At 43.2% G+C, this 144,179-nt stretch overlaps 1 protein-coding gene across 3 annotated transcripts; it reads right to left on the reverse strand.

The window, feature by feature from the left end:
• Positions 1–61,719: 61,719 nt before the first annotated feature.
• HEY1 (hes related family bHLH transcription factor with YRPW motif 1) lies at positions 61,720–65,255 on the reverse strand (the record flags this gene model as incomplete). Of its 3 annotated transcripts, none has more annotated exons than XM_082858315.1 (5): positions 61,720–63,329; positions 64,220–64,301; positions 64,587–64,670; positions 64,820–64,895; positions 65,167–65,255. In XM_082858315.1, the coding sequence occupies 5 exons, from the start codon at positions 65,253–65,255 to the stop codon at positions 62,746–62,748; spliced, it is 915 nt and encodes a 304-aa protein (XP_082714441.1). In that variant the 3' UTR covers positions 61,720–62,745. The 3 variants fall into 3 exon arrangements, with proteins under 3 accessions (XP_082714441.1, XP_082714442.1, XP_082714440.1); XM_082858316.1 differs by having other exon boundaries at positions 64,575–64,670; XM_082858314.1 differs by having other exon boundaries at positions 64,805–64,895.
• Positions 65,256–144,179: the final 78,924 nt, after the last annotated feature.

Below are 144,179 nucleotides of genomic sequence, written 5' to 3' on the forward strand. Positions count from 1 at the left end.
TGTCTTCACTCTTCCAAGTACAAGAGCATTTCCTGATACACTATACCAAACACTGTTTCCAGATGGGAGGAATTACCTGCCTGTAAAACTGAGAGTATTTACTCACAAGGTGACAGGGAGGGGGCATTGGACACAGAAAGAAAAAGATTGGCCTTAACACAACTGGAATAAGTGTTTTTCTATAAGAGTTGAAGGTGGGAGTTCCCTGGTGGTAGAGTGGTTAAGAATCCATCTTGCAATGCAGGGGATGCCAGTTCCTTCACTGGTCAGAGAACTAAGATCCCACATGCCACGGGGCAGCTAAGCCCAAGCCACAGCTAGAGAGCCCATGTGCCCCAACTACAGAGCCCACGTGCTCTGGAGCCCAGGCACCACAACTAGAGAGCCCACATGACACAACTAACGAGCCCACGCGTTCTGGAGCCTGTGAGCCACAACTAGAGAGAAGCCCATGCACCGCAACGAAGAGTCCGCCACAATGAAAGATCCCATGTGCCACAACTAAGACCCAATGCAGCCAAAAAATAAATAAATATTTAATAAATAAATAAATAACAATTGATTTTAAAAAAAAAAAGAGTTGAAGGTGAACCCAAAGTTTCAAGTCCAGGTGACAGAGAACTAGTTGTATTGAGACATTCAAGGAAGTTGGTGTGAAGAACTGGTTTCTTAAAACAAAGAATTTGTTCTTACCCAAGCTGATCTTTCTGAGGGAGAAAGATCCAAGTGCAGATATCTGATGGGCAACTGAACACCTAAGGCTACAGATATAGACAAGGATGTCATCAGTATAAAGGTGAGACATAACAAAGAATTGATAGATATTCCTAAATTTGAGGGAGGAAAAAAAAAAAAGACCAAGTGGGAAGAATTCATAGCTATGGGAGAAATGAAGAAAAAGAAGAGGAAACAAGGAGATAAATGGAAAAGGAATCATTCCGGGAAAAAGGGAGAAACCAGAGATACTGCAGCACCACAGGACCACAGAAGATAAGAGAAAGGTTTCTGAAAACAGAGTGAATTACTTAAAAATTCTCATGTGGCAAGAGATGCCATAAATAAGAGCAGAAAGCAAACAATATACTACAAGAAAACATCTGAATTACATATGGCAGATGAGTTGATATTGACATGAAAAGAATCTTCCATAGAAAAAGGATGAATAGTAATTTCACAGAGATGGAACTGAAAATGGCCGGCTTATGTATGAAAAACTACTCATATTCATCAATAGCCAAGGAAATGCAAAAGAAAACCCATCAGAAATGTTGATGGCATCCGTGCTGGCCAGGAGTCCAACATGAAGAAAGGCTTTTTCATTTATTGCCGGTGGAGGTGTAATTTGGTACTAACTTTTTGATAATCATCTGACAGCATTAATAAATTTTCAAATGCACATACCTTTGACCCGATGACACCTCTTTTGAAAATCTATCTCATAGAAGTAAAAGCACCGATATATTTAAAGATCCTTGTATTAGATTGTTTTTTGCATCATTTTTCGGTAGTTGGGGGGACTTGAAAAATTGGATCCAGGTAAATCAGAAAATAATTGAATAAATTATGGCATATTCACACCATGAAATATTGTGTATCCATGAAAATAAATATATCCATTTAAATGATAGAGTTTAAAGCAAAATACAAGTTGCAAAGCCATATTTATTGTATGATTCCCTTTCTGTATTAAATGCCTGTTTATGCATATACAGTTAAATGCATTTGTATAAGTACAGATATCAGAGGGGAAGCATAAACATCAAATTGTTAATTTTGGTTACTGGAGTGGGATGAGAGCAAAGGGAGGGAATTTGATTAACTTTTTCTTTATATACTTCTGGGCATAGGTTGATCTGTTATGACATGCATATATTTTAAGGGATTTTTTTTTTGGTAAAATACAAATAAATAATTGTAACCAAGAAGACCTGCAAAGTGTCAGAAGCTACATTATTCTAGAAGACTTAACGTGGAGACACAAACCACTAGACAAGTTCTTTGGGAAAGACCTCAGGAGAGTGAGGGTCGGTGGGTGACACAGAATAAAAGAATCCTGATTTCAAGAAATGCCAAAGACAGTGAGTGGTAAATAAATAGATTCCTACAGGATGTTCATGCTCCCAAAGGGCGAATATTTAATATGTGCATATTTCTGTTGGTATAAAGTTTTCCATTTTAAAAATAAACACACACAGGGCTTCCCTGGTGGCGCAGTGGTTGAGAGTCCGCCTGCCGATGCAGGGGACACGGGTTCGTGCCCCGGTCCGGGAAGATCCCACATGCCGCGGAGCGGCTGGGCCCGTGAGCCATGGCCGCTGAGCCTGCGCGTCCGGAGCCTGTGCTCCGCAACGGGAGAGGCCACAACAGTGAAAGGCCCGCGTACCGCAAAAAAAAAAAAAAAAAAAAAAAAAAAAAATATTAAGACAGGGCTTCCCTGGTGGCGCAGTGGTTGAGAGTCTGCCTGCCGGTGCAGGGGATGCGGGTTCGTGCCCCGGTCCGGGAGGATCCCACATGCTGCGGAGCGGCTGGGCCCGTGAGCCATGGCCGCTGAGCCTGCGCTTCCTGAGCCTGTGCTCCGCAACGGGAGAGGCCACAACAGTGAGAGGCCCGCGTACCGCAAAAAAAGTAAATAAATAAAAATAAAAAAAATAAACACAAAAAGTATATTTTTTTTTAATGAAAGCACTTTCTGGTGCATTATCTCATTTGGCCCTCACAGAAATTCTGTCCTGTCATCAATATTGCATCCCCATTTGACACATAAAATGCTGAATCTCAGAGAGTAAAGTGACTTTCCCAAGACCACACAGCTATTAAGAGGTCCCACTAGCTGGGCAATCAGATCTCCTGTGTCAAACCCCTGTATTTTGATCGGCCAAAGCCCCGAAGTGCAAAAGTTCTTCCTGGACTTCAAGGGAAGTAGGCTGGCTAAGGAGAGATCACTTCCATTTTTGGTTTTGTCTTTTTTGTTTGTTTTTTTGGGTTTTTTTTTTTTTTTTTAGCCTCACTGTGTGGCATGTGGGATCTTAGTTCCCTAGCCAGGGATGGACCCACCACAACCCCTGCAGTGGACGCATGGAGTCTTAACCACTGGACCGCCAGGGAAGTCCCCTCACGCCCATTTTTGGATGGAGAATCAGTGAAGGGAACCCACTCTGAATCAAAGTCAGTCTTGCCGGACCCAATCTTACGGCAGGAGGCTGGAAACAAGAAGGGACGCTGCTGGAGGCATCTGTTCCTGTCACAAGCTCTCCACAGCCTCAAGAAAGTAACTTCATCCCTGTGTCTCAGCTTCCCTCTCTTTAAATAGGATACCCCACCTTCCTCTGAAGAAAAGGTGTGCTGAGATCAATGGGGCTTTCTCTACAATCGCTTTGAACTTGATGGTAGAAAATACTCCACCCGTTGCCCTTACCCTCTTCCTTAGAAGTGGTTCCCTGAGAACACGCTCAGGAAGGAGATTTATAGTATGGTCCTCCCACGTCGTTTGCCTCAAGGTGAGAATGATCCTGCTTAGAGTATCTAAGAGACTAAATATAAATTGAAACCACACCTGCTGAGAGCTGAGGGGCTGCCAGGAGCTGTGAGGAAAACCTGATATCTTTAGTAGTCACTGTGTGTGTGAAAGAATGTGACAAACCTCAGACAAGTCCAAAAGGGACCCACCCTAACGAAAGAAAACCACAAGTGTGTGTGCATGTGTAAAATTCCTAAAGAAAACCACAAGTGTGTGCGCATGTGTAAAATTCCTAAAGAAAACCACAAGTGTGTGTGCATCTGTAAAATTCAGCCACACAGTCAGAACCTGCAGAAACCAATTCCATCTGGAAAAATTGAGTTTGTCTCTCATTGCTTCAAGAAACCACATTCCAACAGCCTCAAAACAGCTTCTTTGTGGGGTTTTTTTTTTGCGGTACTCGGGCCTCTCACTGTTGCAGCCTTTCCCGTTACGGAGCACAGGCTCCGGACGCACAGGCTCAGTGGCCATGGCTCACGGGCCCAGCTGCTCCGCGGCATGTGGGATCTTCCCGGACCGGGACACGAACCCATGTCCCCTGCATCAGCAGGCAGACTCTCAACCACTGCGCCACCAGGGAAGCCCTTCTTTGTGGTTACTGATGAGGTTAGTCAACAGCCATATGTGCATGGGCAGGTGGTGAGCAGTGATGGGTTTTCCTGCGTTTTCTATTCACCCAGCAAGATGGTAATTTGCAGAAGCCAAAGAGCTGTCTTGTGACGGTCTATCTGGTGTCTGCTCTTCCTCCTGCCCTGCTCACCCTTCATGCACGGCATCCGTGCAGGGCTCTGCACACACAGCTCACACATTGCTGAAGCTCTCATGCTAGTTATTCACGGCTAGAGATTTCTGGGGAATTCTACAGGGAAAAGCCAATAAGCAACCGTCACTGAATTCTAAAACATGGGATTAGAACTAAAATAATACCCAAGCTGGTCGTGCACATTTAGATTGTTACAGCCCAAGCTATAACTATCTTGGTGTCCTTTTATCCCTTTTCTAAAATCATAGCAGAATAAACATTACCTAATACTGTGTGTGTGTGTGTGTGTGTGTGTGTGTGTGTGTGTGTATTCTCAAAAGCAATTTTTAGGTGTATAAGCAATCCAGGAGTTGCTTATACACCTAAAAATCAACTCTCTCATAACTTATCGGGCACAAATCATGTACTATAGTTTAATTATTGTGCTACATAATATCTAGTGGGGGGGACCTAAAGTTTTGGTTTCTTTTTCTTTTTTTCTTTGAAGGCACAGTTCCTTCCTTCCAGAAAGTCACAGTAGAGTGAGGGAGACAGCCAGTTCAGACTAATATCCTCCATTTCTACAAAGTTGAATGAATGTCACTCTGTGTAAGATGCTAGGCTGGATTTTCCAGGGCACCAGAGTGTATAAGGCAAGGCCTCTGCTGTCAGGGACAGGCTTAGAGTCCCCTTGAGTGGCTACATTGAGTTTTTAATTAATTAATTTATTTATTTTTGGCTGAGTTGGGTCTTTGTTGCTGCGTGCGGGCTTTCTCTAGTTGCGGCAAGCGGTGTGGTGTATGGGCTTCTCATTGCGGTGGCTTCTCTTGTTGCAGAGCACAGGCTCTAGGTGTGCGGACTTCAGTACTTGTGGCCCACAGGCTCAGTAGTTGTAGCTCATGGGCTCTAGAGTAGTTGTGGTGCACAGGCTTAGTTCCTCCGCGGTATGTGGGATCTTCCAGGCCCAGGGTTCGAACCTGTGTCCCCTGCATTGGCAGGCAGATTCCTAACCACTGTGCCACCAGGGAAGCCCTACATTGAGTTTTAAATGCCTGGTATGCCATATCTTTCCAGGTTCTATTTCTTGCCTATTATACGTGGAAGTCAAGGCAGTAGGTGGAGGAACTATGAAATGAATAAACGTAAAAGGCAATTTTTCCTAATGCCTGTACCCACAATCCTTGGTAGGCATCATAATATAGCAATGTGGTTTAACTAGAGCACCCAGGGCATCGTAAAATGTAATGGATAATTTGTGCAGATCCTCTACTTTTTTTTTGCGGTACACGGGCCTCTCACTGTTGTGGCCTCTCCTGTTACGGAGCACAGGCTCCGGATGCGCAGGCTCAGCGGCCATGGCTCACGGGCCCAGCCGCTCCGCGGCATGTGGGATTCTCCCGGACCGGGGCACGAACCCGTGTCCCCTGCATCGGCAGGTGGACTCCCAAACACTGCACCACCAGGGAAGCCCAGATCCTCTACTTTTCAATGAAGAAATAACTTTCTTTGGATTCTTCACATTAGGAAACATTGGCACAAGAGAAAAAAAAAAGAAAGAAGGAAGGGAGGGAAGGAGAGAGGAAGATGAAAGAAAAAAGAAAAGAAACAAACAGAAGGAAATCTTTCCATTGTTTTGAAAATTTAATAAATTATTTAAGAAAAATTCTATTGACTCCCAGCAGAAATGAAGTCACTAATCACCCCTCTGATTTGGAAGGGGAGGGAATCAATGGTTTATTTTCGAGAATCCCAAGCTCCTTCCTCACCTTAGAGGAGTCTCCAGGTGTCAAACTCATTATTATTCTTCTCAGCCTCTGAATTCTTGCCACAGAAGCTGCTTCCCACCCCTAACAATTGCCTCTTGGTTACCTGTATCATAGAATCAGTGTCAGGTTTCAACTTGGAAACCTGGTTAAATTTAGAGGCTGCAGGAGACATTAATCTAGTTTGAAACTTACCCACTTAACAACTAAAAATAGGATAAGAAACTAGATTCTTATCTGGGGGGAAATAGGGAGACATTGGTTAAAGGGCACAGATTTTCATCTCTAAGATGAATAAGGTCTGAGGATCTCATGTAAAACATGCTGGCTATAATAAAGAAAGAAAGAGAGGGAAGGAAGGAAGTAAGGAAGGAAGGAGGGAGGGAGGGGGGAGGGGGGAGGGAGGCGGGAGGGAGGGAGGGAGGGAAAGAAGGAAGGAAGGAAGGAAGAAAGGAGGGAGGGAGGAGGGAGGGGGGAGGGAGGCGGGAGGGAGGGAGGGAGGGAAAGAAGGAAGGAAGGAAGGAAGGAAGGAAGGAAGGAAGGAAGGAAGGAAGGAAGGAGGGAGGAAGGGAGGAGGGAGGGGGGAGGGAGGCGGGAGGGAGGGAAAGAAGGAAGGAAAGAAGGAAGGAAGGGGGGAAGGGGGGAAAGGGAGAAGGGAGGAAGGGTGGAAGGGAGGGGAGAAAGAAGAAAAACAAAAAATCTAGATATCTGGTTGAATGGGGGCTGTGGGGACTCTCTCGTGCCGGAGAAAAGACAGAGGCTGTCTTACCCCTAGGTTCTTCATGACATTTTTTTTTCCTTAGGGGTAAGACAGGAATAAAGACACAGACCTACTAGAGAACGGACTTGAGGATATGGGGAGGGGTAAGGGTGAGCTGTGACAAAGCGAGAGAGAGGCATGGACATATATACACTACCAAACGTAAGGTAGATAGCTAGTGGGAAGCAGCCGCATAGCACAGGGAGATCAGCTTGGTGCTTTGTGACCGCCTGGAGGGGTGGGTTAGGGAGGGTGGGAGGGAGGGAGACGCAAGAGGGAAGAGATATGGGAACATATGTATATGTATAACTGATTCACTTTGTTATAAAGCAGAAACTAGCACACCATTGTAAAGCAATTATACCCCAATAAAGATGTTAAAAACATTAAAAAAATAAAAAAAAAACAGAGGCTGGGGGAAATGCAGAACTGCCCCGGCACATTGAGTTTAGACTTTGAAGAACCATAGCTAGGCCTAAAGAACAATCTGCAAGTGAGTACAGCAAGCTCTTCAAACAGCTCTGTTAAAATGCAACTGTTGCAGGGCCAGTCCTGCAGCAGACGGGCATGCAGTGTCAGGGCCTCTGGGGGCGATCAATGAGCACTTAGCTCTGCCCCCAGAAGCCCTGACACTGTGCACACCCACCCTGCCCTGGTATAGACAGGCTCCGTTTTCCTAAAGTGAAAATGTCCAAGTCACGTTCAGCCCACAGATAAAGGAAAGAAAAAGCAGAGGGGCTCAGGCATAGGACTGAGATCACTGGGGAAAACACTGCAGACCTCAAGAAGATCTGATTTTATTCCTAATGTTTAAGTCATTAGAGTGCTCCTAAAATGTACAAGAACTCCAGAGGAAAGACTCCAAGAATGGAAGCATTTTATTTTATTACATTTTTATTTTATTGCATTTTTATTTTGTTGCCAAAACTGAGTCCCTTAACTATTCTGACTATTCATACAGAAATCTCTCCTTCAGAGCAGGAATGTTTGCAGTTGGCACCTGAGAATAGGAAGACATCAAAGCCTTGACAAATAGCCCAAGGTCACACCTTAGTCTCTCCACCAGCAGTCAGAGAGTGAGTCCTAAAAGTCAATCAACATTTTAAATAATTTCTTTGGAGGTATTGATCTCAAATGATTAGAGGTCCAAATGGCAGAAGGGAAGAGATCCCAAAATGTGCTTGGTGGCTGGTAAGTTGTTTCCAAAATAATTTCTTTGCCAGTTGTCTTCGTACTGGATTCCTTATTTCACATCACTTGGCAGGAGGCAACTCTCTGCTTCCACTTCCATCCCCTCTGTGTTACTCAGTTCCTGTTAGTGTCAAGTCTATCCCTTTAGTCATTTAGGAGTCTCATACATTTGTTCAATCACTCTCATTTTACAGCAATTTTAGTTCAAAAACCTCTGAACGTGTGGAACAGATACCACCTTATGTTCATTTCTCTTATAACTTCACGAGAGAATATCACGAGTTCTAATCATGAGAGGGAACCACAGCCCTTATTTGGTCAGTTAACTGGCAGATGCTGGGACACTGGAGAGAAACTGTCCAAGGATGACAGCAGGATTTAAATTCTTAGCCCACGTTCTACCTCCTAGGTGTTAAGTGACTTCCTCTACTCCTGACCACGTGTACCCTCTTTTCTTCCGTCACTGAAATCACTCTTCAGAGCTAATAGCTCATGGACAGCATCGAGTTAGACATTCTCTAAAGACTTTCAGACACTGGCCCAGAGTAACCCAGAGCTTCCCTGAGGAAGGGAGCTGGGCTTCAAGCGCCATCCTTGCCTTTAAACCAGATGACACAGAAGACAATGAGAGATAGAAGAAGAAATGGAAACGTTTATTTAAATAAAATAGAATTGGAGATATTCTAATGTATAACTTCTAAGGGTTAGAAAGATCATAGAATATCACCTCAAAGAAACCTCTCTGTACCTACGTCTCTTCTACCATTTTTCTGACAGAGGGCTGGGAGGAGGGGCATATCCTACGTGGGATGCTACCGAAGGGAAACTCAACACCTTCAGACGCTGCCCATTCCATCCGTGCTAATAGAGTCCAGCATCTCATCTCAGAAGGGCACGACCCTGAGGACCAATCTGGACCATCCTACTGCCGTTATAATGCCATCTACAGTATGCAGCCTGCGTTCCTTTTCTGAAGCACATCTCTTCTCCATGTTCTACGTCAAATACGTGTGACCCTCGTTTGGTCTTAAATAATTGCAGTGTATTCCTGAATCAACAACCCTGACTTCTTTCTTGATCCTTCTCAACTGAGCTATGCATGATGCTCTCCTTATATTTCTACTCATAAATCAATCCCTAGTTCCTTAAAGTATTAGTAGCCACCTCATGGGCTTTTTATAAGAACTAAATTAAACATAAATATATCACTAGAGTATGGCCCAGTACATAGAAAGACCTCGATCAATATTGGCTTTTATGAACCATTATTACTCATGTGCATTTCTCTTTTTATTCGACTCTAATGAGCCTCTTTAAAGATGGGACACATGGATGTAAAAACCGGACGTGGCATTCTAAATGCACTGGCACCTAAAAGATGCTGAGAAGGGGGACTGGCCCTTTCTCCTCCATAAGGCATTGCATCCAAAGACCCCTGCTCTCTCCCACTAGGAGATCATGTTACACACATGGATCTCACTGGCTTCCCATTGTCACCGTGACTACTTCAACAGTTGTGTCCTTGTCATTGCTCCTACAGCTTAATATAGACTTTGAATTATTTTCCTTGAAACTAAAAAAAAAAAATCTTCACATAGGCTTTTTTTAAAATTTATTCAAGTCCTTCACTGATATTTGCTACTCCTTCAATTTAGCATTACCTCCAAGTTGTGAGGTGCTGGTTATATTTTTTAGGTTCAAAAGATGATCATTTGGATAAATACACATGAAAGCATATGTAGAAATATTTAATTCAAACACATCAGTCAGTGGTGGTTGATTGATTGCACACTGAGCGCAGGTCACTGTTGTGGAAAAACATAACTGATACTTAACAAATATTGATTGATTCCTGCCACGGGCAAGTTTCTGGGGCAGGATTTCTTATGTGGAAAAAATGTCATTTTATAGGAAAAGATGGTTTTTAATTGAAAATAAGTATGCATAATATGTGTAAGATGCATAATAACAGACACTTGCTATAAAGAATCATCTGAGGTGTTTCTCCATCAATCACCAGCAACAGCAAATATCCCCATCCTAAGCTCACAGCAGATATCGGTAATATCTGCTGCTCAGCAAAGACAAAGCCCTGGAATCCTCCACACAGCTCCTTAGGCAATCTATATCAATATGTCAGAACTCAACTAGTCATTCATTTAGCAACAAGTATTTATTGAGCACCTACTATGTGCCAGGCATTGTAGCATGTGCTAGGCTATCACAGTGAACAATATAGGATATGGTCCCTGCCCTCATGCAAGGGCAGTATGATGAGGCTGGCATTTAATTCAAAAGATATTTCCATCCTTGACTTAGACTATCCACAAGCTGTTACATCTTCTCCCTTAAAAAGATGTAAGATGAATGAGGGAAACAGACACAACTACTCTTTCTCTATGTTGATTCCAGGTCCCCAGGACTTGAACTTCTGGCCAAAGAGACTGGTGAAAGAAGCGTATTCTAGATTATACACTAGAAATAGGGTGTATTGGTCAAGATTCCTCTGGCTACAAGTTAACAGAAAATCCAGTATAAACTCATTTTAAATGGTGAAGAAGTTTATTGCCTCACTGCGTCAGAGACTGAATTGTCCCGCAATATCCCATAGCCATATAACTCCCACGATTACTTGAGCATACGCCCACCCGGAATAAAACGTACTTGCTCGGCCTCCCTCACGCTAAGCTTTAGCCAGCAAGATAGAAGCCAAAGTCTACTTGGCAGCTTCTAAGAATCTTCCCCAAGAGGCAGATGGTACATACACTTCGACCTCTTCTTCCTTCTGCCTTCCTCATTCTAGCCTCCTAGAAAACGGATGCCCTTATCTGAGACCTTAAGGATAAGGTCCCTATCCTAGAGATAGTGGAGTGATGATCTGGAAGAATCCTGAGCCTCGGAGGACTTCAAAGAATGGTGGTTGCCACACCAGCCCTGATCTACTTTCCTACACTTTTCCATGAAAAAGGATTAAGCATCCATCCTGTTTAAGTCATTGTTATTTCAGGTCTGCATGATGCACAGTAAAACCTGACCCAAATGATATACTCCTATAACGGGAAGTCCTGCAGTAGGGTGAGCTTCAGGAGCGGTGTGATCTAGCGGTTCTGGCTTTATTCCTCTGTGATACCCTTGGCCTCTGCTCTCCTCCATGATGGAGACTCACCTTGAGCTGGGGATGATATAGGTATAGTGGTTCTGAAGCTCACATCTGCACATGACAAAAATCTACAGAGGGAGGGAGAAGGTAGCTTCCAGAAGTTTTCCCAAAAGAGAGAAAAAGAACATACCAAGAAGTCCCCAACAAACGTCTCCTCTTGTATTTGGGTCTGAATTGAATCCTGAAACAATCATTGGCAAGTGGACCTGCTCCTATGCTCTTGAACCAAATAGAACCATCCCCTAGAACTGAGGATGTGCCAAGCTTTCTCTAGGCTGGGTGCAAGAGCTGGTGGGAGTGAGCTGAACAAAACTGAAACTGAGAGGAAGTAAGAAAAGTAACGTCCTGGTTATGTATGAGCAGAGCAAACCACCCAAGACTTGTGACTAAAAACAATCTTACTTAGCTCACAGATCTGCAATTTGGGCAGGACTCAGTGGGGACAGCTCTTCTCTGAGCCATGTGGCAACATCTGGGGGAGGGGGCTGCTTGAAGATCACTAGGGGCCCCTCAGGATCTCTCTCTATCTCCACGTAGCCACTGCATCGTTTCCCCGGCACGGTAGTTTCCAAGTCACTGGATTTCTTCAGAGCAGCTCAGGGCTCTGAAGACACCTATCCCAAGATAAGAGAGAGCCAGGGAGATGCTGTGCAGCCTTTTCTAACTTAGCCTCACTTTCATCTCATTCTATTTGTACAAGAAGTCACAAAAGCCCACCCAGATTCAAGGGGAAGGAACATAAATTCCACATCTTGCTGATTCCACGGCAAGATTCTGGAAAAACATATGAGACCGGAATGATTGTTGCAACTTATTTTGGAAAACGCAGTCTGTCACAAAGTGAATGGGAGGTTGATAGGCCACCAATAACAACCACGACCAGGAGATCAGACATATCTTCAGACATCCACCTGCTTGCTGTGCAAAGCGATCAGTGCGTTAAGACACAGCGGGCAAGCGCTACAGCAGTTCAAAAATGCAAAAGATTACATTTCTGATGGCAGGGGTGCGCCGAGAAGGCAACATTGGTAGTGGGCCATGAAACATGCCAGTGGTATGTAAACTGGGAAATGTGGATAAGGGGGTTCCAGTGAGAGACCAGTAAGTAAGTCCCGAGTCACAAGAAAGCGCACAGGTCAACAAGGACCTGCTGTATAGCACAGGGAATTCTACTCAACGTTTTGTAATAACCTCAATATTTTGTAATATTTTGTAATTCTACTCAGTATTTTATATATATAAAAAACTGAATCACTTTGCTGTATACCCAAAACTAACACATTTTAAATCAACTATACTTCAATTTAAAAAATTAAAATTAAAAAAAGTTTTTTAAAAAGAAAGTGCACAGGTAAGGGAATTCCAGAATAAGGGATCAGGTGAGTGGATCCAGCAGACAGGACCCTAAGCAACCAACTGTTCATGTCTTCTACTTATAAAGATGTATAACCATATTTTCCTAGGGCTCCCTTTTAAAACTGTTGGAAAAATAATTTAAATAAGTAGATTGAAGGACAGGTAAGCAGGCAGACAGAGGCACAGACAGATGAGTGAAAGAGAAACGGAGCACAGACATGACAGGTGCCCTCTGTTGGGAGCTGCCAGCTTGCAGCATTGAGCCAAATGGCTGAGGACATCCACTCGTGTGGCGTGATGACATTCATGCCAACTTCCTGTAAATAAGAGGATTGATTTTAAACCACCAGGTGCTCTCAACCTGTTTCACATAAAAAAATGATCCTATTTCTCAGCAACCTAGGTGGGGAGGTTTGAGGCCAGAGGTGGCCTGTCCCTGACCAGGAGCCCTGGTACACTAAGTACTGAGAAGATCAGTATCCCATCACACCCACAACCTGGTTGAGATGTAGAAGTTGGCCTTAGCATGATGTGTCCTACAGCAGTGGGTCTCAGCCTTGACTGCCCACGTGGATCCACTAGAGAACTTTTATAAAATTACAGAGGCCAAGGTCTCCCCTGAGACTCCATTTAATGGATCTTGGGTGCCATCTGCACAAGGGGATCTTTTTTATTCTCCCCAAGTGATTCAAAATCACTGCTCGGGCTTCCCTGGTGGCGCAGTGGTTGAGAGTCCACCTGCCGATGCAGGGGACGCAGGTTCGTGCCCTGGTCCGGGAGGATCCCACGTGCCACGGAGCGGCTGGGCCCGTGAGCCATGGCTGCTGGGCCTGCGCGTCCGGAGCCTGTGCTCTGCAGTGGGAGAGGCCACAACAGTGAGAGGCCCGCGTACCGAAAAAAAAAAAAAATCATTGCTCTACCTCCCAAACTCCCCAGCATTGACTCTTAGAGAACAAAGTCTTAAAGGCTTAGGAGCTCAGAGTTCATCTTCACCAGTGGAGTCTCTACCTTGTAGTAGTGTTTAATAATTTTTCTACAGGTGAGTCAGGAAGAGCTCTGTGTCGGGAGGAAAAAACCAAGCCCTTATATCTGCATTATGCTAACCCTCCAACTATGTAGAAGTAACTGATGATTTTTTTAAAATTTCCAATCCAGATGTGTGAGATTCCCAGGGGAAAACTCTTTGTGGTCTGGCATTCCTAATGGGAAGAGACATCTTTTGTTATTAGACATTGAAGAATTTGAGCCTAAAAAAACCCAGATTGGGAATTTGTGCATCAGATTTGGTTTTCTTCAAATTGGTCTCTGCCTGTGACATATGATTTCCACTGAGTCCACAGTGTACTTTCTGATTGTTAATTGAGGAGTTGGCAGGTTAATTAAGTAATTTTAGTAGCAGAAGCACATGGGAACATTCCTACCATGGATTAGACTCTAGTTCATCAGTATAATCCACCATGAGTTGAGAAATGCTTCTTAGGGCCACGTTGGCCACCAGTCAATCATGAATTTTCCACAGTTACTTCAACGGTGTCCAAATCAGCACTGAGGGAATCAGAGACAATGTCTCAGAGCCGTGGGTCAGAGCTTCTACCTGGGTGATTCGGAGACTTATGGAAACAAGGTATGAAGAGCATGAGCTTAAATCGCAGCTGAGGAATCACAGCTGAGGGATGAAGATTGCTGCTTCCTGAATGTACCATGATCCTTGAGCCTGGCGGGACCTGGTTCCTAAGGGGATGTTGTCAGTTCTTGGCTCACCAGGGCCAGGTATCAGTCGGCACCAGATGTTTTCTACTGCAGACTGTCAGCTCTGCTGTCCCGGGGCAACAAGCGTGTGGAGAACCAGACTCAAGCATCGCCTAGTTGGTGCCCACCTCTTGCAGACTTTGATTCTGACTGTGTGACCCCACAGTTTCACCTTCCCCATCACAGGTAAGAGTTGGACTCCATGAACACTTCTACTTGGAGACCTCTTTCTCTTCCAAGCAGCCATGCAGGCTTCTCCTCCACTTCGGGGCTGCCCATGTCTAGAAGGTGCTGCTCCCCAAGGAGACTGCTACGGCTCCCCTCTGCTGCACCCATCTGTCCCGGGTCACGCCTCTGGATGTGCCCCAGAGGAGATATTCCTTCCCTCACCTGAGCTCCAGGTCTTGCCTTTTGGTTTTGCTTTTGTTTTCATTTTTGCTTATGTTTTTTTTCTTTGCTCTATTGTCATGATTACCTTCCCAGCTTTACTTTGTTTCAAATCATTTTGTGCCTGGATCACATGAGCTACAAAAACTTGGGGGATTTTCACTCTCTGAAGTGTCCATGCCCCAGGCAGGAACTGCCCCCAAGTCCACTTGTCCCAGCGAGGAGGCTGTGAACCCCACTGCAACAGCCAGACTCTCAGACTCAGTGATGCAAAGCCAGCACTCAAAGAACTGAAGGGATGTGGAGCCAGGTCACGTCAATAGATTTAACATGAAAAGCTCCCACGGTGGGGGAAATGGACTAACCACTGAATCACACCCCCTCCTGGCTGCACATCCTGCACAGAATCGCGAGACCCTCTTCATTATTCAAGCCCACCATGAACACTTGACCGCAGTCATACCTGCCGGCCTCACACCTACATCCTGGTCCCTGGCATTGCTGCAGAACATACCGTTCAAACCTCATGCAATGGCTAGATTATAGATGAGGGCTGGCACAGCGGGTGATTTTCCCACAACTAGTTCATGAGTCCCTGATTATTTGTTTTATATAAAATTAGATTAACAAACAACAAGTTCTCAACATTGTAAATCAATTATACACCAATAAAAAAATAATAATAAAAAAAAAGACCTGACAACTAAATGTATGCTGTGATTCTAAGCTGGATCCTTTTGTCATAAAGGTCATTATTAGGACAACTGGCGAAATTTAAATGGGGCCTGAGGATAAAATGTTAGTGATGCTTTGGTGGTAATTTCTTGATTTCAGTGGTTGTATTATAGTTGCGTAGGAAAATGTCCTTGTTGGTAAGGAATACGCGTCATAGTATTCTGGGGTAATGGGATATCAGGTTGGGAACTTGTCCTAAATGATCCAGGAAAATAAAAAGTTTCTTGTACTGTTACCTCAAAAAAACAAACAAAACACAAAATATTCAAAAAGCCATCAATTTTGGCTCTGATATTAAGCCAGTCTAAAGGCAACATGTCACAGGGCAAAGAGTATGGCCTTCTGAGTCCCAAGACCAGGAATCGAATTCTGGCCTTAAAGTGTGAGCTTATCACTGAACCCCTCTGAACCTCCATTCTCTACTCTGTAATGCCCAGTTAGGAAGTTAATGGTGAGATGGGTGTTGGGATATGGAGAAAACAACTGGGGCGTTATAGTCAGGTGGTCTTGCATTCAAAAGCTGGAACTCCCCTGACTCCAGACGGGCAATCTGTCTCTAACTGATACAACTCCCTTCAAAAACCAGCCTTAGCCCATCTCCAGTGTTCCAAGCAGGCATCTCTTAAAATATTCCCCAAAGCCCTGGCTTCACCTTCCCCTTGGCAAGTAAGAGGCAGATTGGTGAGCCAAGGAGCTCCCACAGGGACACAGCCTCACAGCTACACCTCTCAAAACAGCACTCACATGAGCTGAAGACAATTTCAGAGCCAGTGCAAGTGTATCAGCCTCTAACCAGAACCTACAAGCACAGAAAGCTCGTGGCTTCTCCTCCCTGGATTCCAGGCTGCTCGGTTGTGTGTGACTCAGATCTCCCTACTCCCTGGAAGGCTCCACATTTCCCCAGGGAACCTCAGCCAGCTGGGCACTGCTGGCATTCTAGTCAGAGCCAAGTATATCTCTGCTTTTATCACCAGAAGTTCAAAAGGGATCACATCATTGGGGTTGGTGATGTGGGCTGCCAGCCCTTGTCCGAGGTACCAGCTCTGGAGGGACACCCTAGGGAGGCTCAGGGGGAAACGGACCTGCTGCATTAGTAATTAACAATTATTAGTGGTACAGTCCAGAACTTGGACTTCAAGCTATTGATAATGCTTTTGAAATCAGAATCCCTGGGTTGAGGTTCCTACTTAGCCATTCACTAGTCATTGACAGTCTCAGCTCCAGTCTCCTCACCTGTACAATGTAGTTTTACCATCAATAAGTTTTGTCACAGTTGAAATGACAGCAGTTGGAGCATTCTGATTCCAATATTAAGCCAATCTAAGGGCCAATATGCTGTAGAGCAAAACATAGGAGCTTTTGAGCCACTAGATAAGAATAAGGTTCTTAGCCATTATGTTTCCTCATCTGTAAAATGGGCAATGGTAGGCCTAGGGGTTGTGAGTCGGGCAGTCCTGAGCTCAGAGCCGTCACCTGTACTTGGTGATGTGGCCTTGAGCAAATCACTCATTGTCATTGAGTCTCAGTTTTCTTCACTGTTTAGTGGAACTAATATTACCTATTTTTGCATGTAATTGCAATTTCTAAATGGAAAAATGAATGCAGGTAAAGAGTCTTCTAGAGGGATGCCTAGCATATAAGAGGCACTTAATAAAAAGAATAAAATGGAAACTATTATTATTAGATGTGAATATGCCTTGTATTTGTGTGCAAGGTTATACACATATAACTTACTATTAATTTATCTTTTTTTCCTCAGAATGTCTAAGATACACAGTGTAATGCCTAAATTATTACCTTAGAAAAGTAAATAAATTTAGCTATGGTCACAGAGGGCTAACAAACACAGGAAAAGATGCTCAACATCACTAATTATTAGAGAAATGCAAACCAGAACTACAATGAGGTATCATCTCACACCAGTCAGAATGGCCATCATCAAAAAATATATAAACTATAAATGCTGGAGAGGGTGTGGAGAAAAGGGAACCCTCTTACACTGTTGGTGAGAATGTAAATTGATGCAGCCCCTATGGAGAACAGTATGGAGATTCCTTAAAGAATTAAAAATAGAACTACCATATAACCCCACAATCCCACTCCTGGGCATATACCCAGAGAAAACCATAATTCAGAAAGATACATGCACCCCAGTGTTCATTGCAGCTCTATTTACAATAGCCAGGACATGAAAGCAACCTAAATGACATCAACAGAGAAATGGATAAAGAAGATGTAGTACATATATACAATGGAATATTACTCAGCCATAAAAAGGAATGAAATTGGGTCATTTGTAGAGACATGGATAGACCTAGAGACTGTCATACAGAGTGAAGTAAGTCAGAAAGAGAAAAATAAATATCATATATTAACACATATGTGGAATCTAGAAAAATGGTACCGTTATTGACAATATGATTCAAAAATGTAGATGGAAAAATCCTAAACCAAATATTACTAAATCAAATACAACAGTATACTAAATATAAAAAAATAAATTTCTTATACATTAGGTTAAATATACTAATAATAAAATAATAATTACTTGTATTTGCTTTTTAACATAATGTATACCATGCTAAATTTTCTTTTCTCAATTTTGTTCAATGACTCATATTCCAATAAACTTACATAACTATTAACATAAAAAAAATTTAGCTATGGTCAGAACACAATAATTCAAATAACTATATTTGGATGGTCAAGAGCTTGAGCTAGGAGTCAGGCTGCGGAGCTAAATCCCAGCTGTGTGACATCAGACAAGTTACTTCACCTCCCTGTGCTTCAGTTTTGTCGTCTCTAAAACAGGACGATAATTACAGCCGTCTCATAAGGTCATTGTGAGAATTAAATAACCTTAATAAATTGAAACATGAGAAATCTTTAGAAAGTGTGTAACTCATAGTAAATGTTCAGTAGATGTTGACAATTTTATTACTATGTGCCAATGGCTATGCTAACAGTTTGGTAAATCATAGATCACTAGGCCCTATATAATTCATCCCCTGAATGACTCATAATCTAAGGAGAAAATAGGCCTTATATAACCAGGCTTTGGGTTTCCCCAATGGTGCATTGTGCAGTTTTGAAAAAGCTGTCTTTCTTGACACTTTCTTGTCATCTGCCAGAAATTTTTCCAAATAAATATGCTATAATAATTATGCATGTAAATGATGCCCCCAGGTAAGTGCAGTATACAGCCTTGACAACCGTATATGGCGACCCTGTATAGCTGGACATAAAAAATATGTGTGGGGCTTCCCTGGTGGTGCAGTGGTTGAGAGTTCGCCTGCCGATGCAGGGGACACGGGTTCGTGCCCCGGTCCGGGAATATCCCACATGCCGTGGAGCGGCTGGGCTCGTGAGCCATGGCCACTGAGCCTGTGCGTCTGGAGCCTGTGCTCCACAACGGGAGAGGCCACAACAGTGAGAGGTCCGCGTACCACCAAAAAAAAAAAAAGTGTGTGTATGTATATGCATGTACCTGTGTGTGCATGCACAAGCACACATTTTATTAGTAACAGAATAAAGGACGAAGTGCAAGAGGATGGGCTGGAGAGAGCGAAGGAAGATTTTGTGGAGAAAGCAAAGCTTAATTTGGGCTTTGAGCGATGAGTAGAAATTTGCCAGGTGGAATCAAGGGCTAGAAGGGGACAGTGAAAAGGGAAATCTAAGCAGAGGAAACAAAGTAAGAAAAGTTCAGAAGCATAAGCACGTTTGTATACTAGAGAAAGGAGTCTGATGTGTGAACAGAAGCGGGTGAGAGGTTGAACCTGGTAAGGGAGGGTGGGAAAGTGCCAAGAAATGTGTGATTAGGTCATTGCTCAATATGTTGGTGCCTCTCCCAGTAGAATCACCTGAAGTATGTGTTGAAATGCAGGTTCCTGGGCCTCAGCCCAGAATTCCTGAAGCAGGCTCTCTGGAGGTAAATTCTGGGAATCTTCGTTTTTAATAAGCACGTCAGACAATCTTTATATTCAATAAAAGTTTGAGAACCACTGCTGCAGGTAGCGGGGAGCAATCCCAAATTCTGAAATGGAGGAGGAGCCCAGAATAAGTTAGTTTTAGCGGGTACTTTCCTCCCAGCAGATGGAAGGGAAATTTTACATGACAGGAGGTGACCCAGTAGGTTTAGGGTGTCCTTCTCTGCGTCCTGGAAACAACATGTAGACCTTGGGAGCCCAAGAATTAGAAGGAATCAGCCAACTCCAGGAGGTAGGAAAGTAAAAGGAAACTGGAAACAACATACCTGTTCATCAAAGACAAAAGGGCTGAGTCAACCCTTGTTTGTATACCACACCAAAGAATATACACAGCAGTTAACAAGAACAGTCTATATAAAAGATCTCCAGGAAACATTGTGGATTGAAAATTGCAACTGACTGAACAAAACCCGTAGTCTGATCTTCCTTTTGGTAAAGTAAACACACATACCACACATACGTCCACACAAAGCAATGTCCCATAACCTCACACGTGCATATACATGTATGCAAATACGTAACCAATGTTCTTGGATGGATCCTCAATGCACTGATCATAACAGTGATCTCTGGGAACACGGTAGGCTTGGGAAGAGTGGTTAAGGGAAACTCAGACTCATCATACCATGTTATTTTTATAAGAAGAATGTATTCATATATTACCATGTAATTCATGTTGAGAAGAGATTACAGATTGAAACAGAGCTGACTTTGAAGACAAAATTGTCCCTCTTCCCAATTTTGCTACCAAGGTAATATCAACAAAGCACCCCCATGTGTGTCTCCACCCAACCAGACCCGAGATGGAGGCCAGGCAGGACTAAGCCCAGGCTTTCTGCCTCCCAATAAATTAGGGAGGACTGGAGCTGCTAATTTGAATAACACATGACATAGAGGATTCTTAATAGTACCGTCTCATTCTACACAAGATTGTCTCTGTAACCAGCGTGAAATCGTCCTCATTTATTAAGGTTCAGCTGTTGCTGGGCAGCCTGGCAGGAAGGATTTCATTGCATCAAAAGCTTTCTGGCTTTGCAAAAAAGTGTGTGACCACTCCACCAAGGTAATAAAGAACGAAAGGCCCAAGTGTACCTTTTCTTCCCTCATATGTTCAATGTTCTCTCTCTAGTATCATGGAACTGGAAGGCTGTCCTTCAGCAGAACAATTCCTGCTAGGAATTGCTCATGATGTAGGTCTTCCATTGGGATTTGCATAGAGAGATATAGCAGCATAAACAGCAAGGTAACACTTCATTTTCCATGCACAACTGTCGTTAATTCATGTGCTACTCCTTACAAATTCCAGGAGTCAACCCAGAAAAACCTGTTGACGTCACACATGAGAAACTGCCTAGAAGCCAAACCTTATTGCTAAATTAAATTAAGTGTTTCTTGTGTCACTTTTTGAAAAATAAACGGCATGACACATTTACCAGACCAGAAACTGCAGAAATACTTAATGTTGGCTCTTCCGCCATTAAGACTAGTATACATCTTGATTCTATAGCGGTAGGTTTTCCACTGAGGGATTACAGAATGCAATATTTAAGGTAAATCTGGGTTATTATAAAATAGGTCAGCTAATGCTGTCCAGACAGCTTTTCTGTGATACCCAAGGCCCAGTGGTTATGTCCAATAAGCTCCTAGAGGTGACTCCAGTGTCACCTCTATTCTCTGGAGTGACTCAGCATGTCACTCATGGCTCTTAGAATTGCCAGCATTGCTGTGTCCCCTTGTTTCTCCTCTGCACATTACTTACAACAGAACAGGACAAAATAACCCTTTAAACAAGAAGGTATCTTGTGTTTTTCATTTTAAGTGCCCTCAGTCCATAGTTATTATGGATTTTATAAATAAATATCAAGTTGCCCAGTACTCATGAAATACAGTACAATGCATTTAAACACACAAACACATTTTGCCAGATGGTACGCTACTAATCGAAAAAGGTACAGTGGAAATTGAATTATGCAGGGTTTGTTTTTTTTTTTTTAAAGCAAGATCCACTTAGCTGAAGAGATTGTGGACTTACACTCAGTAAAAGCTTTGAATCAACAGTTAAATAATATCTGAGAAAATTCCAGGTTGATTTAGGTCACTGAGTACAAAAATGTTTGCAAATAGGGCTCTTGAGAGGTAAGGTGGGCTTCTCCATTCAAGGTCCATGGAAGTTGCAATCTTCCTTTCAAAAGGTAGTTCTTTAGTAAATTAGCCATTAAGGACAGAGAGTGTGGTTAGAGAGATGGCAGATAGAGAGATGTCCTCTACTCTTACTTTGAAGCCCTTTCCTTTAGGGAATACGTTGATTAAAAAAAAAATTATCAATTTGTATAATAACTAACATAGGGCATCCACTCTGTAAGTGCTAAGGACACTGAATATTAAATACAACTCCTACTGTCAAGGATTTTATGGTCTAATGAGACAAAAAGAGGTAAGTTGAGTGCTAAGGTAGGAGGAGGCCCTGCTTACTATAATAGGGTCCTCGGAAGGGAGAACCCTAAATGCATCTTTGAGGATGTGGGAAAACATCTAAGAGGAAATGCCATCTAAGCAGACAACTGAAGAACAATCCAGCCGTTAGTAACATCCGTCGGCAGCAAGCAACAGAAAAATCTAATTTATGGTGATTTTAACACATAGCAGGAAGACTGGAGGTAGGCAGCCCTTTACGGTTCCACCTCACTCCATGCTTTTCCCTAAATTACCCCACCTGATCACAGCTGGTGAAACCAGGTCTGAGAACCAGTAGCCTATTAAGTGGCCTGCTGTAGAACTCTGCCCAAAGAGGCACGTCTACGGGATTAGAGCTGGCCAACCCAATGAGTCCCACTACATTGGGGATTTTTTTTTTTTTTTTTTTTTTTTTTGCGGTACGCAGGCCTCTCACTGTTGTGGCCTCTCCCGCTGCGGAGCACAGGCTCCGGACGCGCAGGCTCAGCGTCCATGGTTCACGGGCCCAACTGCTCTGCGGCATGTGGGATCTTCCCAGCCCTGGCCACGAACCCATGTCCCCTGCATCGGCAGGCGGACTCTCAACCACTGCACCACCTGGGAAGCCCGCGGATTTTTAACGTAACCCATACAAAGGGAATCAGCAGAGCATAGAGTGGTGAAGCTCTAGGAGGAAAAGCACTGATGTAAAATTTTTGATTGGTATAGAAGAACCTACCTGTACATTCTTTTCTTAAATAGGTCACGATTCCATTGGATTTAGTACACGAGTGATGAACAGCTTTTATTTTTGTGCCAATATTTATAAAATGCTTCGAACTAGATCCTTGACAACCATTTAAAATGATGATGAAAAATATCAGATGCCTATTTCTAAATGGTCAAAATTCATTTAGGGGATATGGAAGCAAAATCTTAAAGACTGGTGCTCCAATTGAAAAACTATGACCCAAGAAACATAAAGGGAATCTGCCACAATGTAGGGAAGCTGATGTGCAGAACATCCATCAACAGCACGCTAACGATAGAAACCAAAGCACCCTTTATTCAGTGCAAGAAGGTCACATGTAGCAAAGTTGCGAGAGGTGAAGAAGGACAGAAAGGCATCAGGGCTTTCCAAGTGCATAACAATCTCAATTACTGCAAGATATCCAGGTATCCACCAGCTGGCCTCCTTCATCCCATATTTCTCCATGAATGACTGTTCTCACTGAAGCTTTCCAAGTTATTGGCTTATCACCTTAATAAGTTTTTCCCTGCGTGCTGCCACCAGGACAATTATTTACTTATTATTGCCTCCAAAATCAACTCATTTTTAAAATTTTAGATTGATACTAAGGAATCATTATATCCCTAAAATAACAGATGTGATGTGTTCATTCTACTTTTCCTAATTCATAATAAAACTTTAAAAATAAAAAGTCCCCTATTGTGCCAATTAAACACATTCTGTACACCTACTGGTGAGACTAACAGGAAGCATCATTCTGACTTCAACTGCCAGTGAGCTAAGCCTTTGATTTTCCAAAAACGGGTGGAAATAACTGTCCTACTTAGGAAGAAGTTGGGGCTATTTCATCAACCTAAGGATTTAATCTGTCTCCAAGCTCAGAGAATGTGTTTGGTTAAAGGAATGCCCAACAGTGACCAGGATGGTCATTTTTTTCTCTGTCTCTCAACAAAGGGATAAAACTATATTGTTCATTAGCTTTGTATAAAGCATTTCATTTGCTACTTTACCTGGGCAAATGACCCATTATAAAACAGTTGGAACTCTCATAACTAAAATCAGCTGAACTTCAATGACACCAGAATAAAGAATGGGGAAAGCTCCCAAACATTTCTTTAGCAATATTTAAGATTGAGTCAATCCATTAAAAAAGAAAAATAATTTGGGACTCCCCTGGTGGCGCAGTGGTTAAGAATCCGCCTGCCAATGCAGGGGACACAGATGATCCCACATGCTGCGGAGCAACTAAGCCCTGTGCACCCCAACTACTGAGCCTGCACTCTAGAGCCCGCGACCCACAACTACTGAGCCCGAGTGCCACAACTACTGAAGCCCGTGCGCCTAGAGCCCGTGCTCTGCAACAAAAGAAGCCACCGCAGTAAGAAGCCCATGCACTGCAACGAAGAGTAGCCCCCACTTGCCACAACTAGAGAGAGCCCACACGCACCAGCGAAGACCCAACACAGCCAAAATTAATAAATAAAATAAATAAATTTTTTTAAAAAAGAAAGAAAAATTATTTGCCTGTAGCCAAAAGTCTGGCAGTAGGTTTAGGCTTTTACAACTCAAAAAGGGGGTAGGGGAAGAGGGAGACAGGGAGAGGGGAAGGGAGAGAGACAGAGAGACAGAGAGAAGGAAGGCAGTAAAGAAATGAGAGATAGGCTAGATTTTATGACTAAGAAAAATTATTAACAATTATTGAGTCTAGATAGTATTTATTTACATAGGTATTTCCTTCCCAGTTGCTATTACGTCCCTTAAATATCTTGCCAAAAAAACATTTTAGACAGCTTACTCTCTCTCTCTATATATATATATATCATATATATATAATAAAAATAAGTAAGTAACTACATCTTGGAAATGGGGAAATAAGGGTAGAGAAAATAAAAGAAAGACAGAATTTAATTCAATATACTTAATACCTCTCATCAGATTCTGTACACTTGCTAGATATAGGTGATGAATCTGTCTTCAGCAAGCTAGCAGCTAATACAGAAGAAGAAACCTGATCTAGGAAGCCTTATCAATGCCGTGGAGGGCCTTGCAGTCAGAGAAACCTACATTTGAATCCCAGCTCCAGCCAGCTCTGTGGCCTTGAGTCCCAGTCATTGAACCTTTTAAGTCTGTTTCCCCCTCCAGAAAATGGGAGTGATAATAATCAGCTCTTAGAATTATGAGCTACACAAGTCAGGTATCTAGTAGAACACCCGGCATTCAGCAAATGTTTAATATAAGTAATCCAACAGCTCATACAATCCGTACGGATAAAAAATAAACTAGTTGCTGGGGGCCAGAGAGCAAATAGCTAACCCAGCAGAACATGAATGGAACTCAAGTAAAGAGGGGATGAAGATCCTACCCAATTTCTTTAGCGACACTTGAGTTTTGAATCAATCACGGTGAAAAGTAAAATAACTTGCACGCGGCCAGAAGTTTGACAGTGGTTTCAGGCTTCGGCATAAGGCATTTGTGTTTGTTGCATGTGTGTGTTTGTAGGTGTATGCATGTGTGTGTGTGTGTCATGTTATTGTTTTAACCTCGTAATCCCTTGACTGAAAGTAATGCATCCCTTCACAGATTTGCACAGGTGGCTTCAACATCGACCTTCCTTTCTCTATTTTCTTCAGAAATAAACTGAACTTCCTGGCTCTGCTTTCCTCTCCCTCCCTCCCTGGAGGCTGTGACAAGCTTCCTCCGGCTGAGAAGGCAGGAGAGTCCGTTGAACCAGATTAACATTGTTTTCATGGATCCACCACTGCCAAGAGCTAGACTCACGAACTAACGAGATGGCAGGCGTCCCTACCCAATCTTCGGGGGGTGGGCATGAGAGTGGTTAGACTTCACACACCCCCAGCCCTCTTTGGCTCTCCACAGCTTTCAGCTCCAGATCTTCTGGGATTCCGGTCAACGGGCTCCTGTGTCTCATTCTCCCTCTGAAACCCCCAATGGCTGAGCCGTGATGATTTTTCCATGCCTCCCCCTGGGGTGTGTCAGTACACAAAGTCCAAGTATTCGAAATCTTTTGGATTCATTCAAACAGATGTGCATATATACAATGGAATATTACTCAGCCATAAAAAGAAACAGAATTGAGTTATTTGTAGTGAGGTGGATAGATCTAGAGTCTGTCATACAGAGCTAAGTAAGTCAGAAAGAGAAAAATAAATACCATATGTTAACACATATATATGGAATCTAAAAAAAAAAAAATGGTCAAGAAGAACCTAGGGGCAGGACGGGAATAAAGACGCAGACCTACTAGAGAAGGGACTTGAGGACACGGGGAGGGGGAAGGGTAAGCTGGGACGAAGTGAGAGAGTGGCATGGACATATATACACTGCCAAACGTAGAATAGATAGCTAGTGGGAAGCAGCCGCATAGCACAGGGAGATCAGCTCAGTGCTTTGTGACCACCTAGAGGGGTGGGATAGGGAGGGTGGGAGGGAGACGCAGGAGGGAGGGGATATAGGGATATGTGTATATGTATATGTATAGCTGATTCACTTTGTTATAAAGCAGTAACTAACACACCATCGTAAAGCAATTATACTCCAATAAAGATGTTAAAAAAACAAACAGATGTGCAGTCGGGGTCTGTTAACTCTGGTCCCCAGTATCCAGTACTCTGGGTCCTCACACCCCACTGTCCCCAGAATTCACAACCCCAATAGATCCCATGAATAAAGACAGGCCTACCTGTCTGTGGCTGTCTGGAAACAGTAGGGTCGTATTTCCTTCCCGCTTGTGCCTGGTTTCATCTTCAGTGGACCCATCGCCTTGCTACCTCCCACGTTTGTATTGCTCTGAGGCCAGAAAAGATGTGACTGGGGCCCAAAGTCATGTTTTCCCACAGGAGCCAGAATTGCCATATTTCTCAGAAGGTTGTGTGTTTTTATCCAGGACCGATTTGAAATGCTCCAAAAAAGAAGTTTTTTTAAGTAGGATCAGAGAAGTCACAACAACAAAATATCCTTTACTTGGTAACTTAGTACTTCTTAGGAAAGGAAAAAAAGAAAACTCCCTGGGCCACAGAAGACAGCATCATGAAAGGAATACATTTTTATTATCAGAGACGTTAGGAGACAGTTGGTGAAAGCCTTCTAGCCGACCTTCTGACAAAGAAGCACAGCACATCAGTCAACCCCAAGATCTGGAGGCCTGCCAAGCTGCTTGTGATCAGACAAGGAAAACAGCATCAGGCTTAACAGCTTGAGTTTTGGACTCAAGTCGATTTGGGGATCATTTTGTGCGTTCTCATTTTGGGTGGTCGACCTGCCTCTCCCACATACTAACTGCATGACTTGGGGTAAATAACTTAATATCTTAAACCTCGGTCTCTTCCTTTGTAAAATGAGGCTGATTACATCCCTTCCATAGGCCTGCAGTGAGTTTAAAAGACAACTTACTATTGTACGTAGAATAAGGTAGGGCCACAAACATTTATAATTGCCTCCTTACATGGCACTACATGGATGAATAAGTACCGTATGAGGAGGAACTTACAAATGGATGGATGTTGAAAAGGAAACGGTCACTGCCCTCAAAGAGCACGCAATCTAGTGAAGAAGAGAAGGGCGAACATCTGATTACGATATGATGCAATACCTGCCCTAACTGGGGTTGGACAGACTGCTCTAAGGGGCAGAGAATGGGGACATTGTCCAGGTGGAGCCAGGACACAGACAGTGGCAGTCTGATCCCAGGGCTTCTGCCCTTCATCATCACGTCCAATGGCAGCAAAATGCCATGATCATCAGTCTAGCTCCCAGCCTTGTGACGTGAGAAGATTCCAAATTCAGTTGGCCACTTTCTGTGACCCTGTTGGACCCACTGAAACTAGCCCCACCTGTGCCCTTTTTAAAATCTAGAAAACTATCAGAAAATAGAGTCTCTTGGGCTTCCCTGGTGGCGCAGTGGTTGGGAGTCCGCCTGCCGATGCAGGGGACACGGGTTCGTGCCCAGGTCCGGGAAGATCCCACATGCTGCGGAGCGGCTGGGCCCGTGAACCATGGCCGCTGAGCCTGCGCGTCCGGAGCCTGTGCTCCGCAACTGGAGAGGCCACAGCAGTGAGAGGCCTGCGTGCCGCAAAAAAAAAAAAAAAAAAAAAAATGTAAAAGAAAAAAAGAAAATAGATTCTCCCTCAAAGGACTTTGGCCACTTCATTTATTTTCTTGAGTACCTTTGAGTCCATCCCACATCACACAGTCGTTCAGCTGTGCTCAAAGTCTTCCATCAGCATCTTCCCATAAGGATGGAAATGTCAAAATCAATTTCCTGGAGAAGAAACAAAAATGGCTTTTTTTCCTAAAATGATCCTGATAGCAAAATTTATGAGAGTAGAAACATGTCCTGAGGGATCGGATGGAAGGCTCATTGAAAGAGTCATTTTCATCTGGACCAGAGAAAGTCCTGGAGAAGAAACTCCACTGGTCCCCAGAGGACAGACTACTATATGTTGGAATTTGTCCTTGTTTCTAACAGCCACAGTGGTGGGGGATTTTTTTGGCTTTTGGGTTTTTTTGGGGGGGGGGGTTGGTTTTTGAGTTTTTTTGCAAAGTGCTGGTTGTATCTCAAGGGTAGTGGGTTGGAAAAGCATTTTACGTGGGAAAACTGAACAAGCTGGAGTCACGGACAGAGGCTGGCATGTCACACTGCAGACAGCTCAGCGAAAGGTGAGGCATGTCCAGGTGCCAAGGATATTTGGAGAGGCCCAGAGCCCTGTTACGCTTTCTGGTGCTTCCATCTACAAGGACAGCTAAAATCTTACGGGAATATACCCGAAAGCGTGGCCCACTGTACCTCAGAACCCCACACCCGGACTCATTACAGAATGGTCAAAAAGTAAACTGGTTTCTCTGCCACAGAAGGAGACAAGGTTCTGAAGTAAAAATTAGAAACAGTTCTCCCTCATACTGTCCCTGCCCCCTCTAAATGTGTCGAGCAGAATTTAAAGTTTGTCAGCCTAGGGACTCCCCTGATGGCGCAGTGGTTAAGAATCCGCCTGCCAATGCAGGGGACACGGGTTCAAGCCCTGGTCCAGGAAGATCCCACATGCCATGGAGCAACGAAGCCCGTGCTTCACAACTACTGAGCCTGCACTCTAGCACCTGCAATCCACAACTACTGAGCCCGTGAGCCACAACTACTGAAGTCCGCACGCCTAGAGCCCGTGCTCCGCAACAAGAGAAGCCACCGCAATGAGAAGCCGGCGCACTGCAACGAAGAGTAGCCCCCCGCTCGACACAACTACAGAAAGCCCGTGCACAGCAACGAAGACCCAACGCAGCCAAAAATATATAAATAAATAAATAAATTTATAAAATAAATAAGTAAAGACTGTCAGCCTGAAGGATGCCATCTCTATCCTGCACCATCCCCCTCCCCCCATCCACTTGGTCCAGAAGTACCAACAACTTCCCCCAAGTCTCAGGATAAAGAGACTGAGTGTGCCATGGGGACAGTTCAGGGGAACCATCAGGTCTTTTAAACAGGAGTGATCACCACGGTGGTCAGGACACCAGGGCCCACAGACAGCCGGAGCCCTGGAAGCTGGGCCGCCTGCATGTGGGACGACAGCCAGGGCTCCATCTGAGGGACAGCTATGAGGACGCGGCAAGGCGTGTCCAGGCAGAAGGCAAGAGGGCAGTGGCGGCTCCAGGAGTTCACTTTCGGGAAGGACTCCGGGACAGCTGTTTGGTTGGAAGAGGACTAGAAAAGTTGAGTGTGTAGGCACTGGACACAGTACTGAGAAAACAGCAATCATTCATATCCAAAGATGTAAGAGCTGCAGAGATTTGGGAGGATAGCGAGAGCCTCCCAAACCACACACTGCAAGCCACCCAGACACGACAGAATCGAGAAGCTTCCTGGACCAGAATTCCCTAAGGTCACGGCTCTAAGGTCCCAGGCGGAATGGCACATTTAGAAAGCAGGTCTCGCAGTGGGTGGGGGACAGGCTCAGGCTGCCAAAGCCAGCTGCAAGGTGTCCTGTCCAGCAGACAGGAGGCAGGGGGCTGGGAGGGCACGCAGTAACCCCTGAACAATGCAGCTACCCGGCGGTCAGCCGAGGGTCACGCATCCTGGGTGAGCAGAACGGGGAGGATATCTGGGTGGGAGGGCCTGACCCTGTGGAGAGGCAGCGCTGGCTTCTGCTTGATTGTTTCCTGCCTCCGGCCCACATTGGTCTGGGAAGGAGGCAGGGCAGTCTGCAGGTGGGAGGTCTGTGTGGCCAGCTGTGACCGAGCTGGAAGAGGCTGAGTCAGGGGAAACACCATGGAAGGTCAGGCTGGGGTTGGGGAGGACCTACTGAAAAGAATCCTTGAACGTTCTAGGGAAGGAGACGAGTCTCACTTCACGCGGGGCAGGAACTTCCTTCCCTCTTTCTTTCTTTTCCTTCCTCTCTCTTCCCTCACAGGCAAGCAACTAGAAGCAGGATGAGCTGTCTCAAGGAAGAAGAAATAAAAACAGCTTTTAAATGACTGGAGGTCATGTCCTGTTTGAAACAGCAGCAAGAAAAGAGAGCAGGGCGTTACCTCTCCCGCAGAGACCAGGCTGCCGTGATCTCTGGCCAATGGGATGGCGAGAGGACTTGAGGACCATCTTCATAGGCTTGGGCTGAAGCGTGAACCCACAAATCTTCCTCTATCACTCCTTTAAAGACACTGCTAACCACTTCCACATCGGCCCCAGCAGCACTTGATCCTTTCACTGTGGACGTTTCTGCAAGGTCTTCCTCCCCTGAGAGTTGAGTACAGAAGCCATAATCCAAGAGGCCGTGTCTGGGGCTCTTTTATCCTTGACTCGTGTTCCTGTGCATTTGGCCTAGAGCCTAAAGAGGAGACCCCCCAGTCACAATCAAACAGCTAGGCGGTGAGCAATGCTATCAGAGCTCCCCTTTTCAACTCAGTTGAAGATTGACTAATAACCTAAGAAATAGTCATCCCTTTTTAATTTTCCGATGAAACGTAACCGTCTTCAAGGTGCCAGTCTTCCATAGCCTGCCTTTCATCCATCCAGTCTTCAAATATTTGCCAATATTTGAAGTTGCAAATATTTGTTAAACGCTCCATGGTTTCCACAGGGAAGCAGGAAAGGCCACAGAGCTGTCAGTACTTTGATGCAGCAGTAACTTAAAGCAAAGAGATAAGGTAGACCTCGGAAAGATAAAATGTAAAATCGGTATCTGGAAAGATAGGCCCAGTCACCTTAAAGCATCAGGACAGCTCCCTGTACATGTCAGACATTCACAGCGTTGGGTAGAAAAGCAGCGGAGCTGGCCCACCAGCCAAAGGACCGTGGAAAAGCCCGGCCGGCACATCCAGGGAGCCAGGGACATGAGCTGTGCACTGGCTCATGTTGGCAATGGAGAGCAGAGCGCCATGGGGAGAGAGGAGCATCAGGCTAGCTGTAGCTCAGGGCATGAAACAGGAAGTTTTTTAACTCACCAAGTAATCTCTGAGGAAAATCGGGATCCTTCTAACAGCCCACAGAGAGAGAGTGCACCAGCTGAAGTTCAAGAGCATCCTTTTAGTCTCCTCAGTACCTCTGGTTCTTATAAATTACCTTGCTTACTTACTTTACAAGTAATCTTGGTTACTGTAAGTCTGCCCTTGAGAGATTGGGTCAGCTGGAAATTTCAGTGCTTGTGGTAAATTCAATCAACATCTACTGAGTGAACAAATGAATGAAATTAGGCTTCTGTCTGCAAGTTTGAAGTTTCGACTCTGAGCCACAGGCAATTCCTAGAGGCCACACCTTCCTGTGAGCATCTTGGGAGATACCCTGCCGGTCTTTCCCGGGCTCTGAACCACCACCACTTATTGCTCCTTAGTCAGATGTGCAACTAACATGTTGCTAACACAGACAAAAACAAATAAAACCACGTCTTTGACCAGGAGGGAAAACACTGATACATCAGAGAATAATATAAAGCAACAGATAGCTGCTAAATCACGTGGTTCATGGGCAGGAAACTAGGGACGGCTAAGAAGGGCCTTATGGAAAAGATGGGCATGAATTGGCTCTGTAGGTTGACATGGCTGAGGCATTGGGCCATGGTGCCCTGGATAGGGATGGAAATGTGTGGGACCGACAAAGAAGGTGGGAACACTTGAAGGAACACAGAAGGTTTCCGTTCTGAAGTGCTGGTTATGATGTCAGAGACCTTAGACTGACCAGATCTTGCAGTGTCTTAAATGTCAGGTTGCTGCAGGTTTATGCAGTGGAAGCAGACCTAAGAAGACAGAGCTGGTAAGAGGACACAGGCTGGGTCACAGAGGAGAAAGAGCAGAAGTAAGGGAACGGCTAAAATATGAATGCAGGAATACACAGACAAGGGCTATGGAGTCTACGTTTAGGACTTTGTCCCTCCCTTCAACTGTCTAAATTTTTTCTCCTATGTTCTACTATGTCAACTCAGCCCACTTTATTTTGCTGACTTCTGCTGTCCATACATTATCTGGTTTAATTCTCCCAACAAATGTGAAGTACATATTCTTTTCCCCATTGTGTAGATGAAGAACAAAGAAGCTACTTGCAAGTTGAGTAACTTGCCTAAGGTCATGCAGCTGACTAGCAAATAGCTGGCCAGAGGCAGAGCCCTGAATTCAAACACAGGTCTGCCTGAGCTAAAGGCCAATAATCCTTTGTGTGTGTGTGTGTGGGGGGGGGGGGGGGGGGGCAGGTGAACAGTTTTCCAGCTATTTAGAGAAGTTAGAAAATATGATTTCTTAGCACAGACTTTAAAAGTCAAGTTCTATATTTGGCACCTAGGTTTTCTGTATGCTTTTATAACCACATCACATTTAATCCAGGAAGAATTTGCTCTCAAGAAGCATTAATTAAGCATTAGGTAAATGAAATTCTCACAGATACTCAGTTCTTAATAATATAAGAACAGGATCAGCATTAATTAACACAGTATATCAAATAGGATTCATGGCTTAAACCAGAAAACGTTTATTATTTCCTTACAGTAATGAAGTCCCAGAATAAACAGTCCTGCAGCAGTGACAGCGGCACCACAGGACCATCAAAGACCCACACTCCCATCTCCCTACTCCAGCATCCTTAACACAGGAGCTTCCATCTTCAAGGTCACCTCAAAATCCATTATGGTGCTGAAGGTCTAGCCATCAAGTCCATGATCCTGGTCGGCACTGAGGAAGTGAGGATGAGCTAAGAAAAATGCCCTGCCTCCATCTGACCCTGTCATAAAGCGCACTTTCTAGAAGTCCCTCCCAACAGATTCCACTTGGAACTAATTGGCCATTCCAAGGCAGAATGGGGGCTGCAAACGTGTCTTGTTCTAGGCAGTAATGTGCTCAGCTAAAAAAATCTGTCACTCAGGAAGAAGGCAAGAATAGATACTGAGTAGGCAACTAACAGCCTATACCACTCAGATCACCTGAATCAGCAAGGAAGCCAAAAATTAATTGAAATTCAGACAGTATGCTAGGATTCCATTTGCATGTGAATCATGGAAATCTGAGGCTCTTACAGCACTTTTCTGAAGGCCAAAGAATGCAGAGATTTGAAAACATATTTGAGGATCTTTAGGAGGTCTTTTTTTTTAATGACCTTTGGGTATTTTAATGAAAGAAGTTTGCTCCTGTCAAGTAAGCTTAGTTTCCTGAGACCTGTCAAAATGTTCTCTTATTATATTTCTAATATAAGCTCTTAGCATAATGAGGGCAATATATGAAGGGTGAGAAATACAGCTATAGGGGCTGGGAAGGTTGATGCTGGGTCTGGAGAGTATTAAGCAGTGAAAAGATGGCCCTTTTTACACAAATGAACACCAACGTGAGGCGCCTTCCCCGAGAGCTCAGCTTGTCCACAGAACTAAGTTGTATCATGAGAATTGCAGGGTGAAAATTGTCTACTATTTTTAAAGCCAACCCCAAAGAGGATTAATCTTGCTTCCCCAGGACCACCAGAATTGGTCTCTTATTGGTAAAGTAGATTCCTCTGCACCCTTTGTTTTATTCCTAAATGGGCCAGTATGTTTTAGGATTAAGGCAGCCTTGGAAACTTTTCAACAAGGTCAGAGTTCAGCCATCAGCCAAGCAATTCTGATTTTGAGAACTCATGAGAAAAGGACCAGCTATCTCCGTGATTTTCCAGACTTAGCTAATTTCGAGTAAATACGTGAAAACAGTCTCTTAACCCTGATTCCAAATCTTCTGATTATGCCAGAAATAAAATCTGCAGAATTTCCAAGACTTACCATTTTTGACACTTTAAAAATAATGTCAGACCATTTTCAACTTACACTAACTTGGGAAAACCATTATAAGATAGTGCTGGGCTGAGGTAAACAGCTCTAGTTCACCTTTAAATAAAATAGTGCCCTATTTTTAGAGACCAGGGGTTTCAGTGTTTTACCATTCTGGAAGTAAACATCATCATCGTTCCTTCTATTTCAATGAGCACAGCTGTCTGGGTGGGGATGTAAACATCCCCTGGCGGTGTTGTGAATCCAAACACAACAATGTCAGGCTGCTGTGTGAGAACCAGGAAACGAAGCTGACTACAAACTGCACAAGAACTGATCTATTTTCATTGTCTAATCGAAATGAAATAGGACCTACAAGATAGATAACAGGCTTGGGCCTCTTAGAAATTAGCCCTTTCGTCAATCCATGCTTCTCCTAGAAGTACAAAGATCCGGATGGAACTCTATATTAATCTTATTTCTTATTTTCTTATTTTTCTTGTTTCAAGCCACCAGGTCATGGCAGAGAAGTCAATAGGTATGTGTTAGAATGATTTATTTTATTTATTCAGGCTCTCTAAAGAACAGGTGAGGGAATTCCCTGGCAGTCCAGTGGTTAGGACTCAGTGCTTTCACTACCAAAGGCCCAGGTTCGATCCCTGGTTGGGGAATTAAGATCCTGCAAGCCATGCAGCAAGGCCAAAAAATAAAATAAAATAAAATAGGAGACACCTTAACACGAATCGAGCCACTGTAGAGATAAGGCCTGGGGTAGTGGATGGGAGTCTCTAAATCACCAGACACCCAGGTGGGTTCTCAAGGGCACAGGCAAGTATACTTAATTCAACTCTAGGTGTGAATATTGATCAAGCATCTTTACCACACTGAGTCCCATTGTAGCCCCAGGGATTCAGTGATGATGTGGCCCTGACTTCAGGGAGCTCACTCTCTAGTGAAGTGGGGTGGACATGCACAGAAAGGCCTCGCAACACTGCAGCATGACTACAGCTTAAAATAAGGATGCTTAGACTACCTTAGGAGCAGAATGAAGATGATCTGGGAGAGAATATTTGATATTTAAATATTTTTTACAAATCACTATCTTTTTTTTTTTTTTTTTTTTGCTGTTGTTTCTTTGGGTACAAAGGAAACCTTAACAGAATTTTTTTAAATACAGGCTTTTACAGACTATGCTCTGATCATAATCATATGATGTTAAAACAAATAATAAAAAGATATTCCAAATGGAAATGTTCTGGGTCTTGAGTGTGGCAGTGTTTACCCCAGTGGACACATTTGTCAGAACTCACTGAGCTGGACACTTAAAATGGGTGCATTTTAGGGCTTCCCTGGTGGCGCAGTGGTTGAGAGTCCACCTGCCGATGCAGGGGACACGGGTTCGTGACCCGATCCGGGAAGATCCCACGTGCCGCGGAGCGGCTGGGCCTGTGAGCCATGGCCGCTGAGCCTGCGCGTCCGGAGCCTGTGCTCCACAACGGGAGAGGCCACAACAGTGAGAGGTCCGCGTACAGCAAAAAAAAAAAAAAAAAAAAAAAAATGGGTGCATTTTATTAGAAGGCATTCACTCCCAAATACCTCCTGGATCAAAGCAGAAATCAAAACTAACATCTGTAGGAAACGATGAAAAGGAGAAGAGCTCACACCCAGGCCTGAGGACATGGCTAAGTTGGACTTGGAAGAAAATTCATGTTCTTAAATACTTGCATTATTCCAGAGAAAAGAGCAGTGGTAAAGGCACTTAACTCTTAAAAATCCTCATGGGACTCTATATTAATCTTATTTTTTATTTTCTATATTTTAGGATGTTTTGACTTCTTGGGGGCCCTGGCTGGCCAGGGAGAGACTGCCAACCCAGGGCTAATTCCTAAGATAATAACTTGCCCATTAACATACTTTTCATATGAAAGCCAACCAATCCTGAGTCCATACCCTTAGCCACCTTCTATACCTAACTTTTACACACCAAGTCAGTATTTCCCCTGCCCTCAATCAACCCAGCACCAGCTATCAGACAACTAGGGATGGCCCCTATGCTCCAACTGCCAGAATCATTCAAACTAGCAATCCTAAAATGTTTCCCTGCTCTGCCTTGCCTTCCCACAGGAAACACTGTGTTTTCCCCTCACTCCTTTCTGCCTCCGGACTGACTGGTGCTTCCCCAAGTGGCCCTGCAGAGTACGGCATGACCCCTCATTTGGGGAAATGTAAGTAATAAAAATCTTCTTTCAGTGGCAGTAGCTATGCTGTCATACAGTCATCTCTATAAATTAAAATCGCATGGGTGCCAATATTGACACAAATCCCCACTCACTAGTGCTTCAGAACATGGTACTAAATGTAGAAGTGAAAGTCTCAGTTCTCTCTATGTCCACCGTCCAGTTAGCTGGCCCAGTCTATGTACAGTTGGGTACATATGACATCTGACAGGGGAAAAGTATTCTCTCAAGTGTGTAAGCATGTCAGAAGAATCTCATCTCACAAGACTCTAATACATTTGTGCCCTGGCTTTCCTCCCATGCTGAGAACAAAAGAGAGGTTCCTTCCATACAGCAAAACTCTCCTAACCAAGATGCAGGATGCAGACTCAGACCCTCTTAACCCCCTGCCTGGACCACTGTGGCCTCCCAGACTTGTAGCCAACAGTGGCCTGTGGGCCAGGTCTGACCCACAGATGGGTCTTATTTGGCCATCATAATATGTTTAAATACACTTAAGCCAACATTTAAAAATCACAAAATTTCACACAAAAATCTAGATTTCCAGCTTCTTTTAAAATTTGAAAACTTTTGTGGTGCTGGCCTGTTCTCCCCCATGGCACCCACCAGCTGGAGCTGACGAGAGTGTGCCGCTTCGCTGGGGTTTATCCCTTTCAGCCCGCAATGCTCCATTGGTTCAAGACACCGAGAGCGAGTGTCAGTGGCCTTTTAACGCTGTGCTTGCTCAGTTGACTATCTCATACTAGAGGTGTTTTTCTGTATCCCCAAGGGCATCAAGTAAGGGGCCCTGGAACCAGACATTGCCTGGGTCCAAACCCTGGGCCTCCCACTTTTGTCATGAGTTTGATCTGGGCCAGAGTTGCTCAGCAGCTTGTACCTTAATAACCTCATCATTAAAAAGAAGGATAATAATAATACCTACCTGTTGTAAGGATAAAGGATTGAAAAGCACTTAAAACAACGTCAAAGTGGGCTTCCCTGGTGGCGCAGTGGTTGAGAGTCTGCCTGCCGATGCAGGGGACACGGGTTCATGCCCCGGTCCGGGAGGATCCCACATGCCGCGGGGCGGCTGGGCCCATGAGCCACAACTACTGAGCCTGTGCGTCCGGAGCCCGTGCTCCGCAACGGGAGAGGCCACAACAGTGAGAGGCCTGCGTACCGCAAAAAAAAAAAAAAAAAAAAAAAAAAAACAATGTCAAAGTGACGTCAAGTAAGAGTACAAGGTATTAGCTTTGAAAATCCACGTCTTCATTCAAAATTGAGTCAGGGGGAGGGGAGGGACTGAGAAGACCATGTATTTAAAAAAACTAAGAAAATGTTTCTTGGTAGAATGAATAAAACTCACTCCCAGATGTTGAACAGGGAAACCACGAGCCAGCTTCATTCAGTCACTGACTGTCCTGCCTGTCTGGACTCTATAGGCAGTGTCATATAACAGAGCCCAGCTCGAGGCTCTCTGGTCCCTGGTCTAACTCTTTCCAGAGTATTCTTCCCAGAGCAAAGCTCTACTCACTTCCCTCAACCTTTAGAGGAGCCAGCCTCCCTAGCCTGACAGCAGGGTCCGCTATGATGGGTGCCTCATTACTCCCTTTATACAGGTTGCATTCCAGCCCAATGACCTACTGACCATCTCCCCAGGTAAACCACCAAACATCTCCCAGATAAACTATGGAACACTTCCCACACCTGCAGTGCTCAAGGCCACCTCTGAACCTGGTCCCTGCTGTTGGTGGTCCCTGCCATGTTCTTTCTGCCCTGCACACAGCTTGGTCAGATCCAACCCACCCTCCAGGTTTAATACAAAGGGCTACTTCTTCATGAAAACGTACTGATCTCTCCACTTGAAAATAAGCTCGCCCTCTAAACTCCCCCTAGCTTTTTCTCTTACAGCATTTCACACTTTCTTCATTGAACTGCTGTTAAATGTATACGTCTCTTCTTTTTCCCACTAAACTGTAAAATTCTTGAGAACATACTTTTTTTATTTTTCTCAAAGCACCAATCACAGAAAAATGCATTTAATCCGAGATTAACTAAGAGACTAGAGGACAACATGTTTCCCCTTTTTAAAATATCTTCTAAAATATAGTCTGGGTTTTGGTACAACACAGAATTTGACCAACAGACACAGTCTCTCTCAACTTCCCAGAAAAGCGGTGGAAGGTGAGTCATGGGAGGTAAGGATGGGGAAGCAGGTAGGAAAGGAAAGTAAACACACTGAAGATTCAAGTGAGTGCCAGAATTAGGAGGAATTTTCAGGGACTTCAAGACCAGTGGGACTGGATGCAGAAACATGAATTCTGGTGCACAAATGCAAGGCTACTTGAAACAGAGTAAACCTGCCCACCAGGAAGAAGGTGGGAGGATTTTTCTCCCTCCTACTCTCTCACACACTGTCCTAAATGTAAGTTTGCAAGTTATGAGAAAATAGAACTATCCTTAAAAGTAAGAACATAAAAGAATGGAGCAACAATCAGGCAAGAAATTAAGGAAGCTGTCAGTAAAATAACACTCCCCTCAAAAAAAAAAAAGTGCAGATACGAATACATCAAAGAGATGAGATTGTTGGGATTATGTATTTTTCCCCTCTTGCTGATTTGTATTTTCTAGTTTTTCTAGGACTGCTTCTGTAATAATAAAAAAGTAACTACCATTACTTTTTTTTAAAGTTGTTTAAAATACCAAATAAAATGACATGAGATATCATATTGCCCATTAGGATAGACCTTTTAACTATCAATTTTATTCATAGCTAGCATTTATTAAGCACTTACTATGTATTGAGTAATATGCTGTGATTTACTATCACCTCAGTTTGTCATTATGTCATACCATTTACTTTTGAGAAACTGAGGTTCAGCAAAATTAAAGAACTTGCTTCAGGTCCCACAGGTAGGAAATAGTAGAGGCCAGGTCCACCCAGGCACCTCGGATTCATTCCATGGTTTCAGCTCAAACCACCAGGTATAGGCACAGTCCTGCAGGGGGCGCTGGGAGACACTGTCACGTGCTGTTACTGGAAGAATAAATGGTACGATCTTTCTAGAAAGCAATTGTGCAATAAATGTCAAGGGGTTTTCAAATGTTCACATTCTTTGCAAGTAGTAACTTTAGGAATATATGCTGAGGAAATAAGTTGAGATTCTGCAAAATTTATGAACAGGATGTTCACAGCATCATTATTTATTACAGTGAGAAAATGCAAACAACTGTATGTCAAAGAAGGGAAACAGTTAAATAAAGTATAGTGTTTCAATTTAAAATTATTTTCAAAGACTTCAATAACATGGCAAAATCTTAAATAAAATAGGCGAAATATGAAAGCTAATTTTATATAATTCTGTTTTGTAAATATATAAAAATCTATTTACATACACATGCATAGAAAAAGAACTAGGAGGAAAATCACCCAGCTGGCATTTACTGTGATGAGATTACAGATTTTTAAAAAATTTCTGTGCTTTCCATATTTATTATGATGAATACATTATTTTCATATGCATAAAAATAAATTTTCTTATACAAGATTCATTCTTCAAAAGCCTGATTTATACTCAACTTTCTGGATTGCACCAGTTGCCTCAAAAACACCTTTATTTAAAAGAAATGTTTTCAGATTTTAGTTTAATTCCTACAATATATAAGTAAATTGTAAGCATTCCATATGAGCACTGTTAATGTTAATAATGTAACATAACACATTTAATTCACATGGAACCCCAAAATTAAAATGTGATCACTATTAGACAAAAAATTAGAAACTGTGTTATTTGCAGCAAAGATCTGTTTATCTTGAATCCAAACTACTGGAAAACTAAGATAAACATAATTATCCCATGCTGTACAGTTGAAGGGTAATTACTGTTCATAATGATGACTCCAAGACATTGCAAGACCCAGAAATGTCTTCTAAGCCACCAAAAAAAGATTGCATTGCATTACATTACATAGCTTCATTGTTAAGACTGTTTTATTGTTCTGAATTCTCAGAAAATTGGCCAACCTACATTTGGCAGGTACAGTTATTTTCAGTAAGCTAAACTTGTCTATCGATCAGAATGCCCTATTCCCCCATGCTTTTGAATAAACTAGAGTGCACTATATATTTATCAGAATTTGTTCAGAAAAAATGAGGAGTATGAAATGCCTCTCAGCTCTTTAAGTTTACGGGGGCCAGGAGTTACAAAAACAGAGAGTATGTGGGATTGGTAAAAAGAGAAAGAAATCCTGCAGGTGGTTAGAGAGTAGCTGGGAAGGGCCCTGTTTAAAGATAATGCGATGTTGGGACTGTCAAGTTCCATTAGCAAAAGCGAGTGAAGAGAAACTTCCGCACAACTGCTAAAAAGAGGTCAGAAGCCAGAAGAAGTTTGGCAAGCGCTGAGCCTGGAGCGAGTCCTGTGTGGGAACTGCAGGATGCTCCGGGCAAAGGACAATGGCAGGAGGAACCATTCTCAGTGTTCCCTGGTGGAAACGCACCTCACTGCCATTCTGAGAAACAGAAAACACGGCTGCAGGGGCTTCGGGTTTGGGGTCAGCACTCTGAGCAGGGGTCACCCACGTTGTCCTTCTGAAGAGCTTCTTTGGGCTTCCTGAAATCACATGGTTGCTGCTTGGAAACCCCAGGGAGGATAGAGCTGTGCTGACCAAGACACAAGAGAAGGTGTAGGCTGGTAAGCAGTGCTGGACAGTGGTGGTGTTTACCGAGAGCCACAGAGAGAATAGCAGGCTAGCCAGCATCACAGCTGCCTCGTGGATTTTAAATCCACCCACAGACAGACCATGGTTGGGCATTAGGCAGTACCTGTCCCCAGTAATAATTGCTGTTATATCAGGAAATCCATGAAGCGGTTGGCTAAACATAATGTGTCCATCTAGAGCTGTGCTATCCAATATGGCAGCCACAGTGTCACGTGTGGATATTTAAATTAATTAAAATTAAATATAATTAAAAATTAATTTCCTCCATCACTCTAGCCACATCTTATGTGCTCAGTAGCCACATGTGACTAGTGGCTACTGTACTGTACAGTGCAAATATAGAACACTTCCTTCAGCATTACAGAAAGTTTTGTGGAACTTGTTGAAGCCAATGTTGATATATTAATAGAGCCAAATACAAGAGGCTTATGCGTTTTTAAGACAACATACAAGAGCTCAATGAATGTCTGTGCTTGCACCTGGCTGTTTGGAGCTAAGCCTCCTGGGCCTCCAGGTGTACCAATTTATACTCCTTTGCCAGGAAGGTTTGAGAAGCATCACATAGTGGTCAGTCGGCACCTAGAACACTGCATCTGACATCCCTTACATACTGCTTATCAGGTCTGTGAACCAGAGGAGAAGCCAGATTTTGAGATAAAGACTGTTCTCTTGGGCTTCCCTGGTGGCGCAGTGGTTGAGAGTCCGCCTGCCGACGCAGGGGACACGGGTTCGTGCCCCGGTCCGGGAAGATCCCACATGCCGGGGAGCGGCTGGGCCCGTGAGCCATGGCCGCTGAGCCTGCGCGTCCGGAGCCTGTGCTCCGCAACGGGAGAGGCCACAACAGTGAGAGGCCCGCGTGCCGCAAAAAAAAAGAAAAGAAAAGACTGTTCTCTTGGGCTCCTTCTGCTTGTAAGCAGCTTCTTGCCCATAGGTAATAATTAGCTACTCCCAGAAGCAGAAAAGTAAATTAAAAAAAATATTTTCCACCCCAGGTCTTCAAGACCCAGTAGTCATCTCTCTCTTTCCATCCTTTGTCTGAGCCAGATCAACTGGTGGAGAGTCACAGGCAGGATTACCCAGTTCCCCCCAACTTGAAGATAGGCGAAAAGGGGCAAATGTTTGTAACTCAAGTTTTCTTTCCAGAGTAATTTTAGCATTTATTAGTCATTGTGTGCTCTAGAATACATGGGTGTCTCTAAGGACCTCCTGCTTCCTGTGGCTGATGTTTTAACCTCCACCCCACCTTGGTGAGGTTCATGCAGCTTGAGAAGAATGCTCTCTAGCTCAACAATTGACTATATCTTAAGCACAATAAGTCGATCTTTTTTAAAAAAATGGGGCTGAAAGTCAAACCTTGTAAAATAATTCAGACATTTTATAGTGTTGTTCTGATTACATACAATTCCCACAAGAAGGGAAGTACCTTTAAAATAAGGACTATTCAATACTAGTACAGGATTTCCTCTTGTTGTTGATAATTTCCTCCTAACAGAAGACATGACACAGTCCAAACCAAATTCAAAGGAGGTGTCCAGAGACAACGCGGCATCTACGTTCCTCGGGGAACATTGTTCAATCTAATTGATGTTTTCCTTGCAAAGCAATAGTGAGTGCAACTATTTTTATCCAGAACAGAATAAGTTCCCCCTTAATCTTATGATGCCCGCACCCCCAACTTGTTTTATACGTAGTCAGAATCACAGCGTGTACCTTTCCAAAGTCAACGTTTCCATGAAATGTTATGAACAATAGGCAAATTTAAATGCCAAACTATGTTCTCACTCAGCAGGCAAACCTTTACCAGCCATAGAGTCTTGAATTGTGGAAATTCTGGTTCAACCGTTGCATTTCCAGTGGATTCTATCTTCTCAGCAGGAGTGATGCCCAGAAAAGGGTCCTCAACTTCTGTGAAGTTAAATACCTTCCTCTTTGCTGGAATAATGACACGTGTTATGTACAAATCAGTTTAAGTCACCTGTGGAAGCTGACGCCTTTAGTTACATACGGTCGAGTTCTCTAAACAGACAATAAACCTTGATTCTTGTATATACAACGGCAGTAAATCAGTAAGCACATTTTGGCAGAACATTCTTCCAATTTCCTCCCTTCAGCCAAAGGCACAATTCGACCTTCACAATTTGGCCAGACTTTCTAGAAATAAACGAAGGTTTGTCTTTTGTCCAATTACATAAACATACCTAATGCAGAAGATGGTTCCTACATGAGGATGAATTAGATAAAAGCTATGATTATGAAAAATAAAACTGCCTAGAAGGGAGGAAATGTCACAAAACAGTAATAGGAAACCTATAAGAGCCCCTCATCACACGGACTTTTGGAATTTTAGCGTGAGAACTTCATACAATGTGAGGGCACCGGTCAGCATAGCCCAGTGCTCAGCTACAAGCATTCAAGAAATGAATACATGAAGAATGAACATATAATCTAATTAATTGTCATGGTAATATTCAATATTATATGTTTTCCAGGTCACACCAGCAATCTGATGGCTGAAATAAATTCACAGTAAGAGTGACCAAAACACTATTTCTTTAGCTTCATTTGTTCTCACTACCATGTATGTAAAAGTTAAGAAGGTGGGCATGTAATCCAGACAGATCAGGTTAGAATTCCTACTCCAGTACTCGCAAGCTATGTGCTATTCTTGGGCACGTTGCTTACTTTCTCTGGAGACGGTTTCCTCATCTGTAGAGCAGTTATAATCATAGAACCTACTTTACTGTGATGTGAACTTTAAAAGAGAGACAGGGTGTAGATACCTGGCCCATGATAATCATACACTACTATAAATGATTACAGTATTATAAATATTTATTATTAAACTATTGCCATATCATCATCATTATTATTATTCTGTTGTTGTCATCTTGTGCTAATTGTGGTTGTTACTCTCAAGCCCAATTCCCCGTGGCTAGTTTCTTTTAGTGGCCCAGGGATAGCTCACAATTTCTTCTGCCCTCAAGATGACATTTTCCTCTTCTTTTACTAAACAGCTGCTACCAAAGTTGTCTGCACTGCCTCAAAGCTGCCAAGACCACAGAAGCATCATGTCTTTCCTGCATCCTTTCCAGATGCTTTGTGCTCAGAAGGCTTCCTTGGGGGTGGGGTGGAGGGGAGGCGTGGGGGCAGGGAGGGCTAGCTCTATTCTCCATTGGGCTTTAACAGTGACCTGTGGAGAAAATACCCTTCATCACCAATCACACTGGGCTGTAGCTCAGCCTGGGGTTCTCAGTGCCACTGCAGGCATTTTAGCGAAACGCCTTTTTAATTTTCAGGACCCTCTTTATTGCAGGTCCTGGCACGGGTCCTTGGGGACTGGCCTGGAAAAGAAAATCTAGATGACAGACACCACTCTGTGATCAAAGCAAACCCCTCCCCCCACTGCCGTGTTCCAAGGCTGGTTGTCCTTGTTTCTGTCAGTTCCATCTTCCCTTGAGTTCTTCCCAGAAGTCACCTGAGTCCTTCCTGTAACTACGTTTCCCCAGATAAGCACGGACCTGACTGCATTTTGGGGCACAGCCTGTCGGGGGACCCAGACTGAGGCCTGTCCCCCCATCCCAGCCCTGCCGCAGAAGTGAAGAGCGACGCTTCAAGCCTTGAATTATTTGGCCAAAGCATCATTAAATACCACATGGTAAAATACCAAAGAGCTAGCCCAGATCCCTGCACAGACTGTGGAGGGTTTCCACAAGTGCCGGGGGTCATGAAGTCCCAGCATCCACCTCTGATTTTTCCTCTGGTCCTCACTGCCAAGTGCCTGCATGTGTTGCATGCTTGTGGCAAGCCCAGTGCAAACAAACAGAAACACGGGGCCATTCAGGTGGCTGTCCTAAAGCTGCAGACAGCCCTGTAAGGAGCTGCAGGCATGTACCCCTGCACTTCGTCAACTCTGACGGCGACACGGGAGGCTGACCACAAACACACCAAAAGGTAACATTTTTCTGTGCCGTTTTAACTTGATTTGGCCCAATGCTCCTCATTGTTTGGTAGTCTGGGTCTTTTCTTTCTGTTTGTTAGTTTTGAATTTTGTTTCTTTGCTGTTAAATATGCTGAGAAACAATCTTCTTTATCTTATTGCCCTGAGCATCCTTGGAGGTCACCCCGCCCCCCCAGAGGGGAGGAGAGGAGTATTGTTTTGTTTTGTTTTGTTCCTAAACTCTACAAATAATAGAAGAAATGATATTGTTTGTATTGGGTGCACCTGCTTCCCTAAACCAGGGTGAGGTGTTTTGTTTTTTTTTCCTCTCCACCCCCTCTCTCCTTTTATCTTGACTGGGCGTCCTTTGTTGTTTGGTGGGAATTTGAGTGGCTCTTGCTTTCTTAGGGAACTTCCTATCCCAGGGAATTCAGAGATTCTCCCCAGGGGCCCCCAGAGACTGTATTGTTTTATTCCCCCACCCCATACCCTCCCATTTCACGTAAACACGCACCCAAACACACAAGATATTTTTATAAAGGAGCAAAAGAAACACAATCCTGAAAAGGTTTCCTGCATGTGTGCTGTGTGTGTCTGTGAATGTGTTTTTACACAAGTATGTGCATGTTACAAAAAAGGAGAATGGAAATATGTATGGTTTCCTATATGCATTCTCTTTAAACTTGACTACAACAGAAGTTAAATACAGGAATTTCTTCTCTTGCTTCCTTTGCTTTTCTCCAAGTTACAGGACAGCCCCAGCTGATCAGCAGCTCGACACCCCCTCCTCTTTGTCCCATGACCTTCTTTCCCCAGGACCAGTCTCAGCCCCTAGTTGCAGGGGGGGTCACTGGACAGCACCTACCAAAAAACGCACAGTGCAGGGAGAAATGCACTCAGCCCAGCTGGTTCCATTTTGTAAGTCTCTGGATAACGAGAATCATGCCCTTTTTCATCTTTGGCCCTCCAGCTCCTGGCAAAGAGCCTCACGCATAGAACATGCTCAGTAAATATTTGTAGAATGAATGTGGCATGACATGACTTTGGGCAAGCCACTTCGCAGCTCTAGCTCTGATTTTCTCTTCAATAAATAGGAGTCGATTTCTCGAATTTTTTTCTAACGTTATTATGATTCTCTTTGTCTAAAATGGATTTGGAGTTGTCTCTTTACAATAGTTAGGATTAGACACATGTAATAGAAAACAAAAGTTAAGTAGTATCTTAGACAAGTTGAAATTCTCCTCTCATGTAAAAGAATTCCAAAGGTGGGCAGTTCAGGACTCCAAGATGTCATCGGGGACCCAGGCTGCCATCTTCTGCCTTGTCATCCTCAGTCCAAGAGAGATGCCACCATGTCCTCCTTTCAGATGAGTGGGGGGAGAAAGTGTGGGAAGACAAAGGGCCTCTTTCACAGCTGAGCCCCAATGAAGTACTGTCCTCGAAATCCCACTCACCATTTTGCTTATATCTCATTGGCCAGGATTTAGTCACATGCCCAACCCGACCTGCAAGGAGGTATATACATTCGCTTAGCTGGACACAATATTGCCCCAAATAAACACCAGGATTGTATTACTAAGGAAGAAAAGGAGAATGGATATTGGTGTCAAGTAGCAATCTTGCTACGTTATTCAACATTGTTTGGCCTGATTTCATCCTGAAGTAGCTGTTCCCCTTTTTTAACTACCTACTCCTTCTTTGAGATCTTAAAGGTTTCCCAAATCCTGATGACATTTTCACTAGTCCTTGAAAAATGAGCAAGAGAATTGGTATTTTTCAAATGCTAAATTTATAATTAAATGCATTTGGCTTAAAGGACTGCCCTTTATTTGTGATTATTTTCATTCTTTCTCTCACACGAAAATTTGCTTTTTTCATGAAATGTTGTTTATGGAAGATGATAGTTTGTTTTTATTAATGCCTTTACTTTGAAAAATAAAAATTTTGAACTCTATGTCAGTCATCTGATTGTTTTGTAAACTGTTTTTTTTATATTGAAGTATAGTTGATTTAGAATGTTGTGTTCATTCCTGCTATATAGCAAAGTGATTCAGTTATACATATATATACATTTTTATATTCTCTTCTATTATGATTTATCTCAGGATATTGAATATAGTTCCCTGGGACATACAATAGGACCTTGTTGTTTATCCATTCTCTATGTAATAGTTTGCATCTGATAACCCTAAACTCCCCGTCCATCCCTCCCTCACCCCCTCTCCCCCTTGGCAACCACAAGTCTGTTCTCTATGTGCGTGAGTCTGTTTCTGTTTCATAAATAGGTTCATTTGTGTCATTTTTTAGGTTCCACATGTAAGTGATATCATATGGTATTTGTCTTTCTCTTTCCGACTTACTTCACTTAGTATGAAAATCTCTAGGTCCATCCATGTTGCTGCAAATGGCATTATTTCACTCTTATTTATGGCTGAGTGTATAAACTGGTTTTGTAAATTCAGAAGTCTAAGAGCATTGCCTTAGATCATTTCCTTAGTTCTCTCCCCAACCTCCATCTTCTGAGGACAGAGGGTTGAGTATATTAAACTAGAAAAACTTCAGGCACGTGAGTCTGTACCCCATCAATAATAGTAGAGAAGTAGAGAACAGAGGTGTAGTTCATTCAAGAGGAACATCAGCCTTCTGAATTCTTTTTTTTCTTTTTTTTTAATTGAAGTATAGTTGATTTACAATGTCAAGTTAGTTTCAGGTGTACAGTACAGTGATTCAGTTATACATTCATATATATATATATATATTCTTTTTCAGATTAACATTTTCACACTACTATATATAAAATAGATAACCAATAAGGACCTACTGAATAGCCCGGGGAACTCTATTTTGTAATAACCTATAAGGGAAAAGAATCTGAAGAAGAATCTAAACCTTCTCAGCTCTTGATATCAAGGGAACCTCGGAAGAGTGCTGTCCTCAGTATACACAAGCGAGGGCCTGACTCCTGGACTCTGCCAGCTGGAGTTCAAACACCGCCCCCAGAAAGTACCAGCCGAGTAATATTAAACTTAACCTCTTTATGACTAATTTTTAAAATCTATAAAATGAGGATAATAATAGAATCACTTGAATGATTTTTCTGAGGATTAAATTAGAAAATATATGAAAAGAGCTTAGCATGGTGCCTGATACATAGGATATAGTCCATAAATGTCACTTATTTTCATAGAATTTGATTGAGCTCTGAATAACTTAAAAGCCAAAATTATTAATGGCTTAAACACAGAAATGTTTGGTTTTCTCTCATGCAATCAAAGTCCAGAGGTAGTCAATCCAGAGCATAACTGGAGTAGCAGTTCCTCAAACATCAAGGACCAGATCCTTCTCTCTTTTTGCTTCACCACCCCTAGCTTGTCGCCTGGCCTGAAGATCCAGGATGGTGCTGGAGCTCCAGCCATCACATCCACAAGCAAAAAGCAGAAGAGGCATAGAAGACTGCAACTCTACCTTTACTTTCAAAAATCCTGCACAGCACTTCTGGTTCCAGCACCTTGAATAGAGTTGAGTCCCATGATGACGCCTAGCTAAAGTGGAAGCTTAAGATGGGGCGCATTGCTGTCCTGCATAAAAATTGAGATCCCGTTAATAAAGAAGGAGAGAATGAATGGTGTGGTTGGCGTGCAGTCATCTTTGCCTCAGATATAATGGTCATTGATGTTGTTGTTGTTATTACAGAAGACAGGACTCTGGGAAAGGGGAGTGGGTGGGAGCCAGAGACCCTGAGGGTCACCACCATCACAGGGGATGAGTGCAATTACAGGAACAAGAAGAATCCTGAAGGAGTGACAGGAACAGACGTCCCAGAATCCTCTAGTACTAGTTACCTCCATGGACCTCCAGGTTTTCAACAAGCCCTCTCCCCCCACCCAAATCTAATTCAGTAGATTGGGATCGGCCCAGATCATCTCTGTTTTTACCAAGCACCGCAGGTGACTGATGCAGCTGGCCCGTGTACCAGTCTGTTTCATGGGTGGATTATGTCTCCATTGGACGTACTTGTAGGATTTCTGCTTCTATAGAGGTACAATGTTATGGCTGACCCTGGGCCGTGGGAAGGGGAAGGGGAGTGGTTATAGAAGATTCTGACATTTCTACCCCCCTCAACATTCACTTAGAGATCCAATGTTTCAACTGAATTAGAATATACATATGCACCATGTTATTCAATTTCAAAATAGCTTGATCTAATTAAATTGCTCAGTGTCCAACATAAACCAGCAAGAACATATAAATACCTTAATTAATGTAAAGATGTGTTTCCTTCACAGCCATTGACTGTGTCATGTCTAGAAACCACGTGGTTAGAGATGGGGCAGAAGAGCCGTTTCACAGCTGCAGATCAGCAGCCCGAGTTCATTGTCTTTGGAAGAGAGCCAAGTTCCATATCGACAGAAAAATGAAAGTTAGTTCAACCCACAGGAAATATCATTGAAAATCAGTGTTGACGATGAGGACCAGAGTTTATCTCCCACCCACTCTCTTTGATTGCTGGACCGGTCTGCTGCTTTTTTTCTTTTTTTAATTGAGGTATAGTTGTTGTACAATGTTGTGTTAGTTTCTACTGTACAGAGAAGTGGAGTTCCCCGTGCTATACAGCAGGTTCTCATTAGTTATCTATTTTATACATATTAGTGTATATATGTCAATCCCAATCTCCCAGTTCATCCCACCACCACCCCAGTCTGCTGCTCTTAAACAAGCTTCCTGGGTAAAGGGGTAAAGGCCCAAAGTCTGCCACCTGCTTGGTTGTTCTCTGATCAGTTCACAAGCAGCCTCCCTTTCAGTGACTGGCCTCTCCCTCCTTACCTGAGTACTTTGCCCAAACCCCATATCACTCTCCTCTCATCTTCCTAAAGCAGCAATTAACAACTTTGGCTGTATTTTTTTTTGAATCGCGTGGAGGATTTTTTTAGATACTAATGCCACCTCGAGAGCTTCTGATTTAACTGGTCTGGGTGTGGATTGACCATTGGGAGTTTCTCAGTCTCCCCAGGTGACTCTTGCAAAGTCGAGATCCATTGTCCTAGCATCGTTAACAGGAAGTTACCATGTATTCAGATTTTTACTGAAGTTTCCAGTGTTAGGAAGGCATAGTTATGGCAGAAGGTGAAAAACAACTTCAAAATCAAATTTAAATACATTGTGTACTTTAAAAAAAATTTAAAAAACAACAACAGCAAAAAAAAAACTTATTCTGTCCTCTCCCTTAGGAAATTCTTCCTGGCTGGAGAGAGATTAACACCAGCTACAAATTAACTTCATCTCCGCAGGTCCCTCTCCTCCCTTTCAAGTCTCTTTCCTCCCCACCCTAGCACCCTGCATCCAGTTCTGGCATTTCTGTATACACAGTATAAGTGGTGCTCCCGAAACCATATGCACGAGTTCGTGTGAGGTTAATAAAATGCCCCAGATCTGCCTCCACAGCTGGCCAGCTGGGGATCTAGGAACCAGGCTATGCCATCCAACACATTCCACCTGGTAGTGATTTAATGCTCCAGCTAGAATACAGAGAGGGATCATTCTGGACGTTCTGGCCAACTAGGACTTTCCTGACTACAGCTGGGATTACAGGCTCTCCAGGTGGCTGGCCACCCTTCTTCCACCAGATCTGGAGAGATTGGACAGGATCACCCAGGAAATCCTCTGACTCCCAACATTCCAAGATGAGGTGCTCGCCATTCCCTGATCGGTCGGCCCAGCTCCAGTGTCCTCCCACAACCCCACTGCAGGAGCTAAGAACTTCAGGTGGCCCAGGTGAAAATGAGAGATGAGCAGGCAGAAGAGGGGAATTAGATGCTATGCTCTGTTAGGAAGAGTTCGTCTAGACCAGCGTTCCTCACCTTTCATGGCCAAACAAACCCACTACTGTGTCCCATACACCAAAAGAAAACCTCTCCTATGTGGAATTTGCTGTTTCTTGAAGGCCACCCAGATCAGACTGCAAATAACTTGTTAAATAAGTTTGTTTGTTTCTTGTTTCTTCCTGACACCCCTATGATATGCCAGACACTGCGCTAGGTGCTTTACACACATGTTAAAATATATATGCTTCAGTTGAGGCATAATTCAAGTTTTTAAGTGTTTATCTCAGCAAAATTTGATTCAAATGGGGCAGCACCAAACCAGGAGTGGCTAGGGGCACTCCACCCACAGGAGCTCAGGAGACACTTGTATAGAGAAAGTAAGGAAATTAATGATTGGCTATAGTTTAAACCTTGTTGGTATTTGTGATGGTCCTTAAGTTTCGATTTCTTTACCTTGAGGCAGTTACAGGCTTAGGCTTTGGTTTGCTTGTAGACCACCAAAGCATGAGAGCTACTTCAGTCTAATGGCTTCCTTGTTTAATTAATTTAATATACAGTATCCCTATTCATCCTCGTAGCAACCTCATGAAGAAGGTTCTGTTATCATCCCATTTCTCAGGTAAAGACTGAGGTTCAAAAAGTCTAAGTAACTTGCCCAGTGTTGCAGCTGGTAATCTGGAATTGAACCAGATTTAATTCCAGATACTTCTCTATATAATAAAAGGATTTCAGGCTTAAGGCCATCTGGATATTAAAGCTTTTGGGGCTGTGTGATATTGTGATTTATAATAAGAGATATATGTTTGGTCTTCATCCCTGTTTCTGGCACAAAGCTCCTGAAACGCTTGGAATTTCCTAAGTGGTAAGTATGATAAAGGTCTCTTTTGAAAGCCCCTTTCAACCACACCCAAATTTATGTGAATAAGAAGAATTTGGAAAGCCCCTAAGGATAGGTGCCGGTTGCCAGGGGGACCAACCAAGCGATTTGAGAGTTGGGACTTTCAGTCCCATCCCCAGACCTCCAAGGAGGGTAGAAAGGGCTGGAAATTCAGTTCTATCAATGACCAATGATTTAATCAATCACACCTCTGTCATGAACCCATAAAACCCCAAAAGGATAGAGCTCAGAGAGTGCCCTGTTGGTGAACACATCCACATGCCGGCGGGTGGCACACCCCAGTTCCAAGGGGACAGAGGGTCCTCCATTTGAGACCCTCCTGGACCTCACCCTTTGCACCTCCATACCTTTTCATCTGGCCGTTCATCTGTATCTTATATAATATGCTTTATAATAAACTGGTAAATGTAAGTAAATATTTCTCTGAGTGCTGTGAGCTGCTCTAGCAAATTAATTGAAGCTAAGGAGAAGGTTTTGGGAACAGAATCTCCAATCTGTAGCCAGTTGGTCAGAAGCACACAGAGCACAGGCATCTGAAGTGGGGGGAGGCGGGCACTGAGCAGCTTTGTGGGACTGAGCCCCTAACCTGTGGAATCTGACACTATCTCCAGGCAAACTGTGTCAGAATTGAGTTCAATTGTAGGACACCCAGTCAGTATCCACTGAGAATCGGAAAATCGCTTGGTGGTGTGGAAAAAACCCACATCAGAGATGGCACACTCCACAGAACAATTTTGAGAAACTCTCTCTACCATATTTTAAAATTGATATCTAAAATTTTTCCTAAGTTTAAGTAGTGGCAAAAAAATTGCAATTTTCACGGTGTAAGGTTGATGTCTAATAAAATGTTAAAGGCAGCCAATGAAAACTAAATTCCATAATGACTTTATATCAGCCATCATCTTTTATGGAAATACTAGAACAATTTCCTCTTGGACAGTGGGAAATATTACTTCATTCCTTTTTCTCTTTGAATTCCTATTGCCATTTCACGTCCCCACTGAATTTTATCCTAGTAACAATTTTATGTTTGAAAGTATTTTCTTGCTCTTATCATAGTTATTTCTAATAGAGATATGTACATCAATTTAATTTTTCTTTTTTTAGTTTTTTATTTCTTGTGACCATTAGGCTGTAAGTAATAGAAAGAAGGGAGGAAGGAAGAAAGGAAAGAAGTGTGAGAGGAAGAAAGGAAGAAAGGAAAAAAGGAAAGAAAATTCTGGCTTGAGTTATTACAATTATTAGTACTGTACAATTAATTAATATTTTGATAAATTTATTATTAAAAGTAAAATGTTATTGAATGTGCATCTCTTCTTAATAAAATAAATAGAACTTTTTTCCTCCAAGTAGTTCATGTATAAATGAATGAATATTGCCAGAAATCACATTCTGATGACCCATCATCAAAATTATTAGTAATGTTCCAGGAGCTAACGATTTAGGTCAGTCTTCATTTTGATGAAAGTGAAGAATTGTGAAGTACCTACCTTTCAAAAATATTTGTTACATAGTCATTAGTTCTCTTCCCAATTCTGGGAAATATACTAAAAAAGATTTACCAAGCCTCATTGAGGAGCTATTAATTACACCAATGTCTCTTCTATTAGAGGGACCTAAGGGATGAGCATTGGAAATAACTGAAAAGAACTATTTGAGTTTCACTACGTGAAAGGGGAAAGACAGTCACTGTAGCAACCACATGTCTTGCCAATGCTTTGCACTTACCCTACTCTTTGGAGAGGGATTCAGTCTTGGATGGTATTTTGAGAATGGAAGAGGCAAGGTCATTATATGATCATTGGAACCATTCCTACCACCTCCTCAATATTTCTAAATTCAAGTCATGTTAACATGAACCAAAACACCCTATTTTATCGGCCGTGTTTCACCCACAACCAAGAATATGTGTAAGACAGGTAGAAACAGAAAGCCAATGGTGAGTTTATAGCTCCTCAATTATCACTAGGGGACAATTCCTGAAACCAAGTGTCAAAACTGTCCCTTTGGTTGGTGCCTTGTAAGTTTCTGTGTCCACAGACTTGGGATGGGTGAGGGTATGGCTTTCTTCTGTAATATAGGGGAAAGCCCACGGTGGGCATGGAAGGGAGAAGATCAAACTTGTAAGTCAAGAATTGCATACATGTGATGGTTTAGCATTCAGACATTGATGCTTATAAAACAGTTGTAACCATGTAACTGTCACCCTTGGAAAGTCTTACAAAACCTAGTCTGTTTCCTACCTGAAGCTCTTTAACATCCAGGCAACTAGCTTCTGCTTCATTGCCCTCTGTGCCGGGCAGCGCATCTTCTCTCAGAGCAGTCTGTTCCATTTTCAGGCTTCTGAAGTCAATAGAAAGTATCAGAGGAGACCGCCTACCAAACTGAAATCAATCAGTTGATAAATTGAGTTTGTGTATTTAAAAAATAATGGACTATTTATTTATTTATTTATTTTCAGCTGCTTTGGGTCTTTGTTGCTGCATGCGGGCTGTCTCTAGCTGTGGTGAGCAGGGGCTACTCTTCATTGTGGTGCACGGGCTTCTCACTGCACTGTCTTCTCTTGTTGCAGGGCACGGGCTCTAGGTGCATGGGCTCAGTAGTTGTGGCTTGCAGGCTGTAGAGCGCAGGCTCAGGAGTTGTGGCACACGGGCTTAGTTGCTCCGCGGTATGTGGGATCTCCCCAGACCAGGGCTCAAACCCGTGCCCCTTGCATTGGCAGGCGGATTCTTAACCACTGCGCCACCACGGAAGCCCAAAAAATAATGAACTTCTGATATACCATTGAATCCTAGCTTTGCCTCTTAACAATTGGATGGTTTTGGACAAGTGTCTTCATCTTGCAAAATCTCACTTTCCTCATCTGCATAAGAGAAAATAATGCTGACTTTTCAGAGTAACCAGTCTAAAAATATCAATGTATGAAAGGCCCCTAGCCCAGTGCCTGGAATATTGTAAACACTGAGTAAAGAATTGTTCTCATTCAACCAATTCCTGAACCTTCTAATTGTCCCATCATCCAGCTCACATTTCTCTTTCTGTTCTAGGAGACAGAGGAACACTTGGTCAAGTAACCTGCTGCAGGACAGATGCATGATTCTGCAGTGTCCCTCCACTTCCCATGGCCCAGCAGCATAAGCGTTTTCAAAAAGAATGGGGATACAGAAGGCAGGGTTTATTGTTTGTGAAATCTTATTCACAAAGAGTGAATGAGAACAGGTGCTTTTCCTTTTTGGAAGTGCTCCAAACGACCACGTTAATCGTTTGTCTTAAAATTTTGCCCTGTATTAACATTAAACTCACTGGTTCATAGCACAGAAAATCTATCTTCTCTTTAAAAAGATCCAGTCTCCTAGAATCTCTTCCTGAAATGGAAACATTTCACTGTTCCCTCAAATCACCAGCACTGGCATGGCAATCCCGGGCATAGGCTCCTTTCATTGGCTGGGGTCTCATTCCTTCGACTACATGTGCACTTCTCTGCTGAGTGAGGGACAACGAATAAACAATTTTTTTAATAATAACTGCCGTCAACCATATCCTGACAAATCTCCTTCTGCTTTCTCTTAACGACACCTTGAATAGACCAAAGAACTTTCTTGTCACTTTCCGTGAATGAAGTTCAGTCCACTTTAAAATGCCAATCATCTCCTTTCTCATTAGCAACTCATCCCCCATCTCATCATCAGCTCAATTGTGGGAAACTGGCAGGGGAGGGGGCAGCTCAGGGAAGGAGGGGGGGCACCATCTGCCCTTGGGCCTCTCTTCCTCCTTTAGCACCTTGAAAGGTGGGAGTGGGGTTCATGTTCCAGGCAAGTTCTGGTTCTAGAATTCCTCCACCCCTTACCTTCCCAAGGTTGACTGCTCTGGTTGACAAGTCAGCGGGAGGGGCAGTCACCCATGTTCTCTCTGTGGCTCTATCGCTTCCCCTCAGCAGAGTCCTCTGCTGATGTGATGCTTTCCAAATAGATGACGTGCATGGTATCTGGGGGGAGATGTTCAGCTTCACCTTAATCCCCTCTGTTTCCAAGAACCCCACCCCATGCAGAAGAAGGCAGCTCAGCTCTATCTACCTTCAGGCCTGACGGTGGTCCAAGCCCCAAACCCACTTTCTTTGAATCCTGTAGCCTCATTTAGCCACTGCAATCCCCTGTGAAACCTTTCAACTCACCTACACCCACAGGGAGGGGAGAGAAAGGCCCCACTAGGCCAGCTCCTCACAGTGGCAATCATTTTCTTTCTCATGCTCTTTCCATCCTCTTAGGAAAGCTGGGATGGGGTCAGCGATGGGGCTATGGTTGAACATGGCAGGGATAGTTTGACTTCCTATTAAAAACCCTGAAGGAGGTATTGGGCCAAAAGTGGGTTTCGGTTCTTTAGAATGTAAGGTATTTACTGCTTCTGTGCCCTCAGCAGGAAAAACTACACTCAAGATCCTACTACAAACCATTGCTATTTGATGGTCAGAATCAAAGTCAAGAATGAAAGTCCCCTTCCCATCACAACCCTACATTGTCTCTGCCCATGTGAGGATATGGGTCTCCACCTGAGAACCACTGGCCTCCGCTTTCGTAAGACTCACTCTTTACATACTCAAAATATGAGTGAAAATAGTTTACCTACTATTCCTCCAGCCCCCAACTTATCCCAGACTCTGATAGTTTAGTTCATTTAACCTTGTCACATTTCATCTAAATATTTTATCTGTGTTGCTCTTCTGTGGGGCCTAGGTGGATGCAGTCTGTTCACGTAACAGAACTTCTTTTTTCTCCACTTCTATAAATGCAGATGCGGTACTTCCCCACCCCAAAAGGTTGGGCTAAAACGTGGCAAGATCAAAAAATACGGAGACCCCTTAACTGGAGAGAAGGTGCAGGTGAAGGTGAATTAAGAACTAAATGCTTTTGGGGGGAAGAGTAGGGTCTTTAAAAAAAAAATATATATATATATATATATATGAATGTTTATTGAGTGCTTACTATGTGCCCAGCATTTTTTACGTACTTTATATATACATTAAATACCACATGTGAAACTCACAAGACAGCAGTAAGTTACAATTATACTCCCATTTTACAGATGAGGAAACTGAGTCACAGATTGTTTACACAAGCGTCAGAACAGGGATCTGGCTCCCGAGTTGGCTCTTGACTGCCAAATTGAGTCATCACGGAATAGAGAGTCACAGGAGTTGGGAAAGGAGGCCTTTGCCAATGTGATCCAGGAAGGCCCCTCTGAGCAGTGACATGGGGCTGTGACCCGAACAAGAAGGAGCTATCTGCCAAGACCCAGGAGAAGCATTCCAGGGAGAAGGAACACAAGGGGCCAAGGCCCCAGGGAGGAGAAAAAGTTATTTTGCTCCAGGTAACAGGCAGGGGCAGAGAGAAAGGCAGAGCGTGGCATGGCAACAAACGGAGGGGTGGGCTGGCCAGATAAGAGTAGGGTCTTTTGTGGGGAATATCAAAAAGGTGACCAATGTCCCCCCAACCCCACTAAGCACACACCAAAAAGGAAATAGACTTGAAGAATGATATTTGAGTTAGATTTGTAAGCAGAATTTTATAATAGTGAAGAGAAAACACTGACGTGAAACATGAAATTCCCTTCCCTGGTAGTTTTTAAAATAAATGGTTGGGGTGGGGAATAGGGGGGATAGAGACATATCTGTTTGGATCTGTTCTGTTCCACTTCTTAGTGATAACAAAAAGGGGAGTTAGATTCACTCATTCATTCAACAAATATTTGAGTCCCTCCTACATGCCGGTCACTGTTTGACAGTCTGTAGAAGTGAACAAACCAGGCAAAACAGACAGTAAACAGACAATCGATGAAATATATATTCTGTCAGATAATGCTAAGTACTGTGGAGAAAAACAAAGAGGAAAGGGAGGCAAGGGTGGCAGGAACAGGCGATGAGGGGGTAAAGGGGGGATGTTTTAAGTAGGGTCCTAAGGGAAGACTGCAAGGGAAGGCGACCTTTGAGCAGAGCCCCAAGTAGATGACAGGTTACAGGAAGATAAGCAGATAGCTGGGGGAAGAACATTCCAGGCAGAGGGAAAAGCCGGTGCAAAGGCCTGGAGGTGAGCGCATGCTTGGCAAGTTCTAGCAACAGCACAGTGCAATGTGGCTGGGGCAGAGTGACGGAGGGGCGGGCGGTAGGAAATGAGGTCAAAGAGGATGATTCAGGGCTCAAATATGTCCTCCTTTAACTTATGATTCAATTCCGCATGCATGAAACGTTCCTACACACCAGAGACAAAACCATGCCCTCAGGGGAGAGATTAACAACAACAATGAAACATAAATAAATAAAAGTAGCTACAGAAAATTTTCAGTCATCAACTCTCTCTCAGGTATCAGCCTGTCTCTTTCTGCCTAACATGGTGTTTTCGAGTCTCTTCTGCTAAATCAAGCCATAGACCACCTAGCAACTGCCTATGAATGATTAAGAGTTTTCAAATTCAGGCACAGTCTTTTCACTTGAATATATGTCAAACCCAACACAAAGCACTTAATGAAAAATATGAACAGAATAGTCAATAGGATGGGAAATGTGACAACATAACCCTGAAGCGGAGTGATATCATAGCCTATTAGCACAAAATCCAGAAACCTCCCGTGTTCCCCAGACCCATCTCTCCACAATTGTTTACCGCCGGGTTTCTCTGGGACTTGTGGGCCTGGGGAAACAGTTCTGACGCAAATGCATGTCAATACCTGCAGACGATTCAGAAAGGCCTGGGTTTCTCCTTCTTTGCTTCTTTCTCCCCTCTCCCGGCCCCACCCCAGAGCAGAACACTAAAGCATCCGAGTGAAAAGCCCTGCAGCTCATCAAGATCAAGACAGGCATTATATTTCAAGTTGAGGTTCAAAACAGTTTGCTCTTTGCCAGGACTTCTTTCTCCCTGAAATCAGATGGCGCCTCTGAGGACTTCAGTGTCCTGAGTCAAAAGCAAGGTACACACCCGCTCTTTCACTGAAGGCCACCAGGCTGAGACCCCGTCTTCATCCTCGGTCAAGTGAACACAAGGACCAAGTGGAGAGCACCTTCAGAAGAGGTTCCTGTGAAGGGTCCAGGCTTAGAATAAAAGGAATGATTTCAGTTTCTCTCTTCTTGTGGAAATATGACAACCCAGAAATAATTTTTAAAATCTCTGCCCCTTATCTTTACATAAGACCACCTACATCTGCCTAATTACTGAACTGTTTAGTTTATGTCAGGTGACTATTTCTCCATTAAGCATATCCATAGGCCATGCATGACAAAGACACTGTATTAGAAAAGTTTCGCCCTCAGAGAGAGCCTTTCAGATTAGAGCCCTTAGATGAGAGTAGGCTGCTACCCACTGACCCAGTCTTGCTGGAAGACAGCTTTCTGTGAATTAGTAACCAACCTACATAAATTGGGCAATTTCACATAAAAATCTAAAATTGGAGATGCTCTTGAAAACTTAAAAGATCTGGCAACGCTGGACCAAAATTCCTACGTAGAAACAACTGGTGTGACCCTTCAGACAGAAAGTGCAGGGAGCACATGCTCCCTGGGTCAGCACCCACTGGCTGATACCCCTGCATCCTTCCCCATTAGTGCCTTTCCCTGGGAGTACGCACCTGGGACCCCCACATCTAGTCCAACCACTTTATGGGACAGACGAGGAAAGCAGGGTCCAGAGAATTTTAAATGACTTACCTAAGGTCACTCAATCAGATAAAAGCAGAGCAGGAACCAGAATTCGGCTCTCCTTCCCAAGACACCCCCATTCCCTGGAGCTCCAGTTGTGAGAGAAATTGAGCTCTATTTGAAGCAGCTTCTCAAATGATATTAGCTCTGAAGTTATTTTAATTATAAATCACCGGTGCAATCTAACGAAGACATCAAAGCTGTGATACTGGTATAGACGAGAAGGGCTGGGGAAAAGTACAACTAGGAGATATAGAGCTTTCTGAGGGATTTAAAATGTAAGTAATCTATATGGAAAATATCATGATTTTTGTGACTGAGTGCAACAAAGAAAAGCTGAATAAAAGTCACATCCTAATTGAACTATACTGAATAAATTAGCAATGATACGTCTTGGATTATTTTTCTCTCTAAATCTAAAAAAGATTTAGACTGAGAGGTTTTTCTAAAGCATGAATTCTGCCCACCTATCTTTCATGTCATTAATTCATGGTAATGTATATATAATGAAGATAATGGGTAATTATTGAGGACTTTCAAGATTCTTTATAAGTGATATTATTTTCTCCATAAGGTAGATTTACAGGCCAACCTAAAAACATCTTGTTTACATGGGTAGAAGTATTACAAATGTATATATAATATAAAAGTATAGGGCTTCCCTGGTGGCGCAGTGGTTAAGAGTCCGCCTGCCGATATAGGGGACACGGGTTCGTGCCCCGGTCCGGGAAGATCCCACATGCCGCGGAGCGGCTGGGCCCGTGAGCCATGGCCGCTGAGTCTGCGCGTCCAGAGCCTGTGCTCTGCAACGGGAAGGGCCACAACAGTGAGAGGCCTGGGTACCGGAAAAAAAAAAAAAAAAAAAAGTATGGTATCACTAATGACCCTGATGTTTTCATCCTACCTCAACTCAGAATAGAAATGAGAGTTTTTCTACATTCATTTTTCTACATACCACTGGCTTATCATCATAACTCCATTCTCTTTCCCAGGAAGCTCAGACTCCATCTCCACGATTTCCAGAAACCTGTCACCTTGAAGAGGTTTAAAAAGAAACCAAAATATTTCTTCCTGTACGGGGTCTTAGTTCCCAGACCAGGGATGGAACCCAGGCCCCCAGCAGTGAAAGGGCCAAGTCCTAACCACTGGACCACCAGGGAATTCCCACCCAAAATATTTCTTTGGAAAACTATGTAATCTTGAAAATCACCCCCCCATCCCCCTTCCAAAAAAAGAAAAAATTACTAACCAGCTGGTGACATACGGGTCATTGATATGACAAGTGGAACGTGCCACACGTTTACGGTTGCACAGTGCTTCCAGCAGGGCCGGTAAAATGAGAGGCTTTCTTTCTTTCCTACCACATTAGCAGCCATCTAAACCTGGGTGCCACAGAGAGCATCTAAGACAGTCTAAGCACAATGCTGTTCAGTAATGCTGTAATGCCATGTGAAATCCCGGCTGCTAAAATTACACTGACACTTGGCAGAAATTATCATCACACTTCCCATCACAGCATTATGACAGGCAGAAAGACTGTCTGCGTGGTACAGGCAGCGCTCAGAGCAGAACCGAGGACACACAGAGAAGGGTTGAGTGGGAGCTAGCCTTTGAAACCCACAATCAGAAAAATGCCACAGTCTCCATCCATCCCCTTCCTGGGGACCCAGATGTCACTGCTAAAGTTCAAAGTCCCAACTTCGCTTTGCCTTCATTTCTTAATCAGAGGAGGGAGGAAGAGTTCAGTGGTCAGGCAAAGAAAAGGAAGGCTCTATTTCATCCACAGAGTGGCTTTTCTCCTTCTGCTCTCTACCCACCCTCAGGATCAAGGCAAACTCCTTCGGAGCTAGGAGACCCCTTAATCGGCAGAAGGACGGCTTTTAAAGCAACGGGAAGGCACTCCTCTCCCCGGAGGCCAAGATTACTGCCTCTGTTCCGGCAGGGGTTTGTTCTAACCTCAAGCACGTGTCTGCTTCCTCACTACACAGAGAAGGAGTCAAATGCAACTAAAGGGTTAAACAAATGCCTTGGAAATCAGACAAGGAAAGACTCCTGGAGCCATGCAGGTGCGGAATTACAGCCTGCTATCGCTCACCAGGCCTCAGCTTCCCGGGCTCAGAATTAGCAAGGTTTGGCTTTTCTTGTTTTGCCATTAAAAAAAAAAAAAGAAAAGAAAAAAGAAAGAAATTTAATATTCTGTTCCCCCTGCATAGAACTGAGCACACAGTAGATGTCCTCAGTAAATATTTGTTGAACGGTCAACACGGTTTTATGATTTCATCAGAGTTCTCTCCCACCCTGCAACTACCAGTCTGATTTGAGGTTTCTGGTCCATAGACGGCCAGTTTAGGGCCAGATCATCTGACATAACAGCTAGAGGACTATGTCCCCTTATGGGAGTCACACCAAAGCTCTGCACCATAATGAAGTCACCTTATTCAAAATCACAAATACCAAGAACAATGAGATTATTAAACATAAGAAAACTGATGACCAGGCAAAATGAAAACGAGAGACAATTTATCTCATCTTAGCCAATAGAGGGAATGGCTAAAGTATGTAAGACATATACTGGAGAAGAATTTGTTCTTTTTTATTTAGTCACAACACATCAGTACAACAGAGGTCAAACCCAGTTCAGTGGAGGTTGTTTAAACTACACCTGCTAAAGGAATAAACCTGTAAAATGATGCTTTAATAGCCCAAATCAAATTAAACCAAATAGAAGGCAGCAAAGCCCTTTTAAGTATCTCAATAACCACATTTCCATGCACCAAAAAGGAAAACACAACATAAAAATTTCCAGTGAAAAGAAAATATGGCAGCTCCAGGAAGAATTAGGTTATGCATTTAACAGGTTCCACTGGACTATTCCATTGACCACTTGCACACCATGATCACTTATCCATGTTGACATCTGTGAACTTGAGATCTGTGAAATTAAAAATTCATTGCATTGCTTGGGGCTGGTAAATGCAGACATATTCTACGCAAATCATCTTCTGTCTCTTCCCTGCCAACTCCAAATGGGGACCTCTCCTAACCAAGTCCTGGTAGACGACAGCAATTGGACATTCAGATTCAGGGGCCCTGACGGTTTGTACATTCACCCTACTGCTGTAGGAAGCAGGGAATTAGCTAGTCCTCTTTCTTGGATAAAGCTAATCATCTGATTTGTCAACGCTTTATTCAGAAATATAAAATTCGATATAGCCCCCCAGAAAAAGAATATCATTTATACAACACCTTAACTGTCAAAATATTAACAAACAGCATCATGTTAACATTGAGCATAGTGGTTTGTAAAATTAATTCTAAAAAGAGACTGTATACAAGGAGAAAAACCGACCAAAAATACTAAATGTTAAAATTCCCAAAACTTTGAGGCAAAATGGAATCATTCTTAGACAGATAGGTTTACAAAGTAAATTAGGCACAGTCCAAACCTATCACCAATTTGTTGGTTTATATTCACTATTTCAATTTAATGTCTGGAACAAAATTTAACAACTAGTTTTTAAAAACTGCTAATACATGACATGATAAAAAAAACATTAAAAAAGAAAAAGTGAACCAACAAACCTTTCGTCTTTCAACAAAATTTATCTGAAAGTGTACCTTCTTCCTTTTTATTTTACTGATGACTTTAAGGTGATGTTGGCAACAGCCCAGCTCAGCTGGGATTTTAAGCTTTCCCTTCCCTCATTCTACAGCATCAGTTCTTTAAAAAGCTCCAATCTCCGTCCCCCAAGGTCTATAGGGTTTGCCAAGGTTTGCTGCCTGCGTGGGTGCCGAAGGGCTCAGTGCATTGGGAGAGAGTAAGTGGAAGGAGCCAAAAGAGAAGGGGAAGGCCGACAGGGAGGCCACCGAGGAGAGCAGAGGCGGCGAGAGTTTGGAGGCGGAGGTGACCACGGGGAGCACCGGTCCAAGGCTGCCGCTAGGGGGCGCCCGCAAAGCCGACGCCTCCGGATGTGCCGTGGCCAACCTGCCCTGGTGGTGGGGTTCCGTGGGCGAGGCCGTGGTGCCAGTGTTCCCGTGGCCATTCTGGGGCAGCAACAGGGGGTGCGCGACGTGCGGGTGATGTCCGAAAGCACTCCCCCAGGGAATGTGTCCAAGGCCTGCGTGAGCGCCGCTTGCCGCTTCCCGCTGGGAGGCATAGTTGTTCAGATGTGAGACCAGTCGAACTCGAAGCGGGTCCGTGGCATCTAGTCCTTCAATGATGCTCAGGTAACGGGCGACTTCTGCCAGGCATTCCCGAAACCCCAAACTCCGATAGTCCATAGCAAGGGCGTGCGCGTCAAAATAGCCTGGGGAAACGAACAAAAGAAAAACCTCAGAGCTTTGCTCATTTCCCGCATTTCTTCAATCCCAAAGGCAGCCCTTCCTGGCAAATATCTACATCCTTTTTTTAAAAAAAACGGCATTCACGGGCTCTTCTGAAAGTCCAAATATTTGGGAGTCGACCAAAATCTTTGCATTAATCAAAATGAGAAGTATGTCTTTGCTAATGCAAGTTCAAAGCCCAGTTAGAGACTGCCAAGCAGAAATTGGAATTATACCCTACCGGCAGATGAAACTATGTTCATTCCTTTCATGTTTTCCCTCAACAACAACAAAAAATACATCAAGGACAGAAAAACCACAGAGTAGTGAAATTCATTAGACACACAGATGTAAGTTATCATCATGGAGCTTTTAGGCACTTGGTCCAGAGTAAAGCATTTTTCCGGCTGGAGACAGACACACAGACCTCCTCTGTCTCCCACCTTCCTTTGGGTTTTCTCTACTTAACCACAACAGGTTTCTTTCCTCAACAGTCATGTGGCAGCTTATTCTTTAAGAATCTTGTATATGAAATTAAGAGTATATACTTAAAAAAAAAATCTTTTTCTCAAAAAGGTTAACAAACAATTGTGGTTTGAGCTAACTGATCAGAGCTGTCACAGCTTTAGGGCACCTCACCCATAATAGGAATTTTCCAAAAGAAGGTGCATACGCTTAATTTGCAGAGGGCTGGGGTGATGAATTCACTGGAGAAAAACCTATGCGCACGTGAAAATGCACTGACAGGCAACCCCACACACCACACACCGTTCTCTCCCCACCCCCAAAGCACACAGTAAAAATAAGACAGCGACTGCACCAATCCTGGCCATCGGTGGCTGTTCACTCTTCCCCCACCGGACTAGAGATGTACCTTTCCCTCCTGCAGTGTGCAGCATTTTCAGGTGATCCACCGTCATCTGCAGGATCTCGGCTTTTTCTAGCTTGGCAGATCCCTAGAGAAGAGAACAACAACAACAACAAAAACTGATTTGGCACCAAGTGCTTTTGGGGAACAACTTAAAATATATATGCACATATATGCTGTGTCAACCATAAAAGTACAGACAAGAGCAAAATAAATTATCTTCCAAAATATGTTGGACTCTGTATGAATTCATTTCCTCCGCACAAACAACGCAGTTATTTTCCAAGGCACGGGTAAGGTTTAGATTAATGAGGGGAAGAATTCTGAAGGCGTGGATAGCTACACGGAGAGCTCTATCTACTTTCACCATTACCTGCTTCTCAAAAGCACTGGGTACCAGCCTCCTCAGCTCAGACAAACTGTTATTGATCCGATCTCGTCGGCGCTTCTCAATGATCTGTAGAAAGCAGGCAAAACAAAGGGGTACATTTCCATTCCGACTGTAAATTCCAAAGTGAAGAAAGGTGGTTTTTCCCGTTAATTAATAAAACAAAACAACCCCCACCCCCCACCCCCAAAAAAAGGGTGCACTGTAAAGAGACTCACGCCTCTCCGTCTTTTCCTGGCCAAGATCTGTGAAGATGTAGTTGGGGACATGGAACCTAGAGCCGAACTCAAGTTCCTAAATGGGGGGTGGGGGGGGACAGGAATCGCCGTTAAGCGAGAGGAGGTGATCTGAGGGGTCGCCCCCACGCCCTCCCCGTACTCAGATTTTTTTTTTGGCAACTTGGTCTTCAAGAGCCTCCGGGATCTTCACCCGGGGCGGAGGCCCGCCGGAGATGCGCGGAGGTCAGTGCAGGGCGCCGGCGTGCCCCGGGCCCTTGGGCGCTGTCACCGAGGCCAGACGGCGCTCGCCTCCCGCTCCCGTTCCCGCTCCACCGCCGCCAACTCACCCATTCTCATCCGCACTCTCCTTTTCCACCTCGATGGTCTCGTCCAGCTCGCTATCGGAGGAGCTGTACTCGGGGTGGGCTCGCTTCATGCTGGCTACGCGGGGGATCCGGGGGAGGGTCGGCGCGGCGGGCAGGGAGGAGTTAACTGCAGCGGCGCCTCTCCGCGCTCGGCTGCTCGCGCTCCGCACACACTGGTCCGGCTCACTCTCTGCCTCCGGTTAAAACTCAACCATCCCTTTCCCACGCTGCGCCCCTTCCCAGGGCCCTGGGGAGGGCGGAGGAGTAGAGGGGGCGGGCAAGGGGGCGGACGGGCGGGGCGTCGGCTCCCGGGCAACAGCCTTCCCTTGGCCAATCCGGCTTCTCGCTCCACTGATTGGCAGCCGCTCAGGGGCGGGGTGGGGGCGAGGCCAAGGGCGAGGGCGAACCCCGCGCCCGCCCTCGGCGCCCGCCCCTGCCCGGCGGCGGTGTGTCGGCTCCACAGGGCCTCTGTCGGGCCTCCGCTGGGGGGAAGGAGGAGGCGCGGGCGGCGGTGGGCCGGCGGCGAGCAGGCTGCGGAGGCCGGGCCGGGACACAAGCCGGTCGGCGGCCGCGGCCCCGCCCCGCCCCGCGCGCCCCGATTGGGCTGGCCGCACGCCAGGGCCGCGCCTGCAGCGCCGCCGGTGAGCCGCACGCGCCGCGGGCCGTGGGAAAGTGCCGGCGCCGCGGCCGCCAGCCAATCCGGGCGGCCGGCGGCGGCGGCGGCGGCGGCGGCGGCGGCGACGGCGGCCGCGCTGGCGGCGGCGGAGGTGGTGGTGGCGGCGCTGGGCGTCCGCATGAATGGAGAAGAATGCGCAGGCGGGGGAGCGGGGCCGGGAGGGCGCGCCGGCGGGGCTGGGCGGCCGCGGGCCCGGCCCCCCGTGTGAACCTGTAATCGGAGCCTGGGCGCCGGGCGGCCCCGGAAGCCACCGCCCTGCGCCGAGGTAAATCTCCGCTGCGGGCCCGCCGTATACGGCGGCGGGAGCCGCGCGCCTCCGGCAAAGCCAGGCCCGATGCACCTGGCCGGGCGGCGCGCCGGGCGTTCCGCGGAGGGTGCAGGGAGCCGGGAGAGCGGCCGCCGGGACGCCATTCACTGTGGCCACCAGCCCAGGGCCCCGGGCGCATGCAGGGGAACATGTGGTTTCAGAGAATGTTCTTTTTCGGTTTCTGGAGCTGTGTCCTGACTAGCAGACGGTCTCGCTTCCGCAGGGGCTTCCCAGTCTCCAGGATGGAATGAATTTCCCTGTGCATCTAATGTCCGGGGAAAGGGAGCGCTTGTTTTCTCGGCTGACTTGGGGGGGGTGGGGGTAGGGAGGAGGCCCCTGGGGATTTTTTTTTTTTTTTCCAGGCGTTGGCGGCCAGATCTTGTCAGCGGGCGACAGGGTGGCGGGACTGAGCATTTGCGTCTGAGGCTGCCCTTGCTGAGGGGATGCAAGTCTCTAATTCCTAGACGCACACGCGCAACCCACACACATCCGGCCTAGGTGGTGGCGTGGCGTGTACTGAGTGCTACGTGCAAGTCCTCGAGAAGACAGATGTTTTAAAAATATATATTGTGTATCTCGGGCCGGTTCCTGATTTGTAGAAACAGCTGGGTGGTTTTTTTGAATTTAGAAATCCAGGCTTCTCTATCCCTGACAAAGGAGCAGAGCTGTTCGTACTCCTCTGAAGTCCACTCTTGTGGCTGCCGTCAGTGAGGGAACGCTTGATAAATATTGTTGAGGATAACAGAAATATGCTCACTTTGAAGATTGCTTGTCCGTTTCAATCCCTCCTTATCATTGATCTCAATGCCATCTTAATGCATTTTGGACGCCGCACAATGAGTGGCCTGAGCCTAATATGGACGTTGGTTTCTCAGCCTCTCACCCACACACACACATTATGCCACTTCCTGAACCTCTTATTCCACTAAACCTTCACCTCCAGCCCCTCAGTCCTTCCCAAGGGCCTCCTCTGCTTCCCTGTCTAGGCTGGGTCCCTCCATCAGCCAACTGGGATTTGTTGTTTCTGGTGCCCCAGGCATCCTTGCTCCCTGGTATTCCACCAGAGTCCACTTGTCAGTTGTCCCCCTGAGGATAATCCCACTATCTGCTTTCTCTGCTCTTGGCACAGGTAACAGAGCTCTCTGGGGTCTGCTATAATCACAAAACCAGAAGTTCAGCCTCCTATTCTCATTTCTATCCTCCCCAATCTTCCATCAAGAATATCATTGCCACCTGCCTCTTCCCTCGCAGAAGCTGGTGGTCCAGGCACAGGAAACCATCCACCCCACTCCCCTCTGCCTTCCAGAAGTTTCTCTGACTTGCAGTTTCTTCCTCCAAAGTGACAGGCCACCCTGCCCCAGAAATCAGTGTGTCCACTACCCTGCTGTGGTTCTGTAAATTTTCCCAGCCTCCAGAATCTACAGTGAGTCCGCCTTTCCTACCTTGGCCCGTTTCTGCTGCCTTGTCGAGGTGTGGACAAGCTGCAGATAGGTGGGGGAGAGGAAGAGACAAAGTGAGGTTGAGGATTCCTCACCCGCATTGGTACCTAAACAAAGTGTTTCTCCCATACTCAGTATTACTTTTCGGTCAAAATTGAGGTCTACGTTAAAATTATCCATTTCATGTGCTTCTGAATGTTGACTCTCCTTCGTTCATACATCCAACAAACACTGTCTTCTATGTGCCTGGCACTGTGCTAGGACCTGAGGATGTGACCGTGATCCAAAGGTTATATGGTCCCTGCCTCAAGGAATTCACATTCTAGTGGGGAGATAGTACACAAGTCAAATAGTTAATAGACGTGTCAGTGCTTGGAAGCACCTTTTGCTAAGGAAGAACAAGGGGGTGAGGATATGTTCTGAGGTCTGAGAAGGCCTCAGAGCTTGGGAAGGGACTTGGATGAAGATGAAGTGAACAAGGCAGTTCAGTTAGAGCCAGGAAAGAAGGGGTCGAGGCCTCCCACCTTGGGTGGTGGATTCAGAGGAGAGAGTTGGACTGAAAGCACGAGGCCCAGTGTTGTACCGCCTGATCCCTAGAGGGGATTTATCCCTGGAAGCTTGGAGCAAAGAACTGCTGCTTTAAACTTAGCAACCCCCTGTATGCAAGGCAAACCTGCAAAAGTGACCCCCTCTCCAGCCTGAGAGCAGCTGCCCAGCCTAGCCCCTCAGGAGAGGGCCTTTTCCAACGGAGTGGGCATGGAGTAGAGGGGAGTGTTATTCTTTTATAATTCATCGCTCCTGAGGCACCATCCTTTTCCAGTTTGCATGCAGACCCATTTCCTTGCCTGATTTGTGGCGTTTCAGTTCAGTTATTTGTATCTAGCCCATTGCCTTTCTCTGTGTTCTCTTGCAGAAGAGATGCTCCAGGTGCCCCAGAATAGATAGATACTCCAGATATGGGAATTCATCCACAGGGCCATACCTGGGCTGGGCTTCCTCGGAGATTAACTGGTGAGCCCTCCAGAGGAAAAGAGCTCACCCTCACACTACAACTCCAGCATTCCCATATGAAAGAGGCTTAAGTTGGGATGAACATACACACACTACTATATATAAGATAGATAACCAACCGGGACCTACTACTGTATAGCACAGGGAACTCTACTCAATATTCCGTGATAACCTATATGAGAGAAAAAGTTTTAAAAGAATGAGTATAAGTATATATATAACTGAATCACTTTGTTGTACACCTGAAAGTAACACAACATTGTAGATCAACTGTACTCCAATTAAAAAAAACCATATATATATATATATATATATACACCACCACTGTGGGTATCAGTAGCTCAGTCCCCTGGGGAACTCTGGAGACTGCATAGGAAAAAAAAGAAAAAGAAAGAGGTTTAAGGATGGCCAACTGGCCAGAAGGGACACAGCAGCAGTCAGGTCGGGGACTGCCCTGGAAGAAGCCATGAACCGTCAGTTATCCTTTCATCAGGGCTTTAGCCACTGTGGATGTCCTTACTTTGGTGTCCTCAATGAGGCCCTTTTTCCGTCAGTTTGCTAGTGAGGGCAGGCGATCGTGAATAAACAGATGTTGGGAATGGTGTGCAGGAGGGCCAGAGACTCCACCTGCAGCCCAGAGAAAAGAGAGAGGCTGCCTCACTCTGGGCTTTTAGACAAGTTGCTGTATCCATTCCGAGGCAAAACGCCTTTGTTAAAACAACTTTTACGGGAAGCCAGCCAGTGTTTGAAACATCCGGGTCTTGCTTGTTTATGTATTCATTAAGCAAACTCATATAAAGCCCCTACTATGTACTGGGCACTGAGTCAGTCCTGGAACAGTGAGCTGGGAAGCCACAATCCCTATCAAGCTACTCACAAGTGTGTTCGAAAGACGTATTCAGATCAACAGCTGCATGACAGCGGGCAAATTATTTAACATCTTGAAGCCTCAGTTCTCCTCTGTAAAATGGGCATATTGATAATTATTATTTTCCATTGTCACAGATTAAAGATCAATTATGTAAAGCATTTTACATGGTGCTGAGCCATTAGTAAGCACTCAAAGAGCAACTGTTATTATTTACTAGTAATATACCTGATTTACCAATGAGTAAATAAACTTAACACTAGGTTACCCCTCAGTTTTCTTCAGATACTGTTACACCTCTAATGAGAAATAAATAAGCATCTAGTAATTGGATATATTAAAAAAAACAGTGTCACTGTAAATCAACTAGATTCCAATATAAAATAAAAATTAAATTTAAAAAAATTTAATTTAATTTAAAAAACAGTGTCTCTAGATATTAATATCCTTTTAAGATGACAAAGAACCAGTGCTTCTTGTGAAGAATACTAGATTATTTTGAGTAGAGTGAAAAAATAAGCATCTGCTATTCATTATTAGTGAAAGTTGTGCTTTTTTTAGTCTCTTTCTAAAGAGCATCCCTTGAGCGTGCAGTGCTATGAATATGAGGACAAGCACGTTGCCTACTTATGGAGGTCAGTGATGGCTCCTTTGTGAGAACCCACCAATCAGAAACCACACGACAGAGTCGCCCAAAACTGTCAGACCAGAATTCTGACTAAATGCCAGTTTTCCTCTGTTCCCCATGCTTCCTGCTTTCTCTAGAGGCCGTGTCTCAAATGCCATATTGCCTTGTGGCATATCATGCCTCGCAAAAATGCACTTCCACTACCGTCTCTCCTAATTGAGGTCAGATGTAAGACCCTCTGTGTTTGCCCTGAAGGAATTGTTTAATTGGAATCCCATCAGGCAGCAGTGTGGTACGGCGGGAGAAGTAGAGGATTCCAAGTTGCCTGCTTGGGTTTTAGTCCCCCTTTCCTGGCTGTGTGACCTTGAGCCCACGACCATACTTCTCTCCTCCAAGCCTCGGTTTCCTCGTCTGTAAATTAAGAATTATCCCTCAGCGTTGGTTTTGTCTTTTTCAAAGGTAAAATGAGACAAAGCATTTTGTAAAATACTGTACAAATGGTACGCTTCCTGCTTATGTGTTATGATGGTAATAACGTGGGCTGCTTCTTCTGGAGTTTGGCTTGGCCCCTGAAGAAGGAGCTTCTGTAGGTTTTCTTGCTCCTGCCAATGAATTGCTTCAGGATGGACCACTCCATCTTCAAAAAAGAAAAAACAAAAAACAAAAAAGGATATTTAAAATGCCAAAGTGCATTTCACAGGACATTAACCTTTCAAGACTCTCTGTAAATAAAAGAACCAGTTTTCAAATACATTTGGGCAACTCTTGGCAATCTCAGGGCACATGAGAGCATGAACGGCTCTGAGAAGTCCTTAGTAAAGAAGCCTCATTATCCTGTGCCTAACTCAACACTTCCCAGATTCATCACCTTTTTTCACATAACATCTGCTAATATTCTACTAAAACAGCATCCCTAAGGAATAGACTTTGGGAAATTCTTCACTAGCATAGAAAGGATGCATTTTGCTTTTGATTAAAGACTACTGACCCACAAAAAATTAAATTAAGCATAAGTGAAAAGTGACTTAGTAAGAAGTATTATTGAGTTCTGGATATAACTTTTGCTTTGAAAGTTCTTTGCTGTCTAATCTGAGAGACCAATTCCTTGAAAAAACTTTAAATGCTTTTAACAGCAAACACTCTTATGGTGCTTACCATATACCAGGCACAGTTTTAAAAACTTCACCTATCATTAATTGAATCCTCACAATAACCCAGGAAGGAGAAATTATTATTTTTTCCCAGTTTTAGAGGAAGAAGCCTGGGCAGAGAGAAGTAGGAGATTTGCCCAAAGTAATATCTGAATGCCTGCTATTGGTTTGACTCCATAACACCTTCTTTCCCTCGAAGAGCAGTTTACAGCGTATTTTTTTCTCAATTAAAATGATGCAAGTAGTAATTTACAACATTTTTTCTCAATTAAAATAATTCAAATACTAATTTGCAGTGTATTCTTTTCAAAATTTAAGTAACTCAACTAAATTTTTTTTATTTTCACACTTCCAAGACAGCTCTGGATATAAATGAGATAAATCTTAGGGTGTCACGAAAGCAAGTTTGTGAATCATTCCTCCTCAGAACCTGTATCCAGTTTCGTTCAGTGGAAGTGAAGGCCTATTTTCCTAGGTTGCCTGGACATTCATGCAATACTGCAGTAGCTGTGTCCTATGGTGTCATTAGATCCTGTGTCTAAGTGTTTCATAATTTAGGACTTTTGTGTTCATAGATCGTTATTATAAAGGAGTCTAAAATGATTTAAAGTTATTAAAATTCAGAGTATAGTGGGAGGGTCCAGGTGAGCCCCAAACTGGGATTTTGTATGTTTTTGAAACTAGTGGACTGCTAACCCCCTAAGTTGTCTGTCTGCCTGAATTGATGTACACTGGAGTTTTGAGTTTAGGTTGAAAGGAATGTTGTTGTTTTGTTTTGTTACCTTTTGATTCAGGGGCCCAGGGCAGAGATGAGGAAGGAAAGAAAAAGAGAGGGGAAGGTTTTGAGGCTCGGTAGAGAGATTAGGACCAGAGGCTGAAGGAACTGTTTGTATGATAGATTACTCTGGTTAAAAAAGAAAACAAGGGCTTCTCTGGTGGCGCAGTGGTTGAGAGTCCGCCTGCCGATGCAGGGGACACGGGTTTGTGCCCCGGTCCGGGAAGATCCCACATGCCGCGGAGCGGCTGGGCCCGTGAGCCATGGCCGCTGAGCCTGCGCGTCCGGAGCCTGTGCTCCGCAACGGGAGAGGCCGCAACAGGAGAGGCCGCAACGGTGAGAGGCCCGCGTACTGCAAAAAAACAAAACAAAACAAAACAAAACAAACCAGTGCTGATCAGCACCCAGGTAACAACATGCTGCAAAGTTGGGATGGGGTGAGTCATTCTGCACCCTCACCCCACCCCTATGCATACTTACCACCAAACGGCACTCTGAGGGTGCAGGGTAATGCACCAGTGGAAGACTGGAGGCTTGGCAAGTCAGCAGTCTTCAGGAGGGCCTGGCAGTGGTGAACTTGTTCCTGAACATCAGTGAGGCACTGTCCAGGTAGGGCCGAGAAGTTAGAAAGGGGACAAAGTCCCAGCAGGCAGGAAGGGTTAAGAGTCACTGTAATTTGGGCATTAATGTGACCTTGCCTATACTCAAAGGCTAGTGGGACCAGGCAACCTCCCAGTTACAAAAAGAGGGAAGAAGTGAATGGTGTTTGGATCTCATTCCTGCTATGGACTGTACTGTGTCCCCCCCAAATCCATATGCTGAAGCCCTCACAACCCCCTGCCATGTGATGGTATTTGGAGATGGGGCCTTTAGGAAGTAATTAGATGAGTCATGAGAGTGGGCCCCTCATGATGGGATTAGTGCCCTTATAAAAAGAGACCTCAGAGAGCTGCTCTCTCCCTCTCTGCTATGTGAGGACACATTGAGAAGACAGCCTTCTGCAAGCCAGAAGGAGAGTCCTCACCAGAATCTGACCATGTTGGCACCCTGATCTCAACTTTCCATCCTCCAGAACTGAAATTTTTAATTTGTGTTGTTTAAGCCACCCAGTCCATGGTATTCCTATTTCGAAACTTATAGAATGTTCATGTATTTTATTTCTTTTACAGATGTGTTCTATTTCACAACTTTTAAAATATATTTTACTTGTCAATAATTGAAAGAGCTAAACAAAAGATTTTCACAAATGTTTCCCACTTAAAAGGTCCCATTGTTACAGCATCAAAGATATTTTTCTGGTTTTCAATGACTTTTTTCAATCCCTTATCAAGTATAATTTAATGAAATAGGACAAGTTTCTTTCCAAAGAAATGGCAAAGGGCTTGGTATTTCTGGTTAGTATCACCATTTAACAGAGGTTTGGGTTTTCAGTCTGGAATCTTCCTTCCTGTGCTTCTCCTTTATGAGCTGCTCGTCAGATGACAATGAAATGAAGAGATGGTTTATCTCTGCTGCAGGTTCCCATGTAGAGAGCTGGTCCTACTGACCCTCCCACTAGCACATGAGACAAATGAACCCAGGACCTCTCTCTTTGGGCCTTCTACCCCCATCTACCTGTCATGCCAAATACCCAGAATTCACTGCTACTAAGGTTTCCTGCAACTGTGGCCATCCCTCCGTGAGCATCCTTCCCAGGTGCAGCAGGCAGATTGCTTACCGTCCTTGAAAGTACACTCTGGAGGACACAACTTCCTCAGATCTTAATAGAAGGCGTAATTGAATAAACTTTTCTTTTACCGTCTAAAAACACTATAAAATACTTAGCTATCTTTGGCTATTTAGGTTTTCTGTTTGTCATATTGTATTAATAATGATAAAACATAGTATATAGAATAAAATTAATGTATTTCCCCACTGGATAAAATAAGTAATAGAAACAGAAAGATGAATTGGCAGAATTGTTCATAGCGTTTAAACACATGCCCTAATTTGCAAAAGGCAGAATATATTCAGCATTGAAGACAGCTTGATTAGTCTTTGCTTGTGTGTGTTGTCACACATCATTGCCTCAGTCTGTACACAATTATCATAAGGAATATTTTAAATGCTTTTTTAAAGTTTTTACCAAAGTACCCAAACTCCAAGTGTAGTTTTCTGAGAATCTACAGCTCTGAGTTAAAATTTTTGTCCTCTGTAATATACTCTTAGTGAATTTTCACACCCAGTTTTAAGAGTTTGTTTAATGTTTTGTATGTGTTAAGCAAACCTAAAAGTGTTACGGAATTTAAGTACTCCTTATATAGGTGACTCTAACCAAAATTTCACTCTACTATCAGCCAATGTTAAATTTTTATAGTTCTTATTCAAACCGTCTTTGTTTCTAAAATTTCTATTCAAAACACAAAAACTTAAAACATGCCCAGAGACTTCTTTTACTGTCCTGGTACCACTTATTGTCAATATGTAACGTTTATTGAGATTTTTTTCCTTGAAATTTGACAAGAAGAATTAACTTTTAAATCAATGTTATCTAATTTATAAATATTACCTTCTTCTATTCCTTCCCCAAAACTCAATCCTTACTGACAAGCTACAAAGCACTTATATGGGACAGCATATCTCTATTCTATTTTACCAAGTTCCTGCCGATAATTACTTCTAATAACTGAGGTATAGAGAAAGCGAGTAGAGTACATTGAAAGAGGAATTCATTAACAATTCTTTGGATTTTATCATTGTGAACTTAGATCCTTTTAAAAACACGTGTGTGTGTGTTCATGCACACACATACACACACAAGATCTTGCTTTACCATTGTTGAGCATTAAGGGTTTTCTACAAAAGGTACCATATTATAGACCATAAATATTCTTCCTTCTTGAATTGGACACACAAAAACCTTAGAGAAGACTGAACAAGAGCACATCCTAGTGTCATCTTTGTCATCATTTTCTCTCTTGTTCTCCTTTGTAATCAGATCAACAGGTAAGGAGTCCACAAGTCCATTCATATGTTTCCCTAGGAGGAATTTTCATATTGCTTTGTCCATGTGTTTATTCATAGAATCTGGTCTCTTGTACCCACATCTTAAGTGCAAGCCAGAGAGTAAGAATATGCTGATGGATGGTGAGTGAAGGAAGAATCGTGCAGGATGAGACACTTCAACGTCATGGGTCAAAAGCAATTTGCTGCCTTTATTCCCTGTACCTGTATTTGTGGCATATGTGCAGTTAGGAGAGAAAACAGAAGAGGGTGTGATGGTCTGTGCCATAGTCGGGAGAAGAGGGCCTTGAGTGTAAGGAAACAGGGCAGCAGAGGGATGGTCCAGTGAAAAATGATTACCATGCTCATGAGGACAAAGAAAGTGAAACGGGATAAGATAATCTAGTTAGGTTCAGAAACAGAAGGGAGAGATTTTGAATCCTCCTTATACATAGTTGAGGTGATACAAAAAGAATACACACATATACAAAGAAATCCTAGAGTTGGGAATCTTCTGGGAATGAAACTGGTTTAAGGCTATGGTTTCAGGCAGGGAAAGAAAAAGGGAGAGGCAATCTGAAAGAACATTGAGCAGTACTTGGCATGTCATTGGATGGAGAGAATACTGCCCTGCCAGGTAATGAGTCAAGAATCATTCCCAGAATTCTTGCTTAAGAAAGTGGTTCTCAACTTTTAGCATGCATCAGAGTTACCTGGAGGGCAAGGCGGTTCTGCTGCTGCTGATGCAGGGACCACACTTTAAGAACCACTGTTCTAGAAGACCATGTGTCTTTGCTCATAAAGAAACTTGGCTCTAATAGAGGAAAGTTGAGGAGAAAACAAGTTGCTTGGCTTCAAGTCTATGAAAAGATCATGATGAGATACACAGTATTCAGTATGTATCTTTGAAATCAGCCAGGCTGCTTCAAATGATAAGAACTTTGTACTCTTCTAATTAGTTCAGGATATATGTTAAATTCCTAAATCGAGTGACTTGAATTTGGGGATGGCTTTGTTGGTTGTGATAATGGTTTGATGTTTGTTTTAAGAAAGTCGCTGCCAACTTGAGAAACCATGGATTCTCAAAATAAGTTTCCCATGGGAAGGGCTCCATAGAGAAGAAAGGAAGCCACTGTTTCCCCGATGTCAAATGAAATGTCCAGGCCTCTGAAGCCCAAATAAATGAGCAAATCAAGATAAAAGCATAAAGGAGATCATCCTTCAAATCCACAAAGGCAAAATAATTAAAAAACAGGTGAACATTACAGTGGCAATAATAGAACTTAATAATACATATTAATTACATAAAGAGAAAGCGTGTTCCTCCAGGGCCTACTCGTTTTGTATGGAACTATGAGTCACCCTACATACATATACATAACCCAACTTCAGACCTAGAACTATGCTGTTTAGACGAGTGGTTTTGAGCATCAGAATCACATGGAGGGTTTCAGAAAACACAGATTCTTGGGCGCCACCCGCAGAGTGTCTGATTCAGTAGATCTCGCACGGACACAACCATTTGTAGTCCAAATTCCCAGGTGAGGCATTCGGGACCACACTTTAAGAATCGCTGGCTTAGATCTATAGTTTACAACTTGGCCACATATTAGAATCATCTGGGAAGCTTTTTAAAAAATCCCAATTCTTTTTTTTTTTTTTTTCTTGCGGTACGCTGGCCTCTCACTGTTGTGGCCTCTCCCGTTGCGGAGCACAGGCTCCGGAGGCGCAGGCTCAGCGGCCATGGCTCACGGGCCCAGCCGCTCCGCGGCATGTGGGATCCTCCCAGACCGGGGCACAAACCCGTGTCCCCTGCATTGGCAGGCGGACTCTCAACCACTGCGCCACCAGGGAAGCCCAATCCCAATTCTTATACCACACCTCAAACAATTAAAATCAGACATCTCGGGATGGAACCCGGGCATGGGTCATTTTTCGAAGTTCTCAGGGGATTCCAACGTGGAGCCAAAATGGAGAATTTCTACTGAGACCAGTTCTCAAACTTCAGCACGCATTAAAATCAGCTGGAGGACTTGTTAAACCACAGATTGCTGGGCCCTCTTCTGGAGTTTCTAATTCACTAAATCTGGGCTGGGACCAAGGCTATGCATTTCAATCAAGTTCCCAGGTGACAATGCTGTTGGTCCTGGAACCACACTTTGAGAACCATGGGTCAGACCAACTTCAGCCCTTGAAATCTGTTGGGGGATCTGATATAAAATACTGAAGTTAGCGTCCCCTACCCAAACCCCCTGAAAAACAACAAAAACTGGGCATCGGGATTTAATTCATCTGGGATGGCATTTGGCATAAACATGTTTTTCAAGCTCCTCAGGTGATTCCAATGTGCAGGCAAGACTTAGAATCACAGTCAAATCAAGCAAAGGTGAGAATGCAATGCATGCCTCACCTGCAACATTTGCTGCCTGTCTGGCTAAATATGACCTCTTCCAACCATATTCCAAATATATTCCTGCTTTAATCATTATATGCAATATACATATTTGCTTAAGAAAAACACTACATTGAAATAAATGGAAGATTACGGCAGGCATTTCTGAATTTGAGAACTAACTAGGTTAAGCCAGGAAGGGATTCTCCACCCCTCCCCACCCCTTCATTGCTATAAATGCAACTTACTGTCTGAATTCTCTTTTAGTGTAACACGGTAGCCCATCCCTTTAATGATCTGCAGCTAGTCATGTAAACAGAAACGTTATAACTGTTACTATAAAAGCAGTTTCTTATAAATGAGAATTTATGATTATATCTAAATAAACTTAAAACCTAATCAAACACCCTGGTTCCAGGAAAATAACTTTGGGTTTGGACAACACAAGCCAGAATAACATTTGACTGCCAGATAAAGTTTTTGAACATACAGGGTCATGTTTAATCACATACTATGAGAATAACTTGTCTGCTACAGACAGTAGAAGCTGAGGTTTGGGAATAGGGTGGTGGTATGGGAAGTAGCAGATGGAGTCCGCTCTTAACTGGAGCTTCCTTGGCAAGCTCTTTGCTATCAATCAGATACATGTTTGTAAATAATTACTTTCTACTTCAGTTTTCACTGGAAACAGTGATACTGTTGTGTTTTACAAGCTGATTGAATCACCTACCATTCATGATCCTTCTAGAATATACTATGCAAGTCCAGTTCTTACACCCAGAAAGGCTTTAGAAGTTTTGCACTGGAAAAGCTGAGGAACCACTGCCCACCCACTAGAGTGGCTATAGCAAAAAAGTCAAATAATAGCAAATATTGGAGAGGACCTGTAGAGACTGAAACCATCATGCATTGCTGGTTGGGAATTTACCACCCATTTGGAATCAGTTTGTCAGTTTCCTTAAAAGTTAAACATAAATTGACCACACAGCTGAGCAATTCTGCTCCTAGGTTTTACCCAAGACAAATGAAAACACGAGTGTGAATGTTTACATCACTATTATCCATAATGGCCAAAAGATGGAAGCAATTCAAATGTCCACCAACCAATAAATAGATAAACAAGATTTGTTTACAGTCCATGCAGTAGAATATTATTCAGCAACAAAAAGGAAGTAGTGGTATCTACTGCAACCTGGATAAACCTTGAAAACAATGCTAAATGAAAGAAAACAGTCATAAAAGATGACATATGATTCCATTTAGATGAAATGTCTGGGATAGGCAAATCTATAAGAGAGAAAGTACATTAGAGCTGGGGAGGTGAGAGGGAGGGAGGGATACAGAGGAAGTGAAAGCTAACGGGTACAGGGTTTTGGTAGGGGGTTGTTTCTGTTTCTGTTTTGAGAAGATGAAAATGTTCTAAAACTGACTCTGGTGATGGTTGCATTTACCTGTGAATATACTAAAACCCACTGAATCTTCCAGTTTAGGTGGGTGAGTAGTATGGTATGTGAATTATATCTCAATAAAGTTGTTCTATATGGAAGGAAGCGCGCTGGGAAACGTCAGAAGCAAATCTCCAGCAGCCTATCTGAAGTAACCTTGGACAAGACCTCTTGGCGCATGCGCATGGAGCTGCTTGGCGCTAGTAAAGGAGACCGAGGCTTAGAGGCGCCGGCGCTGGGTTCTCAGTCTCCCTGCAGTCGCTGAATTTAGGCCCGGCCAACAGCCCCTAGCAGCAGCACGCGGAAAGGGCTGGGACCACTTATCCCATGTAGAATAAAACGCGAGCGCGTTCCCCGCGGTGCCCCGGCCGCTGGTTGCAGACGTCCGGCGGGGTACCTGGTCCCCACGGCTGGGCTGTGCGCCCCTAAACTGCCGGGTCCCTAAGCTATCGCAAGGAGGCTATCTGATGACCGTCTTTCTTCCCTCTCTCTTTCCCAACAAAGGGTAACTGACCTCCCGCGTGATCTGGCAGGAGCTGAGGTTCCCTAAACACGTTTCCCCCTATTGTGCGCAGACTCGCAGAGAACGCAGAGGAGCGGCCGGACCCACCGGAGGGACGCGGGACAGGGAGGCCCCGGTGGCTCCCTCCCTGGGCGGCAGGCGCGTCGCCCGCAGCGGATGGCGGGTGGGGGTGGGGGGGGGAGGGGAGCTGTAATTGCGGCGCAGCCCTGGTTCCCACGCTCCTATTGTTGGCGACTTTGTTTCCAATTCCCATCACGTGTGCTAATTAGTTAGAGCTGCTGGCTGGCTGGGAGGCGTGTGGCTGCCCTAAAAGCAGCAAGATCACTTCCTGCAGGGAGCCGGGCAGACTGAATGCTACTCGGGGCTTCTTTCTCTCCCCTTTTCTTCCGCGCCTCCCTCTCTGCCTCCCAGGAGGGTGGGAGTGGGAAGGGAAGGGAAGAAATGCTGATTGTGGAGCAAATGCCACTGAATTGCAATGGCAACCGGGAGGTGGGAGGGGGTGCAGTAAGGGCGGGAATAGTGGAAGAAGCAGGATTAAAGGAGAAAGTCTCATTAGACTTCTAACCTGATTAGGAAATGCTTTACAAAATTACTTTCACAATTTTGTTCCGCGAGTCTTTTCCAGAATGGGATAATAGAGGAAAGGTTTCCACACTCTGAATAAAACAAGAACGTGCATCCCTGTGCAATGGGAGAGGGGGAAGAGAAGAGTGAAGCGCAGTTAAGTGGTGACTTTTGAGTCAGTGCCTTGTCGTTGGACTGAAGCTTTGAGTTTCATGCACTTGGGTGCTAAGCTTTTAGAACAGGCGCAGGAATCTGTTAGAGACCACTAACAGAGGACAGTAGTAAGCTTGACAAAATACATGGGCCCACTTTTTTAAAAACTTGCTTTCTATGTTTCTTGGCTTTTTGTTGGGTTCTAAGATTTAGTAACGCTTCCATTTTCACGATGGAAGTCCCCACTTTGAAAATACAATATTATCAATACTTCTCTATAAATAGAAGGAAAGCTGGCTTTCATAAGGACTCATTGTATAAACGTATATGCTGTAGCAACAGGAAGAAGTTTCTGCCGTTGCCTTGGAAAGTAGCAGAGCGGTGGAGGAAGAAGACCAAGAGTAACTTCAGAGCTTCCCTGGTGGCGCAGTGGTTAAGAGTCCGCCTGCCGATATAGGGGACACGGGTTCGTGCCCTGGTCCAGGAAGATCCCACATGCCGCGGAGCGGCTGGGCCCGTGAGCCATGGCCGCTGAGCCTGTGCGTCCGGAGCCTGTGCTCCGCAACAGGAGAGGCCACAACGGTGAGAGGCCTGCGTACCGCAAAAAAAAAAAAAAAAAGAGTAATTTCATTAATCCAGCAAGGATGTTTTAAGTATCTCCTGCGTGCCAGGCACTTGGCTAGAGCTGGAGATGGAGAGATGAAACACGCAGAACCTGTCTTTAAATCACTTACAAATCTAGTTGAGGAGACAGATATGTATGTAAACCGATAATTAAGGATGACTCAGAAGTGGAGGTCTGCATTGGGAGTTATGAGAGCTAGACGAGGGGCACCAGAGCCAGGCAGGGGAATTCAGGAAGACTTCCTCTAGAGAAGGGATGACTCATCTGACATTTAAGTGGCAAATAACAAATGGCCCAGAAAGGACGGGAGAAAAGGACTTACTTTCTGAAAAGAGGTAACAGGAGGTGCAAAAGGCCTACGGGACTTGATGGAGTAATGGAGGGGCTATGCAAACAGGTGTGCACAGCTGTGGCACAGAGCTGGGGGGCGGGCAGGATCGTGAAAAGTCTTGTTGAGGCCTTTGGACTTTATCCTAAATGGAAAAGATTTAAGTAAAGGAATCAGATCGTCAGATTTGTCCTTTAGAAAGATAACTCGGGCAGTAGTTTGGAGGATGGATTGAAGGGACTCAGGCTAGAGGCAGGGAGTGCAGGTTGAGGACTAACCCAATAAGAGACTGAAATGAGCCAGATAGGGAAATAGTCCAGGTTCAAAAGATATTTAGAAGGTGAAACTGAAAGAACGTGAGGACCAAACTTACTTTGGCAATAGGCAACTAGGAAGAGTCTGGGATGACTCCAGGCTTCTGTCTCATACAACCTGGATGAATGATGGTGGGATTCACTGGGATAGGCAACTTGGAGGACAAAGAATAGGCTTGAAATGGAGTGAGATGATGAGTTTAGTTTGGGCCATGTTGTGTTGTAAGTGACTGTGGGGCATCCAAGTAGTGATATCCAAGAGACAGATGGATATATGAATCTGATTTGGAGCTTAAATGTGATAAGGTTGGCCTGGGGTGGGAGAGGTAGCAGTAAAAGAGAAGAAGGCCGCATGTTTGCCTCTCCCAGAGGTCACACTCTGAGTGACTGCCCCTCTGCAAGTAATTTCTAGATATGCTGCTCCAAAAGGGACTCGGGAGGACTGTATGATCCCACTTAAATGAGATCTCTGAAATAGTCAAATTCATAGAAACAGAAAGGAGATGGTGGTTGCCAGAGGTTGATGGGAGGGAGAAAACAGGCAGTCATGTTTCAATGGCTACAGAGTTTCAGGTTTGCAAGATAAAAACTTGCAGGGATCTGTTTCACAACAATGTGAATATATTTACCACTACTGAGCTGTACATTTAAAAATGGTTAAGATGGTAATTTTTATTACAATACTTTTAAAAGGCGGTGGGAGGGAAGGAGATAAGAACCCTACCAGCTTCCTCTGGACAGCATGAGGATGAAATTTGACCTTCTGCTAATGTACTCTCACCCATTCTTATGGGAAGGTTAAGTTGGAACAGACATTTTAGAATAGACAGTATGAATCAAGAGCCTTAAAAATGTTTATACCCTTTGACCTATATATTTCACTGCCTCAAATCAATTCTAAATAAGAAACCAAAAAAGTGGGGGGAAATGATTAAAAATATTAGATATAATTTTTTAATTCAGTGTTCAATAATAGAAAAACAAATAATTAAGCATAGTGAAATAACATACAACTGATATAACTTTTTAGAATTTACAACAATGTGGGGAAAATTTTTAAAGTGAAGTGAAGCAAAATTCAGGATACAGACTGTATTCATACTTTGATCACAACTATATTAAACACAATCTATACGCAGAATAAAAGCCTGGAAGAAAATATACTCAGATGTTTCTAGTAGATATTTCTGGTTCGGGTCATAGAGGTTTTTTTTTTTTCCCATGTACTTTTCTACATTTTCCAAATTTCCATATGAAGCATATATTATTTTATAATGGGAAAATTAACCTGTGTAAATTCTTTCCCATTAATTTCTTTTACAAAAATTTCTTGCAGTCCTTTGCCTTAAAAAGAGGTGATTTGCATTTAGTTCAAAGCTGCAGCAGATTGTTACATAAGTGATTTATAAATGCATCAAAAGCCAAAGGGAAGGAGAAACCATCTTTCAGTAAAAATTTAGAAAGACTTTGAAAATTCCTTCATTTGAATATGTTTCTTTTTGCTGCTCTTGTGTGGGAAAGAGGAAGCAGGAGATCTTAGCATCAGGAAGTGATGTCGAACAGTTTAGCTGATTATAAGTGCTTGAAAGGCAAATTAAGGCCTTCCCTTTAATTGGATGTAATCGCTTAAACAAGGTAATAGACCACCTGTGGCTGAGATGAAGCCAAGTCCTGAGAAGCCCCTGAGACCACAGCTTGGTGTTGACCTGCCCAGAGGTCAGCCAGGATGGGCTTTTGATTCCATCTCAAGTTACACAGGCTGTGTCACAGAGAAACATGCTAATCAAAACCTGAGTGTACAATTTGGTTTAGAATATGTTGACCAAAGGAAAAAAGGTATAGAATCTTTCAAAAAATTATTTTTAGAAAATAATCAACAACCAAGCAAGTGAAGAACAGTTCCTACAGGCCAGGTACTTTTGTAAGCATTTCTTATATAATGAACTTGCTAACCAGCCTGTGATATTGATTCTATTACTATCATCATAATCAAACCCACTTTGCAGCTGAAGAAACTGAGGCACAGAGTAAGATTGACTTGAGGTCACACAGCTTGTAGTGGTAGAGCTGAGATTTGAACCCAGGCAATTTGGGTCCATCATCTACGTTCCTAATCCCTAGACTATGCTGCTTCGCAAGAGCTCTTTACTTGTTACTTGTGAATTACAAACACACCCTACATAGGCTAGACCTTGCATTTCAAGTAAATGTCTTTAGCACACTCCCACCTCCTCATGGTATCAGAATAATCTCAGAAGCAGCATTAGGGAGGTGAAAAGAGTTCATTAAAGATTGCATCAGCAAACCTAAAATTACCAAGTGACAACAAATGTCACAAACACCTTACTCATATACAATCTCATCTGAGTTTGAGGCACGGTGCTGGGGTGTTTTAATAAGGAGCAAATTAACTGAGGACCCCCTCAGAAGCAGAAAAACATTCACACGTGATTTGGCCACAGTGCAGCAGGACCATCCTTACCACAGCTAGGATAGAATCTGGGTTGGCAATGGAAGAAGCTCCTAGAGGAGCGTATAGCTTCTTGGGCCTATACTCTTCTTAACAAAGGATGCGTCCTCAGAAGTTCTGCAGTGACCTAAGTCTCCTTTGGACTTTTCTACTAAGTGAAAGCAAACATTGGGATGTAAGTCTAAAAATAAGCTTATCATCTTCTCCTCAAATCAATTCTTCCTCCCAGATTCCTTAATCAGTAAAGGGCACTACCATGACCCAGTTGCCTAAGTTAGTGGACATCGTGGCTGGCCCCCCCAAAATCCATTCCACCTGCCCCCTCCCCTAATCCCCTCTTATGACTGTAAGTCCACTGTAGTAATCTCATGTCCCATGCTGGTGATTGATAGCTTCAGGGTGGGCAGGTCTGAGTCAATCTAGGCCAAAGAGACCTGAGAAGAGACTTGTTTTGGACTTCTCAGAAGAGAAGCTATTCCCCCTGCCCCCATCCCATGTGAACAAAAGCACATCCCTGGGGGTAGCCTTCTATTGATGTGATGGGAAACCAGCCTTAGGATGAAGCCAGTGCTTTTGGTGGATGGCAGAGTGGAAAGACAAGGAGTGTTGGGCTGTTGAAGTCACAAACCCTAAAGCAGGTCCTAACCTTAAGTCTTCTATTATTTGAGAGAATACATTTCCTTTGTTTTTGCCAGCATGAGGAAGGTTGTCAGTTATAAGCAATGGAAATCATCCTCACCGATATATTTTGCACATCCAACCAATCAGCAAGTCCAGTCTGTTCTTTTTCCTAAATATTTCAAAATCCACACACCTCTCTCCACCCCCATTACTAATAAGGCTCTCGTTCAGGCACCATGCAGGTCTCATCTGAGTTACTGCAAAGCCTCCCATTTCCAGCATCCCTTGGTTTGTTGGAATAGGCCTGAAAACAAAGTAAGAAAAAAAAATGTGGAAGTATGAGAGTATGGCAGGCACAGCAAGAATTTCCTTGTCATGTCATAGGGCAGATCTGGCGTGAGTGCTGCCATGCCTTAGCCCATCCCAAAAGGCATATCAGGTAGCAATCCTGCGTTCTGAGCTCCTCTAACCTCTGGGTCTTCCATCAAGTGGGCTGTCAAAACCACCTAACTGTAGTCGTGTCACTTCACTCATATCCTTATCTATGATACAGCCTTTCCATGGCTTGCCTCCTGCCTTTGCAGTGACCCCCTACATGACACATCCTCAGCCAAAGTTACGGTTCTCACCAGCCTTTATGGCCTGACTTCACTCGAACACACCAGGGCCACCTCACCAGGAAATGTGGTTCTTTCTATCAGTTCTAATCTCAGTTCGACTCTAGAAATGCTGCTCTGTGCTGGAAACGTTCTAGGCCTTAAAAGGGCAGACAACGAGCATGCCCTGCTCTCTGTACCACAGGGTCTGACACACAGTGGTGCTTAAAAGTATTCGTTAAGTGAGTCTAATATACATTGATGAGTGTGTTTAGTCTATACTCGAGCAGCTCACAATCTACTGAAGAGATAAGCACAGTCAGTCTACCGCAAGGCTCACTGGTATGTATATAAAGGCAAAAATAAAAATGATAACATATATTGATACTTTCCGGGCTCAAAGCACTGTTCTGAGAGCTTTACTGCATTCCCTTAATCTTCACAACGACTCTTGGCACATGCACTAGTACAATATTTTCCACATTTTACAGAGGAGGAAACTGAAGCTCAGAGAGGTCAAGTAAGTTGTCCAGAATCACTCAGCTGCTAATGTGGAGAAGAAGATGAATTGCAGAATGGAGAAGAGAAATATTTTTTTAGCTGGGGGTCTGTAAAAGCATCTTGGAAACGTGGGGTTTGAGTAAATATACAAAATGCCGGGGGAGTGAGGGGGAGTGTATATTATCAATTAGAGAAGAGCATGAGCAGACTTAGAGGTGGAGATCGCAGGGTTTATTCGGAGAACCACAAATAGTCCCACGTGGCTGAGTACAGGGTAGGCGAAGGAGGAGGCTGTGGTGGGAGTTGAGACAGGATGGATGGTTGGTAGCTCAAATGTGGAGAGTTTCTAGAGGCCCACCCAGGTTTCAGCCTCTCCTGTATCCTCATAATTGTTCTGGAATCTCCCATCCCTATTCAACCCCAGTACTTCAGGTGAAGTGCACAGTAGCTCCTAGTTTATTTAAACCAATCAACACTTGCTATGCCCCTGGCCACAAAGTTGGGTCTGTGACCTAGGCCTATCCAATCAAGTGAATCTAAGGATCCTTGCCCAGCTCTGGAACAGCACTCTCTGCCTTTAAAAGTAGTCAGGGGGCTTCCCTGGTGGCGCAGTGGTTGGGAGTCCGCCTGCCGATGCAGGGGACACGGGTTCGTGTCCCGGTCTGGGAAGATCCCACATGCCGTGGAGCGGCTGGGCCTGTGAGCAGTGGCCGCTGAACCTGCGCGTCCGGAGCCTGTGCTCCGCAGGGGGAGGGGCCGCAGCGGTGAGAGGCCCGCGTACCACAAAAAAATGAAAATAAATAAAAGTAGTCAGGGAAGCATGCAGTCCCACAAGCTGTTGGCTTCTTCTTGCAAGCCCAGGACCAGCCAGCCTCAGTATAGAATGAAGCTGGTACAACGGGAGACGCAGCAGGCAGACACAGACTTGGTCCTTGGCCACACCATTGAGCCACGGGATCAAACCATCCTGTAGCCAATTCTCCCATCTCTGGACCTTCTCATTACATGAACCCAGAAAGCAGATTTTTTACTTAAGCAGCTTGAGTCAAATTTTCTGTTATTTGCAATATCAAAAGGACTAACTGATAAGTCTTCTTAGGTCATGTGGTTTAAAAGTATAATTCTGGGGAATGGTTTAGAAAGACCATTCATGGCCATGTGGAGGGTAAAGTGGTTAGAGAATCTTGAGGCAGGGAGATAACTAGAGGCCATCTCAACATGCCTAGTGAGGCCTAATGGGGCAAGAATTAAAGCCTTGACTGGGGACATAGGGGAATATTTGAAAGAAGAAACATTTATTCAAAGTTTATTTAAATGGGCTGGCAAGTTCATCTGGGATTGAAATTTCATTTGTCCTCCTATTTCATTCCATTGCAATGGGATTTTTGTTTTGAAAACATGACTTTTAAGATTGTCAGTTCCCTGAAGTTTATTTATTCCTTTCAACGCTACAGAAACCAGAGAAAGAGAAGTTATTTCCCTAGTTATTTTTATTATCCAATTTATGTTTTGACTTCACGTTGTTCACTCATTCATCATATCCCCTGCTAAATAGTTCATTATTCCAGGTGTTTCTGTCCTTCCAACATTCACAGCCTGATATCCTAGCTCCCCTAATAATTAAGTACCCAGTTTCATCTGTTTAGCTCCTTGAGATCTTCCTTCATATTTCAGTGCCTTTAACTCCTCTGCGATACAAGGAGCTACCCTCACAAGGCCCTCTGTTGCCTTTCACAGCTCTTGAGTGGCAACAGCCCAGTGTGTGTGGCCTGCTCAATGTGCGAGTCTCGGCAGGAAGTAAGGAGTGGAAGGCGCCATATGCACTGCAATTCCGCAGGTCAAGCAGAAGGCTCAGCCAGACACAACTACTATACTGGGGCCAGCTCTGCCCAGCTGCGTGATGCCAGGACAAGCCATGGAAGCTTCTGAGCCTTAGCATCTGCAGCTGTAAGGCAGGAATGATTATCATCCTGTACACGGGCTCTAGTCCCCCTTACTCTCTTCTTTCATCCCCTCCTGTCTATTCCCCAAGGAGGATGACGGCTGACATGGATGAATCAGGGACTTGTTACTCGGCCAGGTGGTGAATGGTATGGTCTCACTCTTTAAAGAGCATTGATCTCTGAATGGCAGATCCCTCAGAGCCAGAGACCAGAAGAGATGGCGGGCTACTCCAGCCCGGGTTCTGCTCTGATCAGGTGAAATAAGCCAGGTCTGCTCTAGGCTTAAAAAGAAACTCCTTTCCCCCTCCTTTGCTTATCTCACCTTTTCTTGGACTGGCCTCTCCCTGGATTTGGAGCAGGAAAACACAGGGCTGAGAACTGAGTGCAGCATGGTGGCGATCACCAAGAAAGGGCTTCGGTCTACTTTTCACGTTGCTGCCTCTCTGCCCCGTCACAAAGGGAGCTCCAAGCAGCCCAGCCTGGCTTCCCGGGGGACACACTGTGTTCAGCAGCCAAAGACTTGGACTAACAGAGGCTTTGAATCAGCCTTGCCTTGGCGTCAGCACGTCTATCTGGGGACAGAGACAGAGCCACAGTACTAGCTTCTCTCAACCTTTTTCTGTCTCACCAGAACTAATAATAATATTGCCATCTTGTGGGACTGTTATTATGATTAAATGAGATCGTACGAGAGAAAATGTTTTGAAAACTCTCCAAAAATGTCAAGTAATACTCTTGAATTTTAAACCCTTCCAATTTTAGTTTCCTCATTTGTTAAGTGTAGTGAAAATATCCACCTACTCAAGGAGCTTTGAGGCATGGCTAGATGAAAATGTTGGGTTAAAAAATGGCAGTCCATAGCCATGTGACAACTTCATTTTAACTTTATGATTAACAGCTTGGCATTGAAATCCTCTATAAAGTTAATACATTATTAAAACTCTTATAGGACTTACGCCTTGTTACCAATTTCCTAAATCTGCAGAAAACAGGAACAGTCTTTTGCTGTGTTCTCCCACTGATGCTACGGAGTTGTTTTTTCCCTAATATCACACAACAGTTTCATTTTAGCTTCCTTGAAATTACATAGCTTCTAGCAGCAAATGAGCCTCTCCTGATTCATAGTGACTCTACCCCATGATCAAGATCTGCCCTTTGACGGGCTGTTCATATCTGTGTATTGAGTGTGGTTGCTAAACTTCATGTAAGTCCCAAGTGGCCAGCATGGCCCTGACCCCCTAGGAGGTTATACTCCAGGCAGCTGGCACTGATCTTACAGATACAAGTATAGGTAAATCTCAGCCAGTCTCCTGCGTGTGTTGCGAACATCATGTCTTCACCAACATGAAGAGCTAAACATGGCAAACTTTTAAATAAAGTCTACTTTTCTCAAAGCATAGTCAGCACTTTAGGGGAAAAGAGTTTTTCTAAAAACTGCAGGAATGGAAATGCGATCAAAGAAATTCCAGGAGTCGTTATATCTGGTAATAGAATGAATGGGTGCCTGAAGATACCACAGACCAGAAATTAACATCAGCCAAATGACCATACAACCGAGAGCAGGTCTCTTTGGGGTTTCTCCAAAGCTTCATCATTCTCATAACCCGAAGCACTATACTCGTCTTTCCTTCTCCAAGGGCTGCCTTTGCTGAGCCCTGTGCTATCAGAGGGCTGAGTCTTTCTCCAATCTGTCTTCTGTGCCTCTAGTGGGAGGTCTATAGGGGATTGCCTCCCCCCCACCCGCCCCAGAGTCCAGAAAGAAAAGGGCAGAGCTCACATTCATGCCTTTCCCTGGCCACCATTCCCATCAGGTGCCCTGGTCTGGCACGTGGCACAGCAGTACACGCACAAAGCTAGGTCCTGAGGGGCTGGTACCCTCTCTGAGGAGAATCACAGTGTAGGAGGACACAGTGGACTTTCTGGCTCTCGTCAACTGCCCTTGAACCACATAAAGGAAAAACTTCAAGGCACTGGCCTCCTGGGAAAGGGTCCACTCCAGTAAGTCCCTTGTCATTTGCCCTACAACTATTTTTGAACTATCCCCAATATGCCAGACCCTCGTAGGCACTAGAAACACCTGGTGCCTGGCATCCTCCCAGAGCTAAGGTGAGATGAATCCTGCCCTTCAAGTTTAGGCTTCTGCACCAGCGAGGGATCCAGACCTTCTGTTTCCTTACTCAGGGAACTTAAGGGCATCTCTTACTTAATAACACTAACATCTAACACTACAACGTTCACTTTTCTCAGCATAGTACTGTCTAGTAACATAGTGACAATCAGATATTTTTCCAATTATCAGGAGTCAGACCTCAGACAAGGAGGTGCAAGGTCTCCTTCCTGCCCCTCTGATGCCAAGCATTGCCTCTCTAAATAAGCAAGGAAATGACTCCAGTGACATCCTTTTGACTCAGATTATCTATCTGAGAAAAGGGGACTCAGAGTAAAGGTTGGGGTGGGATGGACTTCATTTTCCTGGTGCCCTGAGCTCTGCTAGCGTCTTAGAGTATGATGAAAAGATACTGACGTTTTCTGGGCGGGACTCAACAACATAACTTGATCAGCTTCACGTTTCTTAGACAAGCCTTTGTCATGGCCCCAAACCAAAGGATAACAAATTCCATTCTGTCACAGAGTCTGAATCGATGAGCTTTTGCTGAATGTCTGTTTTGTAGGTGGAGATGCCAGAGGCTCATTGAGGCTGAGGAACAGACAGAGGTGGCTCGTAACTCCGTCCTTTGACCCTTCACCCAGTGCGCTTTGGGAGCACAGGGTGAACAGGCTAAACCTGCCGGGGGCCACATGACGAGGGGCATCAGCCTTCCCTGCACAGACTCTAGGCCCTGAGGCGCTCCAGCAACTCACCTTACAGATGCAGTGTTGGCCCCAGGGAACCACACAGCTCATGCCACCTAAAGCCTGGGGACAGGAGTTTCAAAACGGATGGCCACAGTCTACTCAATTTCATAGGTGATAACCAGCATTTTCAAAAAAGAAGAAGATAGGAAAATGTCAGAGTGCATTGCACATAGTAAAGGTAACTATTGTTTTGTGGAATTTCTTTTTTTGAACGCTTAAAAAAATTTTTCTTAATTGAAGTACAGTTGATTTACAATGTCATGTTAGTTTCAGGTGTACAGCACAGTGATTCAGATATATATATCTCTATATATTCTTTTATTTCAGGTGGGTAGGTAGGTAGGTGACACATCATCATTGCAGGCTGGGTCGTAATAGCGAATGTATTTCTATTGAGGATCTCAGTCAAAGCAAACAATGGGTGAGGTGTGCTCTCATTTGTGTTTAGTCCTCCTTTTTTCCACTCTGCTCTTTTTTTTTTTTTCTTTCCTCTTTTTTTATTTTGGCTGCATTGGGTCTTTGTTGCTGCACGCGGGCTTTCTCTAGTTGTAGCGAGCGGAGGCTACTCTTTGTTGTGGTGCGCGGGCTTCTCAATGCAGTGGCTTCTCTTGTTGCGGAGCACGGGCTCTAGGCGCACGGGCTTCAGTAGTTGCAGCACTCGGGCTCAGTAGTTGCGGCTCGTGGGTTCTAGAGCGCAGGCTCAGTAGTTGTGGCGAATGGGCTTAGTTGCTCTGTGGCATGTGGGATCTTCCTGGACCAGGGCTCAAACCCGTGTCCCCTGCATTAGAGGGTGGATTCTTAACCACTGTGCCACCAGAGAAGTCCCACTTTGCTCTTTTCAACCCTGCTTTCTCAGTTTTGCCCAATAAACAGTGTGTTTCACTCCTCATTCTTAGGCAATCGTATTCCCCAAAGCTGTCAACTGGTCTTTTCATACAAGTCAGGACCTTACCTGCCTTAAAGGGGTGACTTTAAGACATATATTCCTTTTTAAGAAAAGAGCAGCCTGGTAAATGTGTCCTTCACAAAAATTCCAAACATTTTTACAGAACTTAACAAACTGATTGCACACACACACACACACACACACACACACACACATTTTCCTTTTTCTTGTCAAGGTAACAAATGGTAGAATGATTTTAGCATTTGACCTAAGATTCATCAGGGTCCCATGCACCGTGGCACCCTCGTTTTTAGGCTTCTAAAACTCGACATATTTGCAAAGGCCCCATGTGGCCGGTGAGCTGGACTGACCTCCAGGCCCTGCAGCCTGTGTAGGGCTGAAGCAGACCCACTCTCAGGGACTTTGCTGTAGCCAAAGGGTTAATCCTCCTTGAGCTGAGCGGTGTGAACTCCTCACAGCTGTTTTAGCTTTTCAGGAACCTGACAAGAAGCATTTATGTCCGACCTAAACCTCACCTGTTGCAACGTGACTCCGCTTCATTCATTCACTGTCAGACAGTCAACGGATGGTTCTTGAGCCCCTGCGGTGGGCTCACCATTGCAGAGCCTGGGCTGCAGGCGCTCACAGCCCAGCCACAGGACAACACGCTAAATCACAATGCCAGGCTGTCGCTTGCGTGATAAAGGCAATCGGGCTCTAGGTACACAGGGAGGGAACATAAAGGGCTGGACTCAGGTGTTGTGGTTTGGCTCCTGGCGATGCTGGTTATGATTTAGAGGTGGAGAATAGCTGATATCTTCTTCCTAAGAGTAACTTTCCACAAACTTCTCTTTCTGAGTCTTAGTTCCATAGTCTCAATTATTCTTTTTTTACTTTTAAAATAATATATTTTAGTTTTAGGTCATTTTTTTAGGTTCACAAAACTGAGTAGAAGGTACAGAGATTTCTCATATACCTGCTGTTAATTTTTCTTTTTTTATCCAATTTTTAGCCCTCTCATCAATTCCGTGGTTGAAGTCTGTTTATTTTCTCTCTCTCCCTGTATACTGTATTAAGCTCTATGAAAGTAGGGACTGTATCTGTTTCCTGCTCTCAGCATCTCTACAGTGTCGGGCAGCAAATATTTGTTCAGTCAATGCGTGTAGCCCATTTTCCCTGGGCTTCATTAGACTGAAGCGGGGGCTGGAGCTGATGTTTCAAATGAGTCCTAGCTGTGAATAATGCCACAGGCATCTTCGTCAGGTTGTAGTAGCTCCACCCCCACCAGGTCTCTCCGGCTTATAGCTGAGAGTTTCTGGAGATGTCTTCAATGTAGTCAAGAAGAAGTGGCTGGAATGGGGCTACCACACTGGGGACCTCGACAAGCTGAAGCAGTTCTGTGTTCTCTGACTCCCTCCATGCATCAAAGCTGTGAATATCAGCCATGGAGAAGGGAAAGAACACCTCTTCCTCCCCGTGTGTCACCTCTGTTTCACAGCCCCCAAAGCAATGTGGCTTTGTTCCTTGCCTTTGGAGGATTTGTAGTGAAAATACTTCTTCCCATATTTAGTTACAGCTCCTAAGATAAGGGACAGTATTCAGAGTCTCTTCTCTCTGCGGATCATTGAGACGTTGGTATTGAGCTCAACTTATAAAACCTGATTCTTCCGTAGGGTGAGGGACCCCCACGAGGCTATTCAGTGCCCCCTGCAAAAGGGACCACTGTGTTAACCAACCAGCTGTTACCAGGCACATCTAGATTCCAGCAGTGACCATGTTCAATCCTGAGCTTGAAACACTAAACCCCTTCTTTCAAAGAAAACCTTGGGCTAGGATAGAAACTTAGCACGAGCCTGACCAAGCCTGTGTATATGCCATTCATAGTTTACATAAGATTCTAGAGCTTGTGTGCGGCTAGGAAGCTCAGTGAATCCAGACGACATGGCCAGTGGCTGAATCGTGTGGGAAGTCACTTAGCTTGTCTCTAACCCACGGACATTCCGCCCGCTGAGCAAAGGCAACTTTGAGAGGGAGTGTGGACCATCACTCCTATCAATACAGCTGCAGTGAACAGAATCACTGTTACTCCTCAGCTCAGAAGGACAGCTCACTCAACACTGTCCTGACGGCATGTCAGTCAACCTGCCTAGGACGCTCACAATTAAACTCTGATGTATCTAGTGCTTCGTACCTTTGTGTAGAATAGAAATCCATTTATAATATGGAGGCACATTTTATTTATTTTGGTTTGTTTATTCAACAATCAACAGGTAGTTGTTGTTTTTTTTTTGCGGTACACGGGCCTCTCACTGCTGTGGCCTCTCCCGTTGCGGAGCACAGGCTCCGGACGTGCAGGCTCAGCGGCCATGGCTCACGGGCCCAGCCGCTCCGCGGCATGTGGGATCCTCCCGGACCGGGGCACGAACACGCGTCCCCTGCATCGGCAGGCGGACTCTCAACCACTGCGCCACCAGGGAAGCCCAACAGGTAGTTCTTGAATGACTACTATGTGCTAGAGATTGTTCTAGTCACAGTCAGAAACAAAAGAGATAAGGTTGTAAGATTCTTGTGTAGCTTACCGTAAATAAGAGCATACTATAAGTAAGAAAATCGATAAATAACAAGGTAATTTCAGATAATCATAAAAAGTAAGCAGGGTGATATGACATAAAAGGTGACTAGTATTAGCTGCCTCAGATTATTCCCGTCCCCCTCCTCCTTTGCATTTGCTAGTGTACATGCTGGAAAGATACGATGCTTGTGTCACCAACGTCCCTTACTGCTGGCGGGACTCATATTCGTGACTTCGGGCAGAATACCCTGAGGAGGGCTTCCCTGCCCAAAAACATGCAGAGCCGCATAAGAAAAGATTTTGATCCTTGAACTTCCCTTTCTCCTTGTCTGGGACACAGACATAATGCCCAGAGGTGCAGCAGCTGGCTTGCAACCTTAAAGTAATAGCCACAAGGAAGGAAGTCAGGATGTTAAGGCTGGCAGAATAAAGAGTGAGAAACAGCCTGCATCACTGATGTCATCACTGAGCCTTGCACAGCTTTGCTCTAACTCCCCTGGATGTCTTAATATGCGACACAAAGATATATCGGCTTAGACCTGTGTTAGGTTTATGCTTATTTAATAGACATGAAGCTGTGGGTGAGAAGCTCATGGAAATTTCCAAGGTGCTCATGGAAATCTGCTCTGAGAAGATGACATTTAGTTGAGACCTGAATGATAAGAAGGAGCCAGTCATGTGAAGATCTGGGATAAAGAATTACAAGCAGAAGAAATAGCAAGTGCAAAGGCCCTGAGGCAGAAGTCTGCTGTGTCCAAGGAATAGAATCCAGTGGGCCTGAAGCACCATGAACTGGGGAAACTGTCACCACACTGAAGGTTCGTGAGGCAGGCAGCACAAGACCCCCGAGAGCCTTGTAAGCCATGTCAACCACTCTGGGTTTTACTTCAGTTCCAAGGAGAAATTTCAGATGGATTTGAGATACATTTTGGAGGTAAAGCCTTCAGCAGGACTTGTGGATGGATTGAAAGTAGGATAAGGGAAAATAGGGAATTAAGGGCGACTTAGATTGTTATCCTGAACAACGGATGGAGCCATTACTTGAGTGGGAAAGAATGTGAAAGGTCTGAATGGGGACAGACAAGGGGATACAGAATCAGGAATTGTGTTTTATGCTGAGTTACAGATGCCCATTAGAGTTGCAAGTGGCAATGTCATATGGGAAGCTGGATACATAAATCGGGAACTTCAGGGAGAAGTCAGGGCTACAGAGAGAAATTTGCAACCATCCGCTTACAGATGGCATTTAAGTCATGACTCTGGATGTGACTTCCCGGCCAGAGAATGTAGATAAAGAAGTTTAGGCCTGAGATTACTTCAACGTTTAGATGTAGAATGGAGGTGATGGAGACAGCAAAGTGGATAAGAAGGAGTATCTAGGGAAGTGAAACCAAAGCCAAGAAGCTCGGAGGAAAGAAGTATTTTGAGAAGGAGAGTCATTAGCTCTGCTGAATGATGCTAAGAGGCTGGGGAAAATGAGACAGAGAAGAGGCTGGTGGATTTCGCTCATCAGATGTATTTGGTTATCCTGCTAAGAGCAGTTTCAGAAGAGAGGGGGGGCAGAAGCCTGATTTGAGTGGATTCAAGATAAAGTGGGTGGTGAGAAAATGAAGTAGAGGCATCGCTTGAGTACGGAGTAGTTCTGATCTGAAAGGAAGCAAAAGAATGGGGCAGTGGCTGCAGTGGGGTTGGGTTAATGGAGGACCTGGGCAGAGTTTTTAGTTAGAAGATAGATACTAGAGCCCTTGTCTGCTCAGCAAGGTGAATTGTGCAGAGTGAGGCGGAGGGGTTGATATCCACTGAACCCCCACTACGTATCAGGCACTTTACAAATTCTGTTTAATCCTCTCAACAAGCCTGTAAAGTTGGAGTTTTCCACCCTCTTTCTGAACGTGAAGGAGGCACCATAACATGTTGGTTGGCATTTCAGGTTTGAGTCCGACAGAACCTGAGCTCTGCTGTTTGTTGGCTGTGTGACCTTGACCCGTTACTTACCTCTCTGTGCCTCTGTTTTCTCATCTGAAAAATGTGGATTCAGAACAGTACTTACCTCACATGACGGGTGTGAGGGTGAAAATGAAATGATCCACGTAAAACGTGCACAAGGCCTCACACATAGTAAGGGCTCAATAAATATTAGTTCCTTTCAGAAATGAGAAAAGAGAGCCTCAGAGGTGAAGTATCTTCCATTATTGAAAAAACATATTGAGCTTCTACTTTTTGCTAAGCACCATGTGAGGCCAGGGAGTACAGCAATGAAGGAGGATGAAGTGACCCTCTCCTCATAGAGCTTAGAGCCGACAGTGTTGATGACGATGACAATAATACAACCCACAATAGCTAACATGTACTTACTACGTGCCGGGCCCTGAGGGCTTCATAGTAGTGAGTAACAAAAGCAGAATGTGTCTTGCTCCATCTTGCCTTTCTATTATGTCATCTTTCCCAGGGGTATCATTTTGCAAGAAGAATGAAACCCAATTCTAGTGAAATAACCCTGCGGTGTGAGGACGTGTTATTGAAAGGAAAACATTAGAGGTGATGACTAACCTTCCTTGCTTTCTCCACGATTTTCCAGAGAAACATGTTTTAGGAATTGTTTTTCTCTGCATACTGCCTTGTTTCCCCTTCCCTGGTTTCTTCTCACATCATACAAATGTGACAGGCATCATGTTAGATTCTCTGGGGTGTCAATGATAAGTACTTTGGGCTGAATTGTGACTCCGTCGAAATTCATACATTGAAGTTCTAACCCCCAGTACTTCAGGATGTGACTGTATTTGGAGACAGGGCCTTTAAAGAGGTAAAGTTAAAATGAGGTCATTAGGCTGGGCCCTAATTCAATATGACTCATGTCCTTATGAGAAGAAGAGATTAGGACACAGACACCTTCAGAAGGAAGACCACGTGAAGACACAGGGAGAAGACGGCTGTCTACAAGTCAACAAGAGAGGCCTCAGAAGATACCAATCCTTCTGACACCTTGACCTCAGACTTCCAGCCTCTAGAATTGTGACAAAATAGATTTCTATTGGTTGAGTCACCCAGCCTGTGGTACTTTGTTACAGCAGCCTTAGCAAACTAATGCAGTAAGTAAAACACAGCGCTGGTGTGCACGACTTTGCAGCATTGTAGAGGAGATGGAAAAGTTCATAACTAACTACCTGGCAGGTAGAGCAAGGCCGAACCACAGGAGAAGTGTTAAGGTTAGATCCTGGGCACCAAGGATAGAGAAGCCACTTCCAATGGCAGAGCAGACAATCGGGGAAAGATCTAAGGAAGAAATCGATTATGAACCAAAACTAGAATGACTCACAAGGACTTCCTGGGTATCAGATGGGAGACAAGGGCATTCTAGGGAGATGGCCCAGCGTGAATCATCTTTCTTTTATTATTAGGTCACTCTCTTTGTCCCCCTTGTGTATTATCCTTACCAGCATCTATAATCAAATTATTACATTAGTAAATATGTTTATTAAGGGGCAACAGTATTACTGTCCCAATTTTCCAGGTGAGGAAGCTGAGGCACAGAAAGGTGAAGTAATTTGTCCAAGGCCACACAGCTAGTAAGTGGCAGAGCCAGATGCACACCCAGCAATCCTCCTCATTCACTGGTCTAATAACTGAGACCAGGTTTGAACAAGGAGTGAGGTGGGTGCAGACTGAGGCTCTGTAAGAGAGCACAGAGGAAAGTGGGGACTCTTCTTTTGAGACATGTGGGTGGAATCAGAAGGACAGAGTCAGACAGTAGCTTGAGAAGAAAGGAAAGGTGAAGGAAGTTGTTTTTATTTTTGAGAAGAGGAAAGATTAGAAACTGTAGGTAAAGGGGAGAGAGGAGAAAGGAGATAGTTGTCAAAGAAAGTTCCAGAAGGAGAGGAGAAGCCTGTGATAAAGCCTAAGCCTCCGCAGGGTTGGGGGGGCGTCGAGGGTGGTAAGGACAGCCTTGGAAGGAAATAGGGGACACAGTTTCCTCTGAAATGAAAGTGGAGAAGAGCTAAAGGGAAGAGATTAGAAGATGAAGATTCAACAGGAGTGATGGCCCCTGGCCCTCGCGTTGTGTTTTGTTCTCTCTGCCTCTGTCTCTCTCTTTCTCCTTCCTTCCTTCATTCTTCCTTCCTCTTTCTTTTCTTTCCATCCTTCCTTTCCTTCTTTTTTAAAAATTTATTTTATTATATCTATATCTATCTATCTATATAGATAGATAGATTTTTTTTTTTTTCTGGGAAGTACCAGGCAAGGGGAAGGAGTGGGGTGGTAGACCTAAGGGGAGCTGTGAAGTTTGGGGACAGATGCTGTGGGGTGTGGGAGAGACATTGAGGACAAGAAAAGGGCAGAACAGGAGTCAGCCCCCTACAGGTAGCATGAATCCATCCAGGTGGGCTCTGCAGCTGGGGTGCAGGGGTGGAGAAAGCGGGTTGGTCAAGGGATTAGGGTGGGGTCAGTATGGGGCAACGTCAAGGGGATCAGAGAACTGAGAATGAGGAGAGAATCTAAGGGATAGAACAGAGGATGCAGCCTAGGGAAGTGAGGAGAGTAAGAAGGAAAGCACAAGAAACAGGGAGAGTTTCTAGGACTAAAAAGTATCCATTCCAATATCCCCGTCCATTACTCACTAGATATTTCCCTTTTATTTTTGTTACACACATATTTAAAATTGAGACTTCTAAGCAAATGAAGCCCAGACAGGATTTTGTTCTGGTGCCACATTGAACGATCATGCTGGGAAGACAAAGTGTGTCACACTGATGGCACAAGGTATGACACGAGGGATGCACCACTTTTCACAAACATCAGAACTAATGTGGTCAATACAATCTCCTTGGAAGGCCGAATCTATTCCAGGGAGGCTGCTGTTATCCACAGCATTTCTGACCTCCTCATGGCACTATCCTTCATATCTTCTCACTTTTACCATGTCATCATTCTTTCCACATGGATTTGATTTTGGGGGCTTCGATTTTTTAGAAAGAACCAAAAATCATTCAAGCGTTGTTCGATAAGTGAGGTAGTCGACCAAACTGAGTATCGTACTTTGGGTCAAAAACAAAGTGACAATTAAATAATGAGACCAAATCTCTTGGGTTGGGGCAGGGGCTGGGGAGGTAGGGGAGACTCATCAGCTAGCCTGAGGGCAAACACTGGAGGAATTCTAACATAGTTTTGAGAGTACAATGTAAACAAGAAGTGTGTTCTCCCAGGGTGAGTGTGAGAAAGGACCATAATTTAAATGAATTAACCAATGTATTTAACATCTAGTCTCCTTTCTCCAAAGTGACACCTGGCACTGACCACTTTCTGTACTGTACTGGAAAATTCCATGTCTGCAGCTAACAAACACAACGTACAAATGCACTAGTAGTAACACACAAACGAAAATGTGTACAAGATGTCATCCATGAACCGAACGAAACATGATCTCAACTTAATACACATTCTTCACAGAAAAATACGCCTGACCAAGAAAAGACATTTTTTAATTACATCTTTACTATTGAGTTAGGGGAGAAATAAAATTTTCTTTCTTGCACTTAACTCATTTTCACTCAAGATACTGTTTTACTAAGTTGCTTCATGTACGGGCTAGAGTGGTAATAAAACTAAGATAAATTTTAAAAAATATTTCTTTTCTAAAAAGAAGCACCTCCTTAGCACAGTATAGAGTCCTGGTCAAGGAGTCAGGAATTCTGACAAATCCAGGGTTTTGATCTTACTCTGTCAACAAGTCACTGTGAATTCCCAGGCAGGCCCCTCAAAGGCCCTCTTCAGCTCCGAACACATGCAATATATTCCTACGTCTTTCTTATCTGCTCTGCAAAATTCCCTTTTCTAAACTTTTAGGAGTAAATGAGCACTTTTAGCCCCTAATTACATGAAAGTATGTCATTTATTTTCTACGTAAATACCTTAAAAATTGATATACTTTAGTAATCCTTCATGTGTTAAATCATGAGAAAAGATAAATTTGTTCACTGCTATAAAATAAATTCCCCTCCTAGTTATTTTGTCTATTTGCTCAATTCAAAATTTGAACAGTATAATCATTATGTATTTTTGGTATTCATATCACTTTAGTACTTCATAAATATGATTCATGCCTTAACTGTGTTTATGGTGATGTTGTCTAATTACTATTGTTTGCATACTACACAACTCTTATCTTAAATTGTCAAAAGAGTAAAAGAACTATTGGAAAGTACACTGCACATTTCTGTCTGCAAAGTATAGCATACTATAAGCTGAACTTGATCTTTAAATATATGTAAGAGAGACTTTTTACTAAGCAAAGTATACAGGAAATTATTCCTACCTCAGTCAAGCCAACAAAATCCAGGAGAAACTCATAACTAACTCCATGCAATAGAAAGAAGATTATGAAATTGTTCTATTTCAGACAGAAGGAAGACATTTTTTAAACATTTTAAAATTTAGAAGTCTTTTTTTTCACATTAACCTGGATTAAATGTTTTTCTGTAAAAATAAGGGGAAACAACGGTGGTAAGCTTTCATTTAAATATGCAAAAGCAAAAAGATCATGGAATGGGGATTATCACATCTGTTTATATAATATATGAGACAATAAATGATGTAAATCTTAAGAAAAGCAATAAAAACGCATGATTTTGCAAGGTAGCCCTGGTCACTATTTTTAATATTTGGATTCTAAAGAGGGTTGCCCGTGACAGTGGCCTTCCAGTATGTAAAGCTCCATAACACCAATCCCATAAAAGACCACACTTCCCGGTAGGGGCAAAGCTATTTTAAAAATATGTTTGTTGTAGGAGGGATCATGAAAACCGTCTTTTAGGAAATGATATCCAGGTTCAACCATAGTAGTCTCTAGGCACAAAAGCATTATTTTCTTTTTTCACAATAATTCATTCTAAACCAAGAAGCCATCTGGGAAAAGGAAAAAAAAACAAACCAAGAAAGTTTATTGTTCTACTCAGATGGAGAATCATCAGTAAGGAAAACAGAGTTAACAGCATATTCATTTTTAATACTTCTTGGGTGGATTTCCCCAGATGGTCTGATTTCCCAGTATTTCCCCCAAATAAGTGCTTGTGTGCCGGGCATGCAGATCGGTGTACAGCAGTACTTCTCAAAGGATGATTTCCTAGACCAGGAGCATCAGGGAACTTGCTAGAAATGCAACTTCTCCCACCCCACACCAGACCTACTAAATCAGAATCTCCAGTGTGGAGCCCAGGGACCCGTATGTTAACACACCCTGTGGAGGATTCTGATACACATTGAGGGTTGAGAACCACTGGTCTCCAGCACATGGCCTGCCTGATTCTCACTCCATTCATTTTTCCTTCCTATTAATGCCCTTCCTTCAGCCTTAAGCATCTAACTATATCCCACTCCTCAAGTCTGGCCCAGCTCTTTCTTTGAACTTTGACAATTCCCTTACTTGAAATAGCACTTATCATTTACATACCGCAATTAAACATTACCTATATCTGAAGTGATTTCCCCATACCATGCCTTATATTGTCCCTAAATTATTTCTTATCTGTGTTTCTTTTCTCACTTTAACTGAATTGAAACCTGCCTCTTTTTTTTTTTAACATCTTTATTGGAGTATAATCGCTTTACAATGGTGTGTTAGCTTCTGCTTTATAACAAAATGAATCAGCTATACGTATACATACATCCCCATATCTCCTCCCTCTTGCGTCTCCCTCCCACCCTCCATATCCCACACCTCTAGGTGGTCACAAAGCAGTGAGCTGATCTCCCTGTGCTATGCGGCTACTTCCCACTAGCTATCTATTTTACATTTGGTAGTGTATATAAGTCCATGCCACTCACTCACTTCATCCCAGTCTACCCTTCCCCCTCCCCTTGTCCTCAAGTCCATTCTCTACATCTGAGTCTTTATTCCTGTCCTGCCCCTAGAAACCTGCCTCTTGAAGGCAGACACTTTGTCTTGTACAGTTGGCCCTCCGTACTCTCGGGACTTGCATCCGCAGGGTTTGCATTCGCGGATTCAACTAACGGCAGATACAGCGGAGGGTTGACTGTATTCATCATCCTTCGCCATTTGATATAAGGGACTTGAGCATCCTCAGATCTGGGTACCCGCAGGGGCTCCTGGAACCGATACCCGAGAATACTGAGGGGCGGCTGTATACTCTTTTACTTCCCACAGCATCTATCAGTGTTTAAGCCTTTGTTTGTTCTCCTAATATGCCCTTTTCTTCTTCCCACCAACTTCCAAGTTTCCAAATCCTTGCAATTTTTCAAGGTTCAACCCCAAACGCTTTTTCTATGACCTGGCTTTTTCTATATATAGAAGTATTTTTCTTGAAAAAAATCATAACGTTATCTTTCTAGTTTTCCACTTCACATTAGAGTCATTTGTTCGTGTCTTTCCCGTCTCATCATTGAAGATGGAGATAATTGTCTCAACCAGACTTTTAAATAACAGGGGTGGGGAGGAATAATTTAGCATGCTTCAGGGTATGCATGTATAATTAGTTTATTTTCCCTCAATATTGAATGAACTCTGATTTTGGATAATCCTACTATTTACACAGGAAGTAACTCTCACATTTCAGAAAGATGCAGTATTTCTCCTAGACGCATTGCAGGTCTGGGACAGGGTCTGCGTGCTGGAGACAATTGTTGCAATTTGTGTGGTCTAATAAGTGGTCTCAGAAGATTAGACATAAAGTAACGGGAATCTGCAGGAAATGGAGCCATAAGGAAACCAGGGCGACTTGAAGTCACATGGGTGGGGGAGAAAGGAGCCTCACCCCAGGGTAAGGACCAGTAGCAGAAGGCTTAATTGTTACCATGTCGCGGTGTGAACTCACTGTGTTACTGTCTGAGCTAATGGGAACCCGATGCAGCCAGCTTCCTGAACCCACCAGTCCTGACTTCAAACACGGCAGCCCATCCTGCAGGATCAGGAGGGCCAGAGTCACAGGTTTATTTCCTCTCCAACAAAGGAGACCCCATCCCCACCCCCATCAGCTAAGATAGGCTGCTCGGGACACTGGCGAGGCTCTGGCACCAACCCTCCTGTTTTCCCCATTGAACACTCAGTTCTAACTCCCAGACCCCCGACCTTGAAAGTCTTCTGGACTTAGTAGCCCCCCAAGAGCCCCTGGCTCTCTGTGCTTACAGACCCAGGAGTGAGAGAAAGCTCACAGGTCATTTGCTAGAAAATCCTGTGCAGCCAACTGGGAGTGCAAATAGGTGGAGATAGGCATGCAGGAAAGTCAGGTGCTGAAGATTCATCACTGATGGGGTCGGGCAGTGCGAGGAAAGAGAGTTCATGGGGGCGCCCGAAAACTTCCAAGGCTGGTTCTCCTGTTTCTACCTACATCTATCACTTCTGTTTTGTCACCGGCTCCTGACAGGAAAATGCCAAAGTGGCAGGCAAAGAATCTCCTCCTGTTTATGTGACTAGAAAAGTGTTTACAGCCCCTGGTGTTTGGGGTCCGCCCCAAGCCCCAGGGCAAGCAAGCCCTGTCCCAGGTCTCGAGTCTGAGGACGAGGGGAGTGGTTCTGGAGCGTCAAGCTTCCTGGGCTTTTTTTTTTCTGACTTCAAATCTCACAGGCAGCCTCGGTGTTTTTCCTTTGCTGAGATTTCTAGAGTTCCTTTTTTTATAGCGCTTATCGACATGTAAATTCCACACGAGGGTGAAAAGGTAGGTGTTTAAGATAGACTGCAACAGCTGGGGTAAACTGCCTCTTAAAAGGCTGTCTTAATGAAATGCATCTCTTTTTGTATTTGGGGCATTTGTAAGCAGAATGGGAATGAAACTTGAGAAGATTATGTGATAACCAGGCTACATCCTGTCGAGAGAGAGAGAGAGAGAGAGAGAGAGAGAGAGAGAGAGAGAGAGAGAGAGAGAGAGAGAGAGAGAGAGAGAGAGAGAGAGAGAGAGAGAGAGAGAGAGAGAGAGAGAGAGAGAGAGAGAGAGAGAGAGAGAGAGAGAGAGAGAGAGAGAGAGAGAGAGAGAGAGAGAGAGAGAGAGAGAGAGTTTCTCTAATAACACAAAGATGAGCTTCTAGATAGCCTACCAGATAGCCGTCTTCCGGCCAGCATCTCCCATCATAAATCTTCATTCTGACTCAGGTTTTCTGTAGATTTTTGAGGACAGAGCTCATTTCCCTGGAGAGACAGGACTAAGGAAAGATCTGGAATTCCTCCAGTTAAAAAAAGCCACCATTCTGCTTAATCAACATTTGTTCCATCAGAATCAATATCCTGCAGAGGGTGGTTCTCATTGTTTTAAAGTCTGTTTGCAGGTGACAGAGCAAAGATACGGTTCCTGATAAAGACTTGCTGAAAAGGAAAAGAAAATATTCCTCAAAATAGCCAAAAAAAAAAAAAAAAGTTCCCAAACTCTCCTTTTACAAATAAGCTTCCTTTTGTGAGATATTCTGCCTGGCTTTGCATTCTCAAGGAATGTCAGTAACCTGACAGTGAAACAACACCTCTCTTCCCAGGGTTATCTATCATTTCTCACTGAAAGTGCTCAGCCATTTACTAAGCATCTACAAAGTCATGGGTCCCCTCTGAACCTTAGTTTCTTTATCTTTGATAACAGTTTCCTACCCTGCAGGTTTTAGATGAGGTAGTGTGGTTGAAATTACCTAACCCATGGCGGACACTCAATAATAACTTCCCTACTTCACTTGATTTATCCACAGAATGGATCAGCGGCACATGGGTTTTAGAATCTGAACTGGGTTCAAGTTTGGGCTACATTAGTTTTCATGAGGTGGCCCTAGGCAAATCCCCTCACCTAGTATCTCCCCTGAACTTCAGTCTCCTCATTTGTGAAAATAGAATAATGATACCTCTCCTCATTTTAGAAAGAGCTTATGAGAGCCAAATAAACAAATATGGATCTTATAATAGACATTTGTATATCTGTAAACAGTAAAGCACATAAATCATGTTATAATCATTTATATTTTTCATAATTGGATAAAATGCATCAAATACTATTGAAACCACAAATACACTTAGGAAATCAAAGAAAAATGTTTATTTCATGGTAAAAAAATTATTGTTATCTTGTTCTAGTTTTGACTGTTTTTTTTTTTTTTTAATTTTGGCTCTTTTTGATGAAGGCTTTTCTAGAGAGGCTGCACCAACTGAGATGTTCAAAACATGTACTCTTGTGCTACCAGGAGGAAGCCCAGAAAAGTAAGGTCTCTTGAAGTTCAAATATATGGATACTCAAATAATTTCTAAAACCCCATTTGAGCAGAAGATTAATTGTTCATGGCACTCCTCTTCCTCTGTTTGGGCTTCCTTAGTTTCCTGAGAGGGATGACGGCACTTGGGATCCAGTGTAGGTGGAACAGCTGGAGATCCTCCTCTGTCTCCCGATGTCTCAGCTTATCAGTGTTGACGGACAGAGCACATAAGGCCTTGCCTGCCTTGCTGACCAAACAGAAAACACAATTCTCTATTTCTACCGTGCTCTTTGCTTCTTGCAAAGGAAAGAGCCACTTCATTTAAGACACTGAAATATATAGGATGCAATCAATGCATTAATGTCACTAGACAAATTCCATTCCTGGACCTCGGGATAACCTAATTGTATTACCCAGTACTTGGAAGCTCCAAAGTCTAATGAAGTCAACTTTTGATCATGATCAAAAGAAATAGCTCGGATTCTATGAAAATCATAGGCACACAGCACCCACCTTTTGATTTGTTGACTGGAAGAGGAGTAGGAAGCTTGAACAACCTGCAAATTGAAGAATGCACATATTAAATAAAGCAAATACATATGACACAAGTGGAACACACACGCACGCACGCCATTGATTAATAATTTTGGAAGAAACTAATCTCTGTAAGTTTTGTCTTGGGGTTGACTATTTCACAGATTTCCAATTATATATATGATATGTGACAAGGTTTTAGTGAAATGCATTGCTCTTGTTAAATTAATTGAGAACATATGTCTGAATTCAGTTCTTCGTAATAAGATTAATAGGTAAATATCAATGAATTAATTGTTTATTCCATAAATCTCTAGTGAGTACTTACTATGTACCAGATGCTGTACTTGGTACTGAATATGCATTGATGAATAAAACAGACATGGTCCCTACCCTCAGCATTGACCTTCTGATATTAAAACAGCATGAGCAACTTTGATCTAAGGAAGGAAAAACTGGTATAAGAAAACTATATCCGGGGCTTCCCTGGTGGCGCAGTGGTTGAGAGTCCGCCTGCCGATGCAGGGGACACAGGTTCGTGCCCCGGTCCGGGAAGATCCCACATGCCGCGGAGCGGCTGGGCCCGTGAGCCATGGCCGCTGAGCCTGCGCGTCCGGAGCCTGTGCTCCACAACAGGAGAGGCCACAGCAGTGAGAGGCCCGTGTATCGCAAAAAAAAAAAAAAAACGAAAAAAACAAGAAAACTCTGTCCGTACTCATGGTAATTTCCACTCTAACCTGGACCAATGGGTAGGAAAGAGTCTCCCTGGTCACTTGTCAAGGCAAACCTGAGTCCATCAGAGCAGCAGCCTGGCCTAGCCATTAAGACTACAGGCTCTGGAGTCAAACTCTGGGGTGAATGCCGGCTTCTCTCTAGCTGTGTGCTGTTGAGCAAGATACTCGAGCTCCCCGTGAATCTGTAAAATACAAGACATTTTAATACCCACCTCATAGGGCTGTTGTAATGATGAACTAAGTCAACAAAGAAAGCTGTTAGAACAACACCAGGAAAATAGCAGGTGCTCAATAAATGTTAGCAAATCTTATTCATATCTGATCTCATCTCCCATCGTGGCTCCATACACAACCCAGGGTCCAGGCAGGATTACATCCATTCTCAACATCTGCCACTATTTCCCTTGCCTGCCCTCTCCCCCAACCCCTCCATGCTTTCACGCATGGCGTTCCATCAGCCTGGATAGCCTTACCATCTCTTTTGTTCCCAGCAAACTTTTCTTGTGTTCATTGAGACTCGGCTCAAGATGACTTCCTCTGGAAAAATATCCTTACCCCTGACTGCCAGTGGTCGGGTGCCCCTCTGCCCTGCTCAGCTAAGCTGTGCATAACTCTAACACTATAATGCACCCTGGACTCAGAGTGCTTCCTCTTATGTTCCTTTCAGCCAGATGGGGACCTCTATGAGGCTCCAGGAGAGGCTCAATCTATGTTTGTTAAGTGAACAAATGAATTAGTGAATAAATAGAAGGAAGGGAGGAAGGAAGGAAAGAAGGACGGCTCAATCTCTGGAACAACCTCATCATGATACATATTATAACCTGTGGAGCACGGAGTGAGATAAGCTTCTTGAGGAGCTCTGAGCCTGCTTATTGCTGTTGCTGAGTCCAAGTTGCTACTGCTCACTGCACGACAGGCCAATAAATCAAGAGACGAGGTGTTGGGGCGAGGAATAGTGACTTTATTCGGAAAGCCTGCGACCGAGAAGATGGTGGACTAGTGTCCCAAAGAACCATCTTGCCTGAGTTACAATTCAGGCTTCTTTTTTACTAAAAGGGGAGGGAATAAAGTCAAATGTTTCCTGGTTCTGGTCAGCCTCTGGAGGAGATGTGTTAATTTCTTCCTTCCTGCCTTCATTCGCAGGTGGGCCTGGTCAGGATGTTTCCTGTGAGCTAAACAAAGCTTAACACTCATTACATGGGAGGCGGGGTTCCCAAAGTTGTGCCATTATGTATAATTTCAGTTTATAGGCAACATCCCTTTAGCAATTAACTTGTAATAGAATACAAAGTTTCTTCCCTACTGCATTGCCTCCTCCAGACTCTACAGTTCTGTACCGGCCTAAAGACACAAGGGCAAGCAGAGAATGAACTAAAAGCCAGAAGCAGCTAACTTTCCATATAACTTTACCTTCCGTGAACTCTGACCACACCAGAGACCTGCAAGCAGTCTTCAGATAGCATCTGGACCCTCTGTCTCTGAGTACACAAAGCCCTGCATTTCGCAAGAAGGATGGTTATCCACAGCTTTAAGTGTATATTCAAGTCTGGAAAGGGCATAGTTCCCCTTGGTAGCACTTGCTTCAGGACACTTCTCGGCAGAAATGCCCTTTCTTAAGCTGCCATTCAAGCCCATGATTTCTGTCCTCAAAACTGGTTCATTCTTTCAAGCTCTGATTCACCAACAGCATTACATTTGGATTAACTATTTGCACTCCCAACCAAAAAATGAAATGTTAATTCCCCAATACCAAAGACCCCCGACACATGAATATTTACCAAACACACACGCATGCTGAGAAAGGGCAGAAGGTAGAGATTATATTTGAATATCATATAGACCCGAGTGCCATAATGAAAAAAAATCACAAGACTTCTTCATTGAGATCTCTGAAAAGGGTAGGTATTATATCCATTGGGGGGTAGAAGTTCCAACTAGTAAAAGAGTTTCATTTCCCCAAACTGAATAGAAACAATTAAACATTAGAAAAACAAAGCCTAGTTTTTCAAGTTGCAAAATTGAGCTCTCCACATCTTCTTATTTTCTCTCTCACTGTTCTTAGTCTACTGTATATGAGCTCACTTTTGGTCCATAATGAGCTATGCCCACATCTTCATGTCCAGTGCCCATGTCCTGCTTCCACTTTAAGGAATAAGACTTCTTAATCACTGCCCTCAAAATAGTTCATCCTCGTACTTGCTTCTTCATTCAGTAATTACTTTTTGACCTATAGCAGATACTCTACTAGGCAAAGGGAATAAAATAGCACAAGCCACCCTCTGCCCTGGGAAAGTTTTGACCAGTTTGTGAGTTCTCGGTGAGAGACAATTTGCATGTACAGACCTAAATTTAACTGATAAATGTATTTTGAAAATATTCCACAAGAATTGAATTTTTCATCAAATTTCATTTTTGACAAATTGAGAAACTTGTGTCCCCTGGCATAGTAGCCGGGAGATAGTAGGCACTGGGTAAATATCCATTTCTTTTTCTTCCTTGATTTTTGAAAATCAAGTTGTGTGTAAGATGAATTTGGGTCTTGACATTTCTGGCAAAGCACCAGATTCTACTGCACTGAGAAGCGACCTAGTGGAGACTGTGAGAGCCCGGCCTTTGGAGATCGCCTCTTCTGGCTTTCAGCCTCGGTTCTCTCTGCCACTCGGTAGAGAAGTAACGGCAACGAAGCGCTTTAAGGTTTCTAAGGCTTAGGTGCCTTATCTGAAAATTGGGCGAAATAGCACCTCTCTCACAGAGTTGTCAGAAGGTTACTTGAAATACCGTATGTAAAGTTTCCCTCATAGGAATCTGGCATCAGGAGTAGGTACTATTTGATGTAAATTATCACCGTCCCCAATTTGTCTGTGTTCAGAGATCAGCTCATTTATAAAAATTGGATTTTCTTACAGCAAAACATGCCCATAATTTGCAGCCAAACATCCAATTTGGAACTCGGGACAGAGGACCGTGGGATTCTGGTATCTTTGTCATTTTTCAAGACGTCTTATGACAACCACCTCTCCCTCAAGAATCCTTCCCTGCCCTGGCAGAAAGAGGTTTGTCCCACCGCAGGCCAGCGCACATTCTTTCCATGGGACGGGTCCAAATCTCACTCTGTATTTATCTAACTTCCCTTTCCAAGAGGTTTAGCAAGTCTGAACTAGACTGTAAGCTCTTTAAAGGGTCTCATTTATGTTTTCTCTCTTCAATAATATAAGCTTCCCAGAACACTGCCTTGGGCCCACAATTTCTGGGACCAGGGTTTCAACTGGATGGATTCATCCCAGGGAGAGGCATACTCCACGCTCCGCATACTCACGTCAGCAGCGGCTCTACAGACACCCTGCCTGCTTTTGTGTCCTCTCAGTTATTGTTTTCACTGAGTTACATGAAGCAAAGAGCCAGGCTCCCCTGTGGCACAGGATACAGTAGGCAGTATATTTTACTTTGTAGAACCTATGATTGAGGGAGGCCAAGGTCCCCATCCCTCCAGCTGAAATTACCGTTGGAAAATCTTCAATATAAAACAGTAGTTCTTAAATCAGAGAGAGTCTTGGACTCTTGAAAATCTGTTGAAGACGTAAGAACTCTCTTCCCAGGGCTAGGGGAAATAATATAACCTTTTTACATATATATTTTTAATTATAGATCACAGACTCCCTGCAATCTTTCCCTGCACCCTTTTGGATATCCACCTAACCTAGGAGAATCAAAACCAGCACCTGGGTTCTAGCTAGGATTCTAATTGTCTTTTTTTGCGAATCATGAGAAATCCAATAAAGCAGCGAGCGCCTGAGAAATCAGACGTGGAGTTGGATCCTGCACAGCAAACTCTGTCTCTGCTCTGCGTGTTTCTCTCTTTTACTGAGGGGTGACAGTCCATCCCACTGGGGACACCCTGGCCTGTTTCCTTGGGCCCACACATTGTGCAAACTCCAGAAACTTCTCAGTCCAAGAAAAGGAGCATTATACAGGAAGCACACTGCATGGTCAGAAAACATGGGATATTCAGTGAGCAATGGTTCGAGGTCATTTTCTCATCAGCAGCAGTGAGCTTGAAACTGACGTGCAAACCAGGAGATTACAGAGCTCTGGGAAGACTCGGGTTGTTTTTTGCCTGGGTCAGGGGAAGCTGCTGGCCGAATTTTTGCCTCCAGCCTCTTGTTGAGTGACAGGAAAAGAAAAAAGGACCGTTTGAAGGCTCCTGGATTCAAATGGCTTGGACAGAGTGCCAGGCCCTCGCTGCCCTGGAGAAAGCCACTCTGGTGCCAGCTTAGGAACAAGTGTGTTCCCACTGTCTCCTGGAGAGGATTTCCCCGCCCCTGCGGAGGGGGTGGATTTCAAAGATGCTGACTTCTTGCCTTTTTAATAGGACTGCAAGTGTTCCCGCTTTAATCTGAAAACTTTCCCCCCATCTTCCACTCCTCCAATGCCTCCCCTAAAAAAGCTGGTATTCTGGGTCACTGAGATGGCGTTAGGTTATCAAGCAGAGACAGGAGATTAGAGGAGCAGTTCGTAGCAGCAAACACAGCTATGGTATTGAAAGGTCACGTTGCACGTTAATGAAATGCTATCAAACATCAAACCCTAAAGGTACGGGTTAAAGCCACCAAAATCCCTTCTGGAGTTTGCCTTGTACAAGTGTGGACCTAAAAGTCCCCTGCCTTTCCCATACTTCCATCACCATGCTTTCCCTCCTTTAAAGACACACAGCATGCTTTCCCTCCTTTCAGCACTCCCAAACCAGGGTGTGTTTTCAATGCTGACCGCCCCATCTCTGCCTGACACCGTGGAGCCTTTCAGTCTAAAACCCCAGAGTCCACGACGTCTGGGGAGAGGGAGACAGTAAAGTCAGCTGCGAGCTGCTGCGAGCTGAGCTGACCGGGATTGCACCGCAGCTGCCTGCCTCTGTCTCCACAGCCGCCCTCCCACATCTTCCTAGGAGACGGCTGTGTGTGAAGAAGGTGGTTTCCCACAGCTCTGATCTAGTTCGGCTGAAATTCAATCTCCGTGTGACCAACCTCAGCCAGCGCTCTCCCACCCGCCGCCGGCTCCCCTCTCCAGGCTGTGTGTGTGCGCTGCCCGCTTACGCCGTCAGTCCCGCGGCCTCCCCTCCACCGGCCCCTGGGTATAGACTTACGGTGTCAGCGGGCCAGCCTTGGGGGCTTGGCGGCTGCCCGGACGCTCAGCCCTCATCCTCAGTGCTCTGAGGGGTGACACCCTATACCCGCCACTCAGCGGGGTTGAATGGGGCTTGTGAGTTATCGCTGGAGAAAAGGCAGCTGAGCCAGATGAGGCTGAGAACCCGAAACAGATGTAAAAGACATCAGGCTGAGTTCTCCGTGGATCTTCAATGCCCAGAAAGATTTATGACCTCTTTTCACCCTCTTCTAACACCGGTTGAACTGAGGTTGTTTTTTTTTTGTTTGTTTGTTTGTTTTGTTTTTTTATACATTTTAATATATCCTTATTTTTTGTTTATTTTTTAACATCTTTATTGCAGTATAATTGTTTTACAATGATGTGTTAGTTTCTGCTTTATAACAAAGTGAATCAGTTATACATATACATATGTTCCCGGATCTCTTCCCCTGAGCTTGTTTTATAGCGAGGAAACAAGCCTGGCAGTCATGAGGAAGATCACCAGAGCCACAGGGCCTGCCCCAGGGTCTGCAAACCCTCGCTTTTTTCTTTGTCCTCTCTCCCTCAAGCTCATCTAATGGCCTCTGCATCTGGTGGGGACATTTCATCACAACCTCTTTAAAACTCTCCGTCCCAGAGAGCCCAAAGCTACCAGTTGCTTTGGCCCTAAATAGTGTACTGTTTGGGGGTGCGCCTTTCTACTGAACAGGGAAGTGATAAATATCTCTTAGAAAGGTGAAGATTGCAAGGAACCAGCTCTAGCCAGCGATGCAGTAGCCCTGACTCTTTTTTTTTTTTTGGCCTAATTGTCACATAATCACGTTACACTGGATCAGGCCGCACTTTCTTTTGATGGAGAAAGCTTTGAACTTTGCTCTGCACTTCCTGCAAAAAGAGGATTTCTACCTCGGGGCAGGGAGGCACAGGAAGGCAGAGGTTTGTGGGTGCCTTTTACAAGCCCTGTGAAGCGAAAGGGAAGGGGTTTACAAAGGCGTCATAATTAGGAATGATGTGTCAAGGCAAGCAGGCACCTCCTGAACCTGACCCCACTCCTCTCCCCCAGGGCAGCCTCAGGAACACAGAAATTCAGCACTGAGCACACAAGCCATTTTCCAATACAAAGAAGCCCAGGGGTCTTTCTATCTTTCATTTATTTTCTGCACACAGTGGGAAAGTGACAGGCAGGGTTGCTCTTTTTTACCGTTATTACTTTTTTAAAGAGCGATACATTTTGCATGACAAACTTTATTTTGGCTTACAACCAACTAGCTTGCTTATCTTGATACAGAGATAAGAACAGGCAGGTAAAGCTGGAAAGTGTTTCCCTCACCTCCTCCAGACTCCCAGAGTCTGGGGCATGCCATCCTGAAGAAGCAAACCTCAGTGTCCAACGCGGTGCAAAGAAACACTCCGTTTGAATTCAGTCTCACTCTCTCTGCCGTAGGTGGTTATGACCAGAGCAGGCACTACCCTGAGCACCTAAAAACATTGTTCCATTCATTCTGCTCCCAGCCAGGCTGCATCGTGGAGGGAGGGCTTGTGGAATGAAGAAACACAGTTTTGGGGGGTGGAGATTCTACCCTGCCTGGGTAAGAGGAAGACTCCTGAAGCCAAGTTCAGAAATACTAGTCTCTCTGAGTCCTGAGAAAACTGCCCCGAATGTTAACACATCAATCTTAAGGAAACAAGCCTGGTTTTTACCGACTTAATTTCATATAATTATTTCAGAGTTTGAGTCTTTACAAGAAAGAAGGAGTGGAGGAAAAAGATCAGAAAATTGAAGGGGACGAACAAAAAAGGAATGAGATTTTCTTTGTTTTGAAGATTCCCATCACTCATTGGTGCCCAGGGCTCCATCTCGGCTTTCATCTTTTAGGAGTAGATGCATAGCATTCTCAGCAGCATGTGGGGTAGCTCAGAAGGCACTGATTTCAGCTCAGCTCTATTTTGAAGGGACACTTTAATAAGCTTTCTCTGTGTCTTGGGTCTTACAGTACCAAATGTGCAGTGAAATAAGGCTAGAAGACTTGCAAGCCAGTCCTGACTTCAGGCTAAGTCCCAGCACAGTTTGCCCAAGTCATTAAGCCACAGGGAACTCAATTATGTCTCTAAAATGGGGGTAATAATACCTCCCCTGCCTGCCTCAGAGGGTTACACATAGGAAAACACTTTGAAAGGGTAAAAAAAAGTTGCTATATAGTAATTTATAATAGCCTTATCTTTATAATAAGATGTGGAAACAATCTAAATGTCCATTGACAGAGTAATGGATAGAGAAGATGTGGTACATATATACAATGGAATACTACTCAGCCATAAAAAAGAATGAAATAATGCCATTTGCAGCAACATGGATGGACCTAGAGATTAATCATACTAAGTGAAGTAAGTCAGAAAGAGAAACACAAATACCATATGATATCACTTCTATGTAGAATCTAAAATATGACACAAATGAATTTACCTATGAAACAGAAACAGATTCACAGACATAGAGAACAAACTTATGGTTGCCAAGGGGGAGTGAGTGTGGGGGAGGGATGGATTGGGAGTTTGGGATTAGCAGTTGCAAACTATTACATATAGAATGGATAAACAACTGGTCCTACTGTATAGCACTGGGAACTATATTCAATATCCTGTGATAAACCATAATGGAAAAGAAGATGAAAAAGAATATATATATATGTGTAACTGAATCACTTTTCTGTACAGCAGAAATTAACACAACATTGTAAATCAACTGTACTTCAATAAAAATTTTTTTTAAAATGGTGCTATATAAATGAAAGGTATTATGCTTACAATAATAAAGTTTAATTATGATTAGTATTCTCTAAGTATTTAACTGAGTTTGTTTCTAGTATTTACGTAAGAGTCAGACACATAAAAAATGGTAGGTCAGCAAAAAACGAAGACATTGTCTGGTTGATTTAAAATGCAAACCACAGGGCTTCCCTGGTGGCGCAGTGGTTGAGAGTCCGCCTGCCGATGCAGGGAACACGGGTTCGTGCCCCGGTCCAGGAAGATCCCACATGCCGCGGGGCGGCTGGGCCCGTGAGCTATGGCCGCTGAGCCTGCGCGTCCGGAGCCTGTGCTCCGCAACAGGAGAGGCCACAACAGTGAGAGGCCCACGTACCACACACACACAAAAACAAACCACAAAGCCCCATCATCCAGAAATTTTGATACAGTAGGTGTAGAACCTGCCTAGGAATCTGTATTTTAAACGAGCACCTTGGGAGAGTTCGAGGCAGATAGTTCTGCAACAACCCAGCTTGGAGAAACACTTTGTTTTGCAAAATGAGGACATTTCTCATCCTCTCACTCCCTGCCCCTGCTCCCACTGGGTCTGGGTGTGAGAACAGAGCCCACTGCTTTCACATCCGTTCATTAATATTTCAGAATTTACAGCATGAAGGACTGGAGAGAAACAAAGCAGAATGGGGGATTACGTTGATGGGTTTGGTTTCCCTTTAATGATGAGAAAAATGCACGTCTGCTCTAAGCGGATGATCAATTGATGCAGAAAATGTTGCACAAGTGTTCTTTGCTAAGCTGCAGCGTCAAAATCAACAATATAAAAGAAAGTATACCTCCGTTTAGTTGAAAAGGACTTACGTTCAAGACGTTGCTCAATAGGACTGGTATGGGTTACGCTCTGTGAAATGGCCCTGTTCATTTACTCAGCTTTCCATAGAACCCTGCCAAAGAGAACAATAAGGAAGAGATTTAGCTCTAGGGACTGCAATTTGTTTTTGCACCTGTGGATTTCTTTTTTTAAATGACAATGGTTTGAAAACATCATGATAAATTTTTTTTTTTTTTTTTTTTTTTTTTTTTTTTTTTTTTTGCGGTATGTGGGCCTCTCACTGTTGTGACCTCTCCCGTTGCGGAGCACAGGCTCCGGACGCGCAGGCTCAGCGGCCATGGCTCACGGGCCCAGCCGCTCCGTGGCGTGTGGGATCCTCCCGGACCGGGGCACGAACCCGTGTCCCCTGCATCAGCAGGCGGACTCTCAACCACTGCACCACCAGGGAAGCCCCATGATAATATTTTTAAAGACAGTCGGTGAAATAGTTTGTGTGTGAAGTTGGGACGATTGAATGGAGGACCTCTCATAAAAGGAATCCCTTTTTAGTGACAGTTGCCTACTCTAGAATGAAGAGATAACAAAGAATGAAACGGAGGAAGAAGTTTCTAGAAAAATAGGTGGCTCCTAGAAATCTAGGAGTAACTTTTTACCAACGTCCAATTGATTTGTCTTGCAACTTTCCATTTCTAAAATGAGCAAAAACATTAACAAAAATGGCCTCTGGGAAACCAATAGAAGACCCACAATCTATTCAGTTTACTCATAGAAAACTCTCAGGTCCTTGATTACATTTTTTTTACACACAGTTCTAATACAACACACGTGTGCACCCATGCTTGAGTTTGTATATGTGTGTGTGAGTGCATTGGTCTTCTATGCTCACAGTAAACATTGAAAATTAGAGTGTTTTTAAAAGAATTTCTCAAAATAGGTACATTGATAATGGGAAGCAGCAGCTCATGGCCTGATAAAAAGCACGGAGACAGTCAATTTAAAAGTTCATGAAATTTTAATATACTTTAATAACCTACAATGGGACAGAATGTAAAAAAGGAATATATATATTCTTTTTCAGATTCTTCAAATCGCTTTGCTGTACACCTGAAACTAACACACCATTGTAAATCAATTGTACTTCAATAAAAAAAAAGTTCACAAAGTGACTTCAGAATCTCAGAAATCTAGGACCCTTTTACCCCCAAAGACCCTCAGGGCCCCACTGTATGGCAGCAGAGTACAAAACCTTGGTTCACTGTAATGATCCCAAGACATAAAGAAAAAGTTAAATCCTGTTCTGTGTCCTTTGCTTAAGAAGGTACTAAACAATGTATTTTAGAAATTTCCATTCAAATGCTTAAAATTAAAGGTGCTTCCATACTGAAAGTGGCAAATCCTTATCTTTCCAGAACTCCTATTTATTCAAAAATACTTTTTCCCCAAAGTTTCTGGATAAGCAAAGTTTGTCTAAGGAGGAAAGATTGGAGATGGGAGGAGGAGAAACAGCTGTTTTGAGTTAAACAAGAAGCATGTTAATGACAGCACAGGAGTCAGAGATACTTGGGTTTAGCCTTCTGGTCAAAGAAGTAATGGGCTAAATGGTTGAATGAAAACAATTATTCAAGCTCTGTCATAGTAGATGTGAGGAGGGACATTCAGAAGACAGCACTGACAAATGAGGTATCCGTGGCATAAAACCATCCTCCCCCAAGCTGGAGTAGGAAGTAGAAGACGGTGCCCGCCGTACTTGGGGAAAAGGGGTGTGGAAACGGCCCAGCCTAACTCGCCAACATTGGGTGTTTACAGAGAGCATTTTCTGAGAACATCTGACTACAGATGTTCCGTGGCCAGATCAAGAGGGGAGAAAAGAGGATGTTTTCAGCTCGAAAACTAATGATAAACACAAATGTCATGATTATAGCGTACAAAGTTATAGGTACCAGAGACACTAAGAAAAATTAAAAAAAAAACAACAGTAAGTCATTTTATCTTTACAGCAGTTCCCATAAGGAGGTCAGTAGGTTGTGGCAGAATCTACCAGTTAATTATCTCCACGTGTCTCTAAGTCAGCAGGATACCCCTAGCCGGAGAGCTCCAGCCTCTTTGCAAAGAGACCCTGAGCTTACTGGGGCAGACTGGGAAAGGCCTGGAAAATAGGGGAGGAGTCCCAGCAACTAACCTTCCTGAGGATAGGGAAGAAATTGGTACCAAGTCGCCCCCCCCCGCCCATCACATCCTGCTTACCTCTCACCCCTGCACCTCCATTCTGTAGACCCTGAAGACCCTCCCCAAACCTCCTACTGCCTAGGGAACTCTGTCTCAATTCAAGTGAGACTGAGACTGAACTGTCCCTGTTCTACAAGTGGAGATGTGTGGGAGGAACACAATCAGAATCAAAAAATATTCTCATCAAGACACACTCTAATTAGAGCCCTAACCCTCTCCTGAGCCACTTGACCAGAAGTAGCCACGTTTAGGACTTTGACACACATAAATCCTTCAAATATTTTTTTCTAGTTCTGTGTCACACCATCTAATTTATGCTGTAGATTATAAGAAATAAAATACACAATTAATATGTTTAAAAAATTTTAGAAGGTCATGACCACCAACTACATCTTGTGTATAAATAACTCCTACATCCAGCTCTCTCGTTGGCCCTGGACCCATATTTCCAGTTGCCTGCTGGACACCTCCATCCGGGTATCCCATACCTTCTTGACTCTTTGTACTTGAATTTGCTACATCCCAATGCAGGTCCATTGTCACCTTTTCTGCCTGGCAAATTCTTGAGATGAGGTAAGACTAATAGGCTGGATAATTATAAACACATCTGTCCCACTGCACCATAGGGGCAGATCAGCACTAGCTGATTCTTAAAGACGTTTATAGGATTTAGGATTCAAGTAGCAGTGAAGAACTACTTAGAGACGCATGTGCCATGGTCCCACACATCAGCAATTCTCCTCAGTCATGAGGACTTAAGGGAAAGGGTAATAAGACAGCAGGAGCACAGAACAGGCACTAACAGTAGTTTTTATCACTGTTATGGTAATTTAGATATATAGCCTCAGGGGTTTTCCTTGACATAAATAGCATAAGAAAATTTGGCAGTGGGTGCCTGACCTTCTGTTCTGGGCCCTTTGCCCCGAGGGTAGAAACCTGCTTGCTCACCCATATCTCCACTCTAAATGCTCCTGCCCACATACTCTTTCCTCATTGACTCATACAAAGTGGAACCAGAAAGGAACATTAAAGATCTTCTAGTTCAGCCTCTTTCTGTACAGATGAGGTCATGGAAATTGAAAGAGTTGTCGTGCCCATGGTAACAGAAATCCAGCGGCAGAGCTGTATCTAGAACCAAGATCATCTGCCGTATTCTAACCTCCTTTCTACTTTCACAACCACACGATGACAAGAAAAGTTAACACCCTTCCCAGGGATCCTTACAATTTCAAAAGGTTCGAAGAATCAAGCTGACCCAGCTCTAAGGGTAGAGCATTAGGGATCAAGCTCAGAGCAGAGCAGGTGTTTCTAGGCTAGCTATTCGTGAAGCTTCATATTCTAGAATGCATCTCTTTCAACATCCCAGAGGTCTAACATCTATACGAAGCTTCACTGTCTCTCAAACTCCATTCAATATTCATGCCTTCATAGCTGGAGAGGAAAACACCTAAAGTGACTGCGTTGTACCACTGCACAGTCTGCATGTCCTGATGGGATTCATCATGTAATCTGGGCCTTCTTCTCACACGTAAGAGTAATCTACATTATTTCCCCCAAAGAAAACTGAGGCTAGTAATAAATTCTCATTTCCTTTTCCAGTTGTTCTTGGTATTTTGCTGCCATTTTTGTGATTGCTTAGCTACAAACTTGAGCAGGAAGAGGGACTAAAGGTATGGGGTGAGGTCATGAACATGGGCGTGGACCCAGGAGTTGTCTGTGTTTACTCACCTTGGTGATTGTCAAGTCATTGCCCCTGGGCACCCTATTTAGATTGCACGCATAGTGCTAAGTATTGCTTCTTGAACACGCTCTCACTCTCTTCTCACATTCCCATCCTTTTTCTCTTTAAAGATTGGAAATAGCTTTGTCATTTCCATTTACCTCCACCCCTGTCTTCCCTACTTCCTTCCATTTATCTTAGCAAGGCAAATACAAAAGAAACTGTATTTGGAAAACGTTCTTAACCTAGTATGTCACAGGTATGCAATAAAAATGCTGAGATTAATCTCATGATTGGTATCCTTTCCTCTGTGCCTATGAATCAAGAAGCCCTGGAGAATCCAGCATGGTATTAAATGTCAGATATTCACACAGGATGTACTTGATAAGATGAAAATATTACTTAAAAGCTAACAAGGGGGGCTTCCCTGGTGTCGCAGTGGTTAAGAATCCGCCTGCCAATGCAGGGGACATGGGTTCAAGCCCTGGTCCTGGAAGATCCCACATGCCGCAGAGCAACTAAGCCCGTGTGCCACAACTACTGAGCCTGCGCTTTAAAGCCTGCAAGCCACAGCTACTGAGCCTACGTGCCACAACTACTGAAGCCCTCATGCCTAGAGCCCGCGCAATGCAACAAAGAGTAGCCCCCGCTCGCCATAGCTAGAGAAAGCCGGTGCACAGCAACAAAGACCCAACGCAGCCAAAAATAAATAAATAAATAAATAATAAAATATTTTTTTAAAATAAAAGCTAACAAGGGTGAGGATTATGATTCTACATAGAATTCCTCACATTATTCATGAAGTTTTCCATGGTTTCAGGATCTTTTCCACAAAGGACTCATCCACCAGCATGAAATTCAAGTTCTATTCCATGTCTTTAAAAATCTTGACTGATTTTCAGTCTACTCTATCATACATGCATGTTTGTCTTAATATAAAATCCTTCCACAATTTCTAATAAAATTAAAGGTTCAAGAAGACGCACCATGTTTATTCTATGACTCTCAATTGCCCCTGTAATACAACTGCTTACTCCAACATGAAAAATCAAACTTAACGATCAGGGAACCATGGAAAGAGCCATGCTCTTTGAAGGTCTGTGTTACAATTGTATTCTAAGACTTTTTGTTTTCCCATCAACTCTAAAGTCCGACAAATTTTTTTTTGAATAAGTGTACAAGAACTTTTGGAGTGCTATCCAGTCTGTGTGCCATTTTTTTCTAAACTGGTTTTATCCACAGTCCTGCTAAAGGGATAAACCAGACCTCCTTGTTAATTCTATGTGTCAGCAACTACCCTGGCCACAGCTGATTGGACCTGATGCAAGTTGACCCAATCAGACACTCTACTGAGAGAATTTAGAATTGGGTTGCAGCAATTACCTGATGTTGGGCCCTAGAGCTGAGAGGTCATACAGAACCAGGATTGGAGCAGTCTTTTTATGCTATAAGCATTCTGAAGCCAAGCAAGCCAGTCCAGAGAGAAAAAGAGAAGAATAAAAAAAAAGAGAAAACAAGCAGCAATAAATAAGTTAATAAGATATTTTTCTGACCCAAATGGAATTAAATTAGAAATTAATAACAAAGAGCTATATAAAAACCACCAAATATTTAGAAATTAAGAAGCACACTTCTAGGTAATTCACAGGTCAAAGAAAAAATTCATAAGAGAAATTTTAAAATATTTTGAAATGTATGAAAATGACAACACAGCATATCAGAATGTGTGGGATGCAGCTAAAGCAGTACCAAGAGGAAATTTTATAGCATTAAATGCTTACATTAGAAAAAGAGAACAATCTCAAATCAATGATCTAACTTTCCACATTAAAAACTTTTTTTAAAAAAAGAGCAAATAAATCCAAATCACGAAGGGGACAAAATAATAAAGGTAACAGCAGAAATTGATGAAATAGAAAACATGAAAGCAATCATGAAAACAATAAAATCAACAGCATATTTTTTGAAATGAGCAATAAAATTGAAAACAGGGAAAAGAAGGGAGATAACACAAATTACCAATGTCAGAAATGAAAATGCAAGCAGATCCTACAAACATTAAAAGGATAATAACAGCATATTAAGAACAATGTCATACCCATAAATTTCACAACTTAGATGAAATAGACAAAGTCCGGGAAAGACACAAACTATCACAGCTCACTAAGAAGAAACAGTTAATCTGAAATGACCTACATCAAATAAAGAAACTGAATCAATATTTCAAAATTTCCACAAAAATAAAACTCTAGGTCCAGACAATTTCACCATTGAATTCTACCAAACATCTAAGCAAGAAATAATACCCATTGTATACAAACTCTTTCAGAAAACAAAAGAGGAGGCAACATTTTAAAACTCATTTTATAAGTTCAAGGTCACCCTGAGACCAAAACTAGACCTATATCACATAAAAAAGTTATAGATTAATACTCTCATGAATATAGACACAAACATCCTTAACAAAATATTAGCAAATTGAATCCAGCAACACATAAAAAGGATAATGCTTCCTGATCAACTGGGACTTTTTTTTTTTTTAGCAATGCCAGGTTGTTTTAGCATTTGGAAATCAGTCGATATAATTCACTATATTAACAAACTAAACAAGATAAAAAATGTAATCATCGCAACAGATACAGAAAAACACCTGAATAAATTCAACATCTTTTCATAATAAAAAGAAAATCACAAAAAAACTAGAAATAGAAGGGAACTTTCTCAATCTGATACAGTGTTGAGAAAATCTAGAGCTAACATCATATTTAATGGTGAAAGACTGAATATTTTTCCCCTAAGTTTCAAAATAATGCAAGGATATCTGCTTTCACCACTTCCATTCAATTTTGTACTGTAAGTTCTAGCCAATGCAACAAGGTATAAGAAAAAAAAGTATACAGATTGTAAAGAAAGAAGCCAAAGTATCTTTATTTACATATGACATGATTGTGTTTTATAGAATTTTAAGGATCCTACCCAAAAAATTACTAATATAATAAATAATAAAAGAACTAATAAGTGAGTAAAGTTAATCCTTGAACAATACAGATTTGAACTGCACATGTTGTTTACACAGAGGTTTTTTTTTTCAAAGTATTGATAAATACTACAATTACTACACGATCCCCAGTTGGTTGAATCCACAGATGCAGAACCACAGATATGGAGGAATGGAGTATAAGGAAAGCTGACTATAAGTTTATGTGGATTTGGGATTTCGTGGCGGGTCAACACCCCTAATCACCACGTTGTTCAACGGTCAACTGTATAGTAAGATAACAACATACAAGGTCAATATTAAAAATCAATTGCATTTTTTTATTGGCAAAAAAAATAATTGGCATGATCCATGAAAGAAATAATTGATAAGCTGGACTCTATTAAAATTGAACACTTCTGCTCTGAGGAAAACATTGTCAAGAGAATGAGAAAACAAGCCACCAGCCTGGGAGAAAATATTAACAGAACACATATATGATAAAAGACTGTTATCAAAAATATTCAAAGAACACTTAAAACTCAACTATATGGAAATAAACAACCAGATTTTAAAATCTGAACAGACACCTCACCAAAGAAGGTATACAGATGTCAAATAAGCAAATGAAAACATGTACAACATCCTATATCATTAGGGAATTATGAATTAAAGCAACAGTGAGATACCACTACACATCTATTAGAATGGCCAAAATTCAAAATACTGACAATACCAAATGCCAGCGAGGAAGAGGAGCAACTAGAACACTCATTCATTGCTGATGGGAATGTAAAATGATACAGCCACTTTGGAAGACAATCGGGCAGTATCTTACAAAACTAAACATACCCTTATCATATGATGAGCAATTATGCATATTTGTATTATCCAAACAAGTTGAAAACTTATCTCCACACAAAACTTCACATGGATATTTATAACAGCTTTGTTCCTGATTGTGAAAACTTGGAAGCAACCAAGATGTCGTTCAGTAAGTGAATGGATAAATAAACTGTAGTACATCCAGACAGTGGAATATTATTCAGTGCTGAAAAGAAATGAGCTAACAAGACATGAAAAGACATGCAGGAAACTTAACTCCATATCACTAAGTTAAGAGCCAATCTGTAAAAGGCTATATACTGTGTGATTCCAACTATATGACATTCTGGAAAAGGCAAAACTATGGCAATAGTAAAATGATCAGTAGTTGCTAGGGATTAAGGAGGGAGGGAGGGATGAATAAGTAAAAGCAAAGGATTTTTAGGACAGTGCAACTACTCTGCATGGTGCAATAATGTTGAATATATGTCATTGTACATTTGTCAAAACCTATAGGCTATACAACACCAGGAGTGAACCATAATGTAAACTATGGACTTTGGGTGATAATAATGTGTCAATGTTGATTCACTGATTCTAGTAAACACACCACTGGGGTGTGGGATTTTGGTAGCAGGGAGGCTGTGCATATGTAGGTGAAGGGGATATACAGGAAATCTCTGTGCCTTCCTCTCAGTTGCTGTGAACCTAAAACTGCTCTAAAATATAAAGGCTATTTTAAAAATTAGAAAGTGAAATTTTAAAATTTATAATAGTGTAGAGAAACATTAAAAATTTAGGGACAAATCTAATAATATAAGTGCAATATTTGTATTCTGAAAACTATAAAACATTCCTAAGAGAAAGGAGAGAGCTAAATTAATCAAGAGATATACCCTGTTCATGAACTGAATGATCAATATTGATAAGATATAAACTTCCCCCTAATTGATTTGTAGCTTCAGATCAATTATTACAGTCTAAACCCCAGCAAGTCTTTGGTAGAAAATGACAAATAGATTCCAAAATATATATGGAAATGGAAAGGTCCTAGAATGGCCAAAACGAAATTGAAAAAGAAGAACAAAATTAGGGGATTTACACTGCTTCATTTCAAGCCTTACTATAAATCTACAGTAATCAAGACAGAGTAGTGCTAGCGTAAGAATAGACATATAGAATATTGTCTATTTCCATTGGAATAGAAGAGAAAGTCCAGAAATAGACGCACACACATACGAAAAATTGATTTTTGACAAATGTGCAAAAGATAGTTCAATGGAGATAAAGACAGACTTTTCAGTAAATGGTGCTGGAACAACTACACATGGGGGAAAAATTAACCTCGATCCATAACTCCTATCATACACAAAAACTAACTTGAAATGGATCATAGACCTAAATGTAATATCTAAAACTGTAAAATGTCTCAGAAAACATGCAAGTAAACCTTCATGATCTTGGGATAGACAAAGATTTCTGAGGATATAAAAAGCCCTAATAATAAAAAATTGATACACTTATCAATGTATAAGTTAAATTGATACGTTTATGAAAATTCAAAGTATTTTTTCTTTAAAATACATCATGCAGAAAATGAATTGACAAACCAAAGATGAGAAGGAAATGTTTACAATGCATGTATCCAACAAAGAATTTCTATTCAGAATATACAAACACAATTCAGTAATAAAAAGGCAACACACCCTAGGAAAAAATGGGTGGCAAAAGATTTGAACAGACACTTCACAAATGAAAATAAACAAATGACCAATAAGTACATGAAAAGATGCTCAACATTCCTGGTCATCAAAGAAATGCAAGTTAAAGCCACAATGAGATACCACCACACACCTAATAGAATAGCTAAAATTAAAAATTTGACATAACCATGAATATGGAGCAGCTAGAACACTCAGGCATTGCAAGTGGAAATATAAAATAATATAATCACTTTGAAAAACAGGTTGTTAATTTCTTATAGAGTTAAACCTAGATGTACCACAATGTAGCAATTATACTCTGAGGTATTTACCCCACCTCAAAATGATCACACAAAAGATTTTACCAAAATGTTCATAGCAGCTTTATTAATAAAAAGCAAAAACTTGAGACACACCAAACGTTTACCTTCAGGTGAACAGATAAATTCTGCTATAGTCATACAATGGAATACTACCTATCCATAAAAAGAATGGCCTACAGATACCTGTAAGAACATTGTTGTCTCAAAAGCACTATGCTAAGTGAACAAAGACACAAAGGTTACATATGTTATATCATATATATGAAACTCTAGAAAAGACAAGACTACCTCACTGCTATAGAAAAGCAGTTCAGTGGTGGCCTGGAGCTGAGATTGGAGAGCAGGTGCACAGGGGACTTTTAAGGATGATGGAAGTGCCGTGCGTATTGATTTACAACAGTGGTTAAACAAGTACATACAAAGCACATAAAGCTGTGACTTAGGATGAGAGCATTTTATTGGATATATAAGTCAATAATGTCGTTTTGTAAAATTAATTTGGTATGTCTAAAATATAAAGTGTTCATGGACAGAATGTCTGCCAATAAGGTGGCAGGGGGCAGGTCATGATGGCTTTTCATCCCATGCAAATGTATATTTTGTTCAAAATATGTTTTAAAATGTATATGCTAAAAAATGGCAGGGACTATTTGTGAAAGACAATGTGGAATGAGTCAGGAAGCTTTTTCTGATCATGACCCGGAATACGAAGAAGACTTTACTTCATAACCCAGAATACAAATATGCACATGTATAACAGTGTTTATTCCTTTCTGCATGCAATGAATGTTCATATAAATATTCAAAGGAACAGGAAGACTTCTTATTCTATTACAATATCATTTTTTAAATGCTATTTTCAATCCTTGTATTTATTTCATAACCCACTAAAATGTTAGGACCTTTAGCTTGAAAAACACTGTATTAAAAATGTATCTGGGCTTCCCTGGTGGCTCAGTGGTTGAGAATCTGCCTGCCAATGCAGGGGACATGGGTTCGAGCCCTGGTCTGAGAAGATCCCACATGCCGCGGAGCAACTGGGCCCATGACCGACAACTACTGAGCCTGCGCACCTGGAGCCTGTGCTCCGCAACAAGAGAGGCCGCGATAGTGAGAGGCCCGTGCACCGCGATGCAGAGTGGCCCCCGCTCGCCGCAACTAGAGAAAGCCCTCGCACAGAAACGGAGACCCAACACACCCAAAAATAAATAAATAAACTTATCTGATAATGGTTAAAGGGTATGGATAAGCAACTTAATATTAATTTCTAGATAAGATCAAGCTTCAAAACAGAAGAGTTCAGAAGGAAGATATTGAAAAAATGAGAATTAAAAGGATTAGGGACATAAACATATAGGAATGGTCCTAGTTTATCCCTTCTAGCTGTGTGGGGGAAGATGAACCAGAACATCAATGGACCTTGAGAGACAACCAGATCTGGCTTCACACTTGGTTATGGCGCCAACTAGCTGTGTGATCTTAAGCAACTAATTTGAGCTCTCTGAGGCTCAGTTCCTTTGTCTGTAAAAGGATAATAGTTATGATACTTACAGAGTTGTGTGAGGATTAAGTGAGATGACCTATAAAGATAAAGCACAGAATGGATTTCCTTTCTAATTTTTCATGTGACATAGATCATATAGCAGAAAACTGATTCTCCTTTATTAAAAAACAAAAGGAAAATACTCAGAGTGACCAAAGAATGCTACAGCAAGTTTGAAATGTCCATAAGACAGAAGGGTGCCCTTTATTTCCAAAAGGTTTCATATAAGTAAAGCCTAAATAAAACCATATCTTCAGTTCTTCTTTAGCAAGAAGGCGGCTGTCTACAAGCCAGGAAGAGAGCCCTCCCCAGGAACAGAGTATACCAGCACCCTGATATGGGACTTTTAGTCTCCAAAATTATCAGAATATGAGTTTCTGTTGTTTAAGTCCCCAGTCTGTGATATTTTGTTACGGGAACCCAAGCTGACTAATACAACACTAAAAGTTACCTTCCACTCATCTTTTCTCAGGAAGCTACTAGAAAATGTAGTGGGGCAAGAGAGCAAAATGAGAAAAAGGAAAAGATGGGAGATGGGAAATAGGATCTGCAACACAGAAAGGAGATGGGGAATCTGCATGAAGGCAGATCTGGGATGATCACTGAGCCCCAGTCACAGAAGGCACCATCTAGATGGGAGCAGGTCAGGTTCCAGGAGAAACTTCTTCAAGAAGTTGAACGCGATAGAATACCTAATGTGAATAAACATTTGGGGAGGCAGTTAGATAAATGATGGCGATTGTGTGGTTGAATTCCTAAATGCATTCCAAAAAATTTTTTTAACTAAGCAAAGGAGAAAAATAGAACACTGGTAATCCAGGGAAAATAAGAAATTATATAGAAAAGTAATCACAGTTATCTTAAATGGCTCCACTATGAATGGCATACATGCTTGTTATATTGCAATGTAGCCACTTTGAGAGGGTGGGCATGGGAACGTCAGAAAGGTATCTGTGGGATGATGGAGTAGGGGGAGAAAACAGAACTAAATTCTCACCTTCTGTAACAGGAGGTTAACATATAATATACATAAAACTGAAGGGAGAATCAAGGTGTAGCTGTGCTTTCACGTTATTTGGAGATATGAGGCAAACACAGAAAGAGTTAGTTGGAAGAGGAAAGTGCTTGCTTTGGGGGTAGGAGACTGGTGTTTCTCTTAACAAAACCTTATAGACCTAGTTGACTTTTTAACTATGCATATGTATAACTTTGATAAAAATAAAAGATTAATGTTTGTGCTTTCAAAACCAAAAGTCCAAGCCTTTCACTTTTGTATTACAAGTTAATTTCTTAATGCCTATTCAAACCCCAGGGTTTCCCCTACTTATAACATGGCTTGTTATGATCTTCGTTTTGTTCCAGGGTGTAAATAATGGCACATTGCAAAGTGAAGATATGGATAGGGACAAAGTACAGCTGGCCCTCTGTGTACTATGTTTATGATCCATAGATGGTTGAATCAATGGATGTGGAACACACAGATATGGAGGGCCAACTATGGGGCTTATCAGCGGATTTTGGTATCCGAAGCAAGTCCTGGAACCAGTCCTCCATGGATACCGAGGGGCAGCTGTATAATCAGAATTTTTTTTCCTTTATTATATCTGAAAAAATCCAAATAGATGTAAAATAGAGATTACAGAATAATAGGTAGGAATAAATCCAAAGGTGTCAGTAAACATAATAAATCCAATTAGGTGAGTAATTTCACAAAGTAAAGGCAGAGATTCTCAGCTGGAGTTAATGCCAAACCAAAACAGGGAGATGGCCAAGATGATGGAGTAGGAAGACCCTGAGCTCACCTCCTCCCATGGGCATACTAAAATTATAACTATTTACAGAATAACTAACAATGAGGGCAACCTGAACACTAGCAGAAAAATCTTCTACAATTTAAGATATAAAGAAGGAACCAGAACAAGATGGGTAGGAGGGGCAGAGATGCAGTATAGTCAAGATCCACAACCCCAGGGTAGACAATGCACAAGCGGGAGGATAATCACAACTGCAGAGGTTCTAACCAAGGAGCAAAGGATCTAAGCCCTACGTTGGGCTCCCCAGCCCTGGGGTCCTGCACCAGGAAGAAACACCCCCAGAATCTCTTGCCTTGAAGGCTAGCAGGGCTTATATACAGGAGATCTGGAGGGCGGTAGGAAACAGAGATTCTGTTCTTGTAGGGCACACACAAAATCTCACATGATCTGAGACCCAGTGCAGAGGCAGTAATTTGAAAGGAGCCTGGGTCAGACCCATTTGCTGATCTTGGAGAGACTCCTGGAGAGGCAGGAGACAACTGGAGCTCACCCTGGGGACATACATGCTGGCGACAGAAATTTGAGGAGCTCGTACTACCACAAGGACACTGGTGTTGGCAAGCACCATTTTGGAGTCCTCCCTCTAGCCTATTAGCCCTGGAGGCTCTCCCGTCCACCAGCGAGCCAGCCCCAGGACCCTCAGACCACACAGCCAGCTGTGCCAGGGCTCAACCTCACCCACCAGTGGGCCAGTATCAGCCCTGGGACCCACCCAGGCCACACAGCTAGCCATGCTGGGACACGGCCCCACCCACCAGCGGCCAGCAGCTACCACTCAAGGCAGGGCCTGGCAGCCAACAAGGCTGGGGGCCAGCCCTGTCTACCAGCACACCCATAGTAGTTAACCTCCCCACAACAGAAGGGCCCATGCAGTCCACATATACGGAACCCCTAGACCATATCATTCTGATGACCAGAGGGGAGTGTGCTGCTGGACCCTATAGGATGTCTCCTACATAAAGCCACTTCTCCAAGATGGGAAACATAACTGACCTACGCAATTCATAGGAATAGACACAGAGAATTAGGCAAAATGAGGAGACAGAGGAATATGTTCCAAAGGAATAAGACAAAACCCCAGAAGAACTAAGCAAAGTAGAGATAAGCAATCTACTCAATAAAGTTCCAGATAATGGTAATAAAGATGCTCGATGAACTCAGGAGAATGGATGAACAAAAAGTTTAGAGTTTAACAAAAAGTTAGAAAATATAAAGAACCAAACAAAGCTGAAGTATACAATAGGTAAAATAAAAATACACTTGAAGGAATCAACTATCAAGATTAGATAGTACAGAGGAATGAACTGGAAGACAGAGTAGTAGAAATCACCCAAGCTGAACAGAAAAAAGAAAAAAGATTTTTTTTAAATTGAGGATCATTTAAGAGACCTGTGAAACAACATGAAGCATACTAACATTCACATTATAGGGGGGCCAAAAGAAGAAGAGAGAGGAAAAGGAGCAGAGAAGTTATTTCTTCTTAGCTAAAAAAATAATAGCTGAAAACTTCCCTAACCTGGGAAAGGAAACAGATATCCAGGTCCAAGAAGCACAGAGAGACCAAAGAGGTCCACACCAAGACACATTATAATTAAAATGGCAAAAATTAAAGAGAGAATCTTAAACAGGCAGCAAAGGAAAAGCAGCTAGTTATATACAAGAGACCCCCCCCCATAAGACTATCAGCTGACTTTTCAGCAGAAACGTTGCAGGGTAGAAAGGAGTGGCATGGTATATTTAAAGTGACGAAAGGGAAAAGCCTACAGCCAAGAATACACTACATGGCAAGGTTTTCGTTCATATTTGGTGGAGAGATCAAAAGTCTCACAGACAATCAAAAGCTAAAAGAGTTCAGCACTACTAACCAGTTTTATAAGAAATGTTAAAGGGACTTCACTAAGCAAAACAGAAAAGATCACAACTAGAAATATGAAAATTATGAAAGGAAAACCCTCATTGGTAAAGGCAAAAATACAGTCAAGGTAATAGATCAACCACTTATAAAGCTAGCAGGAAGTTTAAAAGACAAAAGTAGTAAAATCATCTATATCTACAATAAGTAGTTAAGATAAACACAAAACAAAAAAAATGTAAAATATGATGTCCAAAACATTAAAGATAGAGGGGGGAAGGAGTAAAAATGCAGGGTTGTTGGAATGCATTTGAACTTAAGACATCATCAACCTAAAATAGTCATGTGTGTATGTGTGTATATATATGGGATATATATGGTTTGTTATATATGAACCCCATGGTAAGCACAAATCAAAAATCTATAAAGATACACTTACAAAAACGAGAAAGGAATCCGAACATAACATTAAAGAAGTCATCAGATCACAGGGAAAAAGAGCAAAAGAAGAGGAAAAGAACAAAAAAGATGTACAAAAACAAGAGAAACAATTAAAAAAATGGCAATAAGTACATACCTATCAATAATTACTTTAAAGTAAATGGAAAGACATAGAGTCACTGAATGGATAAAAAAACCAAAATCCATATACATGTTGTCTATAAGAGACTAAAAGATCAGCACCCAGAAAGCTGTAAGACATTGATGAAAGAGATTGAAGACAGCACAAACAAACGGAAAAATATACCATGCTTATGGACTGGAAGATTAATATTGTTAAAATTATCATACTACCAGGGCAATCTACAGATTCAGTGCAATTGCTATCAAAATACCATGGACATTTTTCACAGAACTAGAAAAAATAATTCTAAAATTTGTACGGAAGTACAAAAGACCCTGGATAACCAAAGTAGTCTTGAGAAAGGACAAAGCTGGAGGTATCCCATGCCCTTATTTCAAGCTATACTACATAGCTACAGTAATCAAAACAGTAGGTAGGGTACTGGCATAAAAACAGATACATAGATCAGTGGAACAGAATAGAAAGCCCAGAAATACACCCACACTTATGTGGTCAATTACAGAGGAAGCAAGAATATACAATGGGGAAAAGACAGCCTCTTCAATAAGTGGTGCTGGGAAATTGGACAGCTACAGCAAAAGAATCAAACTGGACTACTTTCTCACACCACATACAAAAATAAACTCAAAATGGATTGAAGACTTAAATGTAAGACTTAAAACCACGAAAGTCCTGGAAGAAAACATAGGCAGTAAGCTCTTTGACATTGGATCTTAGCAACATTTTCTTGGATATGTCACGTTAGGTAAGGTAAACAAAAGCAAAACTAAACAAATGGGACTACATCAAACTAAAAAGCTTTTCCACAGTGAAGGAAACTATCAACAAAACAAAAAAGGCAGCCGACTGAATGGGAGAAGATATTTGCAAATGATGTATCTGATAAGGGGTTAATATCCAAATATACAAAGAACTCATACAACTCAATAGAAAAAAAATCAACCTAATTTAAAAATAGGGAGAGGACCTGAATGGACATTTTTCCAAAGAAGACATACACATGGCCAACAGGCATATAAAAAGATGGTCAACATCACTAATCATCAGGGAAATGCAAATCAAAACCACAATGAGATATCACCTCACACCTGTCAGATTAGCTATCATCAAAAAGACAAGAAATAACAAGTGTTGGTGAGAATGTGGAAAAAAGGGAACCTCATACACCATTGGCGGGCATGTAAATTGGTGCAGTCACTATGGTAAACATTTTGGAGATTCCTCAAAAAATTAAAAATAGAACTACTGTACAATTCAGCAATCCCACTTCTGGGCATTTTTCTGCAGAAAATAAAAACACTGATTCAAAAAGATATATGCACCACCTGTGTTCATTGCAGCGTTATTTACAATGGCCAGATATGCAAGCAACATAAGTGTCCATTGATAGATGAACGGGTAAAGAAAATGTGAAATACACACACACACACACACACACACACACACACACACACACACACACACAATGGAATATTACACAGCCATAAGAAAGAATGAAATCTTGCCATTCACAACAACATGGGTGGACCTAGAGGGTATTATGCTAAGTGAAATAAGTCAAACGGAGAAAGTTAAATACCATACGATTTCACTTCTAGGTAGAATCTAAAAAACTAAACAAATGAACAAACATAACAAAATAGAAACAGACTCCTAGATACAGAGACCACATAGGTGGTTGCCAGAGGGGAGGGAGGAGGCGGAATGAGTGAAATAGATAAGGGAGATTAAGAGATACAAACTCCCAGTTATAAAATAAATGTCACTGGGAAGTAATGCACAGCAGAGGGAATATAGGCAATACAATTGTAATAACTTTGTATGGTGAAAGATGGTAACTAACTGTATCATGGTGATCGTTTTGTAATGTATAAAAATATCAAATCACTGTGCTGCACACCTGAAACTAATATAACATTGTTAGTCAATTATACTTCAATTAAAAAAACAAAAACCAAACAAACTAGAATAGCAACACACACACACACACACACATACACACCCCACTTGGGACCTTTAAACTAAAGTTTCTTCTGTCCAGGAGGCTGTTATTCCACCTCCATCCCCATCACCCCAGGGGCTCCCTCTGGAGAAACTTCCTCTCCCCCTTCAAGTTCAGCTTAGAGGTAGCCTCCTGTGCGAAGACTTTTCTGAGCCTACTGGCTGATTGGTTGTCCTCCACTGTGTGCCCACAGCCCTGTGGGTTTATGCCCATGTCCACAGTGATTGCTTTGATGACAGTCCCCTCCAACTGCCTGCCCAGGAGCTCCCTACAGGGCGTTGCCCCGTGTGCCTCTCACACAAAGCTAATCATGCGGGATGCTCAGCCCTTGGCCACAGTGGACAGGACCACAGAAGGCTTGGATCAAGGAAACTTGACCTATAGGTGGTCTACATGTGGGCTGGAATAAAAACAGTACCCCACAGAGATGAGGTGATTTTATTAGACAAGGAACACCAGATTGGGCACTTGGTATCAGGGGGGAAGAAGCTGAAAGAAGAGGTATTCAGATCTCCTGAGGCAGTCAGAGGAAGTTATCAGTAAGCAGCCCTGATGCATAAGTAGGAGCCACGTGGTAGGGAAAAGATACAGGAGTAAAATGAAATTATGGAACAGAAGTGGGAGAAGTGGAGAGGAACTGAGTCACCCCAACAGGTGTCTCTGAGTAACGTGATTACGAAAGCTGCCTGGGATCCTGCACCTCTTTCCCGTTTTCACACGGCGTTCCAACTTCCCAGAGGCCCACAGGTAAAACTGTTCCTGGTTCCCTGTGATTCCTTTTGTCCTTATATGAGATGTTGAAGTGGCACTCTGTTCCTTGCTACCAAAAAAAGCCAAACAGACATCACCTCTCCGGGCGTTTACCACACTGTATTGTCATTCTCTGCTTGTCCATCTCCCTGTCTAGACTGGAACCTTGCTGTTTCAATTCTGTATGCTTAGTACTAAGCATAAAGCCTAATGTCTTATAAATGTGTCTGGGTCCACGTTGTCGCTCTCACACAGAAACTTCCCAAAGATTAGCAATTGACTGCTGTTAACTTCTCAGGATCCCATCTGGTAGAGAACCAAATGCAAATGATCCAGGAAAAACACTTACTGGTCTTGACATCCTCCAAGATACCTACTAAGAATGCGGAAGGATTAGGAAGCTGATATCTGTGCTGGGATCTAAATCTCTGGCGGGGTTGTGTACCTCTGCACAGAATGGAAGGTTACAGAAGTGTTGTGTGGATTTTATAGAAATCAAAAGTACATGCAATTCTTCTGAAGGCTTGCTGATTACTCTTAGCGCATTGTGTTTTCATTTTGATCTCTGGAAAATATCAGGAACAAGGAAAGAACTCCCCACCACCACCCCGCCAATCCCAGGCTCCATAGGAAAAACAGTATTGAAATAATACAAACATCTTGGATCGACCCTCTTTTGAAAGTAAGGAACGCCTCACCCTCCCAGCAGGCCCGAAGTCTGCACAGTTTGTCCGCCAAGAGAGTGAGCTTTGGCAGCGCTCCTTGAAAACTTCAACCGCAGGAGGCCTCTGATTGAATTGAAATTGTTTCCTCCGGTCAGATTTTGTTCGTGGTACACCCGCCTCAGGATGTGAATTCATCATGTTTGCTGTGGGGTGAGACTGGGGCCGTGGAAAGGGCATAGGAGAGTAGATGTGAGTGTCGGGGAGTGTGTGTGTGTGTGTGTGTGTGTGTGTGTGTGTGTGTGTGTGTTTGCACGCACACACACATCCATTTATTCCCTAACGTCCCTAATAAACGCATTGACACTACCCAAAAGAATTCTGGAAGATTTGATACATTCTTATTCATCCTCAATATCTTTTAAAGTGATTGGAATTTAATCAACAAAAATAAGGAGATTGGTAAATGGAAATGGCAAAATTGGCAGTAAATTTTCCACAAGTCATTAACCCGGCCTCCGTTGACAGCACGCACATACTTATAACATTCAAAGGGAGGAAGACCACGTCCTCTGGCTTCACAGGGATAGAGGGAGTGGGGAAGGATAGCAGGTTTGGGCTGTAAGAATATTTCACCTTGACATGTGGTGGACCGGTATCTCTGCTCGCTCTTTTTTCAAAGAAAACCCTACCACCTAAATAAGGTCACTATTTTTTTTTATTGTGGTCAAAAACACAAAACTTAAATCTGACATCTTAACCATGTTTAAGTGTACAGAAGTACAATTCATATTGTTGTGCAACAGATCTCTAGAACTTTTTCATCTTACAACACTGACAACCTATGCCCTTCCTAATTCTGCCTTCCCATCTCCCACTGGCCCTTGGCAACTACCTTTTTTCTTTCTGTTTCTATGATTTTGACTACTTTAGATACTTCACATAAGTAGTATCATATAAGCATTTGTCCTTTTGGGACTGGATTATTTCACTTAGCATAGTATCTTCAAGGTTCATCAGTGTTGTACATGTGATAGGATTTCCATCTTTTTAAAGGGTACATAATGTTCCATTGTATGTATATACTACATTTTCTATTCCATTCATATGTTGATGGACATTTGGGTTATTTCCAACCTCTTGGCTATCGTGAATAATGTTGCAATGAACATAGGTGTGTAACTATCTCTTTAAGATCGTGCTTTGAGTTCTTTAGGCTATAAATCCAGGGATAAGATTGCTGGGTCGTATGGTAGTTCTATTTTTAGTTTTTTGAGGAACCTCCACGATACTCTTCATAGTGGCTGCATCCTTTTATATTCCCACCAAAAGCACACAAGGCTTCCAACGTTTCCACATCCTCGTCAACACTTGTTATTTTCTGTTCTTTTGATAGTGGCCATGCTGATGGGTGTGAGGTGATATCTCATGGTGGTTTTGATTAGGACTCTCTGTTTTACATGAGGAAATCGAAGACCTGGTCACTAGATCTAGAACTTCTACATTGGAAACCGTGCCAGCCTAAGTCAATCCTCACGGTGCTGCCATCCTGGACTTCCAACCAGTGCTCCCCAGGAGCATTTGAACCAGTGCTTGAACCCTATGAGCAGTAAACCAGGGAGTAGTTGAAGTCACAAGATAAACGTGGTGTTTCTTCCAGTCCATCAGTTCTGGTCAATGGTAAGTAATTTAAAGCGTTGATTTGATATTAAAACAAACACAAATATATTATGAAATATAATACAAAAGTTATATGAATTTTTAAAGATAAGACACAGGACTACATGGAATTTTCTGGAAACACCTCAGCAGCTACTCTAAGCCACACCCAGAACGATCCTGGGAGGTGCAAGCTCTCTCTTCTCTGCCACTAGAAAGCTGCGGTGCAAAGGTTTGAAAAGCACTAGCATAGTCCACAGAGTACCATGAACATATTTTTCTTTTCTTATTTGTTGATAGAATTTTGGGGGTGGAAAAACCATTACAGAACATCTTAACCCATGCTGTCATTTTACAAATGAGGAAAGAGAGGCCCCGAGAGGTGAAGGCCATGCTCACGGTCCCACAGCAGTGCTTCCTCCTTTCCCAACCAACATGGATGTGTCTGATCACGGCTTAGAGGATTTCAGTTACTGAGAGAAAACAGTCACAGGCATAGAGGGACTGCAGATGTACTCACGCTGCAACTCAGATATGCAGAGAAAATTAGCTTATTTTTTGCTCTGCATTTGATTTGATTTGGGCCCACCAGATAGGCTGTGAGAAAACAACAACTAAATCTCTGTCTTAAGCTTTAATCCAATGCCATACACTTAGACAGTTCACTAGGGGATGCTCAGCCTCTCCCTTTATACTTCTCCTCCCTCAATTCTCTCCAGAAAGTGGCTAGGTGTTCCGAGCAGCCCAATGACCTCATGGAGGCCGGGGTCTGGGTCTGAGGACTGGCCTGCTGTTCTCTGGACCAGCTGCAGACTGGCTCTTCTGAACTCCACTGGGGAATCTTTGGCTTGAGTGGTCCCTGAGCATTCAGCTGGTGTCTGTCGCTAGCATCCTGCAGCTGATAAACTCTCAGTCTATTCTTGATCAGACCATTCAGGGCGTGGGGCCTCTCCCTGCTGACTTGTCCTCCCCTTGGCTTTCATTGGTGATTGACCCCTCTGAGTTTCTGCCCTATCCTCCATCTGGTCCTCCAGCCCTGCAGTCCCTGGCCCTACCCAGTCTTTGCTGCACGGTCATCTCACCCTCCCACAGCGGGCCCCATGTGGACTCCCTCACGCCCAGCATGCATGTCACATGCAAGCCAAGGGTATCTCCATGATGTGCTTAAGACCCTCTCTCCATGTGACCACACTGCCCTATTGGTTCTGTTTTTCTGGAGAACCCTAACTAACACATAAGCCTACCAAATTCTTCCTCAATCCATGTAAGCAGAACAGTTCTAGTCAAGTAAACAAAAGTCTAACCTGAATCATAAAAACTGAGGGTCACAGCCCTCAATCAGTTCCAAGACTTGAGCCAGTATACAGACCCAGAATCCCTTGAATGAAGAGAGGTCAGGTCCCCTTAAGAAAGGACCACAGTACACTGCCCAGAATGAATACTGTTCATCTTTCTCCCAGCCTTCCCCAAAGGGACCTTATCAGGATTACTCTGCATTGAGAAAAAGGAAATAATCAGAACTTTCAGGAACTATACACTGGCTCTGAACTGACACTAATTCCAAGAGACCCAAAATGTCACTGTGGTACACCAGTCAGAATAGGAGCTTATGGAGGTCAGGTGGTTGATGGAATGTTAGCTCAGCTCTGTCTCACAGTGGGCCTGGTGTGTCCCTGAACCCATCCTTGGTTATTTCCTGAGTTCTGGAATGCATAACTGGAATAGTCACACTTAGCTGCTAGCAGAATCTTCACATTGGTTCCCTGTGGGCTATAATAGTGTGAAATGCAAATGGAAGCCACTAGTACAGCCTCTACCTAGGAAAATAGCAAACCAAAAGCAATGCCACATTACTGGAGGGATTGTAGAAATTAGTGCCACCATTAAGGACTTGAAAGATAAGAGGGTAACAATTTCCACCACATCCCCATGCAACTCACCTGTCTGACCAATGCAGAAGACAGATGGATCTTGGACAGTAACTGTTGATTATAATAAGCTCAACCAGGCAATGACTCCAGGTGACTGCAGCTTCTGTAAGAGATGTGGTTTCATTGCTTAAGCTAATTAACATAGCCCCTGGTATTTAGTATGCAGCTATTGACCTGGTAAGTTCTTTTCCCTCTATACCTGTCCATAAGGCCCACCAAAAGCAATCTGCTTTTATCTGGTAAGGCTAGCAGTACACCTTCACTGTTCCACCTCAGGGTCGTATCAACTCTCCAGCCCTATGCCATAATCTAGTCCACAGGGGTCTCCCTTCCTCAAGATACACATTGGCTCATTGTATTGATGAAATTATGCTGATTGGACCTAGTGAGCAAGATGTAGCAACTACTCTAAGACTTATGGGTTAGACATTTGTGTGTCAGAGGGCAGGAAATAATTAGACAAAAGTTCAAGGGCCTTCCACCTCAGTGAAATTCTTAAGGGTCTAGTGGTGTGGGCATGTCAAGATATCCGTTCTAAGGTGAAGGATAAGTGGTTGCATCTGGTCCCTCCTCCAACCAAAAAGGAGGCACAACGTCTTGTGGGGCTCTTGGGATTTGGAGGCAGCATATTCCCCCCATTTGAGTGTGTTACTCTAACCCCCTTACCAAGTGATCCAAAAATGTCTTACTTTTGAGTGGGGCCCAGAACAAGAGAAGGCTCTACAAAAGGTCCAGGCCATTGTGCAAGTTGCCCTGCCACCTGGGCCATAAGAACCGGCAGATCCAATGGTGCTTGAAATGTCAGCGCCAGATAGGATGCTGTTTAGGGCCCTTGGGAGGCCCCTACAGGTGAATCTCAGTGCAGGTCCTTAGGATTTTGGAGCAAATCCCTGCCATCCTCTGCAGATAACTACTCTCCTTTGGAGAAACAGATCTTGGCCTCCTACTGGGCCTTCATAGAGACTCAATGCTTAACCATGGGCCACCAAGTTACCAGGCAACCTGAGCTGCCCATTGTGAACTGGGTGTTATCTGACCCATTTAGCCATCAAATTGGGCATGCACAGCAGCACTCCATCACCGAATGGAAGTGGTGTACATGTGATAGGGCCGAGCAGGCCCAGACACAGTGGAAGGGCCTTTTGAAGACTCAGTTACAGCACCAGCTAGGTAGCAGTAACTTGTAGAGCTGGGGCGAGGTTCTGCAGAAGGCTGTGTGTGCTCAGAATCAGCACCGAGTATATTGTTCTGTCCCATAGCCAGGATTCATGGGTCCAAGAATCAAAGGGTGGAACTGGGAGTAACACCACTCGCTCTTACCCCTAATGACCCACTAGCCAAATATTTGCTTCCTGTTCCCATGGCCTTAGGCTCTGCTGGCCTATAGGTTTTAGTTCTAAAGGGAAGAATGCTTCCGCCAGGAGACCCAATGATTTTATTGAACTGGAAGTTAAGACTGCAGCCCCACCACTTTGGGCTCCTTGTGCCTCTGAACCAACAGGCAAAGAAGGGAGTTAGTGTGCTGGCTGGTGTGACTGATCCTGGCCACTAAGAGGAAAGGTGACTGCTACTCCACAACGGAGGTGAGGAAGAGTATATCTGGAATATAAGAGATCCCCTGGGACTTCTCTTAGTATTATCTTGCCCTGTGATTAAAGTCAATGGAAAACTACAACAGCTCAATCCAGGCGAGACTACTACTGGCCCAGAACCATCATGAATGAAGGTTTGGTTCACTCCACCTCGTAAAGAACCATGACCAACCAAGGTGCTTGCTGAAGGTAAAGAGAATACAGAATGGGGAGTAGAAGAAGGTAGTTATAAACACCAGCATGACTAGGTGACCAGTTTCAGAAATGAGGACTGTAATTTTCATGAGTATTTCCTCCTTGTTTTGTTATGAATATGTATACATACCTTTGGGTTTTTTTTTCTCTCTTTTATCCCTTTATCTTGAAACATAAGATGTATTGACTTCATATCATAGTATTTAAGTAGTGTTAACTTTACATCATACTGTTTAAGTTACAGGATATCAAGAAGAATAAACATCACTCAAGGACTTTACCTCCTCTTCTGAGGAAGAGGTTAGTGTGTTTTCCGTAAGTAACAGCCCTTGATCCCAGAAAGGGTGGGTTGGGGGGGGGGTGGAGATGTCTCTTAGTATCACCCCATCATTTGAAATTTAAAGAAGTTGTCCAATAAGTAGCTTGATGGACCCTGGGCCCACCTCAAACATTGCTCCCAAGAGGTGGCAGGCCCTCTCACAGAGTAGATGAGTGTCTGAGACTCCAATACCAAGCTCTGTGGCTTTGGGGGCTGTGAGTAATGTCTGAGACTCTCCCTTGGCCTCACACTGAAGGAGTCATTTTCCTTTGAGAAGATGAAGGAACTTCAGTTATGAGCTTCTCTTCAGCAAGCATGTTAAGCTGAACACTAGAGGCCTTTCCCCATTTCTTCCCTGGATTGCAAAAGCCCTAGGAACCTTGTAAGATCTCAAGAAGAGAAACTGAGAACCCTAAAACAATAACTGAAACTGGAGGTATGTCCAACTAGATTGTTATAGGGCTAAACTTCATCTATTTATTTTAACTCAGTCATGAAAATAAATGTGATATTTCTTGAGTCTTAAGGTCCTGGAGTACTTTGTACCCATTCAATTTATATGAAAAGTCTCACAAAGTCATAGAAACAAATCATAATTAGTTATACAACCGATGGTTAACTTTATTATTATTATTTTTTTGAATCACTACATCTGTGATGGATCTTTCTGAGCTAGGCTTAAGTTCTGTGTCTATGTCTAATGGCAGTACTAGGAGTACAAGGACCATGAAGACACTCAATCTAGATGATGACTTACTGTACACATGCAGTTATTGCAGCATTCCATAATTCTTGAGCATGTGAGTTCTACCTTCTGATGTCATTTTGTCTTCTCACTCCACTCTTTCTCCCTCTTTTTTTAAAATTAATTTTTATTGAAGTATAGTTGATTTACAATGTTGTGTTAGTTTCTGCTATACAGCAAAGTGAATCAGTTATGCATATCCATATATTCACTCTTTTTTAGATTTTTTTCCCATAGAGGTCATTACAGAGTATTGAGTAGAGTTCCCTGTGCTGTACAGTAGGTTCTTATTAGTTATCTATTTCATATATAGTAGTGTGTATATGTCAATCCCAATCTCCCAATTTATCCTTCCCAGCTTCCCTCTTTTTTAAAAGATTTACCAAACATTTATTGATAGCCTTCCATGTGCTGGATTTTGAAGATAAAAATAAAATAGGAAAATATCCTAATTAATACAACACTGCTCCATGCTGAAAATCAGGCAGAATAATTTAGTAGTGGCTCTTAAACAACAAGTGTTGACATCACTGTCAATTTCAGTTACCAGGGACTCAAGATTTCACAGCAGTTAACCAGGACGTTGCACAATAAGACTTTGCTCACAAACCCTTCATTGTGGAATTTAGGATCCTTCAATGTTGTCACAGGTGTGGTTTAATAGAAGTCACCTGTTAGCCCTCCAACGTCAGCTCCATGCTCAGAATAGGAGGGAGGATTCTGGGTTCCTACCTCTACCTCCTAGGCCCCCTCCTCCAGTCTTCCTCCAGGGCAAAGAGCGGGGAGCCACTCATCCTGATCGGGAGAAAGGGGAGTTCTCCCATGATCCTGTTCCTTGGATTACAGGATGTATGGCCCAGTGGATCTCAGACTTGTATTTCTCATCCCAATTTTTATGTTTCCAAGAGACCTTTTAGGCCTAGTGTCTGAAAGTTGTCACCCAAGGAGTATAGACCTGTTTAACTGCAACATCTCACATCTTTTTTTGACTTTTCTGACCCATGCTCATTTATTAATAAACAAGATTATTGTTTAATCTTGAACTGAGTCATTGTAATAAAAGACTATTTCAACTATGCAGCTAAACTCCCTCTAAGATCCATAGAAGTTTTACATACAAAACAGAGACAGAGAGAGAGAATTCAGTCTGAAAGTTAGTTTCCTAAAAGAAAAAGAAAAACAATAAAAGGGAAATCAAATAAGATGTTATTAAGAAAATATTTTTCTGTATAAATATTTTCATTTTTTATAGTGTGGCACTAGTTTTTATATCACTCTTCCAGTGTACTTGTTTTAATTCCTTTTAATGATAAGTTGAAGAGTTAAATGCATCTTTCAAAAACCAAAATTTCTCTGAAATGTATACATCATTGACAAATGGATTTGGGCACATTATCTAATATAAACTCTTGGCTTTCGAAAGATCAAAAATACTGTTAAAACGATGTGGGAGTATTTGTTTGAATTAACATGCATAATAAAGAATCATAGGCAGAAGAAAAAAGATAAGGCACAGTTTTCCAGCATCCAAATGGTTCTCTTGCTCAAAATTTCAGCCAAAGGTATAGACCACAGTAGGTAACTGAGAGCAAAACATCTTTATGTAGATTTTATTATTATTACTAAGCTGAAAAGCTTGGGGGTAGATTTTCAAAATGCAGTCCCAAAATGCATGCTATGTTGACTGAAGTCCAAAATGACTTGAAATTTTGGAAGTGACAATAAAATCGAGGTCTTATTATGAATCATATGTGGGAACCCCAGCTGAACCAAAATTATACAAATCACAACCCTAATAATTAAAAAGTTTAAAATTTTTTTAATTGCTCAAATAACATGTCCAAATGTTGCCATTAGACTATAATAACACCATGCCATCTTCATTTTTCTTCTTCCTCTTGAGTTGAGACCCATTAACATATTGGATTGGAATATTTCTGGGTCTGTGCTTTCCTCAGGACAGCAAGATGTCGGGATAAACCGGTAGTCAGTGCAGACACAAAACCCTGAGAGAGAGAGGGCCAGCAGAAGTAGCAACGGCACCTCCACAAAACCCTGTCAATAACGTATGAGCTGTCAGCGGTTGATGGGCTGTTGATCACTGAGCGTGGCCCCTCTCTCCCTCTGCAGCCTCCTTTCCCAGTGGACAGTCAGGCCAGCTGTCTAGGCAGCAGGAATAGCCCTCCTCTCCCAAGCCCAGACCTGTGGGAAAATCTTCATTGGCCAGTAATTGATTCCACACTGCCAGATCCATGACCCCAGGCTCCAGTCAAACTGGTAGCAAGCTGGGGAAGGCAGTCCACTGAAGGGGTGAGGGGGTGGGAGCAAAGGCCATGGGGGGGGGGGCCCTGCAATTAACACTAATCTGAAAATTGGCCCCTGACAGCAAAGCCCAGCACCTGACAGCTAATTACTTATGTCAGACTGATGTGCACTTCACATGGAAAGGTTATTTATCAGAGACCAGAGTTTTTTCCTCCTCCCCTACTTTATTTTTTTTTTCTGTTTGTCTTAGTTGAAAACAGTGAGGAATTGTTCCTTGTTGCTTAGATCCCAGAAACCCTGGAAGTACTCACACTTCATTTAACTGAAAGACTCCTAAATACCCTTTCTAAGACCTGGTGCACGTGTGTTGTGCTGCCCACCTGGGCTGGAGACCAGAGAAAGATGTAGATATCCCAGAGGGTGTGGCTCATTTCCTTTCATAAATGGAGCCAAAGTGATGGAGACACCGGAAACCCAAATAATCAATGTAGGCGCAATAAGGAATTCAAGACAGGCAAACCAACTTCGTTCATCTCATTTTCAAAAAGCCAGTCCACAACGGGGAAGATCGGTAAGGGGCTTATTTTGCAAATGGAATCAAAAGCCTGCTGTCTTAAATTATTTTAAAATAGTTCCTCTAATCTTCATATATCTGTATAGTAAGTGTCTAGGTGACCCACCCAGCTACACTGTCTTTAAGTTGGTGATTTGACCTGCCTTGTCAATAATAAAAGTGGTTATCAAGGCGGGAGAGGAGATTATATGGGACTTTTCCTTTCTACTTTCAGTCAACAAATATTTTTTGAGCATCTATTTTATGCTAGGCATTGTGCTGGGTCCTGATAGTTTTTTTTCCCTCTTAGGATGGGTTTGAGAGTGACACAGAGAAATAAGGAAATTACAATGTAACATGATAACATTTACTGAACATTTACTGATGGTGAAATACAAGATTTGGAAGCACTTAAACCAGGATCTAACCTAAATTTATATAGTACATAAAGTAGCCTCTAGGCTGAGATCTGAATAAACAAGAATCAGGCAGGCAAAAGAGGGAGAGTGTAACAGTGGAGGATAGAAAAGATAAAGGAAATACATTCACAGAACCTGACATGAGAGAGAATTCAGCAGAGGTGGAGCCTAAAGAAGACGTGACCAGATGAGGCTGATATTTACGGTTCATGGTGAATTTGTCCCAAGTTTTTTCAAGTAGAAATTATAAGGCTTCTGGTTTAACGGACTTTACACTATTGCTCTCCTCTCTCATCCAACCTGATCTCACTTCAGGTATCCAAGTCCTGGACAAGGCCAAGCCAGGGAAATCCTGCCAGGGAAATCACAGCTACTGAAAAGCTATAGAATTATTGGGTGAGTATTAGAGCAGGAATCAAGGGTCCTGGGAGAAAGGACAAACACAAACTTTTCCCACCAACTACCTACCTTGCCAATGGGACTCCCTTTCCCCCGTCACATGTGAGTCTGGGTGTTCATAAGGGTTAATGTATTTATCCAACA

The sequence above is a fragment of the Leucopleurus acutus genome (genome assembly GCF_964270905.1).
Source record: "Leucopleurus acutus genome assembly, chromosome: 17".
NCBI classification, from domain to species: Eukaryota; Metazoa; Chordata; class Mammalia; order Artiodactyla; family Delphinidae; genus Leucopleurus; species Leucopleurus acutus.